The sequence below is a fragment of the Gorilla gorilla genome, chromosome 8 (assembly GCF_029281585.2).
Source record: "Gorilla gorilla gorilla isolate KB3781 chromosome 8, NHGRI_mGorGor1-v2.1_pri, whole genome shotgun sequence".
NCBI classification, from domain to species: domain Eukaryota; kingdom Metazoa; phylum Chordata; class Mammalia; order Primates; family Hominidae; genus Gorilla; species Gorilla gorilla.
In genome coordinates, this window is record NC_073232.2 from 44820263 (window position 1) to 44958270 (window position 138008).

Sequence of the window (138008 nt, forward strand, 5' to 3'; positions counted from 1 at the left end):
CAGATGAATGCCTTTCCTCCTGCGGGCTCCTCCACAAACACAGAACCCTCGGGGTTTCCTCCCACCACTGCCCCAGGGCCCTCTGTGGGATGAGAGAGCTCGGGAAACTGGCAGCCTGAGACACCAGCAACCTGGAATGCCATGCTGCACAGGACTTCATGGGCTCATGGCCCAGCACTGGGGCCCATTAGGGTTAGCTGCTGTGGCCAGAATCCAGTCTCCTGTCCCAGGAGCCCCTCCCACCTCACACCCAAGTGCACATAGGAGTCCGGCCAGTTGAGGCCCAGTCACGGCTTGGAGTGAGGCTGCAGATCCCTCTGGCATGTTGGGGCAGGAAAAAGCCTGGGAAGGGTGGCCTGGCCAGCATCCGTGGTTGACAAAGAAGGAAACTGAGGTCCAAGGAGGGTGGCTGAGGCCAAGGGTGGAGAGGGTCGTGCGGGGCCGGCACAGCCCTGTCTCCTGAAGGAGGCTCTGCTGTTTCTAGCGCATCTCACAGCCTCTCTGGGGAGATCTAGTTTCCTTCCTGGTTTCTACATGACCTTGGGCCAGTCACCTTTGCTCTCCCCACTTCATTTCCTCCTGCATTTTAAAGAGGCCTAAAGCTCGGCATCGGGGATGTGGAGTGGCGAGAGCCGAGCCGCTGCCCGGAACCAGGCTGTTGTAGGGGCACAGGGCCAGGTGACCTTTCAGGCACTGTCAGGCGACCGGCACCCTGGAGGGCTGGACAGATGGAGACCAGAGCCTGGGGCCTGGACCAAGCGATCAGCTCAGGACTCCTCGAGTACAGGGAGGGCTGCAGTGCCCGGCTGGCCCACCCCTCTGCCAATCCCGCAGGTGCGCCCAAGCAAACCTCTCCGGCAATTTTTCTTAACATATGATCTCCTGCTGTCACTCCATCGCCTTCCCTCCCAGGTAGTTCTGGGGCTGGGGGATATGTGAGTGTGTGAGTGTGCGAAAGTGTGTGGGGTGCATGAAGGTGTGTATGTGGGGGATGGAGGCAGGGGCTGTGTGAAGATGGGGAGTCTGAAGATGTAGGCTGTTGGAAGGTGTGTGTGCAAGTGTGCATACTCGGGCACGGCAGCCATGAGGGAATCTGTAGATGGTTCAGGGGGCATGTGAGGAAGAGCGAAGCTAGAAGTACAGCTCCTGGAGAGCTGGGCACCAACTAGCCCTGTGAGCAGGTTTCATGGTAAGAGTCAGCACCTGCATCCATCCGAGGTGCCAGCACTGCAGGGCCTGCTGTCCGAGCCACAGCAATTGGCAGGAATGACATCGAGGCTCATCGCTGGCCTGCCCAGGTCAGTGGCGGGTCAGCATGGGCCCCCAGCTTCCTGGCTCCTGGACTGAGGCTACCCTGCCCTGTGCCATCTGCTCCACACCCCAGGCTCTGCTGGTTACAGGTAGCACCAGGGCTGAAGCTCAGCTATGGTGAACTTTGGGACCCTCATTCAGCCACCCTCTGAGGACTGAGGACTGCAGGTGCAGCTCTGTGTGTGCCCTCCATAGGCCATGAGCAGGCAGAAGCTCTCACCTGAGCCCACCCCTCCTGCCAGCCCTCTACCCTTCCTTGCCCAGGCACAGTAAGCTGGGTGGGAGTGACAGAGGGTGCCTGGCTGGGGCCAGACAGACAGACAGCTGAGGCAGGCAACACACAGGAAACTGGCATGAGTAGGTCCCTTGCTCCCCAGCCTGCCTGCTGGAGGAAGAGGGAGGAAACTGCCACTTTCCCTCTCCCCACACACCCATGTGCAGCAGGAAAGAGGCTGGGAAGGCGGCCTTGGGCCAGGGAGAAGAGAGGTGAGACTGGGGCCCAGTGTCAGGCTGACAGGTACCCATGGGAGCACCCTCTCCAGCCACCCATCCCACATGGTCTCACTTCACAGAATGAGAAATAGAGGCCCAGAGAAGGCAAGTGAGAGCGCCTTTAGGTGGCCTGGCCTGTCATTAGCAACCATTCCTGGCCCAGGGGGCTCCATGTCTGCCCTTCCCAGTGAGGCAAGCTCCATTATTCCTGGCTTCAGGGCAGAAAGGGGAGAGGCAGAGTGGAGGCAGGGAGGGTCCAGGGCATTTCTGCCACCCTGGGAGTTCAGTGTGTGGGCCAGAGCCATGCTAACTTGGGAGGGGTGCATTCCCACAAGACATGTTTCCGTAGGGTGACCAACTTGTTCCCATTTGCCCAAGACTTTCCTGGCTTTAACATGAAATCTCCCACACCCCTGAAAACGCTTTAGTGCCAGGCAAACTGAGACAGTTGGTCACCCTACTCTTTAACCTCCTGGTGGCTCTCCCAATGGCTTCCATATATGATGGGGCCAGGGTGGAATCAAAGAGCTGGGGGGGTCTTAGAGGCCATCAGCTTCATCGCCATGTCCCTCAGCTCATTGTCACTGTCCTCTGCTCCAATGCCCACAGCTCCTCGTAGCTCCCCACCACACCAGGCAGTCTGTTCCATTAGGGACCATCTCTAAGGGCTAGAAAGTTCTTACAGCAGGCTAACAGTGGCCTTTCTTCAGTCACTTTTCCCTTCCCCTTCTCCCCCTGCCTTCCTTCTTCCTCCTGCTCCTAGAGCTCCCAGAATACATGTGCCTGCCTCCTCTTCTCGGCCACTACCCTTTAATTCCTGGAAGGCTGTGATCACACCCCTGGGGCACCTCGGGCATGTCTTCTCCAGCGAGTGATTTCCAGCCTTGATGTGCTGGTGATGAGCAGAAAGGGGACACCAGGGGACATCACGGCCCCACTTTCACCCTGCTGCCTTCATCCCCTCCCCTGCTCCATGCCTTCCGGAGCTCCGTCCATGAATTCCATCAGGCCCCAGCCACCGCTTCCTGAGAGGGAGCAGAGTGGGACCTTGGAGGGCAAGGCAGGGATAGAGCATCCTGAGTGCAGCAGCAACCTTTGGGGAGCCACAGGGGCTGGTTTGTGTCTGCAGATGCTCATTCTGGCCACTGTAGGGGAAACAAGCCACATCATGAGGTAGGGACTACTGGGGAGGCTACTGCTGGCATCCAGGAGAAGCCATGGTCGTGGCTTGGAGAAGGGCATGGCAGGAGTGATGGAGCGCAGTACGGATCCTAGATGTATCTAGAAAGTGGACTCTGAAGGATTTGGCAGTGGATTAAACACAGTAATGTGGAAAAGGAGGCACACAATGGGGTCCCTGGTCCCCAGTGCTGCTCCACACACTCCCAGCTGACAGCTCATGCTGAGCCTGGAGGGCGGTGGGAATGGGGAGAGCATCCTGAGTGCAGCTGCAGCCTTCAGGCCTGGGGGCTGGACATGTCTCCCTGCCCTCCACCATACCTGGGCCCAGGTGACTCTGTTCCCAGCAGGTGGGTTTCAGGAAAGCAATGGAACCCCAGACAGCATTGCAGCCTCCTGAACTCACGAGCCAACTGGCCTACAGGTCTTGGAGCTCCTCCCTCTGTAGAAGTGGTTCTCAGCCCCATCTGTCCATCAGAGTCACAGCAGACCCCTCACCAGGCTCCATCCCACAGAGCTCCCAGATCGGATCCTTGCTGGGTGGGCCTGCTGGGTGTGTATTCTGATGCTCAGTGGGAGTTGAGGACCACTGCACTAGTTCAAGCCCCTTGCATTAGAGATGGGGAAACTGAGGCCCAGAGAAGAAAACCGAGGGTCCCAGGTCACACCATGTGTCAGGGCCGAGGTTCCTAGCCCCACCCCAAGATGCCCTCAGCCCTTGAGGCCCCAGGCATTGGCAGAGAGGGTATAGAACCCTGGGGGAGGGCAAGGGCTGTTCACCCCCTAGGCTTCAGGGGCTGATCTGTCATCTACTCTGCCTGAGCCCCAGATGGAGGCGGCTCCCTCCTCCCACCCTGTGCCACCATCTCCTCCATGCTGTAAACCTGTCTTGTAAAAGCCGATGAAAGGCCTGGCTGTCAGCCACAAAAGCCTGCTCAGGCCTCTGCTCCGGCCTCACGTGGCTCCTGAAGCTAGCAGGAGAGAGGCAAGATGCTGGCATTCAGCGGCTCCATAAATCTATCAGAGGTATTTTTTATCACTTCCCGACATTCCTCTGTAAAAGCCACTCGGCTGCGTTTACAAATTATAGAATTCATTTGATGTCGGGGACCTGGCTAATGGCCTGGGCAAATCCAGCAGGAACAGATGGGAGCTCACCCACTCAGCTCCCATCTAGCTGTGCAGCCTTTGATGACCAAGTCACGGCAATTCAGCCTCTGCCTGCCTGTCTGTAAGATGGGGGTGCAGGTGGCTGTGAGGAGTCATGAGATCATAGATGTGCATGCCTGGCTCTGGGCCGAGCGCACAGTAGGCCCTCAGTAAATGATGGTGGCCATGACAGGTATTGGAGCCCGTCTGGAGCCATGAGTTGGGGAAGGGTCACAGGGTGCAGAGCCCAAGGCCTGGGCCTCTCAGCCCCATCTCTCACCTCCCTGTCAGGCAGGTCCTCCTGTATCACAGGGCACCCTCAAGGTGAGGATGCTCTGTAAACCACAAGGCTTATACACATGGGGAATTACCATTGTCCTCCTCCCACTCTTCTTCCTCCTTCCAGCAAGCTTGAGATCCTCTCCCCCACATGGAATCTTTGAACATCCCACCTCAAAACTGTTTCGGATCCTAGAAATCCATGGCTTAGAAGTTCCACCCCTCCATGAACCGTTGGGTTGAGGCTCTCTGGGTCCTGGGTTAAGGATTCTGCAGCTGCTTCAGGCTGATGAGTGATGGCTGCCATCGGCCTTAGAGAATGTGGGGCAGCCCAAAGTATGGCCTCACACTTTGCCGTCGTTCAAGTTCCAAACTCCTTATTCTATCGATGAGGAAGCTGATGTGGAAGGAGGGGAAGGCACTGGGCCGAGGAGTTAAGAAAGAGCAGCCTGACATGTCTCATGCACCCCCTGTGAGCTGCACGCCAGCCACCGTGTCTGGAGGAAGCTGATGAGGAAGGAGGGGAAGGCACTGGGCCGAGGAGTTAAGAAAGAGCAGCCTGACATGTCTCATGCACCCCCTGTGAGCTGCACGCCAGCCACCGTGTCTGGAGGAAGCTGATGAGGAAGGAGGGGAAGGCACTGGGCCGAGGAGTTAAGAAAGAGCAGCCTGACATGTCTCATGCACCTCCTGTGAGCTGTGCACCAGCCACCATGTCTGTACACCATCACGCTGGATCCTGCAGACAATCCCAGCCATTTGAGAAAGGAGGCTCTGCGGTGGGAGCAGCCACCCAACAAGCTGGTAGCACTGTGACCTCCAGGAGCCAATGCACTGGACCCCAGGGTCTCAAATAGCAAAGGCCAACCCAAGACCAGCGAGGCCCGGCAGCTCAGGAGGCAGGTGAAATGGCGTGGCAGGAAGCCACAGGAATCTCACAGAGGGGATGAATCATTTCAGGCTGGAAGCATCCTCTTACAGAAGTTTCCTTTTCACCACTTGAGAGGTAGAACAGAGTAAATTATTAGTAGTGCTGGAAAAGCCAGTCGCCCTCCCATTTGAGCAATGCCGGGAACTTCTCAGAGAGTTTTCCTATCTGACATTGTTCGAGACACTGGGATGCCCTAAAAAGGTGGACAGTGAGGCTCAGCCTGTCCTGTTTCATTAAGGAAGAAATTGAGGCTCAGGGAGATGATCTGGCCTGAGGCCACACAGCCCAACCTCCAGGACTCCTGGTTTAGCACCTGGTGCCTCGGGTCTCCCTTCCCTCTGGGGCTGGAAAAGCAGGACCGGAAACTGTTTTTTGGCTTGTCTTCCAGAAAAAGAGAATCATTGTCTCACCTTCTCCGTTCCACTCTCCTCCTCACTGGTGCCTTTTGTCCCCGCCTGCTCTGTGCCAGCATTGAGCCCGGGGCTTTCCACACACCATCTCACGAACCTCGCAAAAGCTACATGAAGGGTGAGCGCTCATTGGCCCATTGCGCAGGCAAGGAAACTAAGGCTCAGAGCAGTTGAGGGTTCAATGCCAAGACTGGACTCCAAATGTCTGCTCTTTCCTCTCAGCTATAAGCCTCTTGCCTTCAAGCTCTCCTGCACCGGTTATTAAGCCAAAGCGGCATCTGCTGTGGCCATGTTTTGCAGGGGAGAGAAAGTCATCGCTCAGTCTCCTTTGCTGAAAATGGGTGTAATGATCAAAGTACTCCCTTCCTACAGTCCTTGGGTAGACTGAGATCATGGCTAGGAAACGGAGCCTGACACATAAGCAGTCTTATTATTTTATCGCCCTTGCTGCCACCGCTCCTGCTATGTTGATCTAACACAAGACAAAAACAGAGTCTTGAGAATCTCAACGTGCTGTATCCAAGGCAGGGACTGAGGGGGTTGGGCTGCTGCCACGAGGATTGCGGGGAATCGAGGGCTCAGGGGAGGCAGGAAGATGAAGGACTGTTAAGGTTTTACGTTTTCCAGCAGGATTTAGTGGGAGTGGAGACTGCAGAGGGGGTGGCACAGGGCTGGGACCAGCACGGGGCTGGATTCCAAGCATCCCAAAGGCCAGACCCCAGTGCCTGTGCCTCTGAGCCCGGGTCCAGCCCCGCCACCCAGGCCCCATCTGCCTGCATTGCCATCTCCTTGGCTTGTTAACTCGGTCAGTCCCTGGGATTTTATCAGGCGCCTCTGAGGTGCCCATTTCTGGGCAGCAGCATTGCAGGGAGAGGAAAGGCCTGTGACAGAGCAGGGCACCAGCTCAGGTCCCAACGGGGCTGAGTTCTAGCCCAGCTCCCTCACTTCCACGCATGGGCTCAGAACACACCGGATCCACAATAAAGCTTTTGATGAATGCATGCATGAATGAATGAATGAATGAATGAACGAATGAGGCACCCTGGGGTCTCTGTTCCTTCATCTGTCAAATGGGAGAGTGGCAACTACCCGCCAAGGTTGTTGGGAGGCTGTCGGAAGCAGTGCACACACAGCCTGGAGCACGGAGGCAGGCCGGGCGCGGGTGAGAGGGGCTGTGATGACAGAGGCTTTGCCTCTGGAGAATCACCAGCTAATTGCCTCTCCACGGTCGGCTTCCCCCACCCCAACTCCTGGATGAACCGCAGGTCAGCCCACAGCCCCCCGAAACTCAATCACTGTCTAATAAAATCCCGGGGCTTCTCACGCACGCACACACATCGTGCAACATAGTATTGGGAGCAGATGTTATAGAAAATCAGCGTGGCCTGGATTGAAACAATTCTGCATGTATTTCTGAGTTTTGTTTCAGAAAGTGAAGTCATCGTGGGTGACACAAATCAATATAAATATAAATGTCTTCCAACCTGGCCAGTGTGGGATAAAGGAGGTCACAGAGTGTCCACCCCCAGATCATGGGTTGCACCGTCTCTACCCGCTTCATTGCAGCCCCCGCCCCACCCCAGGAAGATGTGGGGGGCCCGGGGGGGTAAGTGCTCATGCCCAGGCCTCATGTGTACCCTCATGAGAAAGGAGTAGGGGTCCCAGGTCTGATCCCTTCCCAGGTCAACCCTTCAGTCCTCTTTGCATCATGAGGCCCTCTGTGTTCTGGACAGAAGTGGGCTGGGGGATGCTTCTCTCCCTGGGTCAGGCCATGCTGGACCACCAGGGACCTAAAGCAGGGACCCCTATGTCTCCTGTCTCCAAAGGCCCTCCATTGTGACCGCACTTCCCTCGGTTCATCCTTTCCTTTGGCAAACACTCTTTGAGGGTCTGCTCTGTGCCAGGTAGAGGGGCCCAGCCATGAACCATCAACCACAGTCCAACTCTCATGGGACTGACAACCACAAAGGGAGCCTGGCCCCACAAAGTCATAGCACAAAGCCACTCCAGGGGTGGCAATTAACAGGGGCCTGACCTCATCTGGGCAGTGTGGCACACTGAGATGGACGGATGACCCCAGGTGACGTGGCAGTAGAAAGAGATGCGCAGAGACCTGGCAGGGGAAGAAGACAAGACATATTCAAGGAAAGGAAGGAAAGTCACATGCTGGACTACGGAGTCTGATGCAGCCCTGAGCTGGGGGGAAGGGGCCGACTCTCATCTCAGGTCCCCAGCTCCCTAGACCCCTCACCCTATCTCTGTCCACCCACAACCATGCTTGGGATTTCTTCTTCCCATACACACTTTCCTCAAAGGTCAGCTCATGCAAACGAGTGCCTGTGGCTACTCCTGCCCCGCTGTCTAGCAGGTGCGGTGGGACTCTTGAGTCCCCTGGGACTTCATAGGAGGCTTTCCCCAGCTCCATCTCCTGCTCCCCTCCCCAAACACAGCAGCCACAATCAGGGGCAGCCCGCCGACCCTGCGAGCAACTACGACTCAAAACAACATTGCACAAATACAGTAACATTTCCAAAGCCGTGGAATCTGGCCGTGTGACTAGCAGCTTAATGGCCTGACAGTGAGCACAGGGCTCCAACACGTGGGAGCGCCTATCAAGGGCTGAACCTCAGCAGTGCATATTTTACATCAAAAAGAGGCGAGGCAGGCACTTGAGCCCGAGGGTTTAGGATCCACTTGGCGCCTTCTGCCACCAGAGAAGGGAAGGTCGTGCTCTAGGTTCAAGTTCTTTGCAGTCCAACCTCCAAGTCCCCACGGCCACCTCCTCCAGGCAGCCCACCCTCCTCTCTCTAAACCCCCAGTTACCTTTGTCCCCATTAGAGGCTGAGCTGGAGGCTTTGTTAATTCTTAAGGGCCTAGGGATCCAGACTGAGACCGTCCTGCCCCTGAAACTGGCTCAGGGGAGATTCACAGTGAATAATTCAACATGAGATCAAAAGCCACTACCTCCAGTAAGCAATCCTACCTCCTGTTGGAAAAGAAAGCCTTGCTTCTGTGATTTGAGAGAAAGACAGGGAGACAGAGTCAAGGCAAAGAGATAAAGAGGCTTGGAGGCAGAGTAAGAAATAAATGTGGTGTCATCGCTCACTTACTTGTCCGAATCCCCAAAAGGCGTGTCATCTGTCTTGCTCTGCCCAGCACCCAGAACAGGAAGTGGCCCAGGGGGCCAATGAACATTTGTTAAATGAAAGAAGGAGAAAAATCATAAAGCAGGGAGTTCCATTCTCACCCACTCCCCACCTGCCTAGGCTACCTCAGCACCCACAACGACGGCCGAACCTCTGCCCAGCCAGAGAGTCATGCCAACCAGATACTCCCCCCACTCCTGGTCCTGGCAGCAGAAGGCCCAGCAGGAGCCCAGGAGGCTGGGGCAGCACCATGGCCCAGTCCTCTGGGTGGCTCTACACCACCCATGTGCAGAGAAAACAAAGCATGCACGTGGGCGTGTATGACTTATGGCTTTAATCTCCCTGATAGAAGGCCTTTAAAGATTATTTCAGGGATGAAAAAAAATAATCCTGGGTAATGAATCACGGCCTTAAGAAGCTGATAAGCAGCAGGGAAGCTGGCCGGGCCTGAGTTCCTGATTTAATTAAAGTCTTACAGATACTCCCTGAAACAAAATCCATCGTAGCCATCAAGGTGATAAAAAGACTGCAGGTTCCTTTAAACCAACTCACCTGCCTCGTGAATCTTCTTCCTAGTGAAGACAGTGGATGAGGCCACGTCTTCCGGACCGGGCCTGCATCACTGCAGATGGTCTGCTGGGGACCCTGAGGGACAGAAAGTGCCTCATAAAGCCCAAGAGCCAGAGGCGGATGCCAGCCTGGAGGAGGCAGGGACCAAGCTCAGACAGCGAGCCGGACAACCCTTGGGTTGCTTGCTAACCGTCTCTGGGACTCAGTTTCCACATCTAGCATCCAGCAGGAGGCGAGGCCAGCTGGTCTCTGGAAGCGTCCCAGAGCCAGACTTCTGGATTCAGAGCCTCATATTTTCCGAGAAGGTGAGGAGAGAGACGGATGATGTCTCCATGTGCTAGAAAGATCTCTCCTCTTCCCCAGCTGATTTTCAGTGCCCCAGAATCCAGCCCCTGCCTCCCCATTTCCTTTCCCTGCCCTCCCCAGTCCTGCTCAGGCACGTGACTACCCTGATGAAGGCTCACTGCCAATGCTCCCAGGGACACTGAGCCACCCAGGCAGCCCTCTGGCTACCCTGGTCCAGTTGAGGGGTGGTGAGAGGAGTGCATGAGCCCAGGCAGAGTGCACCACAGAGGCTGAGCCAAGGGCAGGGCCCCCAGAGCAGGCAGGAGCTGTGGGTTCCGTCTGGCTCCACACCAGACTCGCAAAGGCCTTGCAGAGACGCCGGATGGCTGGGAACTGGAAGGATGGAAATAGAGCCCAAGAGAACGTGAGGACAGTGGCGGTGGTCTCTGCATCCTCAGAGCCCAGCCAGTCCTGAGAGGGGAGTCAGACAGGTAGACGGGCAGGTGGACAGCATCCAGGGAGCTGACGTGAGCAGAGGCTGGTCCCTGCAGAGCTGTGCCAGCTCCCTCTCTGCCAGTCCTCGGCCTGACAGCCCGGGCTGGCAGGCACCTTGTGTTCAGGGTGGATGTGCGAGTGATTGGCCTCCTCCAATGGGGGCCAGTGGCATAGGGGCAGAGTTGCCAGAGAAATTTGAATTTCAGATTAATGATGAATAATTTTTAGTACAATTATATCCCAAGTATTGCATTTATTTGCTAAATCTGGCATCCCTATGAAGAACGTCCCCTATGCCCCATGCCTGGCACAGAGCTGCCCCAGAGAGAGGCCCCACGCGGGCAGTGTGGATGGGCAGTGTGGACAGTGAGTTCTCATTCATGGCCTCGAGGCCCCTGGAGCCTCCAAGTGGACAGGAGCTGGTGGGATGGTAAGGACCGAAGGCTCCACCTGAAAACTGTAGGCTGGGATGGGGGTGGTCCTGAGCCCGGTCACCGCGCAGAAAAGTCCCCCGACCCAGTCCCAGGGCTGCGGGTGGGGCTGCTGGGGGCCGGCTGCCACCCAGCGGCCAGAGTCGGAATGGCAGGTCGTGGCGCCCAGAGAAGATGGAGCACGTCAGCGCCCCCGCCACAAAACGGCCCATTTGGCAGGGTTAGAATTTTTACCCCACTTGAAACAAAAGGAAACTGAGGTTCAAGATCACCCCAAAACCTAAATTAATGTCGAGACCCTAGCTTGGGCACAGCCTAGTCCCCACCTCCAGCCCTCCCTCTCTCCTATTTGCAGTCACCAAGTGGGCCCCCAGGCCTGCCATGTCTTTCATGCCTGTCTTCCGCTCACCAAACTTCGATGGCTCCCTATTGCTGATAGAATGGAGCAACCCTTCCCTGTGCTGATACTCAGAGCCCTCTATGAAACAGCCCACACTTCACTGCCCAGACTTGCTACCTTTCCACCTTTCTAAGTCCCTTGTGCCCCTGCCTCCTGGAACCTCTCCCAGCCCTCATCTCTCTTGAGCTCCAGGCACCTGCCCCTGTGCCTTGTCCCCTTGATCTGCCCTGTGGCTGCTCCCCCTGTCTCCTATAGCCTTGAGCTCCTAAAGTCGAATGTCCTGGGTAGCAGGCCTCAAACATCTCTAAGCCCATCTGACTTCATAGCTCTAAGTTTCATTATATGCACCAGTGACTCCAAAATGTATCCTTGACTTGGTAGACCCACGTCCTTAATGAGGTCCCTGCCTTCCTTCTGGAAGAAAACTCAGAAAGGGAGAGAGCTCTCCTGTTGTCTGGCTTCCTTCCCAGAGCCCACAATGGTCCCACAGTGGGTCATGCACCCAGCCCAGCCTTGCTGACTCAGGCAGGAGCAGTTGTGTCTTCTCCCTCCCACAGGAGTCCAGGAGGAGTCTGGCTCTGGACCTTCCAAGCCACCCCAGGCACTCGCTTTCAAAGGAGCTCCAAGTTTCTTGGTAGCTTCTAGTTCTCATTTATCAGAAGGAAAACTGAGGGCCTCTCTCCACCATTAAAGTACTAAGAGGAGATTGGGACTGGAGTTTGTTCCTTGTCTACAGATGGACCTGGAACAAGTTCCTAGGGGAGCCCAGAACCCACAGATTATCTCAGAATATGCCTGTTATCTCATAACACATCACTTAGCCCAGACTAGCCTAGAACTCACGCTTCAATACAAACCACACACTTAGCCAGCTCAGAGACACACGGTATCCCAGAATACCTGGGTTGGCTTGGAATACCTGCTAGCCCAGAGGTCGGTTCAAAACACACAAGTTAGCCCAGGTTAGTCCATAATGCATAGGTTTACTTGGCATACCCAGGATTGATTAAAACAAATAAATGATTTAAAAAAATTTTTTAAACCCTCCCTCAAATGAAATCTTCCCCAGACCCAATGCATAAAACAGATGACATGAAGCTGCCTGGGTTGAAGGGGGATGGGGCCCAGGTAGTGGTGTGCTGCTGAATGTTCCACTCCCAGCTTCGGGAGAAAAGCTCTGGGTTGTAGCATCGGCCAATTTCTGTGGTGTAAATACTCCCTCCACAGCCATTTCAGGTGCCAGCTGAGTCCCTGAGCTCAGAGCTGGGAAGAGATGTGCATAACGAACTCCACAAGCCAGGGAGCCAGCTCCAGCAGCCAGAGCGCCCATCCTGCATCCTGGGCTCTTCTGGGGACCCATTCCCCAGAATCCCAAGGACCTCCAAGCTTGAGAACACAGGTCAAAGACACAGAGGCCAATCCAAGCCTGGAGCTTTCTGAAAACTGAAGGAGCCCAGAAGAATGCTTCCTGACGTCCCTGGCAAGAGTGGGTAAAAGTAGGAAATGAAGTCAATGTGGAGATCGAGCCCCCAAATTTTCCACATGACTTCAACCAAGTTCTTTCTGCCCTCTGGGTCTCAGTCTCCCCATCTGTACAATGAGAGACCTGAGGGCCACGAGCTTCAGGAAGCCCCACTCTGGTCGTGAGATCGGCCCCGCCTGCCTTTGTCACCTCCAGCCACGCCCTGGCCTGGACTGGCACCCATCCCTGACAGAGCCCCGGGTGCTGAGTCACTCTCCCTCAACCCCTCACGTACCTGTCCCCAGCCAGCTGTCATCCGAGGAGTCTACAAAGTTAATTCACATGGGGGCATGTGTCCTCTGACCAGGGAGCTGAGTCCTGATGGTGCAGATGCAGCATCCTGCACAGAGCCTGGCTCCATAAACACGCTATGCCTGAATGACATGGCAGGCGGCTCCTCGCAGCAACCAAGAGCATTGGAAGAGCCCAATCAACACTTTTTTAATACTTAAAAAGAAAAATCGGCCAGCCGTGGTGGCTCACACCTGTAATCCCAGCACTTTGGGAGGCTGAGGCGGGCGGATCACCTGAGGTCAGGAGTTCAAGACCAGCCTAGCCAACACGGAGAAACCCCGTCTCTACTAAAAATACAAAATTAGCTGGGCATGGTGGCTGTAATCCCAGCTACTCGGGGGGCTGAGGCTGGAGAATCACTTGAACCCAGGAGGCAAAGGTTGTGGTGAGCAGAGATCAAGCCATTGCACTCTAGCCTAGGCAACAAGAGCAAAACTCCATCTCCAAAAAAAAAAAAAATTTAGGCCAGGCACGGTGGCTCTCACCTGTAGTCCCAGCTACTCAGAAGGCTGAGGTGGGAGGATGGCTTGAGCCCAGGAGGTTGAGGCTGCAGTGAGCTGTGATTGCAGCCCTGCACTCCAGCCTGGGCAGCAGAGTGGGACCCAGTCTTTAAAAACCTAAAAAATATATTTCAAATAAATTTTTTTAAAATGTAAATTAAACTTAGATGTAGGTCAAAGTTTCAGTGAGGTGGGCCAAATTAGCTCTGAAGATCTACTGTATGACATGGTGATTATAGTGAATAATAATACATCAGATACTTGAAAATTGCTAAGACAGTTGATGTTAAATGTTCCACCACCAAAAAAAAAAAAAAGATAACTATGTGAGGTGATGGATATGTTCATTAGCTTGACTGCAGTAGTTATTTCACAATGTACACACATATCAAAACATCCCATTGTACGGCATAAATATATACAATTTTATTTGTCAATTATAGCTCAATAAAGAAAAAAATTATTCACGAAATATTTTGAACATTCAAAAAAGAACATTTAGCCACTACCTGGACTGAACTGATGTTAACACTCGGCCAGGCTTCCCCCACTGGGACACGCCAGTCCCTCCTCTGAGCGTGCTGAATGCCTCTCTCCCAGGGCCCATGGGACTGCCACAGGGCAGGTGACCACATTCCCTGTCGCAAGCAGGGCCTTGGGAAGACAGGAGCAGCTTCTCTGTATGTCTGCACTGTCTCCTGTCACAGCCTCATCTGATGGCTCATTTACCCTTATAACTGCCCGGTGAGACAGGTGAAGATTTATTTTCTCTATTGTACAGAAGAAGAAACTGAGGCGCAGAGGATGAGGGATTCATCTGAGAGCACATGGCACACTCGAGGCCGTCAGTACTAGACCCAGTTCTGTCCCTGAAACAAGTGTTCTTTTCCCGATCGGCCCCTTGGCTTCCATCTCAGCTCTCCTCTCCTCTGGGCCTCAGGAGGGGCTGTTATTAACCATGCCATGTCAGTAAGTGGCAATTGGGACTGTCTCAGGCAAACTGGGCCACACCTCAACCCTACCTTCGAAAGTCCACAAGAGCTGATCAAGCTCCAGCATCACCTGAGACACGGGGCAGATGTGAAAGAGAAGACACCGTCCCTGCCCACAAGGTGTATGCAGAAGCCAAGATGCGTTCTTTCACGGCATCCAACGGGCTATATGCACCGATGCCTCCAAAGCCAGGGAATATCAACCAGGGCTGTGAGCAGAAGGGCTGACTTTCTAGAGGAGGTGGGGTTTGATTGGGGTCTTGAAAAGCAAGCCCTGATGAAGGAGAGAAGAGGGTGAGGTCCCTCCTGGCAGAGGGAACCCTACATTCGGAGGCTGAGGCTCAGTGAGCTTTCAGACAGGGTGAGGGATTTTGAGAGGTTAGGAAAGTAGGTAATAAAGGCAGAGAAGCACATCACCCATGCATATATCCCAAAATGACTCAAATCCAGAATATGTAAAAAAAAAGAACAAGAAAAAAACTCAAATCAAGAACAAAATAGACAATTCAATTTTTAACTTTGGCAAAAAACTTCAATAGACCATCTACAAAAGATAATACCCAGATGTCCACTTAATATGTGAAAAGTTGTCAACATTATCAATCATTAGGGAAATGCAAATGAAAACCACAATGAAATACCATTATACTCCCACCAAAAAAGCTAAAATTAAAAAGAAATGATAATTCTGAATTTTGGCAAGAGCTTGGAGCTAGCTACCAGAACTCTTGCACTGCTGGCGGGAGTGTTAATTGCTTCAACCACTTGGGAAATGATTTGGCAATATTTGCTGAAGCTAAGCACATGCCTGCATATGATCCAGCAATTCCAACCATAGGTATTTGCCCAAGAGAAATGAAAGCAAGTGACTGCCAAATGACATGCACAAAAATCTTCCTCAAAGCTTTATTTGTAATAACCCAAAACTGAAAACAACTCTAATGCCCATCTATTGTAGAATAAATAAACAAATCATGGTACATTCATTCAATGAAATACTATGCAGCAATGACAAAGAAGAAATTACAGATACATGCAACCATATGGTTGGATCTCACAGTGGGAATGCTGAAGGAAAGAAGGCAGACAGAAGTAAGCGTGTGCTAAATGGGTCCATGCATATGAAGCTCAAGGTTAGATGAAATTAACCCTGGGGATCCAAGCCTGAATAGAGGTTACCTCTGGGCAGGTTACTGACTGGAAAAGGCACAATCAAACTCCTGGGCTGTTGCAATTGTTCTATATCTTGATCTATGAGGCTTTTACATGGCTGTATACACGTGTGAAAGTCCGTCAAGTGTGTATATATGTATGTATGTATTTTGAATGAGCAGTTTATACTAAGAAATACTCCCAATAAAGTGGTTTTTTTTTTCTATTCCTCCAGGTGGAGGCAGAGACTGGAGTGGAGAGGGTGAGGGAAGCAGCATAACCACTTGGGAGGCTTTTGCAACATGAAGAAGGGAGAGTGAGTAAACCATCGGGAAACAGATGCCAGGTGTGGGCGGGGCCATTCATGCTGTGGGAGGCCAGTGGAAGGTGGCAGCAGCGTGGGCAGGTGGTGGGGGAGGTGCTGGGAGGAGGAAGAGGAGCTCCACTGGAGCAGGCTGGGCAGGACTCCCCTGGGGCACTGAAGCATTTCAACACGCCCAGGTACCGTCTAGAACGGGCTTCTGGGATCCCATTCCAATACTCTGAGCAGCTTCACACGGGGTGAACTCCCCACCACAAAGGAGTTCAACAAGAATAGTCAGCCCCATTTGTTGAGTCCTTCTGAGGCCCATGGTAGACCCTGCACTGCCACAGAGGTCAGAATGGGGAGTGCTCATCAAGCCTATGAAGCAGGCCTTATTCTTTTTTTTTCTTGAAATGGTGTCTCGCTCTGTTGCCCGGCTGGAGTGCAGTGGCGCGATCTTGGCTCACTGCAACCTCTACCTCCTGGGTTCAAGCAATTATCCTGTCTCAGCCTCCTGAGTAGCTGGGATTACAGATGCCTGCCACCATGCCTGGCTAATATTTGTATTTGTAGTAGAGACAGGGTTTCACCATGTTAGCCAGGCTGGTCTCGAACTCCTGACCTCAGTCAATCCACCCACCTCGGCCTCCCAAAGTGCTGGGATTACAGACGTGAGCCACTGCGCCCCACCAGACCTTATTCTTCCTATTTTGCAGATGAGCAAACTGAGGCTCTGAGAGCTAAGTGGTGGTGTTAGGACTCCAGGCTGTCAACTCACCCTATCGGTGACCATGTCACACTAGGGATGGATGACCACTTGTGAGGAACAACGTGGCAGGGATGCAGAAGGGTGGGGCCCACTGGGCTGGATGGTGCTGGGAGAATGGGCTCGGGAATCTGTAACCTCTCAGGGCTCCCAGGAGTCCTGGTGCTCCTCCAGGTCTCCTGGGAACAGGCAGGTTGGATAACTGTGGCAATAACTCCGCACCTGGACGTGGGACAGAGGGAGCCCCGCAAGATGTCAGGCACTGTCCTCAGCCGTCACTATCCCCGCCCCTCAGCCCACATTTTACAGATGGGGCAGTGGAAGCTCAGAGAGGCCAGCCAGAGAATGGCAAAGGCCCCAGCCTTGCAGACCCAAGCCCAGCTGATCACATTCACCTCCACACCTCCCCCAGGCCCAGAGGGCTAGAGGGGCTTGCCTCCCTGGGGAAGGGCAGGGAGGACCAATTCTGAGAGACCCAGAGTGTGAAAGAGGGAAGAGAGAAAGAAATGGAGAGGCAACAAAACCGAGAAAAGCAGAAACCAGGTAGGGCAGGGCTGGCGAGAGGAGGGATGACAGGGAGCGCCCAGAAAGAGGCCGGGCGGGGGCGGTGAGGCTGGAGGCAGTGGTGAGAGGTGGGAGACAGAGCAGATGTTCACCAGCAGCTGTGAACTCCCAGACAAACACAGCTAACACAGACCTGCGGGGCGCGTCCCTGCCACCGTCAGCTCCCACCCGTCTCTTCCTCCCTTCCCCTCACTGCCTGCTGCCCCTCTTCCCCTCCAGAGGCCCAGCAAGCTGATTTTGCCCACCTTGGTCCAGGTGCCTAGGGCTGTAAATGAGAGGAGGATCAGCAGAGAGAGGGCCAGGCTCCCCCAGGGAGACCCCTACCCGGACTGTGTGGCCTTGGGCCTCAGTGTTCTCATCTTGGGCAGTGGGCCTCCAAGGACCCCGTCAGCCGTCAGGCTCTGAGCCACAAGGCATTGTCCCCTGCACCCAGCCCCAAGCCTGCAAAGATGCTCCACCCCTTTCACCCAGCCTCCTGGCTCCGGAGGGAAGCATGGCCAACTGTGCAACACTGACCTGGGCCTGGGTCTTCCTCAACAATGGAAGGGGCCAAAGAATGCCTGCAGCCTCTCCATCACCCAGGGTCCATTCCTGCAGCCTCTCTGTCACCCAGGCTCCGTTCCTGCTGCTTCTCCGTCGCCCAGGCTCCATTCCTGCTGCCTCTCCATTACCCAGGCTGCGTACCTACAGCCTCTCTGTCACCCAGGCTCCATTCCTCCGGGTCAGACATCTCCTTGGGGCTCTGAGGAAGTGGACCTTACAACTGACTGGAGAGGTAGCATCGGGGGCAGATACCAGGGAGATCCAGCAACATCATCCTCACCTCTCCTAGCACTAGTTCAGCTCAAACCAAGCTCTGCATGTAAGGGCTGAGTGACCTGAGGCAGGTCATTCAACGTCTGAGTTGCTCATCTCTAAGGGGCGGCTGGGGGACGAGGTTACTGTTTTGTAGAGCTGGTGTGAGGATCGGCTGACCCTATAGGTGTGAGAATCCTGCCCAGCCCAGTGCCCAGCCTTCCCTGGCATAAGAACATCTCCCCATGAAAGAGGAAAGGTGACTAGCAGGCTAGAAGGGAGCTTGGATAGTGCTGACTCCATCCCCTTACCCACAACCAGAAAGAGCAGCCCGGAGACAGCAGCCGGGAGGCAGAGCTGCAGAGTCAGGGCTAGGACGGGACAGTTACCCCAGGTCTCTGTCTCCCAGGCCAGCACTCCCTGGTCTGGGAGGGAGTGGGGCACACAGCGGTCACCTACAGTCACTCCTGCCTATTTTGCAGATGCAGCAAATGCCTGCTCTATGGTGGCATCTGGAGATGCCAGGCAAGAGTGGGCACGGTAAAGTACACCATGGGCCTCCGGAACTGCGGCTCTGTTGTTGAGGACAAAAGAGCAGCCTTCCCAGAGCACTGGGCAGGGCACTCGCAGGAGTGGGAACAGCTGGGGTGGGCCCCAGACTGGTGGGGCCAGAGAGAGGGGGCGGGGCAGACTGAGAACCAGGGCTCCCAAGACCCTCTGCCTGCTGTCCACTGAGGCCCTCTCTCCCTGGCAGAGGCACTGGGCTACGATTAAGCCATCACTGCCACTGTGATGGCACTTCTGATAGAATCCAAGAGGGATGGAGGAACGAAGTTCACGGGAATCACAGGTCCTTAAATCAGGCTGCCTCCACAGTCAGCGGCCTCCATGGGTCTTTAATGCTAGCCAGCCAGGTGCCCTGTGGATGCTCCTCAGGCTGAGGGGGGCACTGTTTATGGCCCCTGCTTAATTAAATCAATAAACCACCAATGCAAATCTGGCAGAGGGCCAGCTCTTTAAAATGCACCATGCGGAGGGGAGGCTGGATTAACAGCTGCTGCAAGAGGACAAGAGGAGGGGAGACGGAGAGACTGAGGAGGAAGAGGAGGGAGAGGAGGAGGGCCAATCTGGGAGCGGGGCTCAGAAGAAGTTGAGTGTCCAGGCCCCCAGACTCCCTCTCTGGACTACATCGCAACCCATCCCTGCAACACCTAGAAGTGTACCATTTCCTCTTTCAGGGGCTCCTTTCCCCCTCCTGCCAACATGGCTGCAGGAAAGGCTCTGCTATCAGTCATTTACACTACAGTGAGAACTTGAGGCTAGGTGAGACTGCAGAGATTCAGTGCCACGCTGGCCCAGGGCAGGCTACTGGAGCATCCAGCCAGGTCTCCTTTCCAGTGTTTTCGGGCCTGAGCAGGATGGAGCTCCAGCAAGGACCCAGATACACGGCCACAGCTCTCCCTCTGTTCTGCATTCTGGGAAGACTGGGGGAGAACTGGTTGTCAGGAAGCCTGTCCATTAAGGGAAGCTGTGTGGTCTGGGACCAGCCCCTGACCTTCTCTGGGACTCATTTTCTCCGTCTGGATCACCAGGGGCTCAGAACCTGTAAGTGACTTTCTAGCTCAGACACTCTCTGCACTGGGATCCCCTAAGGGGAGAAGCATCTCCTTGATAAGCCTGGGGCCCAACCTGAGCCAGGGTCATGGCCAGCCCATGTTTGGGGCCAGAGTCACTACAGCCACTGGCAACCTGCTGGATGGGACCTGGGGTCCAGCCATGAACCCCATGCTCCCTCCATGTTCCCATCTGTAAAATGGGAATAATGAAAGGCATGGATACCCCACATGGGAGTAAAGTGCACTAATGAATGCTCTCAGAGCCTCGAATGAAAAAAGGAGGAGCCTCTGCAGGGCCGGGGGCATGGGGAGGCAGCATCGGGACCCCTGCTCCACCTGGACTGCCAGACACCCCTCAGGCATGGAAGCTACACTTTGACCGCAAGTCTCTGATAGAGCCTTCCCAGTACTCCCTCTGGGGCCGTGAGAAAATGCCTTCCCCTTCCGAGCCCCAGGTCCCTTTCCTGTAAATGGCTCTGAAACTCTATGACTCAGTTTCCCCATGGAAAGTGACAGCATCTTATGCTCTGCCCCTCCATCTGACTCAGGTGTACGGAGCTTTATGTGTGCCCAGCGTGATGAGGGGCACAGAGGAAGCATGAGGCTGGGTGCCTGCCGTCAGGGGACTACGTGTCCCCTGAGCAGACAGGGGGTAAAGAGATGAGAGAAGTTTTGCGTGCACAAAGGTTATGAACAATGGCCACATGGCCCAGAAGCCTCAGCAAGGAAAGTAAACATAAGCCACCCCAGCCTACCTCTGCCTGACCCGGATAGACATTGCCAATCCATGCAACTCTTTCCGGCTGAGCCTGAATGCGGCCTCTATCAGGTGCTCCAGGCAGCAACCAGCCTGATCACCAAAGTTAGCAAGCAGAAGGAGCTCACCTGCTCTCAGAGGTCTAAGGGTTATGCTAGGACAACCACAGGAGGCTTCCTGGAGGGAGAAGTCTTCACCTAGGCCTTGAAAGAAGAATCCAGATAGAGGGGAAAGAAGAATGTGTTCCAGGTGGCAGGAGCAGTGCGCATACATCTGGGGGAGAAATTGGCATAGCACACTCAGGGGCAGTGGGATCTGCTGAGATCCCACTGAGAGATGGTCAAGAGAGTAGGCGGCAGAGTGGGAGGTCGGGGGGTACGAAAACTCAGATGCCAGTTCCACTGGGGCGGTGGGTGCCTCTCCCCAATCCAGTTGATGGGGCCTGTCAGCCTTCACCTTCTGCACCCACTCACCAGGCTGGGGAGGTCCTGGAGGGGTCTGGGGGTGAGTGAGGTGGTGCTGGCCATGGCTGTCCACCTCCTATGTGACAAGGAAATCTGCAACTTTGTTAAAATGACATGTTGCCGTCCATTCTCAGAGTTGCAGGGTGGGTGCCTGGGATGCACAAACCATGTCCACTAGCCCAGCTCCCTGGGTGATTTACGGTGGTGGCCAGCCCAGTCTAGCCACTGACCCAGGGGCAGCCCACAGGGAGAGGTGTCCTCCAGTACTCATACCAGAGACCAAATGCAGAGCAGCCAGCTTAGATGCCAGCCCTTTCCAGGGGTTTCTGGAGCCTTAGGGTGCAGGAGATACACAGGCCAAGGGCAGGTGGACCACCCAGCCCCTTTCTCTTCCCAACTGGCTTCTGGGCAGAAGTTGGGGCCCCTCTCTGTAAGACCTGCAAATTACACCCACCCCTCCCATCTCTCCCCACTCACACTTTCCTTCAGAACCTATCTTAGCTTTCACTTCTATCAGGGAGCCCACCAGGATTTACCCCTAAGACTCAACCAACTGCGAAAAGTGGCAGGAGACTTGTTCGTAATTCAGACCCAATGCTCATATGATGTGGGACTCCGGCAAGCCACCCCTCTACCCAGGCCTTGGTCTCCCCACCTGTCACTGAGGGAGTCAGACAAGCGGGTGTCTAAAGAACGTTTCCACTATTTCCGGATGGAAGAGTCTGGTTGCCTGGCTGGTCTAGGGCCACTGGGTCATCTAGAATCCATCACCCGGTCCTGTGGCAATCAATGTGTGGCCCGGGTGCTGACCAGCAACTTGAGGAGGGTGAAAGGCCCAGAACCTCAGACACCACCGCCAGAGGAGCCTCCAATGACCATCACTCTCCCAAACCTCATCTTTCCCAGGTAGGCAATGGAGGCCCAGAGAGGGTGAGGACTTGTCCAAGGCCACACAGCAGCCACCCACAGCTGGGACTCACACCTTAGTCAGTGCTTGCTTGGTGATGTGGCTCATGGGTACAAAGGCTCTTCTTGCTGTTCTATCTCTACCCCTCACTGGGAGCCCCCTCTGGAGGGACTTCACTGTGTCCTGATTGGGAAGGACACAGAAGAAACAGAAGAAATGGTCCCCGCCTGCCAAGAGCCTGCTGTAGAGGTGGGAGGAGGGATTCTGGTGGCAACGAGAGCCAGAGAGAGCAGCCCTCGCCGCTAACTTCTCCCCACCCCACTGCCTGCCGTTGCCCCAGAGAGAAGTGATGCTTTAGGTTAAAAACTGCCCCTTTAGAGGAAACTACAAAGTTATTTCCTGGCATTTCAGTATAAATGAACCTATCAAAAGTCCTTTTCTGAGACTGAAGGGGCTTGAAGTCAACTAAGGGACCCAAAGAGAAATGACCCTGCTTCCTCTGGGGGAGCAAAGTTCTCCCCACAGGCAGCGCTGTGGTCTCATGCTGGCTTACAGCTTATACCTGCATGCACACTCACACCCCACAGCCAAGGCCAGAGTGGCAGCACCAACCTAGTGAAGACCTTCCCACTCTCACAGCAGGCTTTCTTAGGGGGTGCGGGAGCCACCTGGCCCTAGAGGCACTCAAGCCAAGGCAGTGGAATGAGGCAGAGGGGACTTGTCCACCCCAGCGAGACTAAAACACTTGACCATTCGCCCTCCTCCTCCTCCGTTCACCTCAAGCCCTGCTGGCCTGAAATACAAGTCCACAGATGTCCCTTCCCTGCCCTGCTTTCAGCCCCTCCACTGGGGCACTGGCATTTGGAGGTGTTCTCTGAACGGCTCATCACCAAGCTCCAGGATTTCCAGAGCCCCCATGGATCAGGCCGCAGCCAACTCTGCTGCTGGCCCTGGGCTGCAGGACTCCAGGGAAGCACTCACAGGGGTCACGAGTGGACATGGCCTTTGACCAGGAAAAAGACAGCCTGAGAGGTCCTCACCCAAAAGGAAGTCCCCCCACCTGCCCTGTGGAGAGGCGCTCAGGCAGCGCACAGGGGACCTGGCCTGCAAACTGTACCCCCAGAATCTCCCTCTCTCTCTCTCTCTGTCTCCCTCTCTCTCTCCATTTCCTGAGCTTGCACACTTCCTCTCCTGGCTCTCTGCCTCTCTAACTGTCTGGATTTCCCTCCATCTTTTTGTGTTTATTTGATTCATTCTCTGCCAGTCGCTTGGTGTCTCTCCCTCCGGGTCTGTCTGTATCTCTGACCTCCTCTCTTTCCGCCTCTACTCCTCTTTCTCTCTCTCTGTCTCTTCTTTCCCTCATTCACCCCCACCCCCACCCCACCACCTCCCATCTCCTCTCTCTCTCCCCACAACTCCCAGCCCTGCAGAGTTTCTCACTCTGGAAGCCAGTGCTGAATCGGTGTTTCTGAGCTCCACTGCGAGCTGACAGGAATTCACTGTCTCCCCAGCAGACCCCTCCCAGAAAGCCTCCTCCACTATTTCCCCACAATTCCACTTCTGGATTTGAAACATCTCCTGGGTGCTCAGCCCTGAGCCAGACCCTAAGGCAGGGAGGGAAGGGGAGGCAGCTCAGATGGTTGGGAAGAGCCGCTGGGCCAGGTACCATCCCGAGCACTTTCCATACATTAGCCGGGTCTTCCTCACATATCCAAGATGGGTTTCAACTTCCCCATTTTACATGCAAAGAAACTGATTCATAAAGATGTGAGGAGGCCACCCCAGCCACACTGTGGCTCAAACCCAGGTCTGTCTAACTCAAAAGCCCATGCACTTTCTTACCTCCACCTCATGGGCTGAGAAAGCCAGCCACCTGGGCCAGGTGCAGCCAGGATTCAAACCTCCAGCCCTCAAGGTGCATTCAGGCTGGTTCTGAGGCAGGAGATGCTCGTGAAGCAAAGACCACAGTGGGGACCATGCTACACTAAGGGCCAAGCAAGAAGCCCAGGCCCAGGGCAGGCTATTTAGGCTGGGGTCATGGAAACCTTCGAAGAGATATGGTTTGGCTGTGTCCCCACCCAAATCTCATCTTGAATTGTAGCTCCCATAATCCCCATGTGTGGTGGGAGGGACCCGGTGGGAGGTAATTAAATCATGGGGGCAGTTTCCCCCATGCTATTCTCGTGATAGCGAGTGAGTTCTCACGAGATCTGATGGTTTTATAAGGGGCTTCCTCCTTCACTCAGCTCTCATTCTCCTTGCTGTTGCCATGTGAAGAAGGGCATGTTTGCTTCCTTTTCCGTCATGATTGTAAGTTTCCTGAGGCCTCCCCAGCCATGCTGAACTGTGAGTCAATTAAACCTCTTTCCTTTATAAATTACCCCGTCTCAGGTATGTGTTTATTAACAGCGTGAGAACAGACTAATACATGGGTCAAGGGGAGAAGGTCCCCCAGGAGGGCAAGGGAGTGAGTGAAAGCCTGAGGTGGGCCTAGGAGAACCAGGAGAGGCAGCTGAGCCAGGCTGAGGAGGCCTCAGCAATGTCAGTGGAGGGGTTTGGTCTGCAGGCTGGGGAGGCAGATGCTGAGGCCCATTGCCCTCCCCTTAGAGGTCTGGGCTGCGTATGGATGGCCCTTGGAGGCAGTGACCTCTGATTTGATTTGAGGCCACAGGAAATCACCCTGCCAGGTGAGAAGAGACCAGGAAGGACCATCACACAACCATGGTCCTGACTAGCTTGCTTCAGACCTACTGTGTGACTTCAGACAAGTTACTTACCCTCTCTGTACCTCTCTGTAGATTTAAGTGGTGGAGCCTGATAGAGTCTGAAGGCCCTCCTGCCCTGACATCCTTTCAATCCCACAAAGGGCCAGGAGGCTCTGGGAGAAGATGATCCAGATAAACTGAGATGGAGCTTTGGCCAGCAGGGATCTCAGGCAGGGGCCTAGACGAGCACACATTTGCCAACGGGGAGACCAAGGGCTGTGGGTGAAGCTGAGTCAGGCCCAAAGCTGTGTGGGAACTGAAGCCTTCCAAGCACTGACCCCAAAAGCTCCTTCAAAGGCTGGACTTGGGGGTGCTGCCATGGGGGGGTTCCACCTGTCTCCAGGCAGCATCTCCTGCCAGACATACCTGCCAGGGCTATGGGTGGTGCTGGGGCCCCTTGGCCCTCGGCAGGACTGTTCCTTCCTCAGGCTGAGTCATCTGGGGGTCCTCCAAGAAATCTCTCTGAAGGATAAGGGGATACAGAGCAGGAATAGGCAGGAGAGCCTTCGGACCCTGGCATCCGGCTGTCACAGCTGCAAGGATGGGGGCAGAAAGAGAATTGGAAGAGCCTCAGCCAGCACTGCTCTAGGGATGCCTCAGCCAGGTGAGGCAGAGACCCAGGCAAAGACTCCCCCCGGAGGAGTCCCACATCTGCAAATGACCTTGCAGGCTCAGCCTCCAGCAGGGGCAGTCCGGGGAGAGGAAGTGTTGGGAGTGAGTACCACAGCGGGGCCTGCAGGTGCGGCAGCTGGGATGGTCAGTCACGTCCCTTGGGGTAGCTTCTCCTGAAGGGAGGCCTGAGAGGTGTCATTCTGAGGCAGCCACTCTGACCTCTTGGGGCCAGAGTCCTTCCAGGTTGAACAGGTCTACCCCACATGCTGTGGGAGCACACCCAGGAATGTGAGCCTCCTCCAACACTTAGCCCCGCTGAGGCAGCCCTGGCACAGCTCAGCAGCCTCATCTCCTCTCCAGGGACAGGCCCCAAGGCAGTGTTGCTGACGGGCTGGGTAGCCTGGCCTTGAAGAGGACATGGGGTTCCTGGGCCTGCCCCTAGCCTCAGGCACACCGTCCTGCAGACCCCAGAAGGAGCCCCGAGACTCACCGCAGTGGACCGCAAGCAGTAGCCCACTCAGGGTCTCTGGTCAGCCCAGATCTCCCCAGCCTCAGCCTCCTGCGCCACATCTGCTGATGGCTCCCTCCTTAGGGAGTGGCACGGTCTGGATGTTGGGTCCCTCTAAATCTCATTGGAAATGTGATTCCCAGTGTGGGAAGTGGGGTCTGGTGGGAAGTGCTTGGATCATGGGGGCAGACCCCTCATGAATGGCTGAGTGCCATCCCCTTGGTGAGGAGCGAGCTCTTGCTCAGTGAGTTCACCTGAGCCCTGGTTGTTTAAGAGTCTGGGACCTCCCCTCTCTCTCGCTCCTGCTCTCACCCTATGATGCGCCTACTCCCCCTTTGCCTGCCATCATGACTGGAAGCTTCCTGAGGCCTCACGAGGAGCAGATGCCTGCATCATGCATCCTGTACAGCCTGCAGAACCGTGAGCCAATTAAACCTCTTTTCTTTATAAATTACCTAGTCTCAGGCATTTCTTTATAGAAAACAAAACAGCCTAACACAGGGAACACCCACCTGAGGTGAGGGGTAGCGGCAGGAGCACAGGGTCCCCCTGTCCCCACCCAGCTCTGGATGCTCTCCGCCCGTAAGTCATCAAAGAGGGAGTGGGGGTGGAGGGATTGAGACTGTCTGGAGGTGGGTGGACAGGGGTGTTTAGCTGAACAACGGCCGCAGACATTCAGCTGTTCCTGACATAGCCCTCACCCATCAGCAAGAACATCTGCTGAGGTGGCTGGAGCCATCCCAGAATGGAAGGGATGGAAGGAGGCGAGAACCTGTGACTGAGGCCTTCAGTGTACACTGGGGGCATGTCGTCCTGGAAGCCAGTGGCCAACTCCACGTGTGCTCAGGACCCCTGGGTGGTTCCCAAGCTGCCGTCCATGCCTCATTTCACTCAACAACATTTGTTAAGTGCCTGGCCTAAGCCAGGGACTGACTGGAGTTCAGGGGATGTGACGGTGAAAGCCCAGATGAAAGCCCTGCAGCATATGCATTCTTAGCAAGGCCCACCTGCCTGTGCCATGGGCTCTCATGGAGGGTACCCAGCAGGGTGGGCCTGGCTGAGAAGCGATGGGGTAGTGGAGGGGGATGGGAGCCTAGAGGCTGGGACTGTGATCTCAGAAAGACATGGGGGTGCCCTGAGGTAGGTCAGTTGAGAGAAACAGGCTAGTCTGAGAGGAGCTTTGCAGGCAGAGTTGGCAGGATGTGATGACCAAATGTTCAGGATGATGGGGGGACATGAGGACAATTCCCAAGTCTCTGGCTTCAGCAACGAGGAACCCTGGCTGTGCGCTTAGTGACGCTAAGCTACTTAACCCTGCTGTGTCTCAGGCTCCTCACCTCTAAGTCAGTAATACTACCTATTGCACAGGCTGGTTTTGAGGGTTAAATGTGTATGTGTAATGTGGGCGTAATGTGGGTTAAATGTGTATGTGTAAAGGGTTAAATGTGTATGTATAAATTGATTAGAACAGTATCTAGCACCATGAAAGCCCTCAATAAACATAGGTTATTATTATCATCATTGCTGTTATGAGGAGGAGGAGGTGAAATGAATGGGTAAGTGAGTGTGTGGATGGATGGATGGATGGATGGAACATTACACCATGGTGGGTGTAATGATGGAAGGAAGGAAGGAAGAAGGAAGGAAGGAAGGAAGAAGGAAGGAAGGAAAGAAGATGGATGGAAAGATGGGTGGAATGAAGGAAGCATTCATCGCCAATTAGAAAACCTTAGAAGACAAAGGACAGAGAATGAGTTTTGTTTGGGACATGTTGCATTTTGAGTGCCCCCACAAGGCATCCCATCAAAAGTGTCTAGGGGCAGCTGATAGCACAGGCCTGAAGTCCAGGAGCACTTTCTGGGCTGGGAACTTAGGACTATGACCAGCCATAGGACAAGGGAAGCCATAGAGTGGGGGAGGGCAGCGGGGCAGAGGGTGGACTGGGAAGAGAGCAGACGGCATCCCAGCAGAACAGCCAGGACTCTTTCAGTGTCAAATAACAAACTCCAAATGGCTGAAGGGAAAAAAACCTCAGTTCATGGAACCGAAACATCAAAATCAGGGAACGCTGGGTCCAAGTGCTCAGTTGAGAGCTTGGAAGTCCCTCCTCCTTCCATCACTCAGCTCTGCTCTCCTCCCTGTTAGCCTCTTCCTCAGGCAGTCTCTCCCTGCAGTGGCCAAGACACCCAGGCAGCTCCAAGCTGACATCTCACCACATAAGCAAGAGGAAAGACCCCTTTTCCTATCTGGCAGAAACCTAGGCTGGGCTCACCCTGGCCAGGCCTGGACACAGCACATCTCTGAAGCCAGGAGGTGGATCAGCCCCACCCAAACAATGGGGCGAGTGGGTGGGGAGGGGGTCCGAGGAAAATCTAGGTGTTGGCAGTCAAAGAAGGTGGAAGCATGCTGGGCAGGCACCCCCACAGCTGCCCACTTCACCAGCCAGCACCAGCGTTAATGGGGGAATGGAGTGTCCCCCACAAACGCACGCCTGGCAGGGTGTGAACTCCAGGAAAAGGTCAGGTTTCCAGAAAAAGGGAGAGGTCACCTGTGTCAGCCGCCACTAGCTGTCAGGAGGGATTGTGGCAAGAGCAAGTGCTCCGACCAACTGCTGCCACTGCTGCCACTGAAGAGAAGCCACGGGGACAGGGATGGGGCCTGCGAGGGTCCCTTGGGAGAGGCAGCAGAAACAGAAGCAGATGAGGGGCCTGGGCAGAAGAGCCCAGAGGCAGAGAGAGGAGGAGAGGAGCAGGCAAGGAAGCAGGCAGGACAGAAGGGCTGTGAGGAGCCTGGGGAGGGCAGACGGCCAGGAAGACCCCCAGAGGAGGACCCAGAAAGGACATGAGACCAGGGAGGAGGACAGAGGAAAAAAACACCACCCGACCTCCCTTCCTCCACCTCCCCCAAAGCCAAAAGTTAAAAATAGGCAGTGTGGTGAGCGGGAGACAGAATGAGGGCAGTTGTCTAAAGAGAGAAAAGGCAGCGGAGCCGGGGATGGGGGAAAGGCCCTGCAGGCCTCGGCGAGGATAAAAACTGACAGCGGCAAGGCGCAGCCTCTCTCCCACCCAGGCAGCCTCCCTGCCACCCGTGGGTCGGCCTGCTGGGCTGAGGATCATCCCGCAGCTCAGCCTGGGCCCTGTGGAAGGGCTGCAGAATAATAACCCCACCCAAGGCCGCACATGGCTGGCTCCCTGCACCCAGGATCTGGGCACTCCCACCTGGCAGGGTGGGGACAGATGAGAAATAGAGGCTCAGAGAGTCCACGACATGCTACTGACTCCTGGGCACCGCCAAGAGGTTGTGGCCACAGAGACGACCCACCGTGGGATTCCCCAGGCTTGGGGTTAAAGTATAATGGGCACCTCCCTGTGCCGACACCAAGCTTCCAGCAGGACAGAGAAGAAAGGGGGAGTGGGCAAGTCAGAAGGTGATTTGAAGTCACACATCCCGTAATGCCTCCCCACCTTCCTGCACTGACAGCCCTGGTGGGGTAACTGAGGCCCAGAGAGGGAACGCTATCTGCCCAGGTGCTCAGGACAGCAAGCAGCAGAAATGGGCACTGAGAACCAGGAGAACCTTTGGTTCCCAGCCCCACCCATCCTTACCTGGCTGGGTGTCCAGGCTAGACACCCCCTTCCTGGGGCTCCAGCTCTCGTCATCCCCTGCCCTTCCTGCCTCCCTTCTGGGCACACCCACGGAAGAACTAATTCGTGGTTGGTTTGTAGAGGCAAAACCCCACATAAACATACACAGAGCGTTATGAGCTAAGAGGAAGCCCTGCTTCGAGCCGCCGCGTGCTGACACGGCTGCTCTCCATGCCCAGCTTCGGGGGGTCATTACTTTTGTCAGCAGACAGCATGATTATTGGATGGTGTTAATAATCTCTTATGTTTATAGATGGCCTTTCTTCTAAGGTTCTTAAAGCTCTTCCACATTTAACTTCCCCTTGTTGCCAGGAGGTCGATACCATAGCAGAGAGAAGCATTTATCTCCATGTTTTTATGAGGCCCAGAGAGGGTTGGCCACCTGCCCAGGGCTACACAGCAGATCAGCAACATAACTGGAATTAGTATTCTGGGGCCCAGGAAGGACCACCTTCTGGACATTCTCTCTGGCCATCTCAGGACAGGCCCACCCTTACACTTGTCCAGGGTTTTTATCCAGGTTTGACTCCATTTGATGAGGCAGGGCTGTTGGAATTATCACCACTGTGCAGGCTCAGAGAAGTGAAGTGACTTACCGAAGATCACACAGCAATGAGCAGGTTGAGGACTCAAATCCAGTCTCTGGACTCCCCATCCAGTGCTCTAACCAGGGCAGCAGCTACCCCCAACCACCCCAAAGCTGAGTTGGAGAGGCTCCAGAAGGAGCACTGAGGTGAGCCCAGTACCTAACAGGAGGAGGGAGACTTTGTCCTGTTACACCTGCCTGCAGGGAAATGGGGACGGGGCAGAGCCAAGGCCACTGTCCTCTGGGATCCCAGGCTGGGGCAGCCGCGGTGGCCATCTCCCTCCCTTGGCCCACAGGTGGTTGGAAAGGAGGAGAGTAAGAAGAAACAGGATGGTCCCCATGGACAGGAAATCTCGGTGGGTTCATGGACACAGCAGACCCCTCCTCTCTCTGTGCTCCCACCCCTTCCACTGTCATGTGAGGATGGGGCTGGACACGGTGAGATCTAAAGTGCCCTCTGGCTCTGAGGTAGCTGAGATCTCCAAGAGTCAGGGTCTGCCAGCAGAGTCCAAACCACCAGAGCCCCTCTAGGCATCTTGGGCCGGGGAGCCCCATCCAGCCCTCATTTGTCTCGGTGCTTACTGCGGAGTGAGGGGCCCAGGCGGGCAGGATGCAGGAAGAGGACAGCAGCAGACTCCAGCCCTGGCCCACCTCACCCCCAGCTGGCAGTGACCTTGGGCAAGTCCTTCACTCTCTGGCTGTCTGTCTCCTCCTCTAGAGAATAAGCGAATCTCCCTAGTGGGCCTTCTGGCCCCCGGGTGGCTATGATTCCCTGTGGCTCCCACAGGGGCAGCCCTTGCAGTTCGGACTGGTTTGGGGTGTACAGGAATCTGATTCCGACATTGAGAAGCATTGATTGCTGGGCCTCTTCGGGGGCCACTGGGCCACAAAGAGAGACCAATTAGGCCGTGTCCATCTTCCTTCAAAGCCACAGGGGCCAGAGCTCCCACCCGGGATGCCCAGGCCTTGGGAGGCTCAGGTGGGAAAGGCTGCTCCTCCCAGGCCCCAGTAAAGATGAACAGGCCTGCCGGGAGTGGAGGGGAGGTGGAAGGCGGGCAGGGCTGGAGACTAATGGAACTATTCAGGGGGCAGGAGCTGGAGAGGAAGACGTGCTTGATTCTCAAGAAAGACGAGGAAAGTGGCTGAGGCGGGGAGGGCGATCCCAAGGCTGCCTCTCGGAAACCTGCTCCCGGGCTCCACAGGGCTGCAGCTGAGGGTGGAGCTCCCCCACCTCAGCCCTCACGTCGAAGCAGTTGCCAAGTTCTGTGGGCACTGCCTCCATACCAGCTCTGCACAGGTGCCTTCTCCCATTCTGTGGCCCCCAGGCTGCAGGAGGCCCTGCTTCGGAGCTGCGGGACCACCCAGCCTGTTTGAAGCCCAGTGCTGCAACTTTGCTCTGTTATTTCTGCTGTGTCACTCTGAGCGATTTAGTCTCTCTGAGCCATAGTCTCTTTGTCTGTAAAAGGGGGAGATAATAGAATCGCCTTCATGGGGCATTTGTGAGGATTAATTAAGACTGTGTGCGGAGTGTCTGGCACTTGGTAAGCTTTCCACACCTCCTCCCTCCACAGCTCAGCCTTAGCTAAGTCCACGTCCCCACTGCTTCTCCCCCAGACCCTCATCAAAGTTTCCTGCTGACGCCCTGCCTCACCCCTTCTCCCCCAGCTTCCTCCTCCACTCCCTGCCAGGGCAACCCTCCTGCAATGCCAATCTGAACCTGGCCATTCCTGGGCTTGAAATCTGTCAGTCCTGGTATGGCATGAAGTGAAAGAATGACATGCATAGGCTGGGCGCGGTGGCTCACGCCTGTAATCCCAGCACTTTGGGAGGCCGAGGCGGGAGGATCACGAGGTCAGGAGATCAAGACCATCCTGGCTAACATGGTGAAACCCCGTCTGTACTAAAAATACAAAAAATTAGCCGGGGGTAATTGTTTACAGCAGGTGCCTGTAGTCCCAGCTACTTGGGAGGCATGAACCTGGGAGGTGGAGCTTGCAGTGAGCCGATATTGTGCCACTGCACTCCAGCCTGGGTGACAGAGAGAGACTCCATCTCAAAAAAAAAAAAAAAAAAAGAATGGTGTGCACATTGTTCAGGTGTGATCATAGTAGTGCAAGCCTGTGTTTTTAAAGAGTCTCTCATTTTTAGAGATATACACTGAAATATTTAAATATAAAATGCTATGTGATTTGCTTCAGAATAATCTGAGGGTTGGAAGGAGTGGGCGGCCGAGACCAGCCTGGAAACTTCCTGGTGGAGCTGGCTGGTGCGTCTGTGGGGATCGTTATGCCAGTCTCCCTTCTTTGGTATGTTTAACAATTTCTATCTATAAAAGGTTTGTACAAATGTGGAGGGAGAATGGATGAGAAGCTGGTAGATCTCTGTTGGTGCCAGGTGCTGGGTACATGGGGGTCCATGAACTCTTCTCTGTAGTTGGTGCCTATTTGATAGTTTTCATAAGAAATTTTTTTTTTTGTTTTTTAAAAAGGAAATTCTTTCTGTTCTCCCTGCTGCACCAGAATGGAGTTCGTGCGTGTGGCTCCAGGGCCCCCCACGAGCCATGGCCAGTCACCCCAGCCCCTTGCACCCTGTGCTCTAGGATCCAGGACATAGCCAGCAACCAGACACGCCCGCGGTCACACCTCCATGCCGCTTGCTGTGCCCCCTCAGAGTGGCACACCTCACAACCCTGTCAGCCGAGAAGGCAACTTCTTCTCTTGCTTCAGCTTAAGAGTTGCCTCCTCTAGGGAGCTGGTCCTCATTTTCCTCCGGCCTCCCCCTAGGCAGAGCTGCCCACTGCCTCCTTGAAACCCCCACAATCCCTTCGGCCTGGGACACTGCGGACACAGGCTGCAAGGGGTGGGGCTCGTCTTAGTGCACCCAGGTCCCAGCACGGGGCCTGAAGCTCAGTACCTGTCCACTGAGGATTGAAAGGTCTCACCTAACTCAGGACTGAACCTTGACTGAGCCCCCACAGAATGGGTCTCGTTTCCTGAGGTGACCCTGCCCCCTTCTGGTGGACAGAAGTGTTGCAGGGAAGGCGGAAAGCAAGTTGGGCCAAGTCCAAGTCTACTTCCTTCATGGAGCAGAGCTGGGAACTGGGCTCCCCAGGGGAACCTACACAGAAACATGCAGAGCCTGTCGCCATGAGCCTCTCCAACCTCTTCAGTGCTCTCAGGTCTTCACTTAGAGGAGCACGCCACAACCTCACAGACTGGCTGGCCTTTGCTCAGCCACCTTCTCTGCCCGGGTGCCCACCCGGGTCATCCCCCCCGCCCAATCTTGCCTCTGCCTGGCCAGCTCCTAATGAATCTTCAAGCTTACTCTAAGCACCCCCTCCAATGTGAGTGCTTCCCACGTGTAGAGTTGTTGTCACTCCACTGCAGCCTGGCCTCACGGCCTCTGTTAGAGCACTTGTCACCTGTAGCATTGGTGTGATCATCTCCTTCCCTAGATCAGAAGGTCCCTGAGAGAAGACACTAGTTCTCAGCATGGCAGGGACACACTAAGAACTGAAGTCATGTGTTGAGTCTCTACCACTATTGCCAAAAGCTCCTTCTGCCCTTCTCTGACGGGAAGGCAGTCTGGCCCATCAGAGAGGAAGAGGTGGCAGGTTCTGCCTCCCTAAGGAGGAAACTGGAACTTACCATTTCTAATGTCTAGACCTGTGCTGCCCAATAGGGTAGCCACTAGTGACTTGTGGCCACTAAGAACCTGAAATATGCCCTGTGACTGAGGAATTTATTTTGATATTTTATTTAATTTCAATTCATTTTAATTTACATTTAAACACTGATAAACAATTTGACATGTAAATCTACTTTTTCAACCATAAATTTTATGAAATCTAAATGCAGATCAAGTGTTTCCGATAAAAATTTAGTGTTCAAATTAAGGTGTGCCATAGGGTAAAATACATAGTGGATTCTGAAGACTTATATGAAAAAAAAGAATGTAACAGCTCAATTTTATATCAATTACTCGTTGAAATGATAACATTTTGGATATATTGGGATTAAATAACACGCAGTAAATCAAAAGCAATTTCATATATTTCTCTTTACTCTTTAAGAATGTAGCTATCTGGCCAGTCGCGGTGGCTCATGCCTGTAATCCAGCACTTTGGCAGGCCAAGGTGGGTGGATCACCTGAGATCGGGAGTTTGGGACCAGCCTGACCAACATGGAGAAACCCTGTCTCTACTAAAAATACAAAATTAGCCAGGGGTGGTGGCACATGCCTGTAATCCCAGCTACTCAGGAGGCCTAGGCAGGAGAATCGCTTGAATGCAGGAAGCGGAGTTTGCAGTGAGCCAAGATTGTGTCATTGCACCTCAGCCTGGGAACAACAGTGAAACTCCATGTCAAAAAAAAAAAAAAAAAAAGTAGCTATTGGGAAGTGTAAACTCACATGCGGAGCCTGCATTTGTGGTTCCCATTATATTTCTACTGGCCAGTGCCACAGTGGACCAGGGCCCCACCCTCAGGACTATTGGTATTTGGGGCTGAACAGCTCTTCCTTGTGAGGGGCTGTCCCATGCACTATAGGATGTTCAGCAGCTTCCTTGGTTGGCACTCACTAGATGACAGCAGCACCGCCATCCCCAGTGTGACAACCAAACCTTGCCAACTGTCCCCTGGGGGAAAAAATTCACTACCACCCTGATGGAAAGCCACCACTCTGGGCCCTTCTGATGGGCAATCATCACAGCCCCCTGTGAGAGATGGGTGGAAAGAGCCGGGGGTGCAGGGAGGGGACCAGCAGCCCTGGGCAGTTCTGTGAGCCCAGGAAGGGGACCAGAGGGGCCGGTTTCAAGGTTCACGAGGCAGGGGCCTGACCCTGCTGTCCTGATCCACGGGCTGTGGGGCAGATGCCCTGGGAGAACGGCGGAGAGGGCTCCTGAGGAGCAGTCTTGGTTGCCGAGGGATAGGGGCCCTCCCTGGGGGCACCTGCATAGAAGGCTGGCAGCTCAGGGAGCTGCCACCCCTGGGCAGGAGCCTGGGAGACTTTCCCTGAGCAGAAGCACAACAGGACCTGATGGCGGCACCCTGCATGGCAAAGGCAAGGACAGCAGTGGGGAGAGGCAGTGTGGCTCTGGGTTCCTTGAGAGTGGAAGCCCTCCTTTGGGATCGGGCAAACCCTAGGGTTCATGAACCACTTAGGGAGGTGGGGTAGGAGGCGGGGGAGCCCCCCAAGTGTAGATTGTATATCCAGCCCATGGCGGGGCACAGGGGTTCTACCACATTCTAGTTTGAGACGATTTAAGTAACATCGTTTGCATCCCAAGGGTGTGGAGCACTTATCTTTGCAACAATCATCGTGATCTCTCCCTCCCCACCTTCCCAGAACCTGACACAGCTTGGCAGGTAGAAACCAAAGTATAGTTGAGGAAGGAAAGGAAGGAGGGAGGGAAGGAAGGGAACTTGGCTTTGGTCGTTATGCAACTGGGAGACAGTGCATGAAGCAGACAGGCACCGGAATTGTGAATGTTAGAAGCTTAGAATGGGAAGGGATCTAAAGCCTGTCTTGTCCAAAGCTCTGAACCATATGCACGGCAGTCTCTACAGCAGCCCTAACAGGATCCGTGGATTCAGTAGCGGCCATCAGGACTGCGGAGCTCCTTGCCTCTTCCCTGGAGGCCCATCCTGTGTGTGACAGGCATGACTGGTTCAAAGTTTTTCTAATCCATTGACAAATATTAGAACTAAATAGAGAATTTATCAGCATGACTGGAGACAAGATACCACATCAAAATCCACACTTCTCCTATATACCTGCAAAGGCCAATTAGAAATATAATGAAGCAATCATCCTGTGCATAGCAGCCAACACTGACTATAAAACACCTAAGAATAAACTGAACAAGATATGTCCAAGTCCTGCATGAGGAACACAGTAAAACTTTACTGAAGGGCATAGAGAAGGCCTGAATAAACGGGGTGATATATCACACTCCAAGATGGAAAGACCCGATAATATGAAGATGTCAATTCTTCCCAAATTAAATCTATAAATTCAATGCATTCACAATCAGAATCCTAAAGGGATTTTTATGGAACTTGACAAGCTGATTTTCAAGCTCATCTGAAAGAGTAAACAAGCAGGAATAGGCAAGAACATTTTGAAGAAGAAAAATGAGATTGGACTTGATGTACCAGATATCAAATGAACTATAAAGCTAGAGAAATTAAAACAGGATGGAGTTGATGGATCAAAGGAACAGAACAAAGAACCCAGAAACCAAGCTATGGGGATTATGGGAAATTAGTATATTACAAAAGTAGCATTTCCAATCAGTGGCGAAAGGATGGCCTATTCTTTGTATTTAAAAAATAGTATGAGATTATTGTTTATCTATTTGGAAATAAAATAATTGTTACTTTTCTTATTCTTATTCTTATTATATCTCACATCATAGCAAAAAGTAAATTCCAAAGAGACCAACAAATCTTTTACCAACTTTTTACCAACTGAAAAAGTACTAAGAGGCAATAGAGACACAGCTATTTGTTAATCTTGAGGTGAGAAAGTCCTTCCTAAGCAAGACATAAGTCTAGAAACTGTAAAGGAAAAGTCAGGCAGACTGGGCTATCTAAGAACTAAACATTTCTTTATGTCACTAAGCTAAAAAGTAAATGAGATTCGGAGAAAATATTTACAACATAGATAATCAACAAAGGGTTGTAATTCTACAAACCAATAACAGAAGGACAACCTTGAATTAAGAAAAACAAAAAAAAAACAGCAGGTTAGATGGGGAGGGAGGAGAGCCCAGTAAGCAAGCACGAACGAGCAGGTTATCATTCAGTCCTGCTGTGGACCCTCGGAGCAACGGTGTAAACACACCAGAATCCTTCCACCGAGGGATAAGGAAGTGGATACGTATCCACCAACCCCCATCCTACATTGGTTGAGAGTAGGGTATTAACTCCCTGTCATCTGCAGCCTGTCCAGCTTGTGGGCAGAGCATGTTCGATGGGCAGCGAGCCTCCCCAGGCAGAGAAGGCAAAGTCTTGCTCTTGAAGGTCACGTTCAGGGTGGGGTTGAGAGGATACAGGGGGCACTGCCAGACACTCAACATGAAATGTCTCATTTAATCATTACAACCTCCCACAAGGCTATTTTTATTATCCCCATTTTACAGTTGAGGACGCTGATATTGCAAAAGGTTAAGTAACTTGCTCAAGATCCCACAATTAAGCAAGCAGAGGAGCCAGACCTCAGGGCAGACGCTGCCTCCAGAGGCTGTGGTGACCTCCGCCTGGCGACCTGGGGTGGGTACAGAGCGGGGTGGCAGAGGGGATTTTTACCTTTCTCTTTATACCAACCATATGGGCCCACCTTTTTTTTTTCTTTCTTTTTTTACTATCAGCACATGCTCCTTCTATGATTTGAAACAAAGCTTTTACAAACCTTTTTAGATCCTTAGCGTGGGACCTGGCAAAAGATTATACTACATAAATGTTAGCATTTCAGGGTTGTCACTGTTGAACAATATTTCTTGAATACAGTTTACATGGTGCTGAGTAGCTATCTCAGCTCCCCGCAGAAATACACAAATATGAATTTGGGAAACATTTGTTGAGAAGGTATTAAGTGTAGGGCAGATTTCCAGATGCCCCAGGGGATTCAAAGATGTGTCATTCTTCACCCTTCAGGAGCAAGGGAAAAAGGAAATGAAGCACTGAGGAAAGAGACCTATAGGGTGGGCAGGAATCGGGCAGGTTCAGCAGTGTAGGCTCCCAGGCAGGAGTGGGATTCCTGGGAAGCAAATAAAGCCTGAGCCTCAGGGGTTTTCACCTGAATAGGTCCCACCCAGGAGCCAACATGGTCATATGTTTTTGCAAAATTTTCTAAAGAAAGATATTTTCAGTGTAGGCCCAGTGAATAGGTCAGGCCCAGTTTGTTTTTCCACTCCAACTTTCCCCGTGTCACACCCCTCCTGTTGGGTGGTATCAGAGTAGATGCCGGGCGTGTTTACAGATCTGGTGGAGGGCCAGGTGTGTTGAGGATACACTTCATTTGGGTTTAGAGGGATACATTTATGCCATTCTCTGTCACTACCATATCTAAGTAAGTTGTTGCTAGCCATCATGGTTATAGAAGTGCCTTCTAGGAATATACACACTTACTAGATATGTCCCATGGCCTCTGGCAGAGAAAGATGGGTAATGCAGGGAAACAAGGCTCCATATGTACAGAGCTGGCATCAGACCTCTGGAAAATTCTCCCAGTCATCAGGTGTGCAATATTTCTCAGCAGTTTCATTTTCATCAACACCTAGTCAAAATAGACGGTCCCTCTTATTAGGAATATTCTTTTTTTTTTTTTAAACAGGTTCTCACTCTGTCGCCCAGGCTGGAGTGCAGTGGTGAGATCTTGGCTCACTGCGACGTCCACCTTCTGGGTTCAAGCAGTTCTCCTGGCTTGGTCTCCCAGGTAGTTGGGATTACAGGCACCCGCCACCACGCCTGACTAATTTTTGTATTTTTGTTAAAGACAGGGCTTCACCATGTTGGCGAAGCTGGTTTTGACCTCCTGACCTCAGTAATCTACCTACCTCAGCCTCCCAAAGTGCTAGGATTACAGCATGTGCCTGGCCAAGAAATATTCCTAATAATGTAACATATTCAATGATAAATACACTATCACTTTTTTTAATTGCGCAAAAAAGAATGTATCAGAATTTCATCCTTCATTAGGCCCAACCAGCAAGCACATATGTGTGTGCCATCAAGTTTACGCATTCAAACTATCAATAATAAAAATAATCAGTCTTCCTTCTAGCATGATTATCAAAATTTACCATCCTATTCTCTCTTTAGAAGTGCTAATGCCAAATCATCATCATATGAAGAGGCCATGAAAATGTAGCCAAAACGGTAGGAAAGGAAAACTGGTACAGGTGTGTCAGCCAGCTCATAAAAATATTATTTTTCTGAACTTTGCGATGTTTGTAATAGTTCTTTTGAATTTGCAATTTTTTGTTAATTCCTTTCTCCTTCTAAGTAAATATTTATATTTGTACTTTCATTTGTTTTTGTAATTTGTGTTCTTCCTCTTAGAGAAAGTGTCCAAAATTCCATTAAGCATCAGGCTCATACAAAATTCTGGGTCTGCCCCTGCCCCTCGGAAAAGGTGACTATTGAATTATTTTAATGGAGAGGCAAAATTCTGGGGGATAGAACGGGATGATCAGGAGATGGCCCAAAGAAATCCAGATATTACCAGCCTCTAGACTGTACTAGGGTGGCCCAGAGGTCCCTTGAGGCACAATAGTTTCCCTAGAACAGGCCACACCCTACAGCTTCACATGGCCCAGGTCCCCAGTCCCAGGATGTGTAGCCTAAAGGGTGACTTCTCTTTCTACCTGGGCCAGCAGCTGATTTCACTAGGTGCTTCATCACAGGGATAGTGGGTCCCTATGAAAGTCCTTCATGTGATTCATCAAATGCAGAATTCCAGCACTCTGCTTTTGGGCACATGGTAGATTTGCACTTCCCCACTCTCTTTGAAGCTAGGCACAGCCATGTGAGCTAAAACTTAAGATCCACTGCTGCTAATCCCCCACAATCCCACCCCACTTTTGCAGCGATTATGGAAAAATATGAGAGATGAAGCCTCCATCAGCCTGGGTTCCTGTGTAACTACAAGGCATAGAGTCCCTCTGTCTGCCTGTATTGAACATGTTATAAGAGAAAAAAAGAAATTTTTGTTGTGTTGAGCCACTGAGATTGGGGGTTACTTGTTATTGCAGCATTACCCAGCCCATCCTGACAGACAGAGGCATCAAAAGAGGGAAGTTGAAGCCGCTTCAGCACAACATGGGGCCCCAGACAACTTGAACACTCCTGTTCAAAAGAAAAAAGAAAAGGCAGAGGGCACATAGCAGTTTTGGGCCCATGGTAATTCTAAAATCCAGCAGGGCACATGTTGCCAGTTCCCCAGTGACAGCCCAGTCCTGCTCCCTGGAAGTGATTATAGCTCTTGGCTCAAAAAGCCAAGCTCTTATCTCTGAAATCTGACTTATCTTTTCTTTTAGATATGTCCATGTTTGAAGTGGAGTAGCTTTTCAGTCTGATTCTGAAAGGTAGGAGGTACAGTGGAGTCTTTTTGTTTTGAATTGTCTCTGTCTTTAGTTCAAGTTGGTAGTGCCAGTACCAATACAATTCTACTAAAAGTTTTGTGAGGTTCCTATAGACCTTATTGAGGTTCCTTCTATTGGACAAAAATTATAGCCACAAATCTCTTGAAGAGAGGCCCCTGTGTACCTTGGTCCAAGAGTCAGGGTGCTGAGGAACAAAATTCTTAAGGTCTTTAACAGCCCTCTTGCCTGGCAAAGTTGGTCTAGGAGGCACATCAAGCAGATTCTTAGAAGCCCTATTGTTTATCTGAAAGTATCTGTAAGACAGAGTCTTAAATCTTTTTAAGGTCATAACAGGAGACTTACAGCTTTCCCCTTGAGTTGACCTTTACCATGAAGCCACTTCTTACCTTGAGAATCATTTGCTAACTGAGAAGACTGTCCAAGGCCCTCTTTTTAGTTCATTGCTCTCCCTCTTCTAATGGTATTCTAGGCTGCTAGAAGCCAAGCATGAGTTCAGTGGGTACCATTCCTCTCTTCCAGGTTACTGAAGAAAGAGTGTTCCTACTTGTTCTTGAATCTTCTTTTTTTCCAATAATATTTTCCTCACTGTCTTTTAAAAAACTTTTTATTGAAATATTACATATATAACAGTACATAATTCATAGGGATTCAGCTTGAAGAATTTTTGCAGACTGACAGACGTATACACCCAAAGACCAACTTTGCCAGATGAAGACACAGGGTACTACCAGAAACCCATTCATAGTCTCTTTCTAGCACTAACTCCCCAGTGGTAATAATTATCTGCAGACTTAACATGGTAGATTAGCTTTGTTTTTTAAGTCAGGTTTATTGAGATATAATTTACATATTCATCTTTTTGACAAAGGCATCTAGTCATGTGATCACACCACAATCAAGATACATAGAATGTTTTAATTTCCCTTGTGCCCCTCTGTAGTCAACTCCTTCCCTCCCACCCCTTCCTGACCCTTGCAATCACTAATCTCTTCTCTACCTATACCTAGTTTTGTGGTTTTCAGAATGTCGTATAAAAAGAATAATATAGGCCAGGCACAGTGGCTCGCGCCTGTAATCTCAGCACTTTGGGAGGCCGAGGTGGGTGGATCACCTGAGGTCAGGAGTTTAAGACCAGCCTGGCCAACTTGGCAAAACCCTGTCTCTACTAAAAATACAAAAATTAGCCAGGCATGGTGGCGCATGCCTGTAATCCCAGCTACTCAGGAGGCTGAGGCAGGAGAATCACTTGAACCCAGGATGGGGAGGTTGCAGTGAGCTGAGATCATGCCATTGCACTCCAGCCTGGGCAACAAGAGAGAAACTCTGTTCCCCCCTCCCGCCCCACCAAAAAAGAAAAAGAATAATATAGCACATAGTCTTCTGTGCTGTTACTCCCAGCGTAATGCTTTTGATATCCACCCATGTAGTCAAAGGTGTCAGTAGTTCATTTCTTTATATTGCTGATTAGTATTCCGGTTTATGGACATACGACATTGTGTATTCATTCACCTGTTGATGGACATCTGGATTGTTTTCAAGCACAGCTGCCACAAACATGAGCATTAGCACACAGGCTTTTGTGTGGACGTGTCTTCATTTCTCTTGGAGTGGGGTTGCTGATACACAGGTAAGTGTCTGTTCTACTTCATAAGAAATTGAAATTGCCAAATGGTTTTCAGAAGTGGCTGACTTGGCTTCTGGTGGGACCTCTGACTCAGCAGATGGCCTTTTGTTTTTCCAGGAGCTGAAGCAATGGGCTGCCACTGCTGAGTGCTACCGTGATACCAGCAGATCTTGACATGATGGGCAGCTGCAGGCTCCAGTGGCCTTTGGTGTTTTCAAGAGTGACTGGATTCCAAAAGCTGCAGCAGAGAATGATTTCAGTGAAGAATGTGCTCCTGGGTTCTGGACATGGAAGAAAAAGATGTAGAGACACAGAGAAGGAGGCCATGTGAAGACAGAGGCAGAGATAGGAGTGATGCTGCCACAAGCCAAGGAACTCCAGGAGCTACCGGCAGCTGGAAGAGGTGAGGAAGGACTTTTCCCTAGAGCCCTCGGGAGAAGCATGGCCCTGCTGACGCCTCCATTCAGACTTCTGGCCTCCAGGATGGTGAGAGAATAAGCCACCAAGTTTGTGATAATTTGTTGTGGCAGCCGTAAGAAGCTAACACAGCAGACACTAGTCAAATAAACACAAAATATATGTAAAATTTAACTGCACTAAAAAAAAAAAAAAAGTGGCTGAAGCATTTTTCATGTCCACCAACAAAGCATGAGAGTTCCAGCGATGCCACCTCCTCATCAGCACATGGTAGTGTCAGGTGGCCTTTTATCCAGTCATTCTGGAGGTGTACAGCGGTCTCTCATTGTGATAGTAATTGCCATGTCCCCAGTGGCCCCACAGGAAGGAGGTGTCTTTCTTCATATTTTCCATACTCTTGCCCTTCTCCCGGTGGTGACTACCAGGCTGGCTGCCCACCGCCAGGTTCGTGGTGAGGAGGTAAGTGTAGGCTCTCTGCTGCCCGGGGCTGTGGAGCTTTCTCAGCCTTCCCACCCATCCGCTTCAGTGCAGTGGACCCTGCCTTATATCCGGGGCAGGTCCTTCATGGGAGAGCTTCCCACTCTGCCCCAGAGGCAGCTGACCTGGAATGATATTAACATAGGATCTTGGTCCCAGTATGGTTTCCTGGACCTCCCCTAAGGGTAGGGGGGTTCTCCTACCAGAAATGAGCCACCATGGGGCTGTGTGTGCCCTGGGAGTGACAGGGTTTGTTGGCCTCAGCCTGTGGCTTAAGGCTTTTGCTCCACTGAACAGGGAGCTTAGGACAGGGGGTTGGGCGCTTTTCCCACAGCTAAAACAGCCCCTTCAGCCCCCACACCACTGAGTGGGTCCCTCTCCTTCCCTCATCCTTCCCCACTCCCTCACTGGATGAGCACTCTGAGAGCATGCACAGAGAGGAAGCAGTTAGTGTGTGCAAACTCTCACCTTGTCTGGGCCCCCTGCTATCTCAGACCCACACGCCAGCCCACACCTGGCTCCCAACAATTTGTTAAAACTGAACTGATTTCTTTCTTCTTACCCACTTTAATGGAGGCTGCCCCTTCCTCCAAGCACTGCCCAAGTGAGCCAGACTGCACATCCTGCCTCTCCTTGGAGGGACCTGCCCCCTTGGAATTCAGGATACTTGGTTGCCCTGTGAGCTCAGCTCCCTGGTGAGCTCAAGAAAAGTGATGACTTTGTAGTGCATGCAGTCTTTTCTCATTGTTAAGTATGATAGCAAGGCTTTCTGCCTCCTGGATGGAAGGTGAATACTACTTGCTGTCCTTAAGTCTTTCCTTCCACCGTCTCTCACCACCCATTCTCAACCTAATGCTACACATTTTAGGTTGCTTTTATAGCAACATTCCACTTTCAGGCACCAAATTTTGTTCCTGCCATTTGTTCCTATTGCTGCAGAACAAATCATCACGCTGAGTGGCTTAAAACAAAAATTATGATTTCTCATGCTTCCACGGGTTGACTGGTCTCACTTGGGGCCTCACGTGGGATTGAAGTCAGATGTCTCCTGAGGCTGAAGTCATCTGAAGGTTTGGCAGGTCTGGGCATCCAAGAGTCTCACTCACGTGGCTGGAGAATGATTAACAGATCCCAGAGTTTCTTTGGCCTAGTCTTAGAAGTTATAGCTGGGTGTGGTGGCTCACACCTGGAATCCCACATTTGGGAGGCCAAGGCCCAACATTTGAGCCCAAGAATTTGAGACCAGCGTGGCAACATAGAAATGTCCTGTCTCTATAAAAAATTTAAAACATTATCCAGGCATGGTGGCTACCTGGGGGAGCTGAGGCAGGAGGATCACTTGAGCCCAGGAGGTCAAGGCTGCAATGAGCTATGATTGCACCACTGCACTCCAGCCTGGGCGACAGAGCAAGACACTATCAAAACAAAGTCACATGGTGACACTTCTGCCATATTTGACTGATCATACTGGGCCATCCCAGATTCAACATGGGTGAGAACTATGCAGGGTGTGAATATTGGGAGTCATGGTTCATTGGGGGCTATCTTTGGAGACTAACATCCTGCCTAACACTACATACCAAAAGGGACCTTTCACATTTAGGTCTTAAATCTATCTAACTATAAAGTTAACAAAAGAAAAGGGAGTATATTTTTGTAGCAGGGTGGGGAGAGGACTTATCAAATAAATTTTCAAATGCACAAAATTATAAGGCAGAGGGAAAAAAGATAAATCTTATTACACCAAAATATAAGATTTCTGCCCACAGACATCATGGATCTCATGCAAGAAGTCAGTATACAGATGGCAGAATGGGAGGAGATATTTGCAATATCAAAACTGACAAGCAATTAATGTCTAGATTTTATATAAACACCCACAAACCAACTAAAAAAAGAGAGCACTATAAATTCTCAAAAATTGGCAAAGGATGTTAAAAAGCAATTCACAAATAGTAACCCCCAAATGGTAACAAGCATATGAAGAGGTTCTCAAAATCATTAGTCATCAGAAAACAATGTAGAGTAAAACAACTGAAAGCGGCAGGAGGCAGACCATTTCCTAGGCAGATGGGGGTGAGTCCCCAGTGAAACCCCACCTTCAAGCCAAAAACAGCCTGGACTGCTGGTTTGGGATGAAACCCCTCAACCCAGGGTGAGAACTTCTGTTCCTGTTTGCCCACCCTTTCCTGATTGGTTCTTTCTGAATAATGCTTTTTAACCAATCAGATGTTGCCTTTTCTAATACTACCTACAGCCCGCCCCTCCCCAATCCTGTGCCTATAAAACCCCCTAGACTCAGCCACACTGAGATAGACAACCCCACCTTCTCAATCCCTCTCCACTGAGAGCTGTTTCATCGTCAATAAAATTCTCCATCCTCATCACCCTTCAACTGTCAGCATGACCTCATTCTTCTTGGACGCAGAACAAGAGCTCAGGACCCACCAAATGTGGGCACCCACAAAGGCTGTAACACTGGCCCTCTACCCTCACTGGTGGAGGGCAGCTGCCCCACAGAACAGAAGCCGCAGCAGGGCCAAGCTGGTCCAGGAGCCACGGGCCAGAGTGGAGAAAGGGGCCGCCTGAGCTGCCAACATGCCGCTGTCCATCAGGCTGCAGATGGTGGAGATAAAAGAGCTATTTAGCACACTGTAACACCCCTCTCTGGGGCTTCAGGCACTCCTGCCTGGGTGCTGCCGCAGTCTCCTTGGGGTGACACACCTGATCTGGCTGTGTGCCCCACACAGAGCCTGCTCCTGTGTCATGGCTCAGTGCAGCTGGCTGGACCCTGCATTCACTCGGTCACATGCTCCCTCCCGCCAGGGGCTGAGCATACAGTCACAGTGGCCGTGTGAGCCATGGGCTGTAACACAAGCCAGATGGGGCCTGGCAAGCTGAGTAGATAGGGCACTCCCTGCTGCAACCTCAGCAAAGGGGTCAAGAAAAATCCTACATCACAACAAGCTCTCATTTTATAGCTATTAGCCTGACAAAAAAATAAAAAGCTGGCTAATGGGAAGTGTGAGTATGTATGTGTAAGATGCATATGGAAATAGTACCGCCTCACACCATGCAGGAGAGAATGAGGACTGGTGTCCCCATCCTGGACATCATCTAGAACTATTTTGAGATACACACCCATGGGGGGAATTGCTGGATTTGTAGGGTATGGATATACTTAAGTTGCCTAAGAAACTGCCCACAGCCCAGGGAGCTATTAGAGATGTTCACTGCAGCAGCATTGTTGATTAACTCTGTGTATGTATGTGTTTGTGTGCCCACATGCTCACGGGCTTGGGAGGTGATGGTAGCAGCAGAAAGTTGAAGGGAACCTGAGTGTCCATCACTGATAGAACAAGAAACCCATGGCAGACTCTCATTAGCAGTTAAAAGCTACAGATTGAATATACATATAGCAACATGGGTAGATCTTAATTTTCCACTAAATACTCTGTTTTGTAAGAAACAGACTGAGAAATGTAATATATTTACATAATACCATTTACATAAATTTAAAAATACATATAGACGAAACAACACCACACATTTTGCAAGAACCTGTGCAAACAAAAATACACATTAACACATTAGAGAGGCTGCTATGGGCAGTGGTGGGGGGCGGGGAATAAAAGTGGAGTACAAGAATAAAAGTTAATAGAAAAAATGTGAAATGTGAGAGGACTTTTCTAATCTGACTCTAAGACTTATTATAAAGCTATAATAATCAAGACAAGGTAGTGTTCTGTCATGACAGACAAACAGATCAATGGAACAGAAGAAAGGGCTCAGAAATAAACCCACATGTATACAGCCAATTGATATTTTACAAAGGTGCGAAGACAATTCAGTGGAGAAAGGAATAACTGAATCGCCATGTGCAAAAGTGCATCTGGATCTATAACTTGAAGCATATAAAAATATTTACTCAAAGTGGATCACAGACTAAATGTAAAACCAAAAGCTATAAAACATAGGATAAAACTTTTTTGATCTTGGGTTAGGCCAAGATTTCTATGCGTACAACATCAAAATAGAAATCCATAAAAGAAACATTTGATATATTGGATTTCATCAAAATTAAGAACGTTTGCTCTTTGAAAGGCACCATAAGATAATGCAAAGAAAATATTTGCAAATCACTGCCTGATCATGTCCTTATATCCAGAATAAAACACCCTCAAAACTCGATAAGAAAACAACCCAATTTCTTTTTTAATGGGCAGGAAATTCAAACATGCTATTCAATAAAAAAAACTTATCCTTAGCAAATAAGTACATGAAAAGATATTCAATACAATTACTAATCAAGGAAACTCAAAACCACAATGAGATACTGCTACACACCAATTAGAATGGCTAAAATTTAAAAGCTGACTATATCAAGTGTTGGTGAGGACAGAGAACTGCAACCTTCACACACTGCTGCTAGGAATATAAAATGATACAACCATTTTGCAAAACAGTATGGCAGTTTCCTAATAAGTTATAAAAGTCCACCTACCACATGACCCAGGCATTCCATTCCTAAGTGTTTACTCAAGGAAAATTAAAACATATGTACTTTCGAAGATTTGTGCACCATGTTCGCAGCAGCTTTATTTGTAATAGCCAAAAGGTAAACAACGCAAATGTCCAATAGTGAATCGCTAAACAAATTGTAGTCTATCTGTACAATGCAATACTATAAAATAAATTTTACTTAGCCATAAAAGGAAGAAACCATTGATATAGGCAACAACATGGCTGAACCCCAAAACAGTTATCCTGCCTAGTATATACTGTATGGTCCATTTACATAAAATTCTAGAAAATGCAAACTAATTTATAGTGACCTAAAGTACATCAGTGCTTGCCTGGGCAGGGGGTTTCAGGAGGAAGGGGTTACCAAAGGGCAAGGGAAAACTTGCAGGGGTGATATGTTCATAATCTTGATCTCGGTGATGGTCTCAGGAGGGAAACATATTAAAATTTATCAAATTGTACACGTTGAATATGTGCAATTTATTGCATGTCAATTGTATCCAAATAAGAGATTTTTATAAACAAAAAAACAGGTATTCTGGCGCCCAGGGCCACCCAGCTGTAAGCGGCGGGGTGGGATTCCAACCCAGAAGCGGGCATTTGGAGCCCTCATGCTTCACCCTAGCTCCCTGAAACAAGCACGGATGATGGCTCTGAGCAGCGAGGAAAGTGCTGGAAGCAAGCAGGCCGAGCGCGTCCCTGGCTGGGGACGTTAATCATTACCGGAGGGCGGCCCGAGCGCGGCCCCGCCCCGGGACGGCAGCCTGCGCGCCCGGCCGCCGCCTGCCCTCTCCGCTGGCCACCTGCTGCCGCCCGCGCCATGGTGAGTCCGGGGGTGCGCGGCCGCGATCGGGGCAGCGGGGCCGGGGCAGCCGCGGGCGAGGTGGGAGCGGGAAGGGGCGGGGGAAGGTCTTTTCGAGTCCCCTGCGGAGCCGCCGGAGTCCGAGAGTGGGGTCTCTGCCCGGCTGTCTGTCGCCGGCGGTGGGGAGGGGAAGCTGAAGCCCTGAGAGGGGCGGTGGCGGGTCCGAATCCCACCCAGTTGGGAGGCCAGGCCTGCCCTGCCCCCGGTCAGTGCTTGTTCCGGGACCCTTCCGGGGGCTGGGCCTACGACCTTCCTGGGCCGGGGAGGACAGTCGTGGAGGAGTCCACGGATCTCGTCCCCTTAGTAGCCCGATTCTGCTTTATACTGGGGTGGGAGCGAGAGGGAGGCTGAGTTTGCGCGCTCCAGTGCGTGCCCGTCCGCTGCCCCTACCCGCTGGCACTCTGGGTACGGGGTCTGCCTGGGACTCACGCTCTGCGCCGGTATGCTGTCCCGGGCCCCAGAGCCAGTCTCCGCGCCGGCTTGAGGCCCGGGCCAGGCCACGGGGGCTTGGTGGCGCTGGGGCAGCCCTCCTCCCGGGTGAGCTTCCCCCACCCACCCCCGGCGCGGGGGCGGGGCCCTTGCTCTGCTGTAAGCTCGGGAGCTTCATCAGACCATTTCTGGTCCGCAGGCCTTCGGAGCAGGCAAGACTGGGAGGGCCTTTTGATAGGAGAGGGACTTGGGGGAGGGAGGATGAGTGGGGCTGTTTGTGAGGGGCACTGAGGTCCCAGAGATGCAGGCTTGGGAAATCGGTAACCACTCCCCACACCTCGCCAGAGGAGGCAAACGGGGCAGTGTCCCCCTCTCTGTCTCCAGAGCCGGCACCTGGAAGGTTGTCAGTTCAGCCGCAGGCTGTGCGACTTGGGGGGTTCCAGAAGGCTCTACCGAGAAAAGGAAGCCTCCTAAGAGCTCACCTGGACCCACCCACCCCTTTAAGAGCCAAGGAAGTTAAACAGTGGGCTCTGATACTTTGGCTGACTTCTGGTTGTCTGGATACACGGACCAGGCGGTCAGCCACGGGGAGAAGGCCAGCTCTGGAGTAGAGACCTACCTACTGGGCAGATGATGCAAATCGCTGCTGCCATTCAATCCGTATAGTCATCCAGAGCCGAGGGGAAGAGAGGGGCCAAGCTACATCGGTCCTGAGAGAGCTCACGTTTTCAGGAGGGAAACAGCAGGGAAAAAAGACAGACTTAGGAAAGCACTGCGATGCTTCAGCTACCCCAAATGCTACCAGGCCCATCACAAGCCTGCTTGCCTTAGGAAGTATTTTTTTTTTTTTTTTGTAATGCAGATGACATTTGCTTTATAGCAGTGGAGTTTCCTAAAGTGTCCCATTGGCACCTCATGATGATCTGTGGAGGTGGAGGTTCTGCCAAGAGAGGTACAGCCACCTGGCTGGTAAATGGTGAAAGCGGGTCTCAAAACTCCTGCCAATCAACACATGGTGTCCAGTCTGCAGGCTGCCTCATAAAAGCTAAATTAACCTCCCTCACATTCCCTCCCCACCCCTAAGGATATCTTTTCAATTCAGCACTCTATTTCTGCCCTGGGGTGGTGCTACTCTAGAAGCCTAGGTTCTGGGATCTGTTAAGCTCCTAGACCTGGATCCTCCTAGGATGAAACTGACCCTTGCTTCCTTGCATTCTCTGAGGGTCCACTCATGGCCTGAATTGTGCCAATTTGGGCTGCCTTGAGGGCACTTTGCACATTAGGTAAATAGGATGGGGCACTAGGTTTGCCAGCTGCCTTTGGCCAAGTTCCTTCCACTTTGGCCTGAGCTTCCCAACCAGCCAGAAAAGCAGACGGAAAACCAGAGAAACCTAGCTCTGGCGGCTCAGGACCAGAGGCTGCCTGGGAGCATGACTGAGGACCTACTAGAGGTAGTGCCAACGGCGGTCAGCTGCAGTGTGGCTAAGAATGGGTTGGACACTTATTTTAAATGTAGCTCCTTCGTCCAGCCCCAGCAATGCTGACACACAGAAAACACTGCGCCATCACTGGCTAGGGGTGGGCGGGAAAGAACAGCAGACAAGTCGTTTCCCCTCTCTAGGCCTGTTTCCTCTTCAATACACGTGAAAGTTATGGTAGGGACATGGGGTGCATATGATGAAGTACATAATAGGAAAAGGAAGGGGGGACAGTCATGGGTACTCTTCCTGAGAGGTTGTGGAGTAATAATATTTGCATCTGGGATTTATTTTGCTTTTACGCCCTCACTGATGTAATAGATCTCATGGAGGGAAGGTCCGTAAGGCTTTGAGGGCAGGGTGGGGGAAGAGTGCTTCTCTGTCCCCGTCATATGAATTACATTGCTTTTGGGATTTCCCTTCTCTGTGTGGAGTGTAAAACCCAAGACCTGAGGGCCTATCGGCGGACGAGCCTGGACCCCACCTCCTGGGCAGGGTGCCACCCTTGAGGCCTCCCAGCCTATTGCTCAAAGACCTGCTGCCCTTTGGTCACCCACGTCCAAAGCAGCCAGTGGAGGCTAAGTTCCCCTAAAGGTTGGAGCCCCTCTGTTTTGACCTGTAAAGAGAAATGCCCTTGGGCCTCTGTTTTTTTCCCTCTTCTAGGCTGGCAAAGCACACAGGCTGAGCGCTGAGGAGAGGGACCAGCTGCTGCCAAACCTGAGGGCTGTGGGGTGGAATGAGCTGGAAGGCCGCGATGCCATCTTCAAGCAGTTTCATTTCAAAGACTTCAACAGGGTATGGCACCAGGGTGGGACAGTTTTCTGAGACGGTCTGATGGGGTCACCTTACAAAGCATGTTCTCTCCCTTCACGTCTTGTTAGCCAAGACTCTCAGACACCTCACTCATCCAGTTATTTGGGCACTGTGCCAGTAGGGAAATTAATTTTCCTGTCTAACTCAGAAAGTATCATCTTTGGGGATTGGAGAGCCATAGGAGGATGTGTCTTGGGCTCTCCCTTCCTGGAACTTTTAGCAACAGTCTTCTGAGGAGATAGTTCAAGTGAAAAACATGCACATCTGAAAACATTTGAACAGATGGCCAAGACTGGCCAGGCCAAAAGCCTGTTGTGGTGTTTCCACCTTGTTGGCATCCTAAATAGCAAGACTTTCTTCCTACTGCAAGGACAATCTCTAACTCAAGCCTGAGAACCAGTGACAGGATGTCAAGGGGGAAATGATTATAGAGGAGTCTCCTGGGGGGAAGCTAATTCATCCTCCTGCATCTAGGCCTTGAATTGGTGATGTCCAGAAGTCCTTTCTCTTAGAACACTAACCTGGCTCTCACTCCACTTAAATAGGCCTTTGGGTTCATGACAAGAGTGGCCCTGCAGGCTGAGAAACTGGACCACCATCCTGAATGGTTTAACGTGTACAACAAGGTGAGTGATGCTGTGTGCCTCTGTTGTGCTCTGCCCCCATCCAAATACTGCGAACTCCGACACATTCTGAAGGCTTTTGGACTTAACAATGAGCCTTCCTGACCCATAGGTCATCCACTCATCTCATTTCCAATCTCACTGAGATTGCACATGCCTAGAATCAACATAAATACCCCTGGGAAAAAAAAATCAGTCTTACTATAAAGAAATGCAAATTAAAAGATGCATGAGATAGTTGTGGTTAAAGTAGACATTTAAGTAGGCATTAAGAAGGCAAAACCCAAGAAAGGAAAGGCTGTGGGAATCAGGCATACTTATTCAGTGTTCATAGCTCTAAACGGCTTTAATCTTGCTGGAGGTATGGAAGAATGAAAAAGTAATAAACTTGAACTAAGAATACACACATATTTGGGAGGCCGAGGTGGGCAGATCACGAGGTCAGGAGATCGAGACCCTCCTGGCTAACACGGTGAAACCCCATCTCTACTAAAAAACACAAAAAAATTAGGCGGGCGCGATGGTGGACACCTGTAGTCCCATCTACTTGGGAGGCTGAGGCAGGAGAATGGTGGGAACCCGGGAGGCGGAGCCTGCAGTGAGCAGAGATTGAGCCACTGCACTCCAGCCTGGGAGACAGAGCAAGACTCCGTCTCAAAAAAAAAAAAAAATACACACACATAGCCAACCTATCAAATTATTTGCTTAATGAATAGAAACAGTCATTAAATGTCTACCATGTGCCAAAAGCTCTGCTGGTCTCTGTTTATAGAAACAGTAAGGGTGGAAGAGGTCGTCTATGAATAGATAGTGTTTAGGAGTTGGCATTGGTTTTTGGTTTTGTCTTAAGCTTTTAGGTTGCTCTTGACATTCAGATATTAAGCTTTTATTCTATAGCTGAAGTCATGATTATTTTTGAAAGACAGCAAAGGGGAGATGTAGAAGATGTTGTTACAGACATGTCAGGAAGGAGTCCCCAGGAGAGATCGTAGTGGCCAGCTGCTATTCTGGAGCTCCTAGCAGGGCTGAGCCCAGCAGCTAGTGACTCCCTCCTGTTCTTAAGTCAGTGGAAGCAGAATTTCTGGTTTCATTTCAGGTCCACATCACGCTGAGCACCCATGAGTGTGCCGGCCTTTCAGAACGGGACATAAACCTGGCCAGCTTCATCGAACAAGTAGCAGTGTCCATGACATAGACCCTGCCCTTCCTCTTTGAATTCTTCCAGGGGAAGGGGTGACTGAACTGGGAATCCAGGGAGGGAGCTGAGGAGCCCTTACCCTCCCACCACTCCCCTCCCAAGACCCAGCTGCCGCCGTTGAGGGGTGAGTCCTTGCTGTGGGATGTGCCCGTGTCCCCACCAACACCAGGAATTTAGACCTTTTCCCTGCACCACTCTCTTCGTCCTGGGGGCTCTGTTACACTAATTTGAATAAACTCTCCCCTTTCTTTGCATCTTCCCAGCAACAATAATGATTTTCTTGCCAGGCCGTGTCTTGCTCCTTAATTCATTTCCCAGGAAGCTGTGATACAGGGTGAAATAAAGTCTTGTCTTAGAAACCAGGACCCTAAACCCCACACTATGTAATAGAAACACATGTGCTTTTATGTCTCAAATAAAACTATTATATCACTTGGTCTCAGGCTCTAGAAACTTCTTTTCCACAGGTCAATCCAAATTGGAGTCAATAGGCATTTAAATGAAAGCACTTCCTCTGTGCTAGGCACTGTTCAAGGTACTGGAAAAAGAGAGGGACCAGACCACCTTGCCTTCAGATTCATTATCATCTAGGGGATACCATTTGATTATCATCAAACAGGAACACAATTAACTATTACCAATTACCAATTAACTAGTACTAATTAACTATTACTAGAGTGAATTAATGCTAGGTGGCAGGATAAGAAATGAGCTAAAGGGAACGCAAGTGATTAATGGTGAAAAGGGCAAATCTGGAGGCTTTGAGTTATGCCTTGAAGACCTGGGTAGGATTCTTGGGAAGCAGAGATGGGTGAGAGAACACCATGAACACAGATAAGGGTGTGAAGTGCACAGGTATTATATGCATTGTGGAACCTATGTCTAGAAAGGCAGTCTGGGGCCATATTACAGGTTGAACATCCCTAATTTGAAAATTGGAAATCCAAAATCTGAAACTTTTTGAATGCCAACATGATGCCCAAAGGAAATACTCACTGGATCATTTTAGATTTCTGATTTTCAGATTAGAGATGCTCAACTTGTCAGTATAATGCAAATATTCCAAAATCCAAAATCTGAAACACATCTGGTCTCACACCTTTCAGATAAGGGATACTCAACCTATATTTTCTTCCTGGCTGTGATGGCTAATGTTATGTGTCAACTTGATTGGGCCATGGGGTGCCCAGGCATTTGGTCAAACATTCCAGGTGTGTCTGTGAGGGTGTTTCTGAATGAGGATAACATTTGAATCAGTAGACTGAGTAAAGCCGACTGTCTTCCCTAACATGGGTGGCCTCATTCAACCAGGTGAAGGCCTGTACAGAAAAAAAGGGCTAAAAAGGGCTGACCCTCTTCCAAATAAAAGGGAAGTCCTCCTGCCTGACTGCCTTGAGGTGGGACATTGGTCTTTTCCTGCTTTCGGACTTAAACTGAAACATCCACTCTGCTTAGGTCTCAAGGCTGCAAGCCTCCGGTCTGCAACAATACCATCTGCTTTCCTGGTTCTCCAGCTTGCCAACTACAGATCTTGGGACTTGTCAGCCTCCATAATCACATGAGCCAATTCCTTATAAGAAATCTCTTTGTGTGTATTGGTTCTGTTTCTCTGGAGAATCCTAATACACAGGCCTATCATATTAGATATGGCAGATCCCAAATCCTGATGGTCTCTTCAGTTTCTTAAAATCTTAGCAAAGTTCTTAGGGCTTGCCTGGTTTACTCCACAAGAGAGAAGACACAGGCAGCTTAGGACCTGGCAGGCTATTTATCACTGGAGCAGTTAAGAGATGGTTTGCACAGTCAGTTCCCCAGCCAGGAACTCTCTAGGACAGAATATTCCCACGCTGTCATGAAGAAGGGGGCACTAAGAGCAGCCTCATCTCTACCCCCATGAGAATGCCACACAAATTTTACCTCACATATGTCACTATGCAGAGACTGGGAAGCCTTCTTCCTAATAGTTCTCACCTGTGTCTCCTAACGCAAGTACTAAGCTGACTTGTAAATGCCAGGGTCACTTGGAGCAGGAATCTAGCCATGTCACAACTCAGTCTGAATGAGTTGGTCCCCCAGCAAAGGCCAGGAAAGGGGCAGAGGCTGGAGGTTGAGAAATAAGCGTATTGTTCATAAGAGGGATTAGCAGGACCCCGTTCCTAGCATATATGCTAGTAAAGGATTATCAATACCTATATTGATGGCAAACAAGATTCAGATAGTGGTCTCCCATCTGCTCCACTTCTGACTTAAAATTTTCCAAGTGTGCTTTGATCTGATGACTGGAGGACTGGAGGACAGAAGACGCCAGATGCGGAGGTATGGACTATGCTGTTATGTTACATTCCTGCCTCTGCTTATTTTCATGGGTCAAGGGTTGAAAAATGTTCGCCCGGTGCAGGGACAGCTCATGCCTGTATTTCCAACACTTTGGGAGGCCAAGGCGGGAGGATCATTTGAGCCCAGGAGTTAGAGACTAGGCTGGGCAATGTAGAGAAACTCTGTCTCTACAGAATATACAGAAAAATTAGCCAGGCATGGTGGCACACACCTGTGGTCCCAGCTACTCGGGAGGCTGAGGTGGGAGGATCACTTGAGCCCAGGAAGTCAAGGCTACAGTGAGCGATGATCATGCCATTGCCCTCTAGCCTGGGTGACAGTGAAACCTCGTCTCCAAAAAATAAAGCCAACCTTGGCAGCACTACAGTTGTATGAAGCACATTTATGTGAGACAAAGACACAGGTAACACTTTTTCTTTTCTTTTTTTTTTTTTTTTTTTTTTAGAAATAAATAGGTTTATTCTAAAATTAATCCAAATAATTGAAATTATAGGGAAGGATATTAAGAATAGAAGAGATTACAAGACAGAGGAAAGCATAAAAGAAAATAAGGTAATTAAAACTTCAAATCAAGAAAAGGTTCTCAAAAATCTGACTTTGCCTACCCACGTACAGTTGGTGGCTATCAAATTAGGACTCAGTAATTACTTGTGTCACTGAGTGAAAGCTGCTCATTGCTGCCAAGAACCTACAGAGAAGGCCAAGGGGCTGACGTACAGCTGTATGGAGCAGCAATAAGCACCCCAGACACGACTTCCTAGATAAGCCTCCTCATCCAAGTACATCCTGGATCCTCTTTCTCTCTGGTTTCCAGGTACTCAGGAACTAGGCCATTTGGCAGAAAACTGTAGCAAAAAAGCAATCCTTGGCTTGATTCTGGCAAAGTCTGAATGGGCTAAAAGCCAAAAGGAAAAGCTAGGTTATCTGAATGACAGCCTTCAGATCCTGACTAATGCTTTGGAAAAACTTCTCGTTTCTTACTCATAATAGAATAAGATTTCCAGCAGTTACATGTGTGTGAAGATTATCTGAGGAGCTCTGTTAGCCCCTAAACCAAGTGCAGGGTTTGAGGTCAATGCCCTTTGGTTAGACGGAACCACACTGCCCAGATGGCTAGAGACCACCCAGATAACTCAATCCATCATTAAGTTATTGTAAGCAGCAAACTGTAAGCAGAAGTGGATGATGAAGATGGAAAAAAATATAAGATAGGGCCTGTCCCTGGCAAACTAAGAACCTGAATTTCAGACCTCTCTGAAATAGGTACGACTACCACTGCTGGTGCAGGGACCAATCAGCGACCTATTAAAGTGCCTGGAAATGAGACGGATTGCTGCTTAACTGTGTCTCTTTCATTGGTCGTGGTATCAGTGGGCACACACGACTGTTTCACCACCAGGGGGCAATCTCTCACCAGGAGCCCATTCAAGCATGGCCACTGCCCCATTTGTCATCTCGTGTGTGCCCAAGTAATCAAATGAATGCAACCATCCACAGTAATTACAATTAGGGTCATTTAACTATTTAATTGCTTTTTGAGATTATTGCTGAAATTAGGAAGGGAGCATTGAAATGGGAAGAGGGAGGTTAGAGAAGACAGAGATTTAAAAGAAGCAAGTACCATTTTCCAAGTATAAAACTCGTAATATTAAAAGTGACATAGCAGTATATTCACATGACTACTTAAGTCTAATGCAGAAACAAGACAGTACAGTTTTTGCAGAGGCCGATGTGACATCTGCATGCAACATGATACTATTAAGTGTCTCTACCCACCTCTGCTACAGAGTAGCTGCTATATGCACACATACACAAAAATACACAATGAAAAGCCCACAAAAGTGTTAAGTCAAACTAAGGCTCTTAATTGTAAATTAAAGTGGCTACAGTAGGTCCCTTTGAAAAACACCATCTCCCCTGGCACCAATGTTGTCACAGCACAGAGGAAGCGAGTGGCTCGGGGTCTGGTCCTGGGGAGACGCTCTACAGGGGCACATGCTTCTCCATCTTGGCAGCTGGCAAGCCACAGTGGTGTCTGCTGGGTGGCTCTGGGTTCCTGGACCTCATTCAACATAATGCACTGACCAAACAGCTCTGACCACAGCTACTCTCAAAGAGGTGCCTGCCAGGTCTCCCTCTGACACACACACATACACACACTACCCACTCTTGGAACCCACAATGCACTGCTGGGCAAACAGGAAAAACACACACACACACACATAAATGCCACACCAGCCCTGAATGGCGTGGCCAGCTAGTCACAGTTGTTGGGTCAGTAGTACAGTGCTCAAGAACAATTCAGACTAACATGCCAAAGAGCCTGAGGAAAAGTCTGGTAGTCATGGCTCTCCCAGCCAGCATTCCCAGTGGGGGAAACTAGAAGACACCAGCCTGGAGAGGCTGAATATTCAGGAGTCCCTGAGATGGGGAATGGAACAGAGGAAAGTGTCTTTTGACTCATCTTAAGTACTCCCCTCCCCAAATAGAAACCTCAAAGACTGATCCATTTCCCCTAGGGCCTGGGCCAGGAGTAGCTCACTGCTCACTGCTGAGGAGAAAGGCACAAGATATAATGTCATTAGAGCAGGACAGTGGCTCAGCCTAGAGGAGAGTTCCCTACAGGGGAAAGAGGGCAGGAAATGGGCGCAGGGTCTGGTCCTGTCCCTGCACCACCCTGAGCAGCTAGTCTTGGGAAGGGATTACAGGCCCTGGGCCATAGGCTGCTCGCCATTCTGCTTTCCTATCCTGTTTCTCTCCCTGTGCTGCTCCCTTTTAGCCAGGGCTGAGAAATGTTCAGCACCTGAGGCAAAACTGCCATAGTACCTCTGAAAGCTGAATCAAGGGGGAAGAGGCAGAAGAACACACTAATAGAGAAAATTTTCCTTGCTACGGGTGCTCTTTCACACCCACCTAGGGTAAGTCAAGGCAACTTGTGAAGGTGCTTTGAGCTGTTCCTTCAAGCAAACACATTTTCATTACATAATGGCTTAACGCAAGGGTGCAGGGAAGGACCACCACCAACTTTGGTGACATATTTGAATCTGGGTGTTCATCCTACTCTGATATTCAGAAAAGCATAGAAAAAGGTCTGATTTCTGCTCATCACCAGCCCAGGATAGGGTTCAGGTGTGCTCTGACCACTGCCAATTCAGGAAGGCAGCACCATGGCCAAAAGCACCTAGATTATTTGGAAACCATGTTTTCTTCCTAGTCCATGGTAACAAAAACAAGCCAATGGAAGCATCATTCCAAACAATAATCTCCAAAGATGGTGGCAACCAAGTGTCAAATGGGGACTGCAGGCACAGAAGAGACCACCCCAAACCCTGCCTGGGTGGATGAAGCAGGTATGCTAGAATAGTCCTGTCCTGCAGAATAGGGAACAGCAGCTTGGTCGATCTGTGTCCTGGAAAAAGAAAATGAGTTGCAATAGAAGTGATTCTAAGACAGACAATGAATCTACTCTTAAGAGAGACAGGGCCAGGCATGGTGGCTCACGCCTGTAATCCCAGCACTTTGGGAGGCTGAGGCGGGGGGGATCACCTGAGGTCAGGAGTTCAAGACCAGCCTGGCCAACACGGTGAACCCGTCTCTACTGAAAAAGAAAATTGAAAAATTAGCCAGGCGTGGTGGTGGGTGCCGGTAATCCCAGCTACTCGGGAGGCTGAGGCAGAAGAATCGCTTGAACCCAGTGGGTGGAGGTTGCAGTGAGCTGAGATCATGCCACTGCACTCCAGACTGGGCAAAAGAGCAAAATTCCATCTCAAAAAAAAAAAAAAAAAAAGAGAGAGAGAGAAGGCTGAAAAAGCCTCCTGCTCAGAGTAGACCTCACACCCAGCTGAGGAAACATCTGTTATGTAAACGCCTCCTGCCTGAGATAACAAAGAAGCTCTAGCTATCTCATAAACTGTACCCCAGCTTCTCTAAAGAATCAGGACAGGTCAGAGCTACCACACAATGTTTAAGTAAAGTTGAAAACTAGAGAGTTTAGAAAAGGAAATGGTTAAAACAATTCCTAGGGTAACATTTATAACAAGGGCAAAATCATTATGTAATGGAATTCTCTGGGGTCTTCAAATTAAAAACCACAAAAGGAAGATAAAAGGAAGAACAAGAATCCTGAGGCTCAAGCTGTCTCATGGTCTATCTTGAGTTGTGCTCTATGGAGCAAGACCAGATGTCAAAGTTGTGCACGGCCTGTTCCATACCCCAAGAACCTTCTGAAGGCTGGAATCCCCTTGAGACTAGAAATGGTCCAAGTTCAGTGGGGTTTTGGAGAACCATTCATCTGGCTGCCCTGGGTGACAGTGTCGGTGCTGTACAAGCTGTCCAAGAAGACCGAGGACAATTCTGCAACCATATTCCTGTCAACAGTTGTCTGGGCCATGCCGTAGATGGCACCCTACAAATCCAAACAAAGAGACATTATTAGTGAGGCCAGGTCCAAAAGCAAGAATAAAACTGCAGCAATGAGCCCCCTTCTCCCCGAGTCCTAGCTTCGCATGTGCACTGCCCTACCCCATTTCCACCTTAGGCATCCCAACATTCTATCAGAAAAACAGCTGGCATAGTCAATTTTTCACAGGGACTTTCCAGTCTGCCTTTCTGCATAAAGGGACTAGCCTAAGAAAATTCCAGAAAAAACATGTTTACTATCTTTCCTGTGACAAAATTTTCTTTTCAAATGGACACTACCACCAGCTGCTTTTATACAGAAGTCTCTAACTTACAAGGTACGTTATAGTGTATCTCATTTGAGACTTCAGCAACCCTAAGGGGTGGGTGATGCAGAGACCATCAGCTCCAGTCAACAAATAAAAGATGTCTGTGGCAAAAGGGCAGAGGCAGGAACAGACTCCAGGTCATTTGATTCCTTCAAACCCTCCACCAACACCTAAATTTCCAAGAGAAGAAAAAAAACTCCAAGTGTCCCTACCATTCCTGTGGTCTTCGCTTTAGGATTCTTCATGATTTGAGTGACAGATTCTCGAATGTCCTTCAGGAATTGTATAGCTACTCGTTTCCGGGCGTGTAGTAATGTGATGCAGAAATGAATACTAGGAAAGAAGAGACAGAGAGAGATGAACCTTGAAGAAAGAAAAAATGTTCTAAAATGATGCAGCCCCAAATACGGGAATTTCCTGGTTGCCCTTTCACAATATTTCTGACAAGTGTAGTCATCCAAGTTGTTCCTAGTCCTGGGAATCTCGGCTCTCTCATGCTTTGGGTGTCAGGCATGGGCTGGCCTCAGAGCTTCTCGGCATGACTGAGAACCATGCTAAGAGGATGAACAGTGTTGGCTGCTTTGTCCCACCCATCCCCTCACAAATTCCACCACCATTCCTTCAACCACGTCACCATCAATGAGACACTTTTATCTTAATCAGCCCCCATGTGCTCTCGTGGGGACAAGGCCACATGGCTGGGGTCTTAAAGGACTTCAGGGCACAGAAGAAATTCTACCTCGCCCTGGAGGAATTTAGTGGGGTTTAGTGGAATTGTGAAGAGGGAAAAAGATAGTCCAGATGGGACTGGCAATGCACCAACGTGTGGAAGGCTAAGCTGTACACAGAGGACATGAACAGACCTGTACTCAGTTGGAGTGGTGCATTTACTCAAAGGCATCATGGAAGATTAGGTTAGAAAAGTCTAATAAAGAAGGCAGTAGCAGGCCTGAATGATTAGAGACCCCCAGGAAGGTCTTGAACTAAATATTAGCCAGGTAACAAGGATTTTATAAGAGCAATTTGATGGCTGTGTACAAGATGGATTGGAGAGTAGGAAGGCTAGAGACTGAGAGAAAAACCTCATGACCAACCACTGGTCTAGGAGGCTGTCACCTAATTCTGCCAGAGTTTAAAGCTAATGGTCTTGTTCTTTGTATCTAATAATTCCAGGTGGCAAGAGAGAAATCCTTTAGATACTTACAGTTGCTACTAACGTGCTAGCCTCTAGCAGTCAAACTCTATACTTCAGGTTACTGTACCACCCAAGTTCTTCCAAAATCATGGAGCAAAATAAGGGAAAGAGGCTTCTTAAAGCTTACCTGGGTGGGAACTGCAACTGGTTCAAGTTCCACCCCTTAGCAGTCATCAGGTTTGATAGTCGGTAGATGTCAAAATCACGGGATCCCAGAGCAATGACTGACAATTGGGGATTCCCAAAAACAAAGATGCCTTTGATATCTTCCAGTCTTAAAACAAAAAAATAAATGAAGGAAGAAAAAGTAAATTCAGTCACATACAATCCCCTGGTCACTATCTCTTTAATCATTCAAAGTCTTCCTTATAATGAATGCAATCTAACCCTTTGGGCTTTAGTCTTCTCATCTTCAAAAAAGAAGAAGGCTACACTGGATCAGTGGTTCTTACTGAGATCAGAACCATAGATGGAACAATAAAAATGGAATTCCAAGGCCCAAACCCCATCTAGATCTAATGACTCAATCACTGACTTCGAACCTGTCTACCCAACTCCAATTATATTCCCCTAGATGCTTCTGAGGCATGAAAGATGTACTAAAAAAATTTCTGGAAAAGTAATCTGCCCATCTCCACAGTTCTAAAAAGTCATATGTAATCCCTAAAGCAAGAAATGGTATAGCAGGTCTTAATAAATGGCCCTATCAGAGCTATAGGAGGACCTTTTATATATATCTAATTTTTATTTATTTGTTTGTTTGCTTATTTATTTGAGACAGGGTCTTGCTCTGTCACCCAGGCTAGAGTGCAGTGGTGTGATCACAGCTCACTGTAACCTCAAATTCCTGGGCTGTTCAAGCAGTCCTCTTGCCTTAAGCCTCCTGTGTAGCTGGGACCAAAGGTGCACACCACACATGTGGCTAATTTTTATTTTTATTTATTTTTTATTTTTGAGATGGAGTTTCGTTCTTGTTGCCCAGGCTTGAGTGCAATGGTGCCATCTCAACTCACCACAACCTCTGCCTCCCGGGTTCAAGCAATTCTCCTGCCTCAGCCCGAGTAGCTGGGATTACAGGCATGCGCCACCACGCCCGGCTAATTTTGTATTTTTAGTAGAGACGGGGTTCTCCCTGTTGGTCAGGCTGGTCTTGAACTCTGGACCTCAGGTGATCCGCCCGCCTCAGCCTCCCAAAGTACTAGGATTACAGGCATGAGTCACTGCGCCCGGCCTCATGGCTAATTTTTAAATTTGTTGTAGAGATAATGTCTCACTATGTTGCTCCGGTTGGTCTTTAATTCCTGAGCTGAAGCGATCCTTTTGCCTTGGCCTCCCAAAGTGCTGGGATTACAGGCCGGAGCCACCGTGCCTGGCCAAGGATCTTTCTCAAATGAGAAATGCCTGCAAGCAGCTTTCCTTCCCCCTCAATATACTTAAAGAGCCTCCCCAATCCAAGTGACACATAGAGAGATGGGCAGATAAGATGTTAACAGATACGTTAGACAAAGCATGCAGCCTGTTCTGGCCTTGGCTTAACCCAAGATTTCATTGCCCTCCTTTCCTCATTCCTTCTGGCCCATTTCCAATTATTTTCTTATTCCAATGATTCTTCAAGTATGATTCCTGGAGCAGTAGCATCAGTATCTCCAGAAATGGAAATTTTTAGAGCCCATCCCAGTTCCACTGAATCAGAAACTCTAGGGGTGGGCCCAGCTACCTGTGTTTTAACAAGTCCTTCAGGTGATTAGAATGCATGCTCAAGTTTGGGAATCACTGTCCTAACCATTAAATTGTACATTAGCCTTAGGGTAAGAGCTGCCAGTTATTAAGACATCCATAGAGATAAGATAAACTACAAATGAGGCCCCCGTCTCTGAAGACCCTCCAAAAGTCAGGGCAGAGAAAGGGAGCTTCTTCTCCCAGGCCAGCTGGTCTGGCCTAAGCCCTAAGCTGCTGCCCTAAGCCCTCTATATCGCAGGAGACAACAGGTGGGCTAGGGCTATGGATACTTAGCCAGGCAGGTGCCTTGAGCCTACTAGGACAAAAAAGCAATAGACAAGGCAGAACCCCAGTCTTCCACACATACTCTGACTTGAGGAAGCGAGCAGTTTTGATGATCTGTTTGGTAGCTTCAACATAGCCGTTCTCACCGAAGTGCATCAAGGCAGCCCAACAGGCTGCGCTAATGCCACCAGGCCGTGAGCCTGCGATGGTTGGGGAAGCATAGATGCCACCCTGCCAATCTGTATCGACGAAGAACTGATAGTTCCTGTACTTCTTGTCACTATACAACACCAATGATGAGCCTTTTGGGGCGTAGCCATACTGTGGAAGAAGTAGCAGACAAGAAAAGTGAGAGTATAGTTCTGTCTGGCAGACCTTGTCCCAGAACTCTCATCATGCAAAGGAAATCCTATTTATTTCTCAGTTTCTCTGTTATGTTTCCCACTCACATTAAGGATTCAAACTTAAAATGCTAAAGGGTAGTAGGAACTTAAGGGATGGAGTTTAAATTCTCTCTGTTAGGAATGAGGAATCTGAGACCCAGGGAAGAACAGCGCCCAGTTAATCGGTTTACTCCCTCCCTTGACCAGCATGTGGTTTACCTTATTTAAAATATTTCTCTGGAGGCCATATGTCAGGATGAAAACAAGGGTAAGTTTGCAATGGAAGCCAGGAAAGGATGGAATTTGTCACTTCAAGTTAAAATCACCATCTGACCCCCTTCCCATCTTTTTTTGCTTAGTATTACTAAGAATATTATGCTTATGAGAACATAATGGTGCTCAGAATCTAAAAGCTACTTAATCCAGCTTTAAAATTAACTATGTAACTGGTTTCCTTATAGAACATCTGACCCCCTAATTAACTCTTACTAAAACTAACGTGGAACTAATTTCATTACCTGAACCATCCAGAAATGGATGGTTATGGGAAAAGGACACAGGAGCTATCTGGGTGGTAAGGAAAAAACAGATGCTGACTGAAAATCGGCTGCAGATCACACCGATTTTGAAAAACAAGTCTTTAATATACTTGAGTTTAAAACAAGCTCTGAAAATGCAATCAAAACAAGGTACACATTACTGAGGCTGCTAATACTTCTTCCACATCTGGATGTATATTCAATAGCGTTATCAACTGATCTCGACTTTGTCTCAGTCCACCAAGGGTGACAGGCGTGGCCATCTCAAATGCTGAATGTTCCTGAGCACACAGGTTCTTCCCCTTTCCCAAAGGACTCTTGCGTCAACATTCTCCCGTCATGTAGGCTCAGGAGCCCAGTTGCACAGCAGCTCTAATGTTATCTACCAGCATGGGAACTCCACTACCAACCCTCACACTCCTCTACCCTCCACCTCAAATCAGCTCAAGGCTTCAGGGAGCTTTTTTAACAAGGGCCACTACACTAGCATGTTCTAGTTACACACAGTCAGTGGATACAGAAATTCTCTTAGCCAATTTGAGATAAAGGTAATAGGTTCATTTTCACTACTGCTTGTCACCTCTACCACTATACCCCATCACCTGAACCAGCTGATCTGGTGACGGCAAAGAGAGAGTTTAAAACAAGCATCTGATGAGAATTCTATAGTTAATTTTATACTTTGTGGGGAAGCTACCAATTTATTTTATCAATAATAGTCAAAATAATCAACTGGTAACACTTGATCTCCTCCTTAGCTCACCTTATGGGTGTCAGCTGAAATGCTGGTTACACCTTTCACCCGGAAATCAAATTGGTGCTCCAGTGGGTATCCTGCTTTCTCCATAAAGACGATGAGGAAGCCTCCCAGACAAGCGTCGACATGAAGAGGTATTTTGTATTTGACAGCCAGCTTGTTCCAAAAAACAAAGAACATAAGAGAATTTCCTTTATAGCCCTATAATAAAAACTGCAAGACATGGGTGGAAAGATGGGCTATAAACACAAGGCTATTTTGTATTATGCCTCCCATGTTTTTAAAAAATGGCTATTTTTAACATTCCCAACAAAATTTATCTTTCAAATGTATTTTCCCTTCAAAATAATTCATCTGAAACATGGTATCAATTTTATATTTAAATGTGCATGACCTCAAACTCTCTGCAATATCAAGCAGGAAATGAGTAGAGCTCTGATTTAGGCTGCCTCTCACACAAGGGAAAGGTCCTGCCTCAGTTACTGCAGGATGAGGCGTGAGGGAAAGGGAGGTGCTGAGGGGCAGCATGTGGAATATCACCCTTTTGGTGGGCACATTCCTACATGCAGATTATTTCCAGATCTCAATCTAAAAGGCAATCCTATTTCAGAATTTCCAGTTTAAAAGGCCTCAGCCTTGTACTATCCTCCCCCACAGCAGAGACTAGCAACTTTTAGAGGCTTGGAACAGAGCTGCAGGGCTTCCCCTAGGGCTGATGAGAGCTACTTATCACTACTGTGGTCAAAAACAAAAATAAAAATCGCTTCTATTTGCCAAGTACTGCCCCATTAGGCTTTGTTTTAAAATATCCATTTGCCTGCCTTAGCAGCCCATTTCTCTCATATACCTTGGCCACTTCAGGGACAGGATCTATTACACCATGAGGAAACTGTGGGGTAGAACAGACGAGCATGGCAGTGTTCCTGGAGATAGCTCTTCTCATTGCCTAGGGATTTAAAGTTTAAAGGAAAATGAGAATCTATGTCACAATTACTATTCTCTTCTGCTGCCAAGAGCAATTTGGGCTGCTAGCTTAGAGTTCCAGTTCCACTAGTACCCCCTCCTTCACCACTCCAACTGGGAGAAGACTGCATCCCACCATGGTGACAGGACACAGGTGACTCCAGGTAAGTCCATTTGGAGAGTAGTCTGAGAGCACAAAATAAGAACAGAATCGCTGTGGGGGCAAAAACAATATTGAGCTAAGAGGCCAAAGAGCCAAATGTGAGCCCCAGCCCCACAACCTACCAGCAGTGAAACCCTGAGTATGCTACTTCTGTCTGTTCCTTATCTGTGAACTACAATAATATAACAGCTTCATCAACCTCTCTGGAATGTCATAAAGCTCAAATGGGATTCTGACAGAACACTGAAACTAGAAAACTCCTCTACACAAATGTGAGGCATAAAAATAATCACTATCATAATGACAATGGTATTAATTCAAGCCAATCTAAACCACAGTGAGAGTCTTTTTTTTTTTTGAGACAGGGTGTTGCTCTGTCACCCAAGCTGGAGTACAGTGGTGTGAACACAGCTCACTGCAGCATCAACCTCCTGGGGCTCAAGTGATCCTCCCACCCCAGCCTCCCAAGTAGCTAGGACTACAGGTGCATGCCACCATGTCCAGCTACTTTTTTAAATTTTGTGTAGAGATGGGGCCTCACTATGTTGCTCAGACTGGTCGCAAACTCCTGGGCTCAAGGGTTCAAGTAATCCTCCCTCCTCGGCTTCCCAAAGTGCTGGGATTACAGATGTGAGCCACCATGCCCGGGCCATGGTAAGAGTCTTAGGGGAAGTGAGTCCATGTTCATTTTACAAATAGAGAAAAGAAAGAAAAAGTGATGGCGCTGACCGCAAAACCAGTGTCTCTCAAGTCCCAAGTTAGTGACTAGATCACCTCCTTTTCAGAATTCATGAACCTATGAAAAGACTGAAGCTGCAGTCAATCACCACTATCAATGCAGTTTTTCATATTCTGGCTGCCACAATCAAAGGCAGTCAGACCCATCTGACTGGAAACGGCTAGTCAACGAGAGGACCCTTCTGCTGTCAGAGCCCAGCACAGACAGTGGGCCCTCCAGAGGGACTCACCCGCACATCCACCTCCATCATCTTCGTCAATGGGACCCGCACAATCTTCATCCCAAAGTAACTGGCTGCTTTGTTAAATGCAGCATGGGCACTTTGGGGAGCCACACTAAATGACAGGGAAGAGGAGAATAATGAAATTCAGGCCAAAATAAAAGAAAACACCATTAGCAGCTAATCTAAATTACCGGGAGTAAGTTCTGATTATTTTTCCCCAAATTAAAAATTTAAGTGTTTAGACTGCTTTACTTTTCTTTTTAAGCACACCCAAAAAGAGGCCAACTGATTTTCTGCAGAAACTTCCCTCCTATTTAGGAAATCATTCTGGCAATAGGAAGAGGACTCAGAAGTGATCCCACAGTGAGGGATCCAAAGCATAAAGCTAGGCTGGCAGGCGGAAAGCTGGGGGACAGAAACTTTGGATGAGAGCAACACAAGGCAGAGCTGGCTAACAGCTGCCTACCAAAGACAGGCACCTCAGTGAGAATGAGAAGAAGGCTTCCTGGCACAACACATGTTCAAGCAGAAATGTTCACACAGCGGCCAAGCATCAGCTCAGTGGCCCCTTCCAACTCTGAAAGACAACAAACCTGAAGAAACTAAAATCCCCATTTCTCCTACACATTTGGAAATAGTATTTCAAATAGTGTTGAAAGAGAAAATGAGGTCACGGGTATTTGCTTTAGACTTTCCTCAACTACTCCACTCATACAACGAATCTGTTCCCTCTAAGGAGAAAAATCTCTACTACTGAGGAAGTACCAAGCACCAAAGATCGACATATGAAGAAAGAATGGCAGCCTGGTTTATTCTCTTATGCTACATATGAACCACAGCATGAGACCATATGCAATAAATCCCCATTGTCAAGTAATACTTGCAGTAAAAATATTAAGATGTAGGAAACATACTGTACAAGGGGACAGTCTAGGAAAAAATAATGTAACTAAACATTAAATTTATGTCCAAGGAAGGCAATGTGGGTAAATCTCAAAAAGATATTTTTATTCTTCCTCCCAGAAAACAGCCCTCGCACTAAAGTTTTCCCAGAGAGTACCCTGAGGCAGCCTATAATATTAAGTAACTTTCTAAGGTAAGCAGAACTAAAGTACCTAGAGAGGTTTCTTTAGGCTCCAAATAATTTGCAAATATCACAGGATTCAAAGATGTAGTCCTCAAACTCTCACTTTTGGAAAAAGGATCTTATTTTTGCTTGTAGTATATACTATGTATGATCTGGGGGTGGGGCGGGATGGGAATGATCTTTAAAAATAACTGGCTGATCCATTTAGAATTTTACTGAATGTAAAAGGATAAGGGCAGACGGGCTAGGACAGGGGGAAAGGGGACCAGAATTACCAGAGGAAGAGAAGCAGCAGGAAAATGGATTATCTGGTTTAATTTCATAAAGCTGTACTCCAGACAGACAAATCCAAAAGGGGACAAAACAGCCACACATACATACATTTCTGGAGTTTTGATCCCCTTCTCAAAGGCCAGATCCCGATATGCTTTGCAGGCCATCAGTATGCTTTCTGTTCCCCCAGAAGTCACCTATAATAAAGAAGAGATGCCATCTATTGGGGGAGTCAGGAATGCCCCGGCTCTTCATGCCCTGATCTTGACAATGTTTGATATAGAAACAGATAAGGTCTTGGATGCATGCTGCAAGGCAGACACTGCCATGTCTTCCAGAAGGAAAATTTGGCTTTATTGGCTAAGCCTAATTTTGGCTCAGGTGAAGAATGAAAGCTACTAAATAATGAGCAGAAACTCAGCACTGCCTAGACAAATGCACATTTGGCCAGATCCCACCTATTCACAATCCATTTACATTTCTGTATTAATTTTTCAATTTTCAGATAAGATAGGGCATTTTACGCCATTCAAAAATATCAGAATCTTAATTTAAATTTTCAATACCTTTTAAAGAATGTGAAATTGTGATTACAATTCTAGTAAACTGTGCAATACACTAAAAAGAGACATTCAGATTTAACAAAGTAAACTGCTGATTTTGACAAGTTTGAAAGAGAAAAGCAGAAGTTTCTACTTGATGGAAGTTTGTCGCCTTATCTGAAATAAAACAAAAATCCTAATTTTTTTTAAATGAAGTAAAATGTTTTCCTAAAGTTTGGCCTAGCCCCTCTGATAAACACATTTCTTTACCAGAGTTCAAACAAAAAGACGTAGGGGTCTTTTTATTCATCTTATTTCCCTCACTGGACTATAAATTCATCAAAGTAGGGACCAGTCCGTTCATGACAATATTCCTAGCACCTGACATAGTGGCTGACACCTAACAAACCCTCATTCCATTTTTTTTTTTTTTTTTTTTTTTGAGACAGAGTCTCACTCTGTTGCCCAGGCTGGAGTGCCATGGCATGATCTCGGCTCACTGCAGCCTTTGCCTCCTGGTTCAAGCGATTCTCCTGCCATAGTTACCCGAGTAGCTCGGATTACAGGCGCCCACCATCATGCCCACCTAATTTTTGTATTTTTAGAAGAGACGGGGTTTCACCATGTTGGCCAGGCTGGTCTCAAGCTCCTGGCCTCAAGTGATCTGCCCACCTCAGCCTCCCAAAGAGCTGGGATTACAGGTGTGAGCCACTGCACCTGGCCTTCACATTTCTTAATGCCTGACTTGACTCTCAGTAAACCTTGACCAACACAGGCATCTTATAGCCACCTGGCTATTTTTTAAAAAAATAATATATGAGAATGAATCATTCCAAAACAAACAAAAAGCCACAATACTAAACTAGTTGGACAACTTCTTAGACTTACCATCTCTGAAGATTCATACAATCTTTGAAAGGTTTTTTCAATTTACAGGTGAGAAAACTGAGCCCTTGAGGAATTAAAGTGTTTCACTCAATGTCATACATTAGCATCTGTTGATAAGAAGTAAAACTTTCTACATTTTCGTATTTAGTGTAGCTTAATACAAGATGGAATTAGAGAAAGTGACCACTGAACTTTCCTAAAATAATATCCACACATAGAACAAAAATACCATTGGATACAAAATCCCTGTGGCCAGGAGTTATATGGAAGATGAACTGAGAAAAGTCATTTTTTGACTCAGGAAGTCTTTATGAAACATGTGACCATCACCACAAAATAATGCACCCAACTTGGGCATGGGACACTTGTAGGTCACTACATTTCTACGCTGCAGAAGACAAAGTGCTTACAGCTGTGGTCAGCTCTGCAAATCAGCAGCATGTCCTGTGGTTTAGCATAAAACCTCAGAATGTCACAAGAGGAGTCAAGCCAGCTGTGAAGAAAGTCGGGGAGGGACCAGCAAAGTCCAAGTCACCAGTGCATCAATCTCTTCGTAAGGTCCAGTAATGACTTAAGCAATAATATTTCCAAATTCCTAGTCACCTGCTTCATGTGTCCTATTTTTAGTCCAATAACTAGTCAAAACATCATTGTTATGCAAACACCAGTGGACTTTTGACTGTCAAAGTAGGAATACCTAAATTCTACTTTTTTCTTTTTTGTATTTTTTTGAGACGGGGTCTCAATCTTTCACCTAGACTGGAGTGCCATGGCGTGATCTCAGCTCACTGCAATCTCCACCTCCCAGGCCTAAGAGATCCTCCCACCTCATCCCCCAAAGTAGCTGGGACTACAGGCACACACCACCATGCCTGGCTAACTTTTGTATTTTTTGTAGAGACAGGGTTTCACCTAGTTGCCCAGGCTGGTCTCGAATTCCTGGGCTCGAGCGATCCACTTGCCTCAGCCTCCCATGGTGCTGGGACTACAGGCATGAGTCACTGTGCCTGGGCCTAAGTTCTACTTTTAATATGTATTTTTGATTCTGTTTTAAAATGCTATTATTCTCCCACTTCTTTCTACCTCCTATACCCAAAGAAAAACAGGAATTTTAACCGTGAAGTAAGAAAATGGAGGCCTCAGTAACTATTTATGTCATTCAACTTCTTTCAACATGTATAAAAACTCTCACTTTAACATATGATATGTATTTCAGAAAACATGAGAACAACATCTACTTGGAAAATTTTCTTTCAGATGCTGTTTGGATCTGATAACATTAGCACAAGCCAAGAAGAGTGTTTCACATGGTAACCTAATTTCTTTTAGTATGTGAAGTTACCTCTATCATTGTAACTGAGACAAACAAAGTTAATAGAAGGAAAGATAGTTTAAGGCTGAAGAACAAAGAATGAGAGAGCTTACAACTCTTAACTCTTAGCTAGGAATAACCTAAAGACTGCCCAGCCATTTGGTTTTATCTTCTGGCTTCCCACCTCTGAACAGTGAACTCTTTCTTCACTAGAAGCAGCTCATCCAGAGAGAGAAGTAAGAAGCTAAGGGAGGGTTGGGGGAGACAGAGAGGGAGAGGGAAAAAGACAATACCACTGCTGATTAGTTATTTTATAAAAGTCTAAATATTAGAAGAGCCTGGGAATCAGACTCTATCCTTCTTCTGATCCCTCACACGTGCTGAAGAAGATCAAAATAATAGAGATATGGTTTAATTGCAGCAATGCAAAAAACCCCTAGGCCTGGACTTCTGGAGTAAGATGGGAAGAAAAAAAAAAGGGTGAGTGCAGGGAGAGAAAAGAGTCAAAACCTACAATAACAACAACCAAACAAGGAAAGAGAGATAATCTAGGCAATAAACTTCAAATACTGGCAATCAAAAAAAAAAAAAAAGAAACAGTGAAACAGCAGAGAGCAGAAGTAAGCAAAACACTAGTTTCTAATCAGCCCTTGAAACTGTACCGCAAAGTCAGCAAAATCCTGAGAATTTTCCTTTATACCCCCAAATCTGCAGAGGCAAGCTGAGGGGGTTTCCTTATTTTCTTCCTCTTCTCATGAGTGAGTGGTAAACATGGCTGCTAGGGAGAAATGAGCAAAATGAAGAGAGAACATCAGGATTGGCTCCTTAGAGTGAAGACTTCAGTGAATTATATAAACAGAGCTCAAAGGGTATATTATCTCTTCCAAATAAGAGAGTGAACTCTGATAGGTAACTTTGAAGAGAATCTCAGAATAGACCTGGTTATTCTAATACAGATAGAACAAAGCTTTGGCTGAGCTTTGTCCCCAGCCAAATGGTCTCAGACAGGAAGCACCCACAGTGCATAAGAACAATGTCTGGAGAATGCCACCCCAGGATGAGAGAAAATGGCAAGGATACTATGCAAACAAACTAAAAGGCAGGGGAAAAGGTAGTATGTAGCATGCGAAATAAAAACCCAACACAGAAGGAAACAAGCTAAGGGACGAAGGAAACCCCTTATAACTTTCTCACTATAGGAAAATATCATAAGAACATGAATTTAAGAAAACAAAGAGTTCAAAACCTAGACCATGAAACAAAAGAATGAGCTACAGACCTAAAAAAACAAAGCCAGTAGCATCCATACAGAACTAACAAAGACATTAGGAACAGCAAGGAATAAAATAAACATTGCCAAGAATAAAAATGATGACTTCAAGGAAAAGGTCTGAAATAAGTTTATTGAACCCAGATTAAAAAAAGACAGAGATTGAAAGATCAATGCCACTCCAAATGTGGAGAACTGTGTTCAATCTGGCCAGAGGCAACCAAAAGTCATACAGAGAATGACTGCAATGGCTGGAAGTCTGTGAAATCATATGAAAAGCAGAATAACCCAGAAAAATGTGGGGCAGAGAAGATTCAGGGAGAAAGGGGCTTTCAAATAGACGAAGGTCTGTCACATGGAAAAAACAATTATGGAACTTCTATTTCTAGCAATATTATATACCTTGAGCAACCTTCCTAACTGAAATAACTAAAAAACTTGATAAAACATCAAAAAAAAATTTAAACCTATCACTAACCTAACATAAAGAAACTTGCTAAACCCCCAAACAAAGCAAAATCAAGAATCCTACAAGATAAGTGAGTGGCAAAACTAGCTTTCACCCTGAGGTGGCACCAGACCCTTCAGACTTCAAACTCCTACACTGACAGATGAGCAAAGGATGGACCAGAAGATACATTAGAGACTGCCCAAGATAAGGAGTCCAACAGGAGATGGCTGGAAAAAGACCACACTCTTCAGTGTACAAGAAATAAATCCCACTACTGCAAAAGAGAAAAAAAAAACTGTTTTTCTCAACCCTGATGTTCAAGTAAAGAAAAATAGCAATCTTTCAAGAATGTGTAACAAGGAAGCCTTTATGTGAGTTTGTGGTCAGAATTCACACTACCTCTGTGGTACAAAATGACAAGCTAAGGATTTGACTTAATTTGGTTCCAGTGTGGTGGCAATACCCAGCAACTCACAAAGGTATGACAAATCTTCTCTGGAAGAAGAGAACTTCCAGACTTAACTTCAATCTAGGCCTCAAAGAATCCCCAGGTTCCCAGAAAAATGAGTGGCTCATAAAAAAATAAACAAATAAAATAAAATCACAAATATAAGGAAACAAGGAACCATGACTGAAGCCAGCAGAATCAGGTAAGGCTCATGGATATTGGAATTATCAGACACAGAATACAACATATTTATGTGTAATATATTTAAGTAAACAAAAGTTAAGCCAAGGAAAAGGACTATAAAAAACAACCAAGCAGATTAAAAAAAAAAAAAAAGACGGCCAAGCGTGGTGGCTTACGCCTGTAATCCCAGCACTTTGAGAAGCCAAGGCAGGCAGATCACTTCAGCTTGGGAGTTCAAGTTCTGGGCAACATGGTGAAACCCCATCTCTACTAAAAATACAAAAATTAGCGAGGCATGGTGGTGCATGCCTGTAGTCCCAGCTACTCAGGGGGGCTGAGGTGGGAGGGTGGCTTGAGCCCAGAGAGGTCAAGGCTGCAGTGAGCTGAGATGGCACCACTACACTCTGGCCTGAGCAACAGAGTGAGACCCTGTCTCAAAAAATAATAATAATAAAATAAAAGGAGAACTACAAAACAGAATTCTTAAGAATGAAATTAGAGTAAATAAAATTTAAAAGCCCAATGGGCTTCTACTGTGTCCGGAATTGGTGGGTTCTTGGTCTCACTGACTTCAAGAATGAAGCCGCGGACCCTTGCAGTGAGCGTTACAGCTCTTAGGGTAGCACGTCTGGAGTTTGTTCCTTCTGATGTTCGGATGTGTCCGGAATTTCTTCCTTCTGGTGCGTTCGTGGTCTCGCTGGCTCAGGAGTGAAGCTGCAGACCTTCACAGTGAGTGTTACAGCTCTTAAGGCAGCGCGTCTGGAGTTGTTCGTTCCTCCCGGTGGGCTCGTGGTCTCACTGGCTTCAGGAGTGAAGCTGCAGACCTTCGCGGTGAGTGTCACAGCTCATAAAAGCAGTGTGGACCCAAAGAGTGAGCAGTAGCAAGATTTATTGCAAAGAGCGAAAGAACAAAGCTTCCACAGCGTGCAAGGGGACCCGAGCGTGTTGCCACTGCTTGCTCTGGCAGCCTGCTTTTATTCTCTTATCTGGCCCCACCCACATCCTGATGATTGGTAGAGCCGAGTGGTCTGTTTTGTCAGGGCGCTGATTGGTGCGTTTACAATCCCTGAGCTAGACACAAAGGTTCTCCACGTCCCCATCAGATTAGTTAGATACAGAGTATCCACACAAAGGTTCTCCAAGGCCCCACCAGAGCAGCTAGATACAGAGTGTCGATTGGTGCACTCAGAAACCCTGAGCTAGACACAGGGTGCTGATTGGTGTGTTTACAACCTCGAGCTAGATACAGAGTGCCAATTGGTGTATTTACAATCCCTGAGCTACACATAAAGATTCTCCAAGGCCCCACCAGACTCAGGAGCCCAGCTGGCTTCACCCAGTGGATCCGGCACCGGGGCTGAGGGTGGAGTTGCCTGCCAGTCCTGCGCTGTGCGCCTGCACTCCTCAGCCCTTGGGTGGTCGATGGGACTGGGCGCCGTGGAGCAGGGAGTGGCGCTGGTGGAGGAGGCTGGGGCCACACAGGCGCCCACGGAGAGGGTGGGAGGCTCAGGCATGGCGGGCTGCAGGTCCCGAGCCCTGCCCCAGGGGAAGGCAGCTAACGCCCAGAGAGAAATCGAGCGCAGTGCCGGTACACCGGCACTGCTGGGGGACCTAGCACCCCCTCCGCAGCTGCTGGCTGGGTGCTAAGCCCCTCATTGCCCGGGGCTGGCAGGGCCGGCCGGCTGCTCCGAGTGCGGGGCCCGCCAAGCCCACGCCCACCCGGAACTCCAGCTGGCCCACAAGCGCCGCGCGCAGCCCCGGTTCCGGCTCGCGCCTCTCCCTCCACACCTCCCTGCAAGCTGAGGGAGCCGGTTCCGACCTTGGCCAGCCCAGAAAGGGGCTCCTACAGCGCAGTGGTGGGCTGAAGAGCTCCTCAAGTGCCGCCAAAGTGGGAGCCCAGGCAGAGGAGGCGCTGAGAGCGAGCGAGGGCTGTAAGGACTGCCAGCACGCTGTCACCTCTCACTACTTATCACCAGGCTCCAGCAATTTTCAATTTACAGCCAATCTTTCATCTACCCCCAACTGCCCCAGCCATCGTTGCTATTGAGAGTATCAGTTGTCCTAACAGTTATGCCTTTGTAGGTAATCTATTTTCTCTGGCTGCTCTCAAACACCAATTAGATGTGTGTTAGCCTTCTCATCCTATCCTTTGCATCTCTTAGCCTCTCTTTCATACTTTCTATTTCTTTGTCTCTCTGGACTGCATTCTGGTTAACTTTTTTTTTTTAATCTGTCTTGTTCCATAAATGTGATTTTGGAACTATGTAATTATTTTACCTAGTTTTAAATGAACCAGGGCTCCTTGGATACATGGCTGATTGTAGGCCTGGAGCAGGAAATGGACAAAGTGACCTGAACCTGGAATATTTTGTCAAAAAAAAAAAAAAAAAAAGGAAAGAAAGAGAAAAAAGGCTTTCAAAGATTACTCGGGTCATGTAAATGGACCTAGGAGCCAATATGATTTTCCACTGGCCAAAGATGGATGAGGCAATTTGTACATCAATCTGAATAACAGCTACAATGGATTGAGGCACACACAGCATTCCACAATTTATTCATCTGTGTTCTGTGGATAGGCATTTGAATTACTTCCAGTTTTTAGCTATCATGAATAACATTGCTATGAATATTAATGTCCATATATCCTGATATATATGTGTACTAATTTTTCTAGAGCATGTCCTAGTAGCAGAATTTCTGGGTCATAAGATATATGTATCTTCAAATTTACCAGATAAGGCCAAACTGTTCTGTGGCTATTCACTCTGGCCTCTTACAAGTTCTTCAAGAGTCTAATGGCATAGGAGAATATACTGTAAGTACATTATCATCTTCCCTCTGAAAGTCACCCTGTTCACCTCAGTACTCTAAGGGAAACTGCTGCTGTATTATGGGTGGTTCTGCTTTTAACAGTTTCAGTCTTTTGCTTTGAAAATGAATGCCAGGCGTATCACCTTTATTACTACTGAATATTTGAACATGATGATTTTCATGGCACCAACATATTAGAAAAACAAAACAAAAACAATGCTTCCGGAAAAAAAAAAAAAACTAAATTAGGTGCTCTTCGAATGGGCGCTTCAATAATTAAATCTGCAGTCTTTATAATGACTGCAAATATGATGAGTATCTGATAGGATTAGCACCTCTAGGACACCATTGCAGCATATTGAGTTAAATCTATCTATCCTACATAACCTGAGATTTCGTTTTTTCTAAAGACAACAGATCTAAACAGAAGTTTATCTATCATAGTTTACGAAAACTAACAACCATCTACTTGAAAGAACAGGTAAAACAATCCTCATGTGTTTCTTTAAATATAATGATGTCCTCCCCCTTTCTTTATGCCTAATAGCAACTAAATGAGGATCAGTTTACAGCAAAATAATAAATTAAACTTTGGCTCAGGTAAAACCAGAAGTACACTAAAAACACTGCTGGATGGAACAACAAAAGTATACACAGATAAATAGGGGAATGGTAGGTGTGCAGGTGGGGGATGAGGGAAGAAGCAGGTAGGGAGGGAAAGAGTGTAGAGAGCAGATATGGCAACATATTTACATTTAGTGAATCTAAGGTGTTCTTTAGGCTATCCTAGCAACTCAATGTAGGTTCAAAGTTTTTCAAAATAAAAAGGTGAAAAGAAAAATATCTAGAAGAATATATACCAAAATGTTGACATTCTCTAGGTTACAAAATTACAAGTAACATTTAAAACTGCAGTTAATTAGGATCTTTCTACAATGATCAAATATTCCTTGTGTAGTAAAATGATCTTTCTACAATGATCAAATATTTCTTGTGTAGTAAAATATTTTTAATATTTTTTATTTTTTAAAATATAATTAATATTTATTAAAAACTCTTCTATTTTAACCTAAAAAATAAGGCTATTGGATGCCCCTTGCATATACTTACACATCCACACGAATCTGGTCCCCCATTGAACAGGGAACAAGCTATCCTCACAATTTCTGCCTCTATCTTGCGTAGTCCTGGGAAGATATCTGGATGCAGGGGGTTACTCCATGCAAAATCTCCATAAGCCTGCAAAAAAATGCAAGCAGATGTGAAATCAAAACTATTACACTATATAGGACAAAGAATCATGCACTAAACAACAGTTTCTGAGTATTAGGCACAACAATATAAACTGGAAAAAAAGGTAAGATATATTCCTCAACCAAAAGAAGATCAAAACATAGCGGAGGAGACAGACATGTAAATAAATAATTTTACAATGTGATGAGGAAAGAAGTTTAAATATGGTTAAAAGCGCAGACTGTAACACCAAACCGACCCAGGAGGAAGTCTAAGCTTTGCCTATTACTTTCAGCTGTGTAGGTCACATAATCTAAGGTTGTTTCTTCATACACAGAAGTTGTTATGGTAGCTATCTTCTAGTGTTCTAGCAATAATTAAATAACATAATGCATGTGAAGCACTTAGTAGAGTGTCTGGCACAAAGCAGCTGTTGTTATCGACTGCAATATCAGGTTTGTGTACAGAGTGCTAAGGGACCCTGAAGAGGGAACTAACATCCTGAGTGATCTAGGGGTGTCTGCTGAGTGGAACTTTGAGAGGTGAGTAGGAATCATCATTTGGAACAAGAGGAATGATGGAAGGGAAGGAAAACAACGTAAGAGCATGACACATTTAGTAAAGAGAAAAGGCAGGATTAGTGTTTATGTGGGAAATAAAGAGAAGTAGTTAAGAAAAAATAAGTGGGAGCTGGCTCATGAAGAAACCTGTACTCTCTGCTGCATAAGAACCTGAGTTTCATCCTGTAGATAATGGGAAGCTACTGAAAGATTTTAAGCACAGAAGATCAGAGCATTACACCAACTTATGCAAAACCTGCCATATTTATTTAGTAAGGGACAGTTTCATATTTATAATAATCGAACACAAAGACCTTAGAGATCATCAGTACAACCCTAATTTTATATGATGAAGTGGAGTTTCAAAAATAATATATGAGGGCCGAGTGCAGTGGTTCACAGCTGTAATCTCAACACTTTCAGAGGCCAAGGCAGGAGGATCACTTGACGCTGGGAGTTGAAGACCAACCTGGGCAACAGAGTGAGACCCCATCTCTAACAAAAAAATACAAAAATTAGCTGGGTGTAATGGTGCACGCCTGTAGTCCCAACTACTCAGGAGGCTGAGGTGGGAGGATCACTTGAGCCAAAGAGGTCAAGGCTGAAGTGAGCCATGATTACACCACTCCACTCCAGCCTGTGTGACAGAGTGAGACTTTGTCTGTAAAAATAATAAAATAAAATAAAAATAAATTTGATTAGAAATGGAAGAAGCTAAGAATGAGAATTATTTGAAGTATACATGAGACCACTGCTCATCTTGGGTCACATGATTTGAGAAAATTATGAAAGAGTTTCCCTATCTTATCTCTTCTTATCAAACAAAATCTGTCTCACCACAAAAATCTCATCTGACAGGACTACCTTCCCTAGTAATCTGCCTTCTAGATAGGACATCTGCAAAGACTGAAAACATAAATAACATTTTACTATTTTACAGACTGAAGATGTCTTTGATAATATTATACATATTCACCTATGTTTGGGTGAAGAGAAACTTTTATGGTTTTATTGTACCAATAAGCTTTCCTTAAGTAATTTTTCTAATTACAAAAGTAAGGAGAAAAAAGGAGGTCATGTAAACTGGCACAGACCTCACAAGCTTCCCTCAAGAACTGGACGCTCACCTTCACAAGGAGCTCAGTGAGCTTCTCCTCCCCACTGTACACTGTTCCAGAGGCTCTCCCCTCTTGCCAGAAGGCGTCTGCAGAGAAAGGTAAGGTCACTGGTCAGTAAGCAAGAATCTCTGGGAAGACAGGTTCTAATAAAGAAGAAACAGGAAGAAACTCCTCTGGATACAAAAGAAAAAAATGTTAAGTGGAAACCCAACAGCATTCTTATAGCAAATCAAGAAAAAAGTTCAATAGAGTTAGCACAATAAAATAAAGATGAAAAATCATTATTATCAGCAATGTGAAAAAGATACTAATAGCATTTAGCTACAATAAAGGCAGTCTGATAATAATGTTGTCTTCATCCTCAACTGCCTTCTAACAGCAGGAACATTTGCCTTTGTCTATACTTATTTTTTGTTCTCTATATGGCTTTGGAGTGGCCTTTTTCTGCAATAGCTTCCTTCTTCTCTCCTTTCCTATCCAGTCCTAGGAATTTTGAGAACTATTATGAGCAGAGTTGGCAGAAGAAAGCAAAATGAAAAGTGTGAAATTTCAGCACACTATCATCAGAGATGAAACCAGCAAACAAACCGCAATGAGGTATAAACCATGAGCACCCCGGTCTCAGACGCCGGCTCCCTTAAGCCAAGCCTGGAAACCCACATAGAACTAGTTATCTGCTTCCAGCAGCACACGCTGTAGCATATTCAAGATCAGGAACACAGTCAACATTGGGATAAACCTCCTTTATCCCAGTGTGGAAAGAAAAGTAAAGTTCCTGAGTGGAATATAAGATCTGACTTTCCACTTTCCTCTCTCCCCGAGACATTCTTCATTTTACCCACAAATTTGTTGATATGGGTGTCTCAGGTCCTTGTGCTACAATGCAGCTGTGCCCTATTGAAAGTGGGTAGTGAGAAAGCTATTACAGAAACACACCGACTAAAAACTGCATGGAGCCAAGGGCTCTCCAAAGCAAAGATCTTCAGCTCTTGAGAACAGAAAACTAAGTGGTAAATATACAGACAAACTCATTCTTACAGCAATCTGCCAAGCTCTGGCTTGCTGCCCGTTTGACTTTCACTCTTTCCTTAAAGGACACTGCTCTGTACTATACACAGCTTCAGACCAGTGGTCACCAGCCTTTCAAAAATAAGATAACTGGTTTCATTTCCTGTTCTTTTACTGATGCTAGAGAATACAGCAATGGACAGTGACTTAAACATTAAAGAGAAGGCAATATGATGGCGGCAACCAGCTCTCATAATCATGGAAATCTTTAACACCAAGTTTTAGAGTGCTAACCACTGCTTTATTCATCTACATCCTAGACTATATCAAATTTTGTACTATTCAATGTCAAGACCTCAACACATGTCACTTAGAAATTGTAAGGGTATTTGTCAAGGCCGAGCACAGTGGCTCACACCTGTAATCCTAGCACTTTGGGAGGCCAAGGTGGGCAGATCACCTGAGTTCAGGAGTTCGAGACCAGCCTGGGCAACATGGTGAAACCTTATCTCTACTAAAAACACAAAAAATTAGCTGGGTATGGTGCCGCACGCCTGTAATCCCAGCTATTTGGGAGGCTGAGGCACGAGAATTGCTTAAGCCTGGAAGGTGGAGGTTGCAGTGAGCTGAGATCACACCACTGCATTCCAGCCTGGGCAACACAGTGAGACTCTGTCTCAAAAAATAAAAAATAAGGGTATTTGTCAAAATGCAACATGGCTCCTGGATTGGCTCCTAGAATAGAAAAAAGAACATTAGTTTAAAACAAAACATAGCAAAACAAAACAAAAAAAACCCTGATGAACTAGAAATAGAATTTGTAGTGTAGTTAATAGCACTTTACCAATGTTAATTTTTTAGTTTTGATAAACGTACCATGGTTATAGAGGATGTTAACAGCAGGAGAAGCTGGGTATAGGGAAATCTCTATCATCTTTGCTACTTTTCTGTAAATATATCAAACTAAAAAGCTTCTTTTTAAAAAGTACTTGTAATATGATCTTAATCAGTAACAAACATAAATCTGTTTGAGTTAATAATAGCAATAACGGTTAACATTTACTGAATCCTTACTATATGCCAGGCACTATAAAACATTTATACACGTATGATCTCATTTAATCCCCATAATCATCTTTTCAGGTAAGTACTGTACTACTATTACTATCCCCATTGTAGAGATACAGGAACTGTGACATACAGAAGTAACTCGCCAAAGGCATACTTTAAGTGGCAAACCAAGATATGAATCCAGGCTGGTTCCAGGGTTACGCTCTTAAGCACCAAGCTATTTGGTCTATTTATCCATCCCATATGTGCTCATGCATACATGTGTATACACACAGACAAACAATATCAGCATTCTCAGAAACAGACAGATATACATATATAGATAGATGTAAACTATATAGACAGCTCTACCTATAGCTACATGCATAAAGATAGACACCATCTGTTTATCTTTGATGGTGGAATTATAGTGACTTATTTTCTTTTGTGCCTTTATGCAGATTTCACATTTTTACATGGATCTGTATTTCATTTGTATTACATATCTTATATTCTCTCTTCTTAAACACAAATATATTTGTTTTATTCATGCTTACAAAAGGAAATAAAAGCCAAGTTCCACTGTCTCTGAGATTTGCTTGCTTTATGGATGAAGGATGAATCTAAACATAATTTTAAAAATAGGAAATTCAACCTGTGAAACAGAGAGTAGGCCCTCCTAAACATGTATTAACCAATGATGAGTTATTCTTAACCTATGTGAACATTAAACAATGACAAAACCCGTCTCTTTAAGGAAGTAGAGAGCATGTATATGCCAAGCATCATACCCATAGAGCTGTACTCCTTAAGTTTCTCCAAAACAGCAGATGAGCTCAGACCCTGGGAGGGTAAAGCTTTCACATACTCTTTGTCCACTTTCAGGAATGACATGTTCTTGCTAATATCATCCTTGGTCTTGTTCAACTTGTCTTGAATCTCCAAAGGTAAGAAAGACAAAGTTATCCAGATGCAAGAGTACAGTAGAGACAGCAGAATTATTATGACAGTCAAGCAACTGCTCAATGCTAGGCACCGCACAAGTAACTAAACTAACATTTTTCCTGAAGATATATGGTGATATTCTGACTGATCAGCTACTTTCTGGCATGTATAATAGCCTCTTAAAAATTTGAAAAGCGAAGCTTCTCTCTAAAGGTCAAGATGCACTCAGCTGGTCGCGGTGGCTTACACCTATTATCACAGCTCTTCAGGAAGCCGAGGTGGGCAGATCATTAGAGGTCAGGAGTTCGAGACCAGCCTGGCCAACATCGTGAAACCCCATCTCTACTAAAAATACAAAAATTAGCCAGGCATGGTAGCAGGCATCTGTAATCCCAGCTACTTGGGAGGCTGACGCATGAGAATCACTTGAACCCAGGAGGTGGAGGTTGCAGTGAGCCAAGATCACACCACTGTACTCCATCCAGCCTGGGCAACAGAGCAAGACTCTGTCTCAAAAAAAAAAAAAAAAAAAAGTTGCACCCAATTTCCCCATAACCCTTTTCTCTGCCACATTGACATCACTGCTGCTTCGCTTGGTTGGCATTGCTAAAGTCAGCACATCCTTGAGGGCAATATTTGGACTTTGATCCTGCCTTGGCAGCAGCTACAGTGTGTGTGTAAAAGAATCAAAGGTAGAACTAGGAACAGTGGCCAGAAAACTGGCCATGCTGCAGTAAAAGTGATTCTGGTCCTTGTGCAAGTGATGAGCTCCTTCAACAGACATGCACGCAGCACACTAGGAATTTGGAGGCCCCATTCAACACTAGCACAAGGCATTCTAAGAACTGCCAGGAAGACTCTAATGTATCTCCTTAAGCTGCTGTCGACAGCTTGCACTGTCTGACCCCAAAATGTTAAAAGGAACTAAGGTCCTTTCTGCTAGGCAGTTTATCAACTATGGTTCCCTTCTTTTCCACCCTCAAAGCCACAGCTTCTGAGCTGTTTTCTTTTATTAACTTACATATTCACATTCATATTCACTGCATATTCACAAATATGCAGGCCAGGGACACAGAGTGAACAAAACAAACTTAGGCAATGGAGCACACAGGAAAAAAAACCTCCTGTCCTCATGAAATTTATTTTCAGCAGGAGAAGCAGAAAATAGTAAGACAGATAACAAAAAGTGCTGAGGGAAAAAAAAATAGCAGAGCAAGGAGGCAGAAGGGCAGGGGCTGCTACTTACAGCAAAAGGCTCTTGGGTAGTAGGTTTGGGGAGAGAAGCTACATGTCACGATTTGTTCATGTCACAGTGCTATTGTTTCAGCAATATATTTGTTAAAGAATGCCAGAACTCACTCCACACTAAGATTTTCTCATCTCTAGCCAAGGATAATTAGAATACAAGAAGATCTTCTTAGATATGGCCCTCAGTGAAACCACAGGGAAAGCCACTCCTTTCGAGCATGTCTGCAATAGTCTAAGAGGCCCACACTGGCAGGGAGCAGAGGCTACACTCCTGGGCAATGCCTGGGCATGCTATGGACGTGAAGACATTTTTTAAGTTGTAAATTAAAAAATTAATTCACATAAATGGTGACTCATGCAACAGAACAGGCTATGAAAGCTGAGCTTCCATGCATAGAGTATGCTATTGCCATAAAACAGACAAAAAGTGACAGAGAGGTATATTAGAAAGCACAAGTACTTCCTTACCCCCAATTCTTGCCTCAAAGCCTGTATTACGTTACCCAATTTTAATTTCTTCAAAGCATTTATTTCAAAATAAAATTCCACATATTTGTTTACTTCTTTATTTTCTGTCTTTCCTATTAAAATGTAAGTTCCATGAGAGAAAGGATTTGGTCTTGTTCACCACCATATCCCCAGCACCCAGAAAAGTACTTGACACTGAGCAGGTGGCTCAATAAGCATGTGTTAAGTGAATAAATGACAGAGGTGTATACACACACGCGTGTGCGCGCACACACACACACACATATACACACGTAACTTTTTGTATCTAAGCCTCAGAATCTGTTTCTGAAAAATGGAGAGTGATTGGATAGTCCTTGGCAAGCAAAGGATCTTCCAATTCTGTTACTTTCTAAGTTTAAGAGTGGGTTCTGGAACCCTAGCATTTATTTGTCTCAAAGTCTGAAAACTGAACGAAAAGAAAAAAAAAATTCAGGAGATAAGGGGAAATCCTAATCTCCTTTGTGCTACAGTCTATCTTCTACAATACCTTCCCTGTCCCCACCCCTTATACTCCGTAAGGACTAGATTTACTTTTAGGGATTAATATAATTTGGAGAGCAAACAGAAGCCTATGTGCTCACATTTCCCTTCACCACCTGTTATTGCTCCCACTCTCCTACAGGAAATGAACCTGAAGATACCTATCTCTGGGAGAGTTAGCACAGCAGTCTGAATGGATTTCAGCCAAAGGTTAAAGATAACTGGCCAACTTTAGGTCAGGGTTTGGCAAACGAACCCTGGTATAGCCAGGAAAGGGAACTGAAAGCCAAAAGCAGAAGAAAACTTAAAGGCAGGTAAAGTTGGGAAAGACCAAAGGGGGGTCAGGGGAGGGCACTGGAGGAGATGAAGATTCCAAGGACTCATATGCCTTCCTTAGAGCTTGCCAAGTGGCCTGCCCTGTTTATCTTCATCTGGGATAACCTGTGGGAGACGCACAGAGGTGACTACCTTATCCTCAACATGGATGAGGGCCAAGAGGACATAACAAAGGGGACATACTACAATACAGATAATTGCAAAGAGCAAGAGACAGCGCTGTGCAACTTGGGATCAGCAAACTACAGCCAGGAACCAACTAAGGCCTACCTGAATTCGTAAAGAAAGTTTCACTGGAATATAGCCAGGCTCATTCCTGAACCTCTTGCTGCTGTCCCTCTGCAAGGGCAGAGGTGAGGAGTTGCAACAGACATGATATGGCCTACAGAGCCCAAAATGTTTCATATCTAGCCCTTTACAGAAAACATTTGCCGACCCCTGACCTAAACCATGTAAGCACCCAACTCCTAGATAAATACCTAAAGTCAGCCAGCAGCATGTTGTTCCAAAGCACCTAACAATACAGTCAGGTTTTCTCATTTCAAATTCTTACTTCCTTAACAGGCTTCTCATCTCTCCTTTGGCCAGTTACGTTGGAGAAAGGGTTAAGTCAGGGTTCTCAACCTTGGCCATTTTGACATTTCCAGCCAGATAATTCTGTGTTTGGTGGGTGGGGGGGGGCTGCCCTGTACACTGTAGGATGTTTAGTGTTTAGCAGCATTTCTGGACACGATCCATTACATGCCAAGAGCACCCCTCCATCCAAGCTGTGACCACCAAAAATGTCTCCAAATGCTGCCAAGTGTCCCCTGGAGGTAAGGGACAAAATCACCCCTCCACTTTGAGAATATTAGGTTTAGTAAATAGAAAGAAAGAGGTATGATTATCAAGAGGGGAAAAAATGACATACACAGATTCTACTTACCTTACGACCAATAATGGGCATCTTCCTGGTGAGCTTAAAACATTTCTTTTTAAACCTTGACCATAAACCTAAAAGAAACAAATGGTTCTCTTATTCAAATAAATTTCCATGGATATGACCTGGCATATGGCAACCATTCAATGTGTCTTCCACAACCTCACTTGCTTTCCAATTGCAAAGAGTTTCTTTCCTTTAAAAAATTTTAAAAAGTTTTAAATTTAAGTTTGTGAATAAGTACTATATTTACATGGTTCGAAATTTTAAAAATACAAACACGTAACACACACAGTAAAGCAGTGAAGCTTCCCTCTCTCAAACCTATCCCCCCAACCCTCATGCTACCCCCCAGACTTTCCTTATGCATACACGTGCAACAGTAAAGCTATATTCTTATTTGTCTCCCTTTTTTTGCACAAAAAGTAGTACACTCTAGCACTGTAGTAGACCTTGTTTTTCCACTTAGGAGTATTATCTTAAAGATCAGTGCATCCTCATTCATTTTTATAGCTGCAGAGTATTCCATTTTATGGATGTGCCAAAATTTATTTAACCTGCCCCTTAATGATGGATATGTAGGTTGCTTCTAATATTTGCTATTACAAATCATGCTGAAATAACCTTGTAACACACACCATACTGCACACCTACAGGATAAACTACAAGTACACCTACAGGATAAACTCCCAGAAGCAGAACTACTAGGTCAAATGATATACGTGTTCCAGAATTCTTGACCTTCCTAAGGTTTCTAGATGTTCAACATTTCTCTTCCTTCCCCCAAGACTAATGGCCAGCCTGTTTTTAGTTTTGTTTTTCTTGGATCTATGTCCAGCCTCTCATCCAACACAGATTCTAACATTTTCTGGACCTACAAATGCCCTCAAAATTGTGGATGCTGGCCAGGCACAGTGTCTCACACCTCTAATCCCAGCACTGTGGGAGGCTGAGGTGGGAGGACTGCTTGAGCACAGGAGGGTGAGACCAGCCTGGGCAACACAGTGAGACCCTGTCTCAACAAAAAGAAAAAAAAGCTTGAAAAATCGCAGATGCCAGAGTCCACTCTGTCAGGCAGTACATAGAACAAATAGGGAATACAAATCCTGTCGATCATAATAATCATAAATACATGGCATCTAAATAGACTAATAGACCTTCTGATGCATTCACAATCAATGTATCTCAACTGACTCTGACAACAGCATTCTGAGGCTGGCACAGAAGGCATTATATACCATCTACAAGTGACATAAAAGGCAATGCAAGATCAAAGCATCAAAACTCGCTCAAGGCCACAGATAAAATCAGTGATAGAGCAAAGATTTAACTGAAGTCTTTGTATTTTCAGTCCAGGACTCCCAGGATTCTATACTGCTTCAAATGCACCACAGGAATTTTCTGTTTGAGTCTATAAGAATCTAAGCCTGGCTTTTATCCAAGGTGTGAACTGAATATGAACTTCTACTGCATTCCTAGGAGATCTGGGAATTCCCACTTTCCTGGCCAGAAGGAGCTCCCTCTTCACTCAACAACCACGGGATGTGTCTGCACCCCCTTTTTGTATCCATCACATCATGCCTTGCATCTCTGCTAGCTGTTTTTGCTTCAGCTGCATCCCTCTCTTTCTAACTCTCCCTAGAGGCCCCATTCTGTAAACGCCTGGGACAAAACCAGGCAACTAAGACACAGACTGAATAAGAAGACAAAGAGAGAAACCACTTGTTTGTGGTTACTTTTTGTTTAAATTTTGGAGTATTTCCTTCTAGCCCTATGTTCTACACACTGTAATACATACCTGAGATTCTGTATAATGTAAAATAACAGTATCCTCCTCACTGATAGCACTTTCTACATTATTAACAATTCTTTCTAAACATATTTTTAATGTTATAATAGTTCATCAAATGACTATAATCTAATATTGGATATTTTAGCTTCTTGTTATTCAACTATTTCTAACTGTTAAAACTGTACAGATTCAGAAATGCTTCCTTATTTGATGAAGTAATTAATGAGGTAAAAAGAAGTCTAAAAATCAGCAAACTGGACCAGCTGTCCAGAAGTATAGTAATGTGACTAGGTGGAGGATAAAAGAATAAACTAATTTTGTGGAAGTTGTGAGAAAAAATGGTACAGGGTAAAAAGAACGGAATACAGCATCAGAGATGAAGAAACTAAAAATAAAAAATTCCATGGCCCTGACCTAAAAAGATTATCTCAAAAGTCCCCAGAAGGTACAGAACGAAAAGTAATTAGAATTTTTTAGTGGGATTGAGAGTAAGGGGAAGAAGGAAGACTGGGAGATGGTCAAAAGGACAGAAAATTCCAGTTAGACGGAAGCAGTAAGTTCAAGAGATTATGGTGACATAGTAAATAAAAATGTGTTACATACGTCAAGATTACTAAGAAAGTAGATTTTAAGTGTTCTCACCATTAAAAAAGGTACATGAGGCCAGGTGTGGTGGTTCACGCCTGTTATCCCAGCACTTTGGGAGGCCAAGGCAGGCAGATCAGGATATCAAGAGTTCAAGACCAGCCTGACCAACATGGTGAAACCCTGTCTCTACTAAAAATACAAAAATTAGCTGGACGTGATGGCACGCGCCTGTAATCCCAGCTACTCGGGAGGCTGAAGCAAGTGAATCGCTTGAACCCAGGAGGCAGAGGTTGCAGTGAGCCGAGATCGTGCCACTGCACTCCAGCCTGGGTGACAGAGCAAAACTCCATCTCAAAAAAACAAAACAAAAAAGTACGTGAGGTAATCACGTTAGTTTGATTGAGCCATTCCACAATTTACACATTTGAAAACTTCATGTTGTACATCATAAACATACAATTTTTATTTGTTACTTTAAAAAAAGAATTTAAAAAGTTTAACAAAACAGAAAATGCCAGTGTAAGAACAATGCATGGTTCTTAACAGTTTACAAATTCCACTCATGCAAAAGATGCCATTCAGTCCTCATATTACCCATGACTAGGTAAAGCAGCTATTATGATGTCCATTTTATTGCAAGGAAATGGGCTAAGAAAGCTTAAGGGTGTTGCCCAAGGTGACACAACAAGAAACTGAGAGTTTATCATTTCCTCCATGACATAAAGCTGATTTCTGTTGGTGAATTATGGACAACCCACAGTTAAAATCAACGTTAAAGTAAAAGTAATAAACTGAGCTGATAATCACAGAGGCAGAATTAAGGAAGACGCTGCTAACCCCTGCCCAGTTCATGCTGCTGCCCACTTCTCCTCTACCCCAGGCTCCATCCTTTGTTCCAGAAATACTGTCTTCCCTCAAGAGGGATTCAGTGTTGGAAGATCAGCAAAATTCATCACTAGTCCAGACTTCAGACTCCTTTAGTGCAGTGTAAATAAAAATAACTTGATTGTTCAGCAACACATGGCAAGTGAGCAAGTGCTAAAAAAAAATGAATATTCTATCAAAATTATCCCTGATCTCTGGAGGGAAGACATTCTTATCTGTGTCTAAAATTCAAGTTGGAAATCACCAAATGAAAGTGTGCTGTGTGTGTATGTGCTAAATTGTATAAAACTGTCAACATTTGACGATTTTTTTTTACAAAATTACATTTTGTATGGTTCAAACTGGATTCAGATATAGAAACAGAGAAATACAATACTGGTATCCTTCAGTAGTAAGATTTTAATTTTGTTCTTATTATATATCCATATTGTCCAACTTTTCCATAGTGAATATGTACTGCTTTTGTTTTATATCTTTAGAAACAAAATAACTCAGCTGGGCATGATGGCTCAGGCCTGTAATCTCAGCACTTTGGGAGGCTGAGGCGGGCGGATCACCTGAGGTCAGGAGTTCAAAACCAGCCTGGCCAACATGGCGAAACCCCATCTCTACTAAAAATACAAAAATTAGGCAGGTGTGGTAGTGGGCACCTATAATCCCAGCTACTCATGAGGCTGAGGCAGGGAGAATTGCTTGAACCCGGGAGGCAGAGGTTGCAGTGAGCCGAGATCATGCCACTGAACTCCAGCCTGGGTGACAGAGTGAGACTCTGTCTCAAAAACAAAAAACAAAAAACAAAAAAAAAACCTCAAATGGCTTGGAGTTCAGCCCACAAGGATTTAGATGGCATATCTCATCAGTATACTACGACTAACAATTTTCTCACGGAAAATTGGCCTCTCAGAGGCCAGCATATTCCTTTTTGACCACTAAAAGCAGATAAGTATCAGAACCTAAGATGGCTGTGTCTCTACTATTAGCTAAGCAAAATGTATGGCATAGTGAGCTGCAGAACTGAAAACAGAAGTAAATACCTAACCACAAAAAAAGAAAAATATGGGAGGTAATGCATGTTAATTAGCTCAATTTACCCATTTCACAATGTATACATATTTCAAAACATATGTTGTACATGATAAATATAAACAATGTGTATTTGCCAATTAATTTTAAAATCTGTTTTAAAAAGAATACCTAAAGTTAATATTAATCATAGCAAGTAAAATATAAATCTCAGATCTCTAAGCTTAGCCTTATTTCATAAATGTACCACCTTTGAATGGTAGTACATTTGTAAAACAAGGCGATACAATAAATGGTGGTTTCCAGAGGATGGGGGAGAGAGTAATGGGCAGTTATTATTTGATGTTTATTAAAATGGAGTTCCAGTGGGGTGATGAAAAAGTTCTGCTAATAGTGATGCCTGTACAATAATGTGAATGTACTTACTGCCACAGGACTAACTGTACACTTAAAAATGGTTAAAGTGGTAAATTTTATGTTGTATATATTTTATTATAATAGAAGGATAAGCAGAGACTGATTTTTTTTAATGAAAAGTTAAAAAATAAAAAGAAAGTACATTTCTTGCTACCCCTCAGAATCCTCTGAAGTGGGCCCCTTACTCACTGAACTGAATACTTCCTAGGAAAGGAATAAGCAAGAGCAGAAGGACACGAGCTACATCCATATCCAAGCCATTGAGCAGATGCAGAAGGGCTGGCCAGTCTAATTTCTTAGAGTTTATCAGAAAATCTTGCAAGGACTAGGAGCAGCAACTGAGGACAAGGTTTTTAAAGCTGGAGTGAGCTACAGATTTACACAGGAGAGTCAGGTCTCATTTCCACTTTAATTTAAAAACTCTAAGCAGTTGGAACTTGCTTCTTGGTTGTCAGGTTTTGCAATGTTTACTGTGCCATAAATGGCTAAGAAGCTATTTGCAGGGTAAAGAGATAAAAATGGAATCTGGCTTCTAAATTGACTTTCCTTGAACAAGAGAAGAAAAGCAGAAAAAACACGTTAAATAACCCTTTTAAACAGGTGTTATCAGGGAAGCAAAGTGGTGGGGAAATTTCAAGCAAATGAGAAACAGCTAATGATTATCTTTAATGTTACTGTTTTCTTATCCCAAGGAAGTTAACTCCCATACCCTACTAAGAGTGGGGAAAGGGTGCAGGGGAGTGTTATAGAACATCCAGCACCAAATCTACTACTTGTGTTTAGGTACTAACAACACTTACCAAGCACAGACTGCAGAGGAAAATAACTCATAAGAAGGTAACACACAACCAGGTTTCTAGGCGGGAAAAAGGTGGGTGGGCAGGAGAGGGGCTTAATCCTAAGCAAAGGTGGAAGATTCAGAAGCAGATCACTGAGACTAATCATCTTCTGCACCCTGAGAAGTGGCCTCTTCTTCCCCATGTTGATCTGGCACTGAGTCACTTCTAGGAAGCTCAAAGTATACGATCCCCTGATACCAGAAGTTCAACTCCAAGAGGAGAGAGATCCTGTACTACTTGTGCAGATATCCCCACAGCCTGATGGCAGTGCCTGGCACATAACAAGCACTCAAATGGTCACCATATAAGTGCTGTTCCAATTTCACCTAATCTTTACTGAAAAGGATAGCACAAAATGAAAGCAATAAATTCCTGCTCTGGGAACTCCAGGTGACATAATTATGTTCTAGGGAAGAAACTGGTACCAAAGGTTTAAGCCATACTGAGATTTCTGTGGATCCTTACAATGACTAATTCTGAGGCGTTTTTACATGAACTACAAATCCAAAAAAAATCAATGTAAGGAGTATTAGTTATACAAGAGTCCTGTTATAACTTGACCAATCAGAAGACAAAGTACTGCTTTACATTTAAATAGATTTTAAAAATAAGAACCAAACCAGGGCCGGGCACGGTGGCTCACGCCTGTAATCCCAGCACTTTGGGAGGCCGAGGTGGGCGGATCACGAGGTCAAGAGATCAAGACCATCCTGGCCAACATGGTGAAACCCCATCTCCACTAAAAATACAAAAATTAGCTGGGCGTGGTGGCGCATGCCTGTAGTCCCAGCTACTCGGGAGGCCGAGGCATGAGAATCACTTGAACCTGGGAGGTAGAGGTTGCAGTGAGCCAAGATCAGGCCAGTGCACTCCAGCCTAGCAACAGATGGAGACTCCGTCTCAAAAACAAACAAACAAACAAAAAAACAACCAAAAGGCAATAAGTTAGTCCTATCTCTCAGCAATTAGTTTGAGGCTAGTGACACACCACTATACCTTTACAGAGGAGACAGCATACTTACTCTCTGGCTGGAAGACAAACTCATATCCCCAGACTATCAGCAGGGTCCACACGACACTCCATGCAATTAGCTGCCAGGGCTCATACTTGGTGCAATGCCCATTTACATAATTCTTGGCTTTTGTGGAGTATACTTCCAAAATCTCTAAGTAGGGCTCAAAGGCCTTCTAGAAATACAAGTGAAAAATAAAAACATTACATTTAGAGAGAGAAAAAAAGTCTGTTCTTAGTTTGTACTTCAACTCATTTTTCAAGGGCAAGGTCATTCCCAATCTTGCCCTTCTTCAGCAATAATCTTATTATCATCTACAGCCCTCAAGGCTTCTGTACCAGTCACTCCAGCAGCACTCCACTGCCACTTAACAGCTAGTGGACTTTGAGACTATTTTCAATCTTGTGCCTATTTTATACAGTAAGAGGGTTAAGCTAGATCGTCACTTCAGCCCTAAAGTTTCTATATGACTGCCAGAATCACTGTCCCACTCTCTTAACTCACACTAATACCCCCAATATGAATGTCATTTCTCTTCTCTATTTGAATCTTTCCTATTCTCTACCCCAGTAGTCAGCAAACTGGTTCTGTAATGAGCTTGATACTAAATTATTTTATATTTTAAGTGTTGCGAAGCAAACATTCTCCTTTACAACTACTCATCTCTGCTGCTGGAGTACAAATATAGTCAGTGCGTAAACAAAGGAACATGGCTGTGTTCCAACACAATGTAATTACGGACACCGAAATTTGAATTTCATATAATTTTCATGTTCATAAAATATTCTTTAACAATTTTTAAAATGTAAAAATCATTCTTAGCACAAGGACCATATAAAAGCAGGCAAGAGCCAGATTTGGCTCGTAGGCCACAATTTACCAATGCCTGCTCTAAGGCCTTACTTGACTATAATCTCTCAGTCAGCAACTGTATCTTACTATCATGTGTATTCCTCACAACACCTGGTACGAGCAAGAAAAAACCTGTCCTCTGTAAACTTACTAGAGTATCTCATTCACGAGAATTCCTCTCTCCCTTTAAATTCTCCTCCAGTACTCATTTTTGATAAGTCCTATACAGAGCTTATCACAACCTGCCTTGCAGTCTACTCATCTGTTTCTTATCTCCCTGACTATATGGTTAAGTCCTTGAAGACAGACCAGTTCTATTCATATCTACAATCCCCTACAATGCCCTGTACAAACTAAGGTCGTTTTATAGTTTACTATTCATTCACTTAATTAACATTGATTAAGCATCTCCAGGGTTGAAGGCAGTAAGCTGGGGAAGTGTTCAGGTACATATCATAGTTCCAAGTCTATACTGAGTTTACAATCTAATATCCAAGAGGTAGATGTGTGTCCACACACACACACAGGCACATACATATACAAACAAATCAAGAAAACTTCTCAGGGGAATAGCCACAAAAAGCATATGAGTGCCAAGATGGAGCACTGAGGAAGGACTATCTAACTCTGAAGGGATAAAGATAATGACGGAGAGCAAAATTTAAGCTGGTTAAAAGGATGAAAGAAAATTCTCTAGGTAGAAAAGTTAAAAGGAAAAAAGTCATACCAGAAAGAGAGGATAGTAGCTGCAAATGCATAAAAAGAGTCTGCATATGGCAAAAGTTCTATGTGGCAAAGTGTAAGCTACATGATGGCAGGGACCATTTCTGTCTCATCCAGTGCTAAATTCCCAACATGTGGCAGAGTGCCCGGCACACAATTTATACTGAATACAAACAGACAGGGGCTGACAGTGCCCAAGTAACAGTGCCCAAGTAAATGAGTGAACACTTAAATCAGAGACGTGAGGCTGGGAGAAGTATGCTAGGTCCATGATATGGTTTGGATGCCTATCCTCCAAATCTCATGTTGAAATGTGATTCCCGATATTGGAGATGAGGTCTGGTGGGAGGTGACTGGATCATGGGGGCGCATCTTTCATGAATGGTTTAGTACCATCCCCTTGGTGATAAATGAGTTCTTGCTCAGTTAGTTCAGGTGAGATCCGGTTGTTTGTAAGCCTAGGACCTCCCCCTCTCTCTTTCTTGCTCTCACTCTTGCCATGTGACGTGCCTGCTCAAGTTTTGCCTTCCGCCATGATTGTAAGCTTCCTGAGGTCTCACCGGAAGCAGATGTTGAAGCCATGTTTGTACAAATATGCAGAACCATGAGCCAATTAACCCTCTTTTCTTTATAAATTACCCAGACTCAGGTATTTCTTAACAACAATGCAAGAACGGGCTAATCCAGTCCGTGTTTAAAAAGGACTTAGAAAAACTGATATACAAACTGATAGGAACTTTTGTAAAGCAATTTGTTGGTATCTATCAACATTTTAAACGCATATTCATTTTGACCTAGCAATCTCACTTTTTGGCATCCACATACTTTGCACATGTATACAAATAAACATGTTCAAGGATATTCATTTCAGTATTCTCTGTAATAACAAAAGGGAAAAAATAATGTAAATGTCCACCCACAGAAGAATGGTTAAATAAACTATAATACGTGCATTTTATGTACCCACACCATGAAACATTAAGAAGAAGACAGATCTACATGACCTACACAGAAAAATTTCCAGAACATAGTATCAGGTAAAAATAAGTAAATTACAAACAACAGCAATAAAACAAAACAAAAGGCATGGATTTTTAAGTATGTGAGTAATTTTGTCGGGTGTGGGTATAGATCGTTCAAAATTTTCAAGTTCAAGTTCGACAGACTGGTTAACTATGATGTTAACAGTTAATATCACTATTAACTATGGTAAGACTAGAGGAGGAAGGGAAGGTAAAAAAGGTAGAAGATGTTTTGAGAAAAAGATAATGATACTGACTTAAATATATTCCTATTGGATATCCACATCCAGTGTTCTAGTACGAACATGAAAGCTTAGAAAAAGGACAGATACTCAACAAATGCTTGTTGAAAACATTTATACCTGCAACGGACTGAATGTTTACGTCCCCCCAAAATTCATATGTTGAAATCTAACCCTTAAGCTGATGGTAGGAGGAAGAGGGAGCCTTTGGGGGGGTCATTAGATCATGAAGGCAGAGGCCTCGTGAATAAGATTAGTGACTATAAAAGAGACCCCCAGAGAGCAAATTTGCCCCTTCTACCAAGTGAAGATACAGTGAGAAGACATTTTCTATGAACCACTTTTACGAAGGCCACCTTCCAGGAAGTGGGCCTCATCAGGCACCATATCTGCTGTTGCCTTGATCTTGGGCTTCCTGGCCTCCAGAACTGAGAGAAATGGACTTTTGTTTATATGCCACCACGTTTATGGCATTTTGTTATAGCAGCCTGAATGGACTCAGACAATACTCTTAGTAATTAGACTGTGGTATAAGGTAATTAACATTAGACAACTATTAAGTTCCCTGGAGGGCTACCCATGGAGACAGTTTATCTGCAATTCCCCAACAGTTCTTGGTGGCCATTCCCCAGAGCCCACTGTTGCATCAACAACCTCAATCCAAAGCAATGGCAATACCAGCCAAAACCTGGGAAAGACCAGAGGAGTCTATCATCAAAAGTATGTCATGATTTCTATCATTATAAAGACTCGTCTAGTGTGAAAGTTGTGGTCAAACCAGATGGTTAAATACTGTGCATGAACGAGATGATGAAAGAACAATTACTCAGATTAGCTTTTCTTCTGGTGATACTAATTCCTAATTCACCCAGAAAACAGAAGTTACCAATGTCAAAAGATGACTATAGATATTATGAACAATTCACAGCACTGAGCAAAAAAGTAATATAACCAGTATTAGGGTGACAGCAAAGAACCAGCAAATGCAAACTAATTTTTAAAAGCCTTAAAATTAAGATATAAAGACATTCCTCACTAACATTTAAAAATTATATTCAGCAAGAATATATTTTCTTTGTATTTGTTTTGATTCTTACGAAGATAATGGCAATTCTTAAATTCAAAGGAGGTCCTTTAAAAGGAGATATATCTAAATTCTTTAACACCAAAGACAGAATGACACTGTAGTTGGATGGGTCCTGACAAGCTTTTTGAGTAGTCAACTAGTTGATCACAGAAATTACATCTCCTGGCATCATTCTAAGGTCGTCCTAGTGTTACTACAAACAACCTAGGCTCAGTCCCCAATGTAGATGCAACTCACAACACTCACAGCTCACTGAATTATTGGGCTCTGTGGCGTAAGGTATCCTATCTCCTTGGACTAAAGGATGATGCAGTTCCTTAGGGCCTTGAAAACAGCACAAACCCCAGGCTGGGTCCTGATGCAATACTCTAGCCCTTGGGAAGCACAGAATGTAAGAGCTGAAGGGAACCTGGAAGATCAAGTCTAACATTTTCATTTTACAAGCAGAGACCCCAAAGTGAAATGACATGACTACGCTCATACAGACATGCTTGTGATTAAGTGAAGTCTAGGAACGCATGCCTTTTGACTCAGTATTCAGTACCCTTTCAAATCTTGATTTTCAGTATTCATGGGCAGAGGAGTAACACATTACAATCCAGCAGCATCCCAAGAGTTTTCTTTTCACAATTTATGTTCTTGGCAGGATCTACCCTGGATACATGGTATCATGTATAACATACTAAAATTATATAGTTAGGTCATGACTATAGATAAACATCTAGATCAACCCTGTCCAACATGCAGTCCAGGACAGCTCTGAATGTAGCCCAAAACAAATCTGTAAACTTTCTTAAAACATCATGAGACTTTTTTTTTTTGCAACTTTTATTTTTTTTAAGCTCATCAGCTATCATTAGTATATTTTATGTGTGGCCCAAGACAATTATTCTTCTTCCAATGTGGCCCAGGACAGCCAAAAGACTGGACACCCCTGATCTAGATAGAGATGGCACAGAAGTTAATGTGATTATAATTACTATTCCCACTATGTCTTTTTACTTATAACAGTACTTTTTTGTCTATATATCTCTGAATATATACTTATAATTCTTAGGCTTCTGTTTATTTCAATTTTATCAATGTATTGTGTCTCTGAAAATATATGAACTATGAATGGTCATCCACGAAGGCCACTAGCTTACTGTGCAACTCCAGGTAAATTATTTCATCAATCTTTATGTCTTTATCTAGAAGAAGAAACACAAGAACAATACAATCATAAAATAAGCTGTATCTGTATGTGTGCGTGCCTGGGCAGGGACGGGGGACAGGGGTGCTTATCTCCAACCCTTGCTTAATAGAACAGTAGTTTCAGTACAGTTTCTACAAGTAAAACATTCCTTCCTTCACTGTTATAAAATTGGAAAGGTATTCCTCTAGAAAAAAAAAAATTATTTGCCCAGTGAATGAATAATATTTTTTAAAGTATAACATTAAAGAAAAAAACAAACTCTTATAAACCTTAGTAGTAGGAATATTCATAATATTAACTACTTTAAAGAGCTATTGTCAAATAATGAGTAAACTAGCCATTCTCTTGTTTATTCCATTTCCAATTCAATGATTACATTTCAGATGATACCCAAAAGGCATCAAAATAGTACTCAATAATCCTAATCGTTAGACAAAAGGCAGCTCCTAGAATTTATGGGAGCTTGGTAGCCCACTCGCCCCAGTGACATAAAACTCTTTCAGCCTTCACTTTAAGGGTGCAAGACCTTTTCGTGAATGTACCCAACAGCAGAAGGCTACAAATATTGTAAATTTGGGGTATGCTACTTGTTAGACCACTGAGTTTCAAACTGTTCCAATATGTGTATTAGAGTCTATGTGTATGAGACTGTGTTGTAAAATACAGTCCCAAAGAAATGTATTTTACAACACAATCTAATACACGTAGAAACAGAAACATATAAAACCAAGTTTCCAAAATAATACTTAGCACCTTATTACTTGTAATGTACTCACATTTCTATTTCTTCCTTCTTTAACGCTTGATCTACTAAACTGATTTTGTGTCCCTCTAAATGGATCATAATCTGCAGTTTCAAAAGCAGTGCTTCAGAGTGATTTTACTTCTGGCTTCCTTAAATTTAGAATGTGGTTGTGTAATACAGTGAGAGAGCTTAACACTAATGTTATTTTCCACTCTACACAATCTCAGTGCTTTTTATACTTACGATTTATTCTCTTAACATTTTTGTGAGGTCAGGAATATGAGCTGAAGTAATAAGCCCAGGATATCTAGTCATGAGTTACTTCCTAACTGACAGTAGACCACAGCTATCCCCAATGATACTAAACTCTTTTAATCTCCAAATCACTTCAAGAGAGCAAAAGATTCCATATGCAAACTTCCAATAGTAGCACTATCCACCCCTTGCTACCTCCAAAAAAATCTTAAGAACTGGTACTGCTCATGACCAAATACCAATTAGGCAGTGATATTTTTTCCTTACGAAATTACTTCAGCACCAATTTATAACTAAAGAAACATTCCACAAATGAATATTACTAAAAGAGAAAAGCCATCTGGCAAGTATTTCCAGACCCACACTGGATGATGCATGTTTCCTTGGAACTAATACAATCCTTTCTCCATTACTCAACAGGGCTAACTACCTGTTATGATTTGAATGTCCCCCCTAAAACTCACGTTGAAATTTAATTGCCATTGTAACAGTGCTGAGAGGTGGGATCTTTAAGAGGTGATTTAGATCAGGAGGGTTCTGCCCTCATGAGTATATTAATGCCATTATCTTGGGAGTGGGCTCCTGATAAAGGATGACATCTTGGCCCATCCCCTCTAGCTCGCGTGCTCACTTGCCCTTCTGCCATGTTATTATTCAGCAAGAAGAAGGCCCTCACCAGATATCAGTGCCATGCTCTTGGACTTCCCAGCCTCTAGAACCATGAGCTAAATAAACTTCTATTGTTTATAATTACCCAATCTGTGGTATTCTGCTATCACAGCATAAAATGGACTAAGACACCATGTATATTTGTTTTATTCAAAAGCAATGGCATCTCCATTCAGGTAGTCCCTCAGAGCTATCTACCATGCCAACCTAGAAAGAGCTCTACTCTGTAATGTTGTCTCTGCTATACATATGCCTACTGCTGTTTAAGAGTTTCAGTCATTCAACAATTATTTTTGGAGTGCCTACTGTATGAAGGCACTATTTTACAGGGATCAGAGTTCACCCACTTGTTTCACTAAAAACCTTCTCTTCCCTCTAAAACTCAAAGATTTGGTGACCCTCTGATTACAGAGGGAATAAAACTAATTTAGAAAAAGAGGCCAAGACAACATGAACAGGAAAGAGTGAAGCACTTAAAAAGTATTAACTTTTTAATTTGGCCAAGCACGGTGGCTCACACCTGTAATCCCAGCACTCTGGGAGGCCGAGGTGGGTAGATCACCTGAGGTCAGGAGTTTGAGACCAGCCTGGCTAACATGGGGAAACCCTGTCTCTACTAAAAATACAAAAATTAGCCAGGCATGGTGGCGTACACCTGTAGTCCCAGCTACCCAGGAGGCTGAAGCATGAGAATCGCTTGAACCTGGGAGGCGGGGGTTGCAGTGAGCCAAGATCACACCACGGTACTCCAGCCTGGGTGACAGAGCAAGACTCTGTCTCAAAAAAAAAAAAAAAAAAAAAAGCATTAACTTTTTAACTTAATTAAAATTTTAAAAATAAATTTATTTTATAAAAATAATTTTATCTTTTAAATTTATTAAAATTTAATTAATGAGAATACACGGTATTATACACCTTAAAACTCTAAATGGCTTTCATGTTATTTTATCTGTATTTTATAACCTCATGAGGCTATTAGATTAAGAATGTACAGGCCATTTACACATTATAAAGTACTTGTAATCCCAGACTTTGGGAGGCTAAGGCAGGAGGATCCCCTGAGGCCAGGAGTTCAAGACCAGCCTGAGCAACGTAACAAGATCCCATCCCTACAAAAAAATTTAAAAAACAAACAAAAAAGCAGCAGGCATGGTGGCACACTCCTTGTAGTCCCAGCTACTTGGCAGGCTAAGGCAGGAGGATCACTTGAGCCCAGGCATTTGAGGCTGCATTGAGCTATGAGCATGCTACTGCACTCCAATACAACTTGGGCGGCAGAGTGAGACTCTATCTCAGGAAAGGGAAAGGGAAAGGCAAAGGGAGAAGGAGAGGGAGAGGGAAGGAAAAGAAAAAGGAAAAGGAAAGGAAAGGGAAAAAGAAAAGAAAAGAAACCAGTGTGCAGTATCACTCTACAGATGGGGAAAACTGAAGTCAAGAAAGGTTAAGTGACTTGCTCAGTCAAACTGATAGAAAGAGGCAAAGTCAGGACTTCACACTCAGAGCTGAATCCCACAAGATATTGGAACCATCGCTCAGGGCTTCAAAACATCATAAATACCTACATACTAATTGGAAAAGTATGACCTAAAAGAAGAAAACCAAAGAGCTGTAGGTAAAGCCAAACAGGGGAACCAACAAGATATTCCAATGTATTCTCTCTTTACTGTTCTGCTCATATTAAAGAAAAACAGGCTGAAGATCAAAGAAAAACATTCCTGCTGACAGGCTGACCCACTCTACAAATAATTTCTGAACTGCCACAGGCACACAGATTCCCTGCCAAGGAAAATGTGGCAATTTTGCTCAGTGGATTACTGCACAGTGCTGAGTGAAGGTTGTATGGTCAAAACTGAAGTGCACACAAACCAGTTTTCTCAGGCTTCCATAACAACTCGTACCTCTCAAACTGCCTCCTTGTCTGAATGCAGCTTGCTGGGCCACAACAGAGACCTAGGGCCCTGAGTGTAAGTCTGTTATTCACTCAAGGAAATGTTCAAAACAGTAATGCCCTAATGATTTTACTGATCTCTATAGCTTCATTATAGAGTCAAGTTTCTGGGAAAGCTACATCCCTACAGAAAGTTTCCCTTCACTCTCCTGTACAATGTCTTCTTGGCATTTCTTTTTTTTTGAGACGGAGTCTTGCTCTGTCACCCAGGCTGGAGTGCAGTGGCGCAATCTCGGTTCACTGCAAACTCCACCTCCCGGGTTCAAGCCATTCTCCTGCCTCAGCCTCCCAAGTAGCCGGGACTACAGGTGCCCGCCACCACTCCCAGCTAATTTTTTGTATTTTTAGTAGAGACAGGGTTTCACCGTGTTAGCCAGGATGGTCTCAATCTCCTGACCTCGTGATCCACCCGCCTCGGCCTCCCAAAGCGCTGGGATTACAGGCATGAGCCACTGCACCCGGCCTCTTCTTGGCATTTCTAATGTGCCACGTTTCCAGTGTGCCTCAACTCAGGGTATTTCTCAAGAGTCACTCAGGGCCAAACTGCATTAGCCTATTGCATTATGAGTTAATTTGTCCTAGAAGGAAAGAATTCAACTCTGGTTAGGGAGAACAACCAAATAATTTTAATATATGAACTCTCTATGGTACCAGGTGCTGATAAGAATACAAATTAGGAGGAGGATATAAGTCTTCTATCTCCTACACTGCCTAAAACAGCATCTTCAACACAGCAGGAACTCAATGTTTATTCAAATAAAGTAATTATGATACTGCCTATACTTTTGACAGTTTTGTTTTGCAAGATCCTAGGATGTTTCTGCCTCCTCTCTCCCACATCTCTCCTATTTAAGCTTAACAAGACACAGTGGCAGTGGGTTGAATCTGCAGAGGAGAATGGCTGGTTATCTGTAACTGGACTCTGCACACAGTGGCACTCTGCCTACAAGTTCACAAGGTTCATCACATCATAGGCCATCAGAGCTGAACCTGTCCTTCACAGATGAAGACATTGAGGCCTACAGGTCACAAAGCTCGGAAATAGCGGAGCCAGGACTCAAATCTTCTGGTTTAAAATGCATTGTTTTTTCCACTGCCTAGTTTTCCAGAGCCAAACTATCAGTGGCACAAATCAAGAGACCAACAGTTCTCAAAGTCCTGTCAGCTAGTTTACTCCAAGAGCCAAAGGAAAAGCTCTCATCTTCACTACGCTCCCAGTGAAGGCATACAGAACTTCCAGATGACCTAACGGCGTCCTACAAGGGCTGAGCATTTTGGGGAAGTGAACTGCTATTGCATGGCCTTCTCGAACTGCAAACTTCATTCTTCTCTGAGCTAGAGACTTACACTCATACTACTTATTTGCTTACAAAAGAAAGACGGAAAGAAATTAGTTTGAAAAGTACTTCAGAAGAGTTGTCTTCAAAATTATAAAATGTTACTGTCTGAAGGAACCTTAGAGACCACCTACAGTCCAATCTCATTTCAGTGATGAAGAAACTGAGGCCACAGACTAATACCAAAATGTGCCTTCCCTGGTTTCAAACTAGAGGCACAGCCCCCAAGAGAATCTATCTTCTTCTTCAATATTCCTTCCATTAAGCCAGTGGGGGTACATCAATATCATCCAAGAAGCATGATTCCTGAACAAATCATCTTCTTGGGTCAGAATACCCCACCCACAGGGTCAGAGTACAGAATGTGTATTTTGTAAACCTCCCTCAGGTGATTCTGACAGGCAACACTGCTTAAGAATCCATTCTCTTCCCCATCCTTTTCTTTTATTAAAAGATGACCCAGTAGCTGACTTAACATATTACTGACACCCAATCACCAAACTTAATGGCTACCCGGTATTCACGTAGCAGGGAAAAGACATCCACGAAGCTTTCCTGGGAAGTGTTAAAAGTCAGGGCCCAGTCACGTCACTCTACTAGATATCAATTCATTGTTCCTGCCTAATATGTATTCTTTGGCCAGATACTAATAAAAATCAAAATCTTCTACCCCACAATCCTGCAAAGAAGACAGAATTTGTTATTTGTTTTCCTGAACTATTCAACGCTCAATATTTTTTCCAGAAGGACCATAAATCTGAGCTTTACAGCAGGAATGGGCTGTTGAGGAAAAGAAAAATCTGTTCTACCCAGTTCAAATGTTACTCTAAGGACTAAGCCTCAGCCTAGGGAGTGAAGTTAAAATACAGAAGAGACTCAGTTAGTATATTTATTCTTATCAACTTCTGCTCCCCCACCAAAAAAAAAAAAAACCAGAAAGCAAAGCTAATTTAATCTGATTTTCTTTCATATTACAGTCTACAGAACTTCAAAGTGCAAAGTAAACAGGTAAGAAAATACTATTGTCTTTATAGCCTCCAAAAGGCATTAAAGTTTATCATCAAAAACACATCACAACCCAAAGGGAAAATCCTCTTGGGTCATTAAAGAAGTAAGAACTGAGCAACAAAACCAGACAGCCATTCCAAGCAACCAGTAGTGACTGTGAGAAATGTTTGAGGAAACTGAATCATCATTTCTTAGGAGACAAAAAGCAAACCACATACTTCCCCCAAAATTCCACTATGTGAGTCAAGAGATCCAGTATCTGAGAAGTTCGTCTCAAAAAGCTTAAGAGTCTACATTTCCCCTTCTAGCCTGGCCTTGCCAGATATGTACACTTGGTACCATTCCCCAAGCACCAACTGCTATACACTTAGCATGGGAGTATTCAGGCAAAGCATCTTTCCATCCCTGAAATAACAAAACCATCTTGGCCACAGAAAGAACACACATATGAAATGTTCCCAAGTCATCAGAAGTGCACTCATGGAAAACCACAGCTTCTAAGTTCCTAAAAGCTGAACCTGAAACACTGCTAAATGGTCACTTTATTAATTTACTTGTGGTCAGGACAAGGCATCAAGTAAAGGGAGATGCTGATTCTGTTAAGTAACAATTCTGAGCACCTCTCTTCTGAAATACATTTTTAAAAGTATCAGGAGCAGCTTACACTAGGAGAGAAGACTAAATGCATAAAACTGAATTCAATAAGCAGAGGAATACACTGAAGGACACAGAGATAAGAGCAATTACCAGTTTTGTAGGAAAATAGACTCCCAGCCTAAGGCAAGCAGGTAAGATATGGGGGGAAAAATATACAAATTTGCACATGGAATGTGGCTAAGTTTGCTATGAACTCCCAGAGTCTGACAATAAATAGCTAAATGACTTACTGTGCACATGTATACAGGTTATATTTCAAAGCACAAATGAGTTTCATCATTCTCTAAAACTAGAAATGATAATTTCTTGGATAATAAGCAAGATCTAGTGGAAAAGATCCCATATTTCTCACACACAAAGAAGTCTTAACTTCTCTGAGCATATCACGATTGGGGAAGAAGGGCAGAGGTTAGCTGACTTCTCCAGTCCCATACTTTTCTTACTAACAGAATTCTCTATCTTGTCTCGGAGTTAAGACACTTAGACTTTTCATAACCATTTGTGGAAACTCCTTCCCTACAACAGTCATGCTGCTATTAGAGATGAGGAATACTGAATATTTGCTGAGAAGTGTAACCTAACTAAAGCTATTTCTCTAAAGATTTCCAACACGTAAGCCTGCTCAAAAGAACAAGCAGGGACCTATCCCTAGGTCTCTGACTGACCTTCAACTATATAAACACCCTTTGGAAAGTGCACCTTCGAAATTACCAAGAACCTACTTTTAAAAGCTGAAGTAAGCAGCTGAGTAAATTTAATTTAAAATTAATATTTGGAAGAGTTTCAAACTTTGTGATATCTATTGAAAGTGAGCAGGAAAGTGTGCTTCTGTGATGTTATATGTATATATTGGTTTGCATCCACGGTTCCTGGTTCATAACCCCCATAGCCCTTGTTATAGTCTTCTATTATAATGCTGGGGCACTTTGGGCTTCAGGAAACAGAATCTCTCTCAACTTTCTCCTGTCCTCTTTTACCTGCCTCAAAGCAAGACTCTAGTCCAACTGTGGGCCAAAAAACCCTCATTCTTGGGAGGGTCGTGCCCCATATTCTGGAGGAAGGAAGGCTGCACAGAAAGGCCAGCGACAACCTGAACAGACAGGCCTTGCTGGGTTTCAGGTCAGTCTATTAGTATGAGATCATGCCTCCTGTGTCCAGTCACATTTCTACATGGTTGTCAATCATGCCTACGTAACGAAGCCTCCATAAAAACCCAAAAGGACAGGGTTCAGAGAGCCTCTGGATAGCTGAACACATGGAGGTTCCTGGAGGGTGGCGCACCCAGGGAGGCATGGAAGCTCCACACCCCTTCCCCTATACCTTGCCCCATGCATCTCTTCATTTGTAACCTTTGCAGTATCCCTTAAAATAAACCTGTAAACCTAAGTAAATGTTTCCCTGAGTTCTGTGAGCTGTTCCAGCAAATTAATCCAATCCAAGAGGAGGTCGTGGGAACCTCACCTTGAAGACAGTCAGTCAGACATTTCGAAGGACCAGACTTGTGACAGGTTGGGGTTGGGGGAGACAGGCATGGGTTGGGACTGAGCCCTCAACCCATAGATCTGATGCTATCTCCAGGTAGACGGTGTCAGAATTGAATTAGGCGACACCCAGTGATGTCTGCTGCTTGGAGTGTGGGGAAAAAAATCCCACACGTTTGGTCACGGAAGTCTTCTGTGTTGATTGTTGTGGTGTGAGAGTAGAGGAGAGAGTTTTTCCCTACGGCTTCCAGTGAAAAATTATGCATTATCTGGGACGCCCCTCCGGGTTACCAGATTCTGATTATGAGGAGGCTGTTTACAGCTCTGAAAGTTGTAGATAACTGATAGCAGTGCAAAGTAATCTAGATCCCTAAATATGCAAATTCTGCCCTGTCAGGTGAAGTTTCACCTGACTTTCCTACCCCTACGACAGAGAGTTGTTTTGCCTCCATTTGCACATTCGATATTCCTGATCCATAAATGAGCAGCTTTTTGGACCTCTCCTTTGAACCAGTTATAACATCTGCCTGGTTTCCTCTTTTGGAGTAAAATAAAATCTTCAACATATGTTCATTTTATATCTGTATAAGAGTCAGGATATTACTTTCGAAAATTATCTTTTAACAAAAGCTAGAGATCTTTGCTGTTCCACAGACTCCTCCAACCCCCAGAAAACGCTTGTGAACATAAAATCTTATATAATTACAAAGAATTCAGGACATCCTAAAGGCCAGTCATAAAGGTCCATATTCCCCAGTTAATAACTTCTGTTCTACAATAAAGCATAGAAATAGCCTCGGTATTACAAAAGGTCCTATATAAGTAAAGTAAGCCCAAGACCCTGTGTCTCCTGTAGGTGAGAACAAGAGACATTGTTAGATATATCCATTACTTAAAATTCTGTAGGAAAAGCCCTATAACTGCAATAAAAAGGAGTGCAGTTCTGATCCATGCTACAACATGGATGAACCTTGAAACCATTAAACGAATGGTTAATCAGGAAGTCAATCAGGAAAGACCACATATTTACTGTATGATTGTATTTATATGAAGTGTCCTGACTAAGCAAATCTACAGAAAGTAGACTGGTAGTTGCTGAGGACTGGTGAGAAGGAAATAAGGAAGTGACTGCTGAGTACTGGGTTTCTTTGGAAAATGTCCTAAAATTGATCGTGGGGATGGCTGCACAACTGTGAATATACAAAACACCAGAGTTGTACACTTAAAAAAGCATCATGACCTAACAGTTCCATTTGTGTTCACCAAATGTCCCTTCAGCTAAGAAACCACCTAAGATTCTTTGGATTCACAGGCTTTCTTTTAATAAAAAAATAAAATTTAAAAGGCCTTCTGAAAAAGTTTTTAAATGGGCCAAGGACAGCAGAAATTGCAACTCCAGAAATAAGAGGGTAAAGCTCTGGACTCCAAATGAAAGCAACCATAACTACCTAAGAATAACTTGCCTAAAGGTATATTTTTATGAGTTTATAACCAGGATTATTAACTACTAAAATGATGAGATTTTAAAGAATTTTTTTTATTCAGCAATTCCTAAGCACATACTGTAGCAACTACCCAGATATCTGAAAAGGACAGTGACCTTTGAGTATTCCCCTGAACTGACACCACTCTTGTGGACTCTGAGAGTCATGTTAATCTGTTCTACAGAAAGGCAGCTGTGGTGTCCTAGAAAGTCTGGACTGGTAATCAAAACCTTCGGCTCTAATTTTAGCTCTCACTTAGAAGCTGTGTGATGTGTGGCACAACACTAAACCTCTATGCAACTGGACTTTGCTCATCTACAAAAATAGAAGCCATTGGGATAATTCAACAAAAAGTTCAGGAGAAAAAAAAAAAGATACCATCATCCACTCACAGGGTTGTTGTGAATATTAAATGAGATAAGGTAATAAGAAAATGACTGCAGATAATAAACACTCATTAAATATTTAGTGAACCTGAATTATCCAGTGATAAACATTTTCCTTTTCTCTTCAATAAGCAACAAGGAAAAGCAACCTTCCCAGTCACAAAGGAGCTGGAAGAGGCTTTAAGTAGTTTGATTCCCATGCCTATGTTGTATTTTCCTACAGACGGTGGTAATAAAACACACCTTAGTAATGAGCTATTTCTCAGTTTTCTAAGAGAGATGTTAAGTCAACTCTTAATCTTCAACAATCTATTAAATCAATCAGAAGGCTGCGAGTGCCCTCTGGCCTACCTATACAACAGGATTAAATCAGTTACCTACTATCTTTACAGATCGTAAACCTGTGTGTTTTCAGTCATCCAAACAGACTGTTGACTCTTGTGGTCATGATTGTTGGGAAAGCATTTGAAAACGTTTTCAGAAAGGGCTGGGTAACAGAGTCTTAGGCTTTCTTCCACTCTGGCCCAACACAGCCAGACAGGGAGCAGACTTACCCTGGCATCCTCATATTTGCCCTCCCCAGCGCCCTTCAGGACACTTCTGAAAGGCATCCCCTTTCAGAAGAATGTGAAAACAGAATTTCCAATTTGCCTCAATTGTCTCAAAGACTCGGTGCCATTAAGACTGGAATTCAATACAGAATTGATCTATTCCTTTTTAGACCCATCTGTCAAAACGAATTAAAAAGAATGGAATTAAATGCTTCTGTGAAAGCCTCCAAAAAACATGGTCCCCCAATATTGAGTATAAAGTGTTACTACAATAGCCACTTAGAATCTAAAGCATTCTAGAAGATTATGATTTTAACCTGAGAATTAACTACTACAAATATTTTAAATTCTGCCCTTAACAGGGTCCTTTTCATACTCAAAAAGAACTAAGGTTGCTTTGTTCCCATCAATTGTGTATTAACATTTACAGACTAGATAAACAAGAATGCAGTAGGCTTTACTCTCTGGGGAAATTACAGAAAAGGAAGGGCATTTCACATTTTAGAATTGCTTGTACAGGCTGGGTACAGTGGCTCACACCCGTAATCGCAGCACTTTAGGAAGCCGAGGCTTCTCAATGAGGATGGTTAGAGACCCAGAGTTCAAGGCTGCAGGAAGCCATGATCGCACCACCGCACTCCTGCCTGGGCAACAGGGTGAAACCCTGTCTCAGAAAAAAATAAAAATAAAAAATAAAATAAAAGTGCCTATACAACTTCAGGAAAGAGTTCTCAATGCTCTCCTCCATGTGTGGTATGCAGATGACAGAAATTTAACATTTGCTGCCCAAAGCTAAATCAAGAAGTTATATATTAAAACTCTGGTAGCGTAAATTAGTACAACCACTTTGGAAATCTGTTTGGCAGTACACGTTACCACACAGCAACTCTACATTTTATGTTTACCAAGACATGTTCAAGAAGGCAGCAGTGTCATTCGCAATAGCCAAAAAACTAGAAACATAAATGTTCTACAACTACAGAACAAATTAGTTATAATATAGTTATACATTGTAACACTACACAGCAATAAGAAAGAAAAACTAATCCTACCTAAGAACATGACTGAATCTCACAAACACAATGTTGAGCAAAAAGGCCACTCACAAAAGAGAATATACTGTATGTTTCCACTTTATGTAAAGTTCAAAATCAGCAAAACTAAGCAAAACCTTTGGTAGGTATCAACTGGGAAGGGACATTAAGAAGCTGGCTGGAGTGCTGGAAATGTTTAATATCTTGATCTGGAAGTATATTCATACATAAATATTTACTGACCTGGATAATTAAGATTTGTGCCTTTTACTGTATGCAAATTGGACCTCAAAAAAAAAGCCCTATGATTTTTTTAAACTCAAAAATGACTCATTCACTTTATGGGATAACAGAACAAATCACTGATACATAAAGCCTGAATAATGGGCTAGGATTGTTCTGCAGTTTCTGCCTATACTAACAGGCAACTCATTCATTTATCATACATTTGAAGTTTCCTATTTCATGACAAAAAGCTGATGTAGCTATATTATGTCAAAAAGCAAATTATATGAAAAGCTCAACTTACAAGATGTAACAATTTTAAATCTGAATGCACCTAGTAACAAAATCTCAGCAAATATACAGCAAAATCTATTAATAATAGAACTAAAAAGGAGAAATAACTGATAAGGCATATGACTTGAAGAGGCAGCCACAAAACAGAAAATCCAAGTGGTTGGTAAACATTGAAAAGGGTACTTAACCACATCAGTTATCAGGAAATGCATACGGAAATTACAATTACATTTATCTCCTTACCAGACTGTCAAAAAATAAGCTTTATAAATATCAGGTTTGCCAAGTTGGGTGGAAATAACTCTCATATATTGTTGATAGTGGTATAAATTGTATTGGCCTCTTTAGAAAAGTTTAGCAATATCTAGTGAAGTTAGGCATGTACGCCTTTACAATCAGCAATTCCACTCCTAGGCACAAATCCCAGAAAAACTCTTGCACTTGTGATCACTTGTTATATAAGAACGCTCATAACAGCAATGTTTGAAAAAGCCTCAAATTGGAAACAACCCAAATGTGAATTATAAGTCAAATGGATAAATAACTGCAGTTTAGTCACACAATAAAATACTATATATACAGCAATAAAAATGAATGAACTTAAACTACATGCAATAACATGGATCGCATGAATACTGAGCAACACAGGAAAATCACAAAAATAAAAATACATATGCATCCATTTACATCAAGTTTAAAAAAAACAAACTAAACTTAGGATGCATACACAGGTGGTTAAAACTATTTTTAAAAAGGCAAGGGAATAATTATAAAAGTCAGGATGGGGTTATCCCTAGAGGGGAAGAAAGGAAATATTTGTAACAGGGTGGAGCGTACAGTTAGAGATAAATGGTTTATATCCTAATCTGGTATCGTTATTTTATTATTGTTCGTTAAAATGTAGATATGTGCTTTCTATACTCTTCTGCACGTATAATAAATTCCAAAATAATTTTTAATTAAAATGGAGGGCAAGCCCTTCTTTTTCCCTTTCCTCTTCCTCATGAATGAAACATGAACCTGACAGGTGGAACCCCAGGCAGCTACCCTGGCCCAGGAGGGGATGCACTACTGATAGTGGAATGACAGAGAGAAGCAGCCTGGCACCTCAAAGACTCAGGAATGGCCTTATCTGCATGGAATGGAATGGGAATGAATGGAATGGAATGGAATTGTATTGGCATTGCATTGCATTGTATCGTACTGTAGTACTGTATTGTACTGTATTGTTGTGTTGTGTTGTATTGTATTGTATTGTGTTTTAATTTTTTTGAGAGAGTCTCACTCTGTCGTCCAGGCTGGAGTGCGGTAGTGTGACCTCGGCTCACTGCAACCTCCACCTCCCGGGTTCAAGCGATTCTCATGCCTCAGCCTCCTGAGTAGCTGGGATTACAGGCACCCACCACCACACCCGGCTAATTTTTGTATTTTTAGTAAAGACGGGGTTTCACCACGTTGCCCAGGCTGATCTTGACTTCCTGGCTTCAAGTGATCCGCCCACTTCGGCCTCCCAAAGTGTTGGGATTACAGGCATGAGCCACCGCGCCAGGCCAGTTTTCTCTTAAAGAAATATATTTATATCTTTTAAAAGATCTCTATTACTTTAGGTTTTTCTGTTATATACACTCAAACCTAATTCTAGCTGATGCATTCAGTGATCTGGACACATGAAAAATTCTCTAAAAATTAAAGCTGTCCAACAGTGGAAAGAACCCCCTGAGAAAGTATGTAGCACTCACTCCTGACAAGGCATTGTAGAGGGATTCCTAGGCAGCAAGAAAGCTGGACTGCAGGACTTCTAAAGGCCCTCCAGGCAATTAAGATTCTAAGGCTACTACTGGAACAAAGCAGCTTTGGGCTTGCCAAAGCTGTGGCAACTGTGTGCCTCTGAATCTATCCTGTTAAAATCAGTGGGAACATTCCCTTTCTATAATCCATATCCTATCCACCTTCAAGATTCTGTTCAAGAATTATCTCCTCATTTGTGCCTTTTAAGACAAACTAGACCTCAACTCCAGCATGCTGGGTGTTCTCCCCTCCAGATGATCTCCTCCTCCAGATCCTCCATCCAGCATTTTCCAGCTCGGCTATGTGCCTCCGGATTCCACCCTCTGAATTAAATCAACCAGACTCCTTAACGTCTGGTTTCCAGTTGTATTAGACCAATGGGAGGCTACAGCAGGAGATCAGAGGGTAGGAAAAGAGTCTGAAGTATTTATTCCCCTTGATTCCTTTCCTGCTGGGTCACTGGCTGGCATTCCTACAGGTTACCTTCTCCTTCATCTCAACTCTCTCAAAGTTCCAGAAACTACTCCCTTCCTTACCCTCTCACAGGCTTAAGAGTGTAATCCCAGCTACTTGGGAGGCTGAGGCAGGAGAATCACTTGAACCCAGGAGGCGGAGGTTGCAGTGAGCCGAGATCGAGCCACTGCACTCTAGCCTGGGCAACAGAGCAAGACTTGTCTCAAAAAAAAAAAAAAAAGAGAAAAAACAATGTCAGAATAACCAACATGAAAAATTTTTAGGATAACTTGGTGCCTACCTGAAATATGTATTGTGTTTTAGACTCTTGATTTCAAAAGGTTCCACGGAACTAGTCTGCGCTTACCTTACCCATGTTTATATATAGCTGTCCTACAGGGAGCTTTTATTTAGAAAATGTCTGCATAATGTTAGATTCTTCTCCTGTCTACATTATGCACTACATAATTGGACTTCATTATGCTTTTGAAATGCTTATCTGCCTGTCACATAAGTTAAACTATTTAATTTGTTTTGAATGTTTTGGATTGCTACATAATACAATATTCTAAATTTAGGCATGAGGGTTTTTTTGTTTTGTTTTTACTTTTTTTTTGTCATCGCACTATGGAACACAAATTAAACTCTCTTAATTTATAAGAAGATAGTTGCAGTTAAATTTTGAAAATGGTTGTAATGAGCCATGAAGTTCAATCTTTATAATATAGGTACTGCTCTTTCAGACAAATAGTCCATTTTCAATGACTTATTATTTTGTTGAAATTGTGGTTGCTAATCACTGTGGGTGCCAAATATTTACTTCAGGAGCAAAGATTTTCAAACAAGCATACATGATGCAAAATACCAATCTGGCTTCTAGTCTCTTTACTGTTTTTGCTTCACTCAGATTAGCTCAGTTTTCTCATCAAAGCAGAATGCTATCTTGTATGTATTTTTTTCATTACAAGACCCATGAGCTGCTTTTATGCTGAAAATGGTCATTTCCCTGTTCACTTTCTGACATGTGAAGAAGGGTTTCTTGCTTTCTTAAACATTTCCGTAAGGCAGGCTAGAAATGTAATACTCCAAATGTTCGATGATTATGGTCTTCTGATAGGAACAGATTCTGCTTGGGATATATATCCAGGCACTCTCTAAGGTCTAGGGTTGATATTAACAAAGGAATGTACTTAGAATAGCAGTACACTTTATGCAAATATGGAAATTATTTTAAGAAACAATGACATATCAAAACTGCTTTTTATTTACATGATTTTGAAATAGACTAGAAAGCTTTCCCTATAGACATATTAATATTCCAATCATAACTTTAATTCAAGAATGCAGTTTTACCAAAAGAAAAATCTGAAAATTTCTATTCAGGCTACTGGAATTGGTTATTAAAAGAAAAAGGAAAAAGAAGAATCTTGCTGCTTTCAGTATTTCCTGATTTTTTTGTAAATATAAAGAGGAACTTCAATTATGAAAAATTTTTAAAAGATATATATATCTATATATATGTACTGTTTTGTTTCCTGTCTTGAAGATTTTGAGTTATGGTTATTGGTTTTAGATTGATTAATTCACATATGCTGTGTTTTGAAATGAGATCCCATTAGCTTTTTTTTTTTTTTTTTCAATATAAAGTGTTTTCTTTAAAAGTCTGATATTGGTTCGTGGCCTAGTGCCTTGGATTTTACATATTTTTCTTTTTAAATGCAAAACCTTTTCAACAAAATAGTGTTTGTCATCAGGTTGGTATTAAACATTTATAATTACTGTGTAATTATAAACAAAAATACATAAAGCTTTGAATATAATTATGTAGGATAAAAGTTAAGGTTGTTCACTATGATGGCATCTTAGAATTAAACAAAACTTTTACTAGGGCTGAAAAGAGAAGACTGATTTAATGTGGTGTGATTATTCTGAAGATAAATGTCTGGCTACAGGGAATATTTTGTACTAAAAAATGATTACACATATGGCTGTGTGTGTTTGAGTCTGTGTCTGTGAGAGAGCCAGAGAGAGTGAGAGAGATTGACGGAGAAAAGGGAGAGACACACACACGCCCCTTGAATTGCTTTAACTCCTAAGTGTTTCAGTCCTCATTCCGGTAAACTCCCCATGCTGATTCTTTGTTTTAAACTGAACCATAGGTACAGTTTCCTTTTTGCCAAATGTCAAAACAGGTACAAATTTTAAAATGTAATGCTTTTTAAATAGAAAAATGTATAAAATTAGAAGTGCCCACATATAAAAAATACTTGAGATGAAGATTATCTTTAGTGAATATCATTTGCACATCTCTGTAAGTTCAATTGTGTTTCTTACAGTCCCTGTCATATTACCAATAGAGGCAATAAAAGCTTCAGTGAAATTGCCATGACAAAAAAAAAAAAGAGTGATAATGGCTCTTCTATTGCTAGCTAGCCCCTAGATGTTTCACCTAGATGTTTTCCTTAAACCTGCTCAGCCTTGAAAATAGTCCCTTGATCCCTTAGTACGCTGTTGGATTACGCCAAGATATGACTGATATATCCACAAACTACTCGCAGCCTTCACCATTCCATCTTCTCAGAGGGCCCCTATCTCCCCTTCCCCCACAGCATGGTTTTTATCTCAGTAATTGGGTTCTGTACATTTACACATACAGACTGATTCACATCAATTCCCTATGGAAATTCTTAAACCCAGGCTGATTCTCAATTCTGCCACCAATGTGCACAAACTGTATATAATATTAGATTGGGTAAAACCTAATTAAGAAGGTAAATATTACTAAAAATTCCTGACACATAGACTGAAAAGCTAAGTCAAATACTGGGATTTGGATTCTATCTGTTTATAACCCTCTTTTCCTTTAAACCAAAGGCAGTGGAAATTATAGCTCTGTTTCATCTATAACACTGGGAGATTGCCAAATACAGTGTTCATCCTGCAATGGCCACTCAAATGTCAACAAATTTTTTAATGTCCTATCAACAATCCCAATGAATTTCCCCTTTCTTCTAGCAAATCCTACAAACAAGACACAAGGCTCAAATAATAGAACAGAGCTCCTAAGGTCAATCTTTCAGTTTATTGCTTAAATCTCACTTGAGATTCAGAAAGAAAGCATCCCTGAAAAAGATTCAAGGGTCACAGATAAAGACGCTCAAGGACCTGGAAAGATTCAATTTTTGAACCCAAAAAACAAAACTGAGGGAAGCTTGCTGTCTGCAAATCAAGAAAAGAGTGGTGCAGAAATGTTGCAAAGGACAGCATTTCTTAAGAATTCTGCATTGCTATAAAAGATCATGCTGCACCATCTCCAATATATATTCCTGAGCAGCAAGGCTTGACCCATGGGCAAAATAACCCCAAGTGAGACAATAACAGACACGTTAACCTCCAAGAAGGGAATCACTCCCCGACCCATATGAAAGCATAGACTACACAGATATCCAGGTATCTATGGTAAGAAACTTCAGACCAGTTTCTCAACCTCACCACTATTGACATTCTAGGCCAGATAATTCTTGTTTGCAGGAAACTGTGCATTGCAGGGTGTTTGGTTGCGTCCGTAGCCTCTACCCACTAGATGCCAGCAGAACCCTTCAGGTGTAACAACCCAAAATGTCTCTAGACATTGTCAAATGTCACCCAGAGGGCAAAATTGCCCCTGGTCAAGAACCACTGCCCTAGATAAGCAATTATCACTCAAACCCCACCTAGCACTACCAGGGTGCACACGCTAACCTTGATTCATCTATGAATATCAGCTAATTTAGTCATCATTTTCTGATGAGAAAAGAAAAAAGCCACCTAAGGTGTAGACTGGCTTTATAAAATACCTTTTTCTTAAAAACTACAAATATTTGGCAACTTGCAAAGTGATACCACCCTCTAGCACCAAGGAGGAGAGTATGAATAAAAAGAATGGTTGCCAAGGCGGAGAAAGGCTGCTACAAAGCTGTCTGACTTGAATTCCCTCTGACATCATCACAACTCTCAGCAGATTAACATACTCATTTTATTCTCTATGAGACACAGGTGGAAAGTACTGCAGTCTATGACACATCACATACGAGCAAATGGAAAAAGGCAAGCAAACTATCCTAATCAAATGATAACAAAATTGAGGGCAGGAACACACTGAGGGCTGATAGCCCGAGCCTGTCAGTCTGGATTCAAGGCTTGTTATATGTGGACTCCAGGTCATCTCCAGGTTTTCTCTCACAGCATACTGTCCACACAAGTAGTCTTCAACTTTATGACCCAATGCCCTCTTTTTATAACAAATATTCTGTAATCCCTTTTGCTATTCTGACATGGCATTTAAAGATTATAACACTATGCCTGCAGACACAAGTTTTAAAATTTCAATATAATTCATTAAATGCGACGTAAAAGAAAATAAAACACAATTTTTTTTTTTTTTTGAGACAGTCTCGCTCTGTTGCCCAGGCTGGAGTGTAATGGTGCAGCTTCAGCTCACTGCAACCTCCACCTCCCGGGTTCACGCAATTCTCTTGCCTCAGCCTCCTGAATAGCCGGGAATACGAGTGTACGCCACCATGCCCAGCTAATTTTTGTATTTTTAGTAGAGACAGTTTCGCCATGTTGACCAGGCTGGTCTAGAACACCTGGCCTCAAGTACTCTGCCCGCCTCAGCCTCCCAAAGTGCTGGGATTACAGGCATGAGCCACCACGCCTGACCCAATAAACAAGATTTAATAATAATTTAATAATAAAACATGTATTTTCAGACTACACTAGAAGAAAAAAGACTCCCTCCTCCCCCAGTCCCCCATTCCCAAAGTGCCCCCTAGAGGATGGAGCTATCCTATCCCATCTGCTCCACACAGACCCTCTCCCATCAGTCACAATGGTCAGCAACCTCCCTTACCAGGGGTAAGGACACAAAGTAGGCAAGAGGGAGGGATCTGAAGTCAGACCAACTGAGGTCAAACTTGGCTCCACCACTCAACTGCTGTGGTTACTCTCTATAAGCCTCGTTTTTCATCTGTAAAAGAAGGATACCAAAAGGTTTTTGTGAAAATTAAATAAGTACAGTATTCCTACACTTAACATGTAATACATGCTCAATAAATGTTAGCTATCAGAGTTAACATTACTATTCCTGAATCCACCTTGTATTGTTTCCTAGCTTTTGCTCACTTATTCCATTAGCAGAAAAGATGGGAGACTGGATATCCATTTATCAGAGATACTCTTCAACACATTCGTGTATAATATAAGCTGCATCACAGGCCAGGTACAGTGGCTCATGCCTGTAATCCAGCACTTTGGGAGGCCAAGGCAGGCGGTTGGATCCCTTGAGCCCAGCAGTTAGATACCAGCCTGGGTAACATGGCAAACTACCATCTCTACAAAAAAAAATACAAAAATCAGCCGGGCGTGGTGGCATGTGCCTGTCGTCCCAGCTACTCAGGAGGCTGAGGTGGAAGGATCATCTGAGCCTCAGAGATTGAGGATGCAGTAAGCTGAGATCATGCCACTGCACTCCAGCCTGGGCATCAGAGTGAGACCTTGTCTCAAAAAAAAAAAAAAAAAAAAAAAAAAGCTGCATCCCATGACTTCTAAGACTATTTCTAATTCTGAGATGCTGCACTGCACTGAGGTTATTTTTTTATTCACTTAGGTCCTTTCTTCCCAGGTGGAGGGCCAAGAACATGTCTTACATATCATATAAAGTAGCTAGAGAAACACCTCATAGAATGATGGGTTAGTGTGCCACTGAAAACCCAGCCATGGTTATTGGTTCTTTACCAGTTAGTTCCAAATAGTATTATACATTACAGTCAAGGAATGAATGACAACTTTTCCAGTGAAAGCACTTCATGCAACATGTATGTTGTCTTCAGAAAGTGATGACTGCCTAGGGCCACTCGCATCTATGTGGATTAATTCCTTACAGCAACAAGCAAAGCAACACTCCTAAACATTCTAAATTAACAGGTGAGGAGGTGAAAGGTGGTGGCAACAGCTAGAGAAATACCTCAAAAGAAAACTGATTCCAAAGTTAATATTCCGAGTAAAAGCACTCATTGTTCTGTTAAAGTAAATGCATAGGCCCTAGAAGTAATATCTCTGTGCATGGGGAAATATCTTACATATAAGAACCTATAATTTACATAAACATATCCTTCTGTAAGAGGATAAACAGAAACTGTCAATTGCTACAAGTCACTCTGCATTAACCATCCAAGATGCTCACAGCAGTTATTTCTGGGTGATAAATTACTGCACGGGGTAGAGGGGAATGAAGGGGATGTAGGAGATAGGGGAGATTAACAAATCCCCTTTCCTTTTGCTTACTTATAGTTTCCAGTATTTCTAACATAATGGTCTTTGAATAAGAATTTTAAATTATATAAGGGTATTAATTAAAACTGAAAAATCCATGAAATTTGGGGCAAGATACTATTTTAGATGAACTTTTCATTGGGATCTGTGGATAACCTAAGTATTCATCTATGTCTCTCACATACAACCTAAAATTATCCTAGTTCCCTGCCTCAAATCACAATGGATCAAAACTTAGTTTCTCTCTTCTTTATCCCCCCTGCAGACCTTACAGGTTATGCCACTACGATGTCAGCACCCAGTATAAGGAAATCTCACTACCAGTTTTTGCCAGTTTCCCAGTGACGCCAACCCACCCTCTGGGATAGTGAGATAAAGACAGAGAAATGAATTGTTTTTAAAGCACTGATTTTGCACTCAGAGAAGTGACAAAAACAAACAAACAAACAAACTTGGCTGGACACGGCGGCTCACGCCTGTAAGTAATCCCAGCACTTTGGGAGACCAAGGCAGGTGGATCACCTGAGGTTAGGAGTTTGAGACCAGCCTGGCTAACACGGCGAAACCCCATCTCTATTAAAAAACAAAAATTACGCAGGCATGGTGGTGTACACCTATAATCCCAGCTACCCGGGAGGCTGAGGTAGGAGAATCGCTTGAACCCGGGAGGCAAAGGTTGCAATGAGTGAGATTGTGCCATTGCACTCCAGCCTGGGAGACAAGAGCTAAACTCCATCTCAAAAACAAACAAACAAAACAAAACAAAACAAAAAAAACTAAACCCGGACACTTTTTCTATATCACCATTTCCAAGCTATAAACTCTCCATAATTCTCACACTAAGAAGTCCATAAGGAATCATAAAAGTCCCAAAAATAAAATGTCATTTTGGTAAACATGCATTTAGCAACGCTATTCTTCCCTGCTCAGTAAAACAGCACAGAAAGATCTCAGGAGGAGAGGAAACAGCTCTAAAGCAGGCATACCTCTCTGTCCAACAAAAGAACTTAAATTCATACTGGTTCAATCCAACAAGCATTTGTTAAGCGCATACTATATTCAGAGCACCATGCTAGGTGTTTATTCATCTCTTAACAAAGAAGACATGATTATCTGCCTGCCGAGGAACCATAACTCTAATCTGGAAGACAAACACTCAGATAAACTAGTATATGGCAGACCCTGATAAAACGTAATAATAGAGGTTTCAAAACTGCTCTGGTAGTACGGGAAGGGAGGGATTAAAACTGCAAGAATTATGAAAAAGAAAGCCAGGAGAGGTGACTTGTGCTCCTAGTCCCAGCTACTCCAGAGGCTGAAGCAAGAGGATCACTTGAAGCGGGAGTTCCAGGCTACAGTGAGCTATGATTATGCCTGTAAATAGCCACTGCACTCCGGTCTGAGGAACACAGCAAGACCTTGTCTCATTTAAAAAATAATAATAATAATTTTGAAAAGGATTCTTCAATAATTTAAGTTCTACATATACTGTATTGATATATTTAATTCAGCCATTTATTCATCCTGATCATTCATCCAAAATAAAAGGTGGTTGGCCAGGCGCGGTGGCTCACGCCTGGAACCCCAGCACTTCGGGAGGCCAAGGCGGATGGATCACCACAGGTCAGGAGTTCAAGACCAGCCTGGCCAACATGGAGAACCCCGTCTCTACTAAAAATACAAAAATTAGCCGGGCGTGGTGGCGTGCGCCTGTAATCCCAGCTACTCGGGAGGCTGAGGCAGGAGAATCGCTTGAACCCAGGAGGCAGAGGTGGCGGTGAGCCGAGATCATGCCACTGCACCCCAGTCTGGGTAACAGAGTGAGACTCCGTCTCCAAAAAAACAAAGCAAAACAAAATAAAAGGTGGCAGAAACGCTCAGCTATCAAAAGCAAGCATCAGAGGTGAAATCTACACACTGGGATCCTTTGGACTAAAAAAACGGAGACAAGTGCCTTGGAACCAGGAGGATGTCTGCAAAAGGCTCACCAACATCAGAAGGTCTGTGCTAGGCATCTTCCTCTTCCAGCCTCCTCTCCGCGCTCCCCTTTTTCAGACTCTGTAAAAGGGAACCAGGTTTGTTTACTTCTAGAGCTTTAAACTGTCTCGCCAGCCCGCCTAGATTCGCCAGAGCAGCCAAGTTATGGTTCTCTCCCTCCTTTGAAGGCTCAGATTTCACTCCCAGATATCACACTCCACCCCTAGCACCCCAGACCAGCGAATCAAAATCCTGCTGCAACTAGGTTTCCCTCCCACAGCTGATGAAACTAATCCAGACCCAGACTCCCACAAAGCATTCCACCCAGGTGGAAACTAGGGGAAACGCCCCGTCTGCGCGCGATCGGGGTGGGGAGCCCAGGCCAGGCCACCTAACCCGGGCTGAAGGTGCCGAGGCTACCAGGGTCCTGCCTCCTCCGCACTCCCTTCAGAATCAGCACGGCCTCGCTCTCGTTGTCACCCCTCCCGTCGGAAGACCAGCAAATCCTGGCCGCCCACGCCCACTCCTACCCCGCGGCAGGCGTGGGCTCCAGACCCGCCCCACCGCGGCCCCGCGCCCGCCCGCCGTCCACTAGCTTGGACCTCAGCGGCTGGTGCCCACGCCTTCAGCCCGCCCCCGCCCCGGCCGCAGCCGCCCCGCCGCCTCTGCCCGCCCTCGGCCCACCCGGCCCCTGTCCTCTCCTCACCCCGCGGCGCCTCCGTCCCGACCCTCACCGCCCCCCGGAGCCCGCGGCGGCCCCTCCACCTCCTCACGCCGGAACCAGCTTCCAGTCTCCTTCCCTCGAGCACCCGGCCGGCTCCACCTCCTGCGTCTCCCTCAGCACGCGACGGACTCGCAGGCCGCGAGACCCAGGCTCCCCTGTTGCCGCCGCCGCCGCCGCCGAGATTGGAGGCCCGGCAGCCGCCGGCCTCGCCCCTCCCGGAAATGGCTCAGGGGGCACCGGCCCGGCTCCCGGACCCTGGCGTGCGCGGCCCCGCTGCTACCAGCCGCGCGCACGCCCAGACCCGGGCCCCACGGCCTGTGCGCGCCGCCTACCGGCCAGGCAGCGGGCTGCACCCAGGCCCTCCAGTGAATGTCTCAACCAGGCCGTCCTGGGGCGGCTGTGGTATCCCGACGGTCACCAACTTCTCTTCCAAACTGCCTTGGACAAAAAACTTTCTGGTCACATTTGGTCACTTGGAGCCTCCTGAGAGAGTAGGTCTGCAGGGCATTGTACAAACTAATCCAAAACAGCCACAGAGTTGGGTCTCTTTCCTGGGCCGGGGACTTCATTTTTCCATCGAGGTCAGTGGTGCCTGAAGAAAAGCAACAAGGAAACTTATTTAATGGAAATATCATCCTCATCCTCCCCTCCACCACTGCCCCCACCACCCCAAAAATAAAATGGAGAGCAGAGGCTACTCTGCCATCACTACTTTCATGAGCAGTGCTGGGAATCACCTTATACACAAGTGCAAGGGCCCTCTGGGATCACAAAGGTCGCCTTCATTTCCAGATGAAAAAACTAAGTCACAGCTGGGTGCAGTGGCTTACGTCGGTAATCCCGGCACTTGGGGATGCTGAGGCGGGAGGGTTGTCTGAGCCCAGGAGCTCTAGATCAGCCTGAGCAACATAGTGAGACCCCCAGCTCCAAAAAGAAAAAGAAAAAACTAAGTCTCACATAGGTTTCCCATGACTTGTCCATGTTGTCATAACATTGCTTTAGTGGTAGCAGAAGGCAGTGCAGTTACATGGAACCAACTGGTCAGTGACCTGCATTCAAGATTTTTTTTCAATAGATTTTAAAATGACACCTAGATAGACTCTTGAAATCTCTCAAACAAAAATGACACTAATGAGGGTACCCAATTCCATCCCCTTGGAAAATGTTGCCATGACACTAAAATTAGGGCATCATCACTACCGTCATTATCCTCATGTAGTGCTTTCAGAATGAAATGTATTATCACAGCTGCCCTCCTCTGCATACCCCATCGGCACTTCCCACTTCCCCAGCCAGAATGGTTAAGGCCCTGAAAGACTATGAACAGGTTATCTTTAGGCCTCCTCACCCCCATTCCGTCAAAACTCCCAGACATCTCTACCATCCAGAGCCCCCGACTCAGGCATGAACACCCCCATACCCTTAGCCCCCTCACTACTGTTCCCCAGCAGACATGCATTCTCAGTGTTTAAGGGTCAGAAAATGTTCTGGGGCCTCCTGCCGATGCCTACTCATCAAGAGTTGCTTTAGGGTTTCAGGTATGCCTTCCCATTCTCCATCTCCTACCCTTCTGCTTTAATTCTTCATCAGATCCCCCAGGAACTGCACACCTCCTCTCCATCTCCTTGTTAGTTACCACCCCCACATCCTTTAATCTAGAATCTGTGCACCCAGATGACTAGAGGGCAGGGTCACGTCTGATTTCTCCCTACACCCTAACACACAGTATGCAGTCTGCTCATTCTTCCCAGATGCACAAACCAATTCAATCATATCGACTGATCCTTGCTTTGCCAAGAACTATGCCAGGCACCTTTACACACAAGCCTTATTTATGGCCTGACTTGCCCAGATCAGGTGACTCTTATCATCCCTCAACCTGTAAACAAGGACACCAAGACCAAAGAAGGAAATGATCCTCCCAAAGACACACAGGCAGGATGGGGTGGAGTTTGTGTGGGAGTTTGGAGGGGAAGCCAAGGGTTCAGAATTTGTAGGGGGGACCTCGAATATGCTTTTTGGTTAATTAGAATCAAAAAATGGTAGAGCTAGAGGGGTCTCCAGCTATTCGCCAGCTCCACCCCAGAGAATACACAAATACACGTGAAGAAACTGAGGTCCAGAGAGAGATGCGACCCCTAGCAGTTCCTGGCAGAGCCCAGCCTAGAACATGGGTCTGGGTTTGCAACTCTCTGAGCCCATGAAGCCCTGTGTGTGTGTGTGTCTGTGTGTGTCTGTGTGTGTGTGTGTGTGTGTGAGAGAGAGAGAGAGAGAGAGAGAGAAAGACTTCAGACCACCCTGCTCTCCTACCCCACACTCCCTCTGACAGCAGAATGACGTTAGCAGGCACTTAGCTGGCTGGTCAGAGGCAGAGGAGGGCTATCTGTAACTTCCATTCTGAAAGTGTGGTTTCCCTGAGAGCAGCATTGGCTTTACCTGAGAGCTTGTTATAAATGCAGGTTCTTGGGGCCCCACTCCAGACCTCCTGAATCAGAATCTACAGCTTAACAAGGTCCCCAGATGATCTTAATGCACAAGAAAGTAAAAAGCACTTCCCTAGACACTCTGTTTGCAGAGAAAGCACAATTTTTGTTTGCTTATTTAGAAACAGGGTCTCAATAATGTTGCCCAGGCTGGAGTGTAGTGGCTATTTACAGCCATTATCGTAGCTCACTACAGCCTCAAACTCCTGGGCTCGAGCGATCCTCCTGTCTCAGCCTCCTGAGTAGCTGTGTCTACAGACACATGGCACTTTGCCCAGATAGAAGGCACGATAGTTGTATTAAGCGTGTGGGTTGTTTGGGATGGCTTAAGGAGGCTGATGAAGAACGTGTTTTGTGTGGGGCTGGGGAGGGAACCAATGCTCCCCAGTTGTCCTTTGATACCATCATGGTGCCTTCCAGGATGACAAAAGATTGTCATTCAGGTGTCAGTGAGGCACTGAAATTCCCGCAGATGACGGAAGGCTTGGGACAGGGGAGGGAGGTGTGGAGCAAGATGGTCTGGGATTTTTTCCCTCTGTGGCTTCTTTAATTTAGGCTGGGAGGATCTCCCTGCAGTGCTTGTGCCTACCATCGTTTAAACAATTCATGCCAGCAAATCTGGTTCTGCTTAAAAGGGCAGCCATCCATGGCCAAGTTAATGACAGCCTCCCACTCATGCATGAGTGCACACTCCCACTCTAAAAAGCAGGCGCACACACTCTCCTGCCTCCATTCTTGTTCCTGACACCCCTTGCTCAGCCGGGGACCTTCTTGAGAAGCTCACCTCAGGACAGGGGTGTGGGCACATCTTAGGAGGGTTGCAGCCTCTAGGCCCATCCTGGAAAGGAATGGCCCACAGGAAACCAACAAACAGTTCCTAGAGCCCAGAATGCCCAAGAAGAGGCAGGAAACCAGCACATAGCTCCAGCAGCAGGCTCAGCTGATCACAGCAGAGGTGGCCACCAGGGGAGGAGAGGCCAAGGGCCAGACAGACATGGGAGCCCCCACAGCAGGGACCAAATGCCCCGACATTGCCAACTGGAGTGAGCAAGGGGCAGCAAGTCACCAAGTTATCATGGGCCCCCTGACCTCACCCAGGTACATACCCCAGTTGCCAGTTTGATCAAAGTCAGAGTGGCCAAGCCCTCAGAGAGCCAAGAGTTATTTCCCAAGGAAACCTCATCTTTCGTAAAGAAGCCCACTGATAGGGTTTGACTCTGTGTCCCCACCCAAATCTCATCTCAAATCATAATTCCCACGTGTCGAGGGAGGGAGGGTGATTGGATCATGGGGGTGGTTTCCCCCATGCTGTTCTCATGGCACTGAGTGATTCTCATGAGATTTGATGGTTTTATGAGTGTCTGGAAGTTCTTCCTTCGTTCTTCTCTCTGCTGTTGCCTTGTGAAGAAGGGGCTTACTTCCCCTTCACCATCCGCCATGATTGTAAGTCTTCTGAGCCCTCCCCAAGCCGTGTGGAACTGTGAGTCAGTTAAACCTCTTTCCTTTATAAATGACCCAGTCTCAGGGAAGTTCTTAATAGCAGTGTGAAACGGACTAATACACCTACCATTGTTGCTATCCAGGCTGCACAGTCACTCCTAGCAAAACATTAAAAACTGAGAGCAGCTGTTTCTCAAACACTGAATAAATATAAACTTCCTTTGAGAAAATAGCTTTGAAGGCAGGGAGACAGGTCTCTACCCAGGAATCATTGTGTGGCCTCCAGCAAGTTGTTTTAACTGTCCAAGCCTGGGCTTCCTCCTTTGTAAAGCAAGAATTAACAACTACCCTAAGACTGCTGTGGCAATTGTAAGAGATGTATGTGTGTGCCCATCACATATGAGGCCTGATCCACCATAAGCACTCAATAATTATTACTATTATTATTAGTATTAATTTATAAAGACAATGCCTCACTATGTTGCCTAGGCTGCTCCTGGGCTCAAGTGATTCTCCCACCTTAGCCGCCCAAAGTGCTGGGATTACAGGTGTGAGCCACCGCGCCCGGCCAAGAATTATTGGTCTAACACCCTCCACGTACATCCAGGGTGTGCTCAAATAAGATTCCAATCTGAGCCGTGTGATTGACTAAGCCCAGCCTAGCCCTCTCACCTTGTTGCTGTAGGTTGGTTCCGATCCCCATCAGGACCTGACCCTAACAAGTTGATTAGTCCTTCCAACGTGCCCCTTGCCCTCTCTAGGGCATGCTAGGCCTTTGCAAGGCTTGTCTGAGAGCTACAGATCTACTGTTTTCCTGCAGGTTTTATTGCTTGTAGATCAATAAGTCCTAAACCAACCAGATCGAACACCCCTGTTTATAACAAATATTGTTTTGTAACTCTCTTTTACTATCTTGAAATCAATATAGCACTATAATTTTAAAAGGGAATGTCATGATAATAAAATCATACATGAAGTTGGCAGAGGCATGGACTTACAATGGATATGTTTGCATTACAGGAAGGCAATATTTAATTGAATAGTGCTGTCACTGCTTTCTTTATATTTGACATTTTGACATAAGGACTAAATTAGGCTATTCATAGAATTAGATACAATCATCATGGATAGGAAAGCTGCAGATGCAGACCAGTATACAGGTAGTGTCTTAGTGACTCAATTACTATGTGAGCAGCATTGCCATGGATGATGTGATTTTACAAAACTGTGGCTTAAGGTCGATAACGTTTCAGACAAAATGCAGGACAATTTACACACAGCTCTCAACATGATAGTTATACTCCAGGTAGGTTGTGCAATAAAACCATGTGTTCTTTGTTGTTGTTGTTGCTGTTGTTGTTTGAGACAGAGTCTCACTCTGTCGCCCAGGCTGGAGTGCAGTGGCACAATCTCAGCTCACTGCAACCTCTGTCTCCCCGGTTCAAGCGATTCTCTTGCCCCAGTCTCCCGAGTAGCTGGGATTACAGGCGCCTGCCACCACACCAGGCTAATTTTTGTATTTTTAGTACAGACAAGGTTTTACCATGTTGGCCCAGCTGGTCTCGAACTCCTGACCTTAGGTGATCCACCCGCTTCAGGATTACAGGCATGAGCCACTGCACCAGGGTGTTTTTTTTTTTAAACATACACGTAAAGTGAAGTTGATTATGGCTCATGTGCCTATGAACTAGCTTTTCACCTCTATGAATATTCTGACAGTACATTCAAAAGATGTACAGGACTCAGGACAATTCTTCAATGTGATGGGATGCATCCCTCACTAAGAACAAAGAGGGACCTGCCTGTTGCCCCTGCCTGCAGCGCCTGGAGGAGAGAGAAAAGTCATGATGGGCCTCATTTCTGCCCCAGGGACTGCAGTATTCCCCTCACTGAATGCCAGAAGCACCAGCCTCATCATTATGACAACCAAAAGTTTTTTTTTTTTTTAATTTCCAGGGTGCTCCCTAGGGAGCCCAGCTGCCCCAGTGAGAGCTTCTCTTGTGGACTGATGACAGGGATACACTCCAGCACAAGCAGCATTTTAATATCTACAGCTGAGGATTTGTCAAGCTAGAAGGGACTTAAACGTCATCCAGGTGCCCATCTAGCATGGATAGTCAGCATCTCCAAGGAGCCTTTCAAAATCCACATGTCAGGGCCCTCCTGCAGATGGAGGGAATGAGGTGTGAGTCCCAGTCATCTGTATTTTGTACATTCCCGGATAAGAGCTGCAACATTCTAACCATTCTCATCAGTTGCCCTCATGCAACTTACATTCCAGCAGAAGGAGACAGACTAATAAACAGAATAAATAAGTAAACTATATGGTAAGTTAGGAGATGCTTGGGGCTATGGAAAGGGAGGAAGAAAAGCAATGTAAGGGAAGCACAAAGTATGGGGCTTGGGACAAGATGTCATGGATACTGCAATTTTATTTTTTTATTTTTTTATTTTTTGAGATGGAGTCTCGCTCTGTCATCCAGTCTAAAGTGCAGAGGCGCCATCTTGGCTCATGCAACTTCCACCTCCCAGATTCAAGCAATTCTCCTGCCCTAATCCCAAGTAACTGGGATTAGAGATGCACATCACCACACCTGGCTAATTTTTGTATTTTTAATAGAGACAGGGTTTTACCACATTGGCCAGGCTGGTCTTGAATTCCTGACCTTGGGTGATCCACCTGCCTCAGCCTCCCAGTCATGAGCCACCATACCTGGCAATTTTAATAGAATAGTAGGGTAGTTCAACGTCTCAATTTTCCAAGGAAAGACAGAAATCTAGATTTTTTAAAATTCTCTCTATTTTAAAATTATGATGTCCTAAGAGCCTGCCAGAGTCAGAGATTATTCTCACTCTCTTTGCAAGGGCTACTTTGGTTCTTTATGTTAAACAGTGGGAACAGTTCAGCACTCCAAGAAACAGAGCCCACTTAAAGGGCTTGTCATTTACCCCTAGACTCAAGCTTCATATGTTACCAACAATGCTTTTCAGCCATCTGTGGAGAGTGCTTCCTTCTTCCATACACCCAAGTTGCTCAGAACTCCCATTTTCTTGGGGCAGACACAGGGGTTGCCTGCAGCCCCTCTCCTTGACCAAGCTCTAGGGGAAGCACTGTTGCTTCAAAGGGGAATAATGCAGTTCCTGGGGCAGAAATGAGGCTGATCATGACTTCTCTCTCTCCTCTAGGCGCTGCAGGCAGGGGCAACAGGCAGGTCCCTCTTTATTCTTAATCAACAACAGGAAATAGAAAGCCAGCATAATTCTGGACAAAAAGAGCCCATAATTTTATAGGACTATGTGGTTTTCTTGTCGCAATGTGCATAATTTATCTTGTGACCACAGTGTAACTCACTGAATCACCTCTGTTTGTTAATTCCATCTTTTTCCTCCCAAGATAGAAAGGGGGAAAAAAATCTCTAGTTGTATGGTATTGGTCAAGAGATCTAAAAGATCATAAAGTGTAATACGACCAAGGAACTCCCAGAACTTTGGGCAACTCATTCAGTTGTTTTGAAGATTTTTTAAAATTGGGATACATTGTATGTACAGACAAGTCCATAAATCAAAGTGTAGAGCTAGATGAATATTGACATAGTGAACACCATTGTTCAGCACCACCCAGATCAAGAAACAGAATGTCACCAGTTCAATTGTTTTTTAAATAAATGCAAATGCAGATGGCAATCCTCCTGTCTGAGACCTCCCAGTCCTGTAGGAAACAGTGTTTTGATCTTCATCCAAAGAGCAACAGACGTTGAGGTCTTTTCAGTCAAGGGACTGACAATATCACATTTGTGTTTTAGAACAATCCATCTGCGTGGTATGGAGAATGGCTAGGAGAGAATTCATATGGGCAGAAAAGGTACTCAGCAAATAATGAAAATAGTTGGTTCTAGGGTACAACAATGGCATAAGCTTAGAAGAAGGACCTATGGAAAGTGACAGAGCAGATTAAAACAAGACTCCCAAAGCCACAGGCTACCCTGTGCCTGGCAAGCAGGCTCCCACATGTGCCCTCAAGCCAAGATTCCCAGGGAAGAAGTCACATTCAGAGCTCAGGGCAAACTAACCCATAGCTAGTGGGCTACACCTTTATCTTGTTGCAGCTGGATTGCGGTACCTCTCCCTTAACCACAGGATTCTTTCTGACTTGAAGGTTGTTTGGCAGAAGTAACCAGTAGAGTAACTGTGTTCATGCTGATGCTATTTCAATTTATCCTAAGTGCTATGGGTTGAACTGTGTCCCCCAACAATCCATGTGGTGAATATGGCCTTACTGGAAAATAGGGTCATGGCAGATATAACGAGTTAAGATGAAGTATTACTGGAATAGGGTGCACCCCTAGCCTAATATGACTGGTGTCCTTATAAAATGGGGCAATTTGGACAGACATGCATAGAGGGGGAGCACCATGTGAAAATGAAGGTAGCAATCAGAGTGATGACTTTATAAGCCAAAGACCATCAACGGTTGCCAACAAACCACCAGTAGCTAGGAGAGGGCCATGAAACATGTTTTTCCTCATAGCTCTCAGAAGGAACCAGCCCTGCCAACACCTTGATCTCAGACTTCTATCTTGCAGAAATGGGAGACAATCCATTTGTGTTGTGCAAGCCACCCAGTTTGTGGCACTTTGTTTACAACAGCCTGATTAGCAAGCTAACACAAATAGATTCTCACGCTAGCCCCAAACCTCAGTAGGTTGGCAATGGAGGAATGGGAAGGGCAGGATGACATGACCATCTCAGTGGCCTCATGTGCCCACTGACCACCCAAGTGTTGGGGCAGTGGTGGGGACTTGGAAGCCTGCAGAGCCCTCCAATAGCTGCTGCCAACTGGCTTTCTGGGAGACAAAGCAGCCTCAAGCTAGTCCTTGTGGGTCTGCTTGAGGGCACTGCTACATTCAGTTTTAGGGTATAAACCCACACCTGCCACTTAGGGACAGCTGTTGCAGGAGGTGCTGCAGAGGAAACCACTCACTCAGACATATTTCAAATGCCCACTCTTACTATCCACTATCCATTGAATTCAAGTGTGTCAAATGTTTAAACTATGTGCCCTGGCTGCCCATCCAAACATCTAACTCAACATTCCTAGCTATTGCATCATCTTAGAACAAACTCAACTCATTTCATTTGAATATTCATATGAATCCCTTCAATACACACATCATACAAGTCGTTTAAAACAAACTGTTTATAGCTAGTAGCCATCTCCTGACCTCAGCTGTCCCCCTCCAGGGAAAGCTTACAAAGTTTCTAGTTGGGAACAGAAGGCCCTTTGGGACTTGCCCAATGTTGTCTCAGGACATGACCTCACAACAGTAAAAACAAGTCAAAACCCAAGGCCTACTGGCAGAGAATCAGTTAAAGGACAAGCATAACTAAGTCAGCAGAGGTTACCTGGGCCTCACCCCAGCCTACATGGAAAGCACTTACCTGGTAAGCGCTCCGTAAATGGTAACCCATAGCAATAATCATCTGTCAATGGCTGTATTGATCTATCTGTGAATTAGATCATATCTGGAGAAGATAACCTTGAAGGGAAAGACACCATAAGAAGCCCAGTTAACTGAATGCCTTTCTTGAACTTGGCCACAGTGACCTCTATGATCAGCCGCTGCTTCTCTCCACCTTCATCTCCCTCATTTCCACCTCACTCTCAGACTTTATGTCCCAACTATACTCACAGTGACTATCTGGGATACTTTTGAAACTAAGGACATATTATTAAGTTTTCTGGGACAACAAGCATAAATTGATCTGTTCTAACAATCTGAGTCTTCTAGTCTCCCTAGCCATCTAGAACAACTTAGAGTTTCCATAACATGCCCTGGGCTTTTATAGCTCCAGACCTTTGCATGTGCTATTCCCTTTTCTTGGAACATCCTTCTCTCCTTGGTCTACTTTGCAACCTTCCCCAAGACCCCTAGGTAGGCTCGAATTCTCTTTTCCTGTGTCTCCATTTCCCTAACACTTAGCACATTAAGTCTTAATTTCTCTGGCTCCCTCAAGACCAGTAACCACTCGAGGATGATATTATGTCTTTCCACCTGTATGTTCTCTAATCTATTCCGTGTTACAGACATTCAACAAATGTGTGTCTAGTCAATGATTTTGTGGTTACCTGGAAAAGAAGTGGGTGTGAGAACTAACCACAAATGTCTGAAGAGTTGTCATGGTGAAGAAGGCCCAGACTTGATTTGTGTGGCCATAAAGGATAGAACAAGAATACTAATCAGAAGCCTCAAGGAGGCATATTTCAGCTCAATATTAAGAAGAACTTTCTAGGCAAGAGACCTAAACAGAAAATGAATGGGTAGCCTTGAGCAGTAGAGAGCTTGTTGTCATTAGAAGTGTTTAAATGATAAATGCTAACAAACCCTTGGTAGGAACGAGGCAAGGATTCAAGCATGTAGTAGATGAATGATCTGAATAAATACCTGAGACTCTATGACTCACTTATTCATCCATTCAATGAATACTAGGCATCAGGCACTGTACCAAGAGCCTGATGAATTAACACAAAGCAAACACACCCACGTAACCACCACATAGATCAAGGCCCTATTCTTGGTAGTGAACAAGGCAAATGTGGTCTCTGACCTCTTGGAACTTACAGGCTTGCAGAAGAGATATATAAAATTGTAAGAATTATTGGGTACTAAGAGAGATTACAGGAGGAGAACTAGGTATGGGGACCCAGTTTTCTTCCCCTAAGGCCACTTTGTTCTATGACCTTGGATGTTCTGGAGAGCTCAGGCTTATTCTCTCTACTCTGATGCCTGCTCTTCCAGTTGGGTGGCCTTCCTGAATGCTGGCTTAGACCAGTCTATACCTGTCAGCTCCAGAGCTGTGAGTCCTGGTCAGATGACAGGTAACTAGGTAACTTTGATCATCCCAGGGGAAACAGGTGAGTGAGCCATGTGGGGTCTTTAACCATGCCTCCATTCTTTCCTTTTCTCTTTTCTGAAAGACCATCAGAAGGCTAGTCATGCAGAGCTCAGGACAATGAAGGCACAAAGAATGCTATGATAGATGTACCCAAAGAGCCTGGCAAAAATTCAAACTCTCGGAGCAGCCAGCCTTCATCAAAACACTCAATGGTACTGGCCGCAATCCAGAACTCCATGCGCAAAGCAAAAAAGACATAGCAGGTGAGCCAAAAGCATGTGGTCACAGGATTTTCTCCTGTACCCTGATGGGGAGTGGCATCAGGATAAAATAGCAGCCATTCACAAAACATTAGCTTGATCTTGGTAAACACTAATAATTAAAAAGCAAATACCATGCATCAAACCTTTACTGCGGATCACACTCTGTGCTAAATGATCTTATATGCATTATCTTATTTAATCATCAAACAGCTACATACAGTTAGAAGAATTATTATTTCTATTTTACAGATGAGGAAACTGAGGTCAGGAGTTGTCAAAATTTGGTTTAAGGTCACATAGAGAATGGCAGGCCTGAGTAACTCTGGAGCCCAGGCTTCTGGCCTCCGTTCTGTGGACTCTTTCATGAGGTTAAATGAGAGCCCGCCAAAGCAGAGTGAGTTGAAATGAGCTACCCTCTCTGACCTCCAAAGGCAGGTGAGCAAGTCCTCAGCACAGTAGCAGTTTAGCAAGACAGTTCACTGCATAGGCAAAGTCAATAGGAAAACAACAAACTAAAAAAAAGTATTTTAATTACTCATATTACAAAGCGATAATCTCTCTAATACATGAATCCATCTATCCGTATACGAACTAACAAACCAACAGAAAAATGAGCAAAGGTCACAAAAATGCATACAAATAGCATTTAAACACATGAAAAGTCAACCTCACTCAGTAAAGAAATGCAAATTAAAGCTACACTGGCCAGGCATGGTGGCTCAGGCCCATAATCCCAGAACTTTGGGAGGCCAAGGCGGGTGGATCATGAGGTCAGGAGATCGAGACCATCCTGGCTAACACAGTGAAACCCCATCTCTACTAAAAAATACAAAAAATCAGCTGGGCATGGTGGCATACGCCTGTAGTCCCAGCTACTCGGGAGGCTGAGGTGGAAGAATCACTTGAACCCGGGAGGCAGAGGTTGCAGTGAGTCGAGATCGTACCACTACACTCCAGCCTGGGCAACAGAGGGAGACTCTGTTTGAAAAAAAAAAAAAAAAAAGCTATACTAAGGAAGCATTGGTCTCCTACAAACTTGACAAGCTTGTGGGATGCCCTTAAACATGTAACGTATTTGAAAAGAAGGAAAGTCAATGATGTAAATATCTATCTCAAGAAATTATAAAAACAATAGCAAACTAAGCCTAAAGAAAGTAGAAGGTAGTAATGAAGAGGATCAACAAAATGAAAAATTGGTTTGTTAAAAATAACTACTAAAAATAATAACCCCTGGCAGAATTGATAAAGAAAAAAGAGAGAAACGGATGAGAGAAAGAGAGAGAGAGAAAGAGAGAGAGAACAAATTCAGTCCAATATCAAAAATGAAAAAGAAGATATCACTATAGTTCCTAGAAACAAAGATATGGTCTTTATGCAATAAATTTGAAAATGTAGATGATATGGAAAAATTCCTAGAAAAACACAATACATGCCAACACTGAAATGACAGAGATATTATAATTATCTGACAAAGATTTTAGAGCAGCCATGATTTTTTAAAAATTGCTTCAATGAGAACTTAGGAACACAAAACAAATGAAAAAAATAGGAAGCCTCAGCAAAGACATGGAAGCTATAAGGAACAAAATGGAGATTTTAGAACTGCAAAATACAATCACTGAAATAAAAAGTCAATGGATGGGCTTAACAGCAGAATGGAGGAGGTGGAGGAAAGAATCAGTCAACTGGGAGATAGAAATTAACCAATCTGAAAAAAAAAAAGAAACACTAGACCAAAAACAAAACAAATTAGAACAATACAAAAACAGAACCTCAGGGACCTGTGGAACTATAACAAAAGATCTAATATTTGTGTCATCGAAGTCCTAGAATAATAAGAGGAAGAGGATAGGACTGCAAAAGTACTTGACATAATGGCTGAAAAGCTCCCAAATTTCAGAAGAGACATAAATCTACAGATTCAAGAAGATGAGAAAACAAAACAGAATAAGCCTAAAGAAATCCATGTCACAAGACACATAATTATTAAACTTCTAAAAACTAAAGACAAAGAAAAAAAATCTTGCAAGCAGCCAGAGAATAACTCCTTATGTATAGGAGAAAAAACAAGTAGAATGACAGCAGTTTTCTCATCAGAAATCACAGGGGTTAGTAGGAGTATTTTTCAGATGATGAAAGTAAAAATGTGTCAACCCAGAATCCTATATGAGGAGATCAAAGATCACCTGGTGAGCATCTAACAGGCCATCAGTAGGCAAAACTCCTTTTCTGGGGAATTTAGAAATAAACGTCCCTAGTATCTACAGTTGGCCTCTGTTTTCAGGCCTCTTTCAAAAAAAAAAAAAGGAATTCACAAGTAACTGTAATTTCTATACATCTCCGAATGCCATGCTGAAACTCACTGTGCAACCCTTGATGACATTAAGGCACCAAAATGTTGACAAATGTAATCATTTACCATGACCCACATGGCTAATATGATCCAAATTACCCTTAAGCTCCCGCCTTAAGGTCCATAAATACCCCTCAGGAAGATCCACCGGGGTGTGCTCAGTCCTCTCTGGCAGAGGAGCCCTGCTACACTCTTCTGCAGCGTTCTTTCTAATAAAAATTTCCTTTTTCAAACCTATACTGTTGTTGGTAAATTCTTCTTACCAACCCATGAGTTGACTACTTTCCAATGCTAGGGCTCTGACACCTCGCCCAGCATCTTGGTGACCCGTATGGGGACTTTACTGGGATTTCTCCCTTCTTTTTTCTCCCTGCTTCCCTCGATTTTTATTATCTTGTTTTTTATAGAGAGAGGGTTTTGCCATGTTGGCCAGGCTGCTCTCGACCTCCTGGCCTCATGTGAAACGTCCAACTTGGCTTCCCAAAGTGTGGGATTACGGGCATGAGCCACTGTACCCGGCCTGATGGTCTGGTTCTTTACTCTTAGGAACTGAAGGTCCCTGGCTGAGGCCAATCTTCAGTGGGATTCTGAAGCCCTAGAGAAGGGATATCTGTCTGTCACTGCTCTTAGGGGTGAGAAACTGGCCTCTTTTCTTTTCTTTTTTCTTTTTTCATTTTGAGAAGGAGTTTCGCTCTTGTTGCCCAAGCTGGAGTGCAATGGTGCGATCTCAGTTCGCTGCAACCTCTGCCTCCCAGGTTCAAGCGATTCTCCTGCCTCAGCCTCCTGAGTAGCTGGGATGACAGGCATGCACCACCACGCCCAGCTAATTTTTTGTATTTTTAGTAGAGACAGGATTTTGCCATGTTAGCCAGGCTGGTCTCGAACTCCTGACCTCAGGTGATCCAACCACCTCGGCCTCCCAAAGAGCTGGGATTACAGGCGTGAGCCACCACACCTGGCCCAGGGTTCTTTTCTATTTTCAGACTGCCAGTGAAACAGCTTGAGTACTCTTGGGCAATTGAGGGTTTCTGGCTGAGGGCACTCCTGGGTGTTACCTGAAGGCAAAGACAAAAGAGTGAATTCACTATTGCCCGCCAGGGTAGCAAGTCCACTTTCACTTTAGTACTCTAAACCATGCCTTGAAACAAGCAGCAGCAATCTCAACTCTGCACAGACACAGTCTACTGGTTGTGGACCCCATTTTGGATTCAACTTCATCACAGGCACTGCATCCCAAATTATAGGTAAGTTCTGCTTCACATTAGGTTCAAGCTGACCACTCAAACAAGAGCATGCTTGGACTGGTCATCCAGGCAAGGGCAGACCCTCTATTTGTGGTGAGACACCCCTGAATAGAGTGAGCCAAAGGGAAAAGGGAGGTCCAGATCCCTCAGGGATGCCTCAGAGATCTTGTAGTCCCTTATCAACACCCAACATGGATTCGATACATTCTTCCATTCCATCTGATTCGCCCTTGGCTTGCATTCTTAAAAAGTGGTCCCATTTTGACCCACAAACTCTCAGAAAGAAGTGTACGATTTTCTTTTGTAAGGGTTCAATATAAGCACCCCAACAATTTAAATTGTCCTCTTAATGGGACCCTGGATTGGAATATTATTTTACAACTAGACTCATTTTGCCATAACCCCAGAAAGGATTCAGAGGTCCCTTAGGTCTTTTTCGCTTTATCCCCAAACCCAGAATTACATTAAAAATTGTCACGTATGCTTCCAAGGGACTTCCTCTCTCCCCAATTCTAATGTCTTAGATGATCCTCCTTTTTGTCTGTTACTCTCTTCTCAGCCTGCTACTACTTCATCTACACCCTCTCCATCTGCTCCATCCCCTAGTCAATCCCTCCGTATCCAGATACATTATCCCCCTCACATACTCTCACAGGAGTCACATATGCCACTAGTACAGAGTCCTCAGAAAATCCCCAAAATATTTTGCCTCTCTGTGAGGTGGCAAATGGAGATTTGCGGACAATTTGAGCTCATGTGGAACCTTCGCCAAGATGGCCGATTTGAAGCAGTCGCCATCTGAGGCACTCAGGGAGAGGAACGAAAGGAGCAAGTGAGTATATCCAGGACTATATATTGGATATTCCAGCAACTGAAATATCCAGGTCGTACATTGGGACTGATCAGGAAAACAGTTCTACCCACAGAGAATGAAGAAAAGCAGGGTGGGGCGATGACCCACTCAAGAGCAACACGGAGCCAAGGGAACCCCCGCCCCCAGCCAAGGGAAGTGGTGAGTGATTGTGCAACCCTGGGAAACCATGATTCTCCCCTCATGAGTCCATGCCACCAGGGCCTTAGGTCCAACGCACAGATCTGTGTAGTCTCGGCAGAGCAGCTGCTCAGGCACACACAGAGACCCAGGAGTTTTACATACTCCAGCCCCAGAATCCCCAACAAAGGTATCTGCAGCTCAGGCAAGGCAGTGAAGTGGCTTCATTGTCTGGGGTAAAACCCAGAGTTCATCGTCTCATGGCAAGAAAATTTAGGACATTGACACACACAAGGAGTTTAGGAGCAGAGGTTTAATAGGCAAAAGAAAGAGAAAGGAGAACATTCCTCATCACTGGGTGGGACCTCCCAGCCAAGGCTTCCTCTCTCTCTCACTAAAGAGAGAGGAGCTTCCGAAAGGAAAGACCAGCTGGTGATGGAGTGTGCAGGATTTTATAGGCAGGCTTGAGAGGCAGTGTCTGATTTACGTGGGGCCCACGGATTGGTTTGATCGGGTGTGATGTTTCCATAGCACATGGGGGGGAAGACTGTCCACTCCACCCTAATCTTATGCAAATGGGCTCTCCCCTTGGCCAGAGCCATCTTGTCTGCTCCTTACTGTATACATGGCTGGCAAAGAGAAGGGAAGGTGGAGCCACCATTTGGAACATGATTGGCACAACCACGGGCATCTATGTCTGCAGCTTGATTTTAGAGGCTGCTTTTTGTTCAGAAGAAAAATGATTTGGGGCTGCCTTTCATTAAAAGGAAAATGTTACCGAGGACTTCCGTGCCCTCACTATCTGCCTAAGTAATTTCTTTTTAACTCCTGTATCATTAAGAGGTCCATACATGCCCCTAGGAAGGGTGTAGAATTCAGGGAGTCAAGCAGCACTGGTCTGTAGGACCCACTTCCACGGCACCTCACAAGGTATTTTAGCCAGCCACTGGTAACAAGGTCTGGCCTGCCCGAGTTGGGCTGGAGCTCCCTGGGGGACGGGTGCACCACCATCTCTGCTGTTTGGTTGATTCAGCCGTTCCAGCCTGTGGGCTTTGGAGAGTCCAAATAGTCCAGATGAGGAAGGGTTTCCCTAGTGCAGCACAGCAGCTTTGTCAGAACATAGCCAGACTGCTTCTTTAAGTGGGACCCTGATCCATTCCTCATCACTGGGTGGGACCTCCCAGCCAAGGCTTCCAGCCACCCCCACCCACACATATTCTACAGACAGAGCTCTGATTTCTCCATGGGACAGAGTGCCCAGGGGGAGGGGTGGGCTTCCACCTTGGTTGTTTGGACAAGTCAGCCATTTCAGCCCATGGGCTTTGGAGAGTCCAAGCCGACAGGGGCAGAGGCGGTTCTCCAGCATGACAAGGCTGTTTTGGCAGGGTGTGGCCAGACGGCTCTTTAAGCAAGACTGCAGTCCATCCCTCCTCACTGGGCAGGACCTCCCAATGGGGGCCTCTGGCCACCCCTGCATGTGTTCTGTGGCTGACAGAGTTCTAATTTCTCCCTGGGATGGAGAGCTCAGGGGGCAGGGCAGGCTGCAACCTTGGCTGTTGCAGTGTCTCAACCAGTCCAGCCTGTGGGCCTTGGAGAGCCCAGACCGATCCCCTCACAGGGCGTAGCTGCTCTATCAAAAAGCAACCAGATTGATTCTTTTTTTTTTTTTTTTTGAGACAGAGTCTCACTCTGCCACCAGGCTGGGGTGCAGTGGCGCAATCTCGGCTCACTGCAACCTCTGCCTCCCGGATTCGAGTGATTCTCTTGCCTCAGCCTCCTGAGTAGCTGGGATTACAGGCATGGGCCACCATGCCTGGCTAATTTTTGTATTTTTAGTAGAGACAGGGTTTCACCATGTTGGCCAGTCTGGTCTCAAAATCAAGGGATGGAGGAAACTTCACCAAGCAAATGGAAAACAGAAAAAATCAGGGGTCACAATCCTAGTTTTTGACAAAACAGACTTTAAACCAACAAACATCAAAAAAAGACAAAGAAGGGCATTACATAATGGTAAAGGGTTCAATTCAACAGGAAGAGCTAACTATCCTACATATATATGCACCCAATACAGGAGCACTCAGATTCATAAAGTAAATTCTTAGAGACCTTCCAAGATACTTAGACTCCCACACAATAATAGTGGGAGACTTTCACACCCCACTGACAATTTAGACAGATCATCAAGACAATAAATTAACAAAGATATGCAGGACCTGAACTCAGCTCTGGATCAAGTGGACCTGATGGATATCT

At 45.9% G+C, this 138008-nt stretch overlaps 2 protein-coding genes and 1 long non-coding RNA gene across 8 annotated transcripts; 2 read left to right on the forward strand and 1 right to left on the reverse strand.

Annotated features, from left to right (window-relative positions):
• The first annotated feature begins 47592 nt into the window (after nt 1–47592).
• PCBD1 (pterin-4 alpha-carbinolamine dehydratase 1) lies at nt 47593–52816 on the forward strand. The gene is made up of 4 exons (XM_004049553.4): nt 47593–47799; nt 50409–50540; nt 51104–51184; nt 52278–52816. The coding sequence occupies exons 1-4, from the start codon at nt 47797–47799 to the stop codon at nt 52374–52376; spliced, it is 315 nt and encodes a 104-aa protein (XP_004049601.1). The 5' UTR covers nt 47593–47796; the 3' UTR covers nt 52377–52816.
• Nucleotides 52817–56216: 3400 nt separating this feature from the next.
• SGPL1 (sphingosine-1-phosphate lyase 1) lies at nt 56217–120390 on the reverse strand. Of its 6 annotated transcripts, none has more exons than XM_031015443.3 (15): nt 120129–120390; nt 119375–119444; nt 91648–91813; nt 85088–85155; nt 81435–81582; nt 78595–78671; nt 76785–76913; nt 67878–67966; nt 66416–66521; nt 65169–65267; nt 64328–64477; nt 62725–62963; nt 60766–60912; nt 59656–59776; nt 56217–59121 (listed from the first exon to the last, which is right to left on the reverse strand). In XM_031015443.3, exons 2-15 carry the CDS (start codon nt 119399–119401, stop codon nt 58981–58983), a joined length of 1707 nt encoding a protein of 568 aa, XP_030871303.2. In that variant the 5' UTR covers nt 119402–119444; nt 120129–120390; the 3' UTR covers nt 56217–58980. The 6 variants fall into 6 exon arrangements, with proteins under 6 accessions (XP_030871303.2, XP_063566068.1, XP_055209521.1 ...); XM_063709998.1 differs by having other exon boundaries at nt 120098–120358; XM_055353546.2 differs by lacking the exon at nt 120129–120390 and adding an exon at nt 119760–119925.
• LOC134759207 (uncharacterized) lies at nt 83979–84708 on the forward strand. Its single transcript, XR_010135190.1, has 2 exons — nt 83979–84140; nt 84224–84708. It is a non-coding gene; the product is annotated as an uncharacterized lncRNA (long non-coding RNA).
• Nucleotides 120391–138008: the final 17618 nt, after the last annotated feature.

What these genes read in the sequence shown, in the direction of transcription:
- PCBD1 (XM_004049553.4), top strand. An exon ending in ATTTCAAAGACTTCAACAGG is followed by an intron (nt 50,541 to 51,103) that starts GTATGGCACCAG and finishes CCACTTAAATAG; the next exon opens with GCCTTTGGGTTCATGACAAG. An exon ending in GGTTTAACGTGTACAACAAG is followed by an intron (nt 51,185 to 52,277) that starts GTGAGTGATGCT and finishes GTTTCATTTCAG; the next exon opens with GTCCACATCACGCTGAGCAC.
- SGPL1 (XM_031015443.3), bottom strand. Translation starts at nt 119,401, where the DNA reads ATGCCTAGCACAGACCTTCTGATGTTG. An exon ending in GCACAGACCTTCTGATGTTG is followed by an intron (nt 91,814 to 119,374) that starts GTGAGCCTTTTG and finishes TTGTATTTCTAG; the next exon opens with AAGGCCTTTGAGCCCTACTT. An exon ending in TGATGGAGGTGGATGTGCGG is followed by an intron (nt 65,268 to 66,415) that starts GTGAGTCCCTCT and finishes TTAAATCCCTAG; the next exon opens with GCAATGAGAAGAGCTATCTC.